At 42.3% G+C, this 144,179-nt stretch overlaps 1 protein-coding gene and 2 long non-coding RNA genes across 5 annotated transcripts; 2 read left to right on the top strand and 1 right to left on the bottom strand.

Annotated features, from left to right (window-relative positions):
• Nucleotides 1-22,656: 22,656 nt before the first annotated feature.
• On the bottom strand, nucleotides 22,657-95,669 carry CACUL1 (CDK2 associated cullin domain 1). 2 transcript variants are annotated; one of them, XM_045025904.1, is made up of 10 exons: nucleotides 95,112-95,669; nucleotides 84,783-84,909; nucleotides 76,134-76,236; nucleotides 66,697-66,792; nucleotides 51,393-51,495; nucleotides 37,865-37,954; nucleotides 31,561-31,699; nucleotides 25,848-25,891; nucleotides 25,641-25,743; nucleotides 22,657-24,754 (listed from the first exon to the last, which is right to left on the bottom strand). In XM_045025904.1, exons 1-9 carry the CDS (start codon nucleotides 95,452-95,454, stop codon nucleotides 25,679-25,681), a joined length of 1,110 nt encoding a protein of 369 aa, XP_044881839.1. In that variant the 5' UTR covers nucleotides 95,455-95,669; the 3' UTR covers nucleotides 22,657-24,754; nucleotides 25,641-25,678. The 2 variants fall into 2 exon arrangements, with proteins under 2 accessions (XP_044881839.1, XP_044881840.1); XM_045025905.1 differs by lacking the exon at nucleotides 25,641-25,743.
• Nucleotides 49,103-83,033, top strand: LOC123375181. Its single transcript, XR_006581331.1, has 4 exons — nucleotides 49,103-49,235; nucleotides 61,125-61,425; nucleotides 76,039-76,163; nucleotides 82,373-83,033. It is a non-coding gene; the product is annotated as an uncharacterized LOC123375181 (long non-coding RNA).
• Nucleotides 95,670-95,755: 86 nt separating the features above from the next.
• LOC123373630 lies at nucleotides 95,756-113,595 on the top strand. 2 transcript variants are annotated; one of them, XR_006580792.1, is made up of 5 exons: nucleotides 95,756-95,868; nucleotides 97,539-97,712; nucleotides 99,981-100,085; nucleotides 111,783-111,889; nucleotides 113,214-113,595. It is a non-coding gene; the product is annotated as an uncharacterized LOC123373630 (long non-coding RNA). The 2 variants fall into 2 exon arrangements; XR_006580791.1 differs by having other exon boundaries at nucleotides 99,981-100,110.
• The last annotated feature ends 30,584 nt before the right edge of the window (nucleotides 113,596-144,179 follow it).

Here is a 144,179-nt window from a genome sequence, read left to right as displayed (position 1 = left end):
GTTCACCATAGTGGTATGATTATGACATAATTATGATGCACTTTGTCACGTAAGGTGCCAATGGTGAACATGATTATCCTATTTGCATGCATGTATCATTTTTGTGTCTGGAGTTATGAATGTTGACTATGCATCTGTATTTCAAATGTGCTTGCTCTGGGTAACACCCACAAAGCTTTACTTCTAGTCTGGCCAGCACATGGAGAAGGAACTATTCAAGTTTAATGGCCTATCAAAGAACACTTAACTCACAATGGACCATGGAAGACTCCTATCCACACTTAATAGACTTTCCTGAGGATGTTCTAGCTAGAATATGGGTAATGGCCCCTGCTATGACTCAGCAAAGTATGCAAGGGAATGTGACTAGACCACATGATACTGAAATCCATTTTGGTACCTGTATTTTTCCACAAACTGGCCTGGGAACTTGGCTTGGAACAAAAGGCTTCCTGCCCTATGGAATAGCTATAAAGAGGGGAAGTGACATCACCAAAAGTCCTCGCTCCCTCTACAACTCAGCACCTGAGAAACAAAGACTGAACTGAGGAAAGTGCTGGTCCTAGGCAGGAAAGAAGAAAGCCCTGCCTGTGTATGAAACATGTACAAACTGCTTGTACTATCTAACAGGGTGAGACACTGTTTGATTCAAATCCTGTGTAGTGTATAAGATTTAGATTGTGTTTTGTTTATTTCTTAAGTAATCTACTTTGATCTGTTTGCTATCACTTATAATCATTTAAAATCTATCTTTCTGTAGTTAATCAATCTGTTTTATATTTTTACCTAAAACAGTGTGGTGTAAGTGAAGTGTTTGGGGAAAAATCTCAGCTCAGTTATCAAAGTTTATGCATATTCCTCTCCACATCAAGGGAGGGGTGGACTGGGTAATTGTAATAATCTTTACTAGTCAGGCTTTTGATCAGAACAGTACAGGTCCAGTGTCCTAGGACAAGGAGCTGGGAGGTATTTTGGCTGCAGCCTATCATTGGTTCATGCAGTGGCTGACAGAGCTTTCATGTAACTTACAGATGGGTGTGTCCCTGCCTGTGTGAATGCTGGTGGGAGTGCAGGATCAGGAGCAGTCTGCAGCTTGTCATGGCAGCACAGGGTGAGGAGGAGTCCAGGATGGTAAAACAGAGGGCTCAGTGGTACACCAGTTCCAGGTCACATCCCTCAGAGTCTGTGCACTTGAAAATGAAGTGAATATGTCTGCAGAGCCACATAAGCAAAGCCTGACATGGAGGCACAGGAAGAAAGAAAATGGGTCTGACAGGTCTGAAGCCATGTCCTTCATCTTCACACCTCTCTGTGCACCCCAGGCACACGTTTTAGCTGTGTTAAATTACATGGCATAGCTCCTCTGGAAAATCAGTGAGTTACCTGTTGTCCCAGCAGTTTCATCTAAGCCAGTGTCTCCAGAGGTAGGCATCATTCCATTGTGCTTCTTTTATAGGAAATCTACTTTCCAATGGAATTTTTTTTTTAACTTAGAAATTTTCAGTCATTTCTAGCATGGTTACAATGTTTTCTTTGGTAACAGTGAGGAGAATGTGACAATTCAAAAGGAGAGGTGGGGGAAGTACACAGGGGTGAAAGTAACTTAAAGGACTTACCAGTACGCCCGAGTCCTGGGTAGGGCGTGGCCTCAATGGAAAGAAGCGGAGGCTTTCAAGATTTAAAGGCCCTGGGGCTCTGCCTGTGGCTGGGAGACCCAGGGCCTTTAAATCACCCTGATGTTACCAGCTGCAGAGGCGGCTGGGAGCCCCGGCACTCAGGAGTGAATTAAAGGGACCGGGGCTCTGGCCGCCACGGAGCTCCGGGCCCTTTAAATCACCACAGGACCCTGCCGCCGCTACCCCGGGCAGCAGGGCTTGGGCTAGGGCTGGGGTAGCGGCAGCAGGGCTCCGGCGGTGATTTAAAGGGCTTGGGCTCCCCGCAGGGGCCAGAGCTCCGAACCCTTTAAATCCCCACCCAAGCCTGGCTGCCGGAGCTCCGGCGCTGATTTAAAGGGCCCGCAGAGGCTGGAGCCCTGGGCCCTTTAAATCAGCACCAGAGAAGCCGGTCCAGTCTGGCCCGGCGTACCAGCTCTTGCCAGTACGCCGTACCAGCTCTTGCCAGTACACCGTACCAGCTTACTTTCACCTCTGGAAGTACGGTGTTCAGATCCCTCCCCCTCAAAAACATCAGTGACATTTCAATTGATGCACATACTTCAAGTATGACTTGATCGCTTTCTAGTTTGTGGGCAAAATAATGCAATTTTAAATCGCAAGTTACTCCCATACATAAGTGTTTGGGACCTGAATTGTTAAGGTAAGTGTATATTCTCTAAAATAAACTAAATCTTCAGTGGATGTAAATTGGTGTAGCTCTGTTGATTTCAATGGAGCCATGTGGGTCACATCAGATAAAGATCTGATTACACTGTACTTCCTTATTTACTGCAGTGGGAAGATTATACTCTTAGCCTTGTGATTTTTACCAGTTTATTCTGTTTTCCCTTCATGCAAAATGTTTGAGTCTGTCTAAAATAATTGTCATTGAACCAAAACAGAAAATTTAATGTTATATTTATTACTTTCAAAATAGTCCAGAAGGGAAAGAAAGGAACTAAATTCCTGGAATAATTTTTTTACCATTCTCTGACTGCAGTCTCTTAATTCAGTGCAGTCCTATGATATACATTACCTCTCATTTACATAGACTCATTAATGAATCATGCTACAAAAACAAATCCAGTGTAACATGATGAAAATGAGATAAATTACTGGAAAGGAAAATGAGTAGATATTTTAATGTGCCTTCAGCTGAATTTTTATTATTATTATTATTACTGCATACGTGTATATTGTGAGGTAGGAAAGGGAGATGGGAGTGATGAGTGATGAAAAGACTAGTAAAAAGTAAAAAAAGATTTCCTTCTGCAGTGTAGGGCAGACATCTAGAAAAAAGGACCAAGCATCTTCAACACTTCACAATCAATCCATTCCTTTGTTTAGACTTGCTGAGTTCTCTCTTCTGCGTTCAGAGAATAATCAGAGCTGCATAAATATGGAATTGCTAAATTGTGCATCGGCTATCTAAAGCTTGGCAATTTTGTCATGATCCCATTAAATCTTACCTTCAGGCTAGCAGGTGCCTTAGCTATATCATTGATCATTAGGTGATGACTGGCTTGCTGACCTGAAGTTAGTTCTTTTCTCTTGTAGACATATCCCAGTAGGTGGGTTTTGGACCATTATTTTTCTGCCCCAAGGGCTCTCTCACATTCTCTTCCACCCAGAGTGGAACATGTGAGGGGAGGCCCACAACTCTGAAGTGCCCTCTCCATGTCTTGGGCTGAAATAGCCCAGACTGACCACTTCTTCAATGTATATCTGGGGCCAGTGGGAAGGTGTGGGTTAAAGTCCTTTCAGTATGCTGATGACATTCAGTTCTCTCTCCCTCCATCTTCTTTGACCCAAAGAGCGTTGCTAAGTTCCTCTCTGTGTCTGGTAGTAGCTGGGGCATGGAGGGGAAAGGCTGCTAAAGGCTCAATCCAGTCAAGATGGAGGTGATGTGGGTAGGCAAGGGGGAGCATCCTAAGAACTCAGCTAGAGATCGATACGGGTGGTGCTCAGTCTGCAAGGAGGCTATGTCCCTGGGGATTTGCCATGATGATAATGGTTAAGAAATTCCACGCTAAGCCTGCATTACTTGCTTTCCTGCCACACTGTCACCAAAGGGTTTAAACTAGAAGCCCAAACTGACCACCACTAGGTGGAACTCTGAAGGAATGTGTGTCTAAGTGACCGGTGAGGGGGCCGCGAGAGGTGTCAGACACAGGTATGGCATCAGACAAAAGATCTGAGCATGGAGTGTGCCCTAGAATTCCAGCGCTAGAAACAGTGACTAGACTCTACCCAGACCCCATTGGCTTAGCTGCGTGTGGGACCTCACAACGGGCTCCACTTGCAACAGCCCGGGGAAGGCACTGGAGAGTAACAGGCCAGGATTAAATGTAAAGAATGGCTTACACCCACTCCACTTTTTAGTAAAAGAAAGAAAGTACACTATCTCTGTAATACCAGGATGGAAAAATACAGGATCTAACTATAAACCTGGAGAGGATCTCCCCGCCCCCTCCTTTCTCAGAATAATCAAAGTAACAGCAAACAGAAATAAAGATATTTCTTCAGCAAACACACAATTGCAAATGTAGAAATCAAATTATAAGACTAGTCCGCCTTTCTAATACTCACTAGACTGAATAGAAGAAAATACTTCAGGAAACTTGGAGAACTTGAAGAATATGTCTGGCCTCTCTTAGATCCAAAAAGAGAACAAAGACCCAACAAGGAACACAGAGATTTGAAATTATCTTGTCCCCTGATTGGTCCTCTGGTCAGGTGTTCATCAGGTTACTGAGCTTGTTAACCCTTAACTATCTGTTATGACAAGTGGTTCCAAGTAATAACAGACAGAACAAAGTAAAATACCAAGCAAAATTAAGCAAAAACATGCAAGTCTAAGCCTAATACAGTAGGAAATTAAATGCAGGTAAATCTCACCCTCAGAGATGTTCCAATAAGATTCTGTCACAGACTAGACTCCTTTCTAGTCTGGGTCCAGCAATCACTCACACCCCTGTAGTTACTGTCCTTTGTTCCAGTTTCTTTCAGGCAACTCTTTGGGGTGGAGAGGCTATCTTCTGAGCCAGCTCAAGACAAAATGGAGGGGTTTCCAGGGCCTTTTATAGTCTCTCTTGTGGGTAGAAACCTCTTTGTTCTCCTGTGCAAAATCACAGTAACAAGATGGAGTCTGTAGCCACCTGAGCAAGTCACATGTCTATGAACGATTCAGCTTTTTGCAGGCCAACACCATTGTTTACATGTTAGTTTGAACGTTCGCAGGGAAGCTCAGTTGTGGATTGGCATCTCCCAAAATCCATTGTCAGTTATGTGTTTCTTGATTGGACACTTAGAATAGTCCTTCCTCAAGAAGCTGACCAAATGCTTCACTGAGGCTACTTAGAATCAAACAAATACATAGCCAATATTCATAACTTCAAATACAAAAATGATACACACATACAGACAGCATAATCATAGCCAGCAAACTACAACCTTCCCATAGACACCCCACTTGGCCTCCTCTGTACAAGAACTGGTGCAACCATAGGACCCTGGTTGCAACAATGATCTATATGGTCACAGTTTATGTCTATAACATCACACTGATATCCCCACAACTCTGCAAGCGCTACAGGCGGAGAAGAATTTAATATTCAGGTGAGGAGAGCTTTGATATTCGTTAGAGTTCAAACCTGACATCTCAGCACATTTCAGGATGCCAGCAAAATGGGAGTTGAACAAGAACTCCTGCAGGTTCTGGGGCTATGAGCCTGATGACACTAACAAACATTTCTTTTCTGAACTATTAGAGTTTATTCATGAGCTGGCAGGGTTCAGCTGTGACTTAACAACAATTGTTTTAGTTAATTTGTACTCCATCTACTTCCTAGGGCGATTTGCAGGCAGCTGAACAGTTATTGTCACTCATGTATAAAAATGGTGATTACACTTTGCTTCATACACAATTATCAACAGATTGAGTTCCCCTTTAAGAAGTCTACTGGAGTCAGATAATCTCCTTATGAGAAATTAAACTTGGAAAGAAACAACTTTGGATTTTTCAGAAACAGAAACAGATATGTTCATGGGTGGCAATCTAGAGGTTAACAGAGACCCCAAAGCATAGGGGCAGCAAGGAATTAATGGGGACATATGGACCAGAGAACCTACCCAAGAACAGCGGTGAACTATAATGGCTTGCCAGCTCCTGGAGCACAAATGCAGCAGCATATGGTAACGTCACTGGTGCTGAATACGAGGTAAAAAAGTAATTACAATGATTCTGCCTAGACATCTGTTTAATACACAGCAGTACCTACAGCCACTTGGAGCAAGTCTTCACCTGGTATGAGCTGGCATAGCTCCACTGAACTCTAAAGCATGTCAATTTACACCAGCTGAGGAGTTGGCCTTTCCTACCTCACAACAGAGGTGCTACATGCACATTACATTTTTCCAATGACTTCTTCAAATCTGCCTATTTCAAAAGGTTGTTTGATATAATGGCTGCTTCAGTGGAGGCTTGTCTATGAGCAATGTAAATAAAGCTTAAAGAGCCAGGTATTGTAATGATAGGTTACTGACCCCAGGATCACTACCCTCCCCAGGGACTGCAGAAGTCTATTTTAGAGGCATGTCTGGAGCAGAGCTTTTCCATAACCATTTCAATGAAGGATGGCACTACTACATTTTGACTCCCATGTGTGTAGCTCTCCGTATTTTCTCCCTTTTCCAAGCTGATTAAGCCTAATAGCTGATCCTACTGGGAAGAAGATAGCACTTGACCAAGGGGAGCAAAGATGGTCCAGTAGGTAGGGCACAGGCCTTGGACTTAGGAAACTTGGAGGTTCAATTCTCTACTTTACTACAGACTTCCTGGGTGACCCTGGGCAAGTCACAGTCTCTCTGCACCTCCATTCCCCATCTCTAAAATAGCACAACAGTACTCCCCTATTCAGAGCAGTACAGTGAGGCTACAAACGTTAAAGATTGTGAAGCACTGTAATAATGAGGCCATCGAAGTATCAAAGGGAAAACATACACCCAGGGAACAAACAGTTTTGAATTGTTTTTAAATATTTGCTTTGGTGCTTTAGATGAAGGGGTAATTAGTCAAACTGCTGCTTTCATTTTTAAGTGGTAACACAGCTGTTTAGAACACCTTGGCTTCCTTCAATCACCATTCCCTTTATCTGTTCTTTGAAGGTAGTTAACGCCTTTTTCATAGCTTATTTAGAGAGGCACTCAGAAGCAGACATGTTTGTCCAGCTCTGAGGCACGCAGTAGGCTGTTAGATCTATCCATCTACCTGTATGGGCCTCTTCCCTACAGTATCTAAATATTAAATTTATCCTCACCATAGGCCTGAAGTAGTGAAATATCATCCCCATTTTACAAACAAGAAACAGTCTTATCCAAGAGAACACTGAAAGTATGTAGCAGAGTATAGAACTGAATCCAGATCGCCTCAGTCCCAACCCGGCCGGGGCATTAAGCAAACAACTGATCTAAAACTAAACCTTCACTTCAGAAACTCTAGTGAGAGTTGAGGGTTCTCAACAACCACAGAATTGGGGCTTTAGGTTCTGTTTGACCTTGACGATTATTAAGGCCCTGACTCAAAGCCCACTAAAGTCAGCATGCATCTTTCCATAGTCTTGAATGGATTTTGGATCAGGCCAAAGGAGAAGAAACAGCTTTCATAGCCCAGCTTGATTCTGGATTCATAGGTCAGCTAGCTACTGAAGCCAGATGTGGTTGTCTAAGGCAGGTCACCTTGGCCAGTCATTTAAGTCAGCAGAGTAATATTTTATTATTTTTAAAATTTAGTCTACGGGGAAATAGGTATAACAGAGTAAGGAAAACTTGACACGTTGCCTATCTGTTTTTTAAAATAAGCCTTTGCCAGTTCATGTACATAAAATGTGATTTTATAAGAGCACAACAGACCTTGGAGAGAGAAGTCAAATACATGAGTCAAATGCATTATCACATTTGAGAGCTGCACAGTGATGGATATCAGCTTTGTAAACATGACTGGTTTGGGAAAAGCTTCTGCACTCAAAAAGGATAAAAGTGCTGAGCATTAATCAGCTCCCACTACCATCCAATTTAATATCACTCAAAAGCGGACACTGATGGCTGTTGGCACAGAAAATGGGGGTAATACAGCTGAAGAATGAAGAGGATGCAGTTGTTGAAATGTAAAATTACCAAAGGATCAAAACCTTCCCATTTATTTTAAAATGCCTGTTGCGATCACTGGGCCTACAAATTTACCCAAATTGTGGGCTCAACTGTGAAAAGTGGGTGAAAGTTCATAAAGTGTCACGATAACCTATAACAATAAATGTTGATGGGAAAAGTTGCAAGATGGAACGAAGACTGAATTAGTATAAACAAAAAGGCCTACTGCTTTAACACAAGGGCTGTGTTAAGATCATGCCTGGTAAACACGACAACATGAGACCAAAAGTCAACGTACCAAAATTAGTGTGTTAGAAATTAGGCCGATGGCAGACAACCTAAGGAGAGGTTAGACTATTCTGCCCATTACTCCTTTGGGTGTCTCTCTCTCTCTGGGCGATATGGACAAGCAGCTGGAGGCTACTGTGATCTTGGCTGACTGAAAGACAGTGAAGCTCAGTCCTTCCTCTTCACTATCATGGCTGCCACACCACCATCTCCTGGCACCCTAGATTTTCTCTGTTCTAATCCTAAGAGATGTCCTCACCAGTCTGGCACAGGCAGAGGGACCAAGATAACATTGCCACCTTTACCAGTGCCAGTTAAATCTCAGAGACCACCTGGGATCTGAGACTTCGTCTCTTTCCCCTTCTGCCCCCAGGTGTCCTTTTCTTTCCCCACCTAATTTCTTTTCTTTCCTATCCCTCTCCTTTTCCATTCTGTCTAATAAGAGGCTGGCTTAGCTGGCCAAGACTGCATATTTTGCAACATAGCTGGAAAGCTGTGACCAGAAAGAGGCAACTAAAAGAACTAAACTCAAGCCTGGCTATGTGTCTAAACTCCTCAAAAACATTAAAGTAGGGACTTTCCATTCACTAAGAGAACATGCCAGAACTATCACCCAAAATCACCATGCCCATAAGGCCCAGTCAACATCCACACTAGTATAGATCCACAACATCCCCACACTGGTATAACTATTTTGGCAGACCCACCAAAGCAACATAGTTAAACCAGTACAGAAGCTGGGTATACCAAGCCTTCAAACCCTTTAAACACTGGCTGCTAACCCAACTTGTTAATGAGCCATGTGCAGATTCTCATTTACTTGTTCCACTAAAATGATTGTTTTCGTATCTTTTCTTCACTTGTGACGATATTGCAGCTATGGCCAAAGGCTTCTGCACTTAACAGTTAGTTGTTTAAATAAATAAATCCAGGGATTTATCATGCACTAAAACAGGCCTTTTTTGAAAAGCTCTGGCTCAGAATAATAGGTCCTGGGTTTGAATGGCTTTTGAAGAAATTCAACTTACATAAAAAAAATAAATCTAGGCATTTCACTTTGAATCATGGAACTGCTGCAAACCCACCTCTACTCAGTTCCTTTTTATCTGAGTCACTGACATCAGACAAGCAGTACAGTGAATTATGAAAGGAGACCAATGGCATAATGTAAGAATCAGTGAATGGTGAGTATTTGAATGACAGCATAGCAACACCTAGGGAATCATGAACCAGCACTGACAGTGGAAGATTTTAATACATTTAAAATAATTCCCCTTCGTCACTACCTCAGAGAGCCCTATGTCAACACAAGAAGTATCTGGCACTATTTTGGCATTTTGCTGCTGTAGCACCCAGTAACAAAAATTAGATCGAGCACCCAAATGTGTTGGCAGTTGTTTTAATTCAGCCAAAGGCGATCAGAATTAAAGCTGCCACACCATCCTTAACTCACCTGCTGTGGCCAGGGTACTGCCTACGGTCTGGGCCCTATAAATCTTCAGCTGTGGCCAAGGTGTGCAACTCAAAGAGGATTGCAAGGGTAGCTTTAATGCACATTTGCTCTCCCCACAAAGTGAGTTAGGGCAACCAAAATTACACAGGTTATCAAGGGGTTATTAAGGCAGCCAAGGATTGCTGGGGTACAGAGAAAGCCCCAGGTCATGCTCCAGTTCTTTAGGGGGTGGAGGAAGTGTCTGAGACAAAACTCCACCTATTCTATTCTCCTCCCTTCCTTACTTGGCAGGAGGGAGGAAAATGTAGCTCCCACATACTCCTGCACAAAGCATAAGAACAGCCACACTGGGTCAGACCAAAGGTTCATCCAGCCCAGTGTCCTGACTTCCAACAGTGACCAATGTCAGGTGCTTCAGAGGGAATGAACAGAACAGGTAATCATCAAGTGATCCATCCCCTGTAAGTAGGGTGACCAGATGTCCTGTTTATAAAGGGACAGTCTTGGGACTTCTTATATAGGTGCCTATGACCCGCCACCCCCTATCCTGTTTTTTCACAGTTGCTATCTGATAACCCTACCCGTAAGCACCCACTTACTACTTCTGGACCCAGGTCTGGGAAGCCCATCCAGGGACAGTCCAACTCCATGTGCCTAGACCAGCATTTTCATGGGCTAATGGCTAATGCTGAAGTCAGTGGAAGCTGTATGTGTGCTCAGTACTTCTGAGAATAAGGCCACTTATTTAGAAGGGTACCTAGGTGCCTACCATTTGGCATCCAAGCTGGAAAACTTTTGCTTCAGTTTCCTGCCATGCTGGGGGCTCTGCTCCTGTCCTGCCAGCTCCTTGAGAGGGAGAATGTGGAAATCGTGGCTGATCAGAGCGTACATTGACAACAGCATTAGACACTCTCGGGATTCAGGCAGTGACAAGTTCACCCCTAGGAAGGAGTGCCCCTTGCTCCTTAAACAACAAAACTCATCATGAATTGGCATATTCATGTGCCCTTCTTTGCTTTTAAATTATGAATTAGTTCTTCATGATGGTGAAGAACTGAATTGTGAGCCAGTTATTCCTTGGAATTTCTCTCGTTACCTGTCAATCAGAACTACTTTCTCTTAAAAATAATAATTAAAAAATCATTCCTTGGTCCGTGGTGCACTGCGGTGACAAGAGGGGTGGGTTAGTCACAATGGTCCCACCTAACAGCAGATTAGGTCTGTTTTAGTTTGCATCTCTCTATCGGGGGAGGAGGGAGAAAGAGAGGTGGGGAGGAAAGAAAAGGGGGGGAAAGGAATATTTTTTACTGGTGGTCAGGGCATTTCTTTTATTCAATTAATGAGTTCACCATGATCAGGAGCGTTATCTGTGGGGTTTGAAATAAATCACGTATTTGCTGTAGAAATTCATATTCCATAGCTGAGTTAGTTTCAACAAGGAGTTACAGCTCTAAAAAGTAATTTGTGGTGATAAATTAAGCATAAAAATCTACGTCATTTTTAAACCAGTTTAAAAACATCCACACCAGGGACTTGCAGCAGTTTAAATCAATTTAGAAAATGATTAAACTGGTGAAACGTGTGCATTGGTAAGTCGCCGAATAGTAAGCAGATACCACTCATTTTTCTGATAATTACATTTTAAGCTGAATTTTAATACTGATTGCACCCCACTCCTGGTAAATTGGTGTAAACAAATATTCATGGTTTAGGTTTAAACGTCACATTTTATCTGCAATTTGTATTCCTGCCTATACATTGTATGTTCAGGTTAATTAAAACAGACCATTATAGTATGTACAAGGGAGACAGTGCCACTGTGGCGATCTATCCTCTGCATTTCATGCTGTAGCTGTGACTGAAATATCAGTGTTAATGCAGAATTTTGCATATGGCTTTGACCAAGGTCACCACCTCTCTCCAAGTTCTGCAATACATAATTTAAAAGAAACTGCTTTGAAATTTTATCTTTCCCGCAGCTCATGAAAAATAATCTGCAGTAGGTTGGCTAAATTAGCCGGGGCTTGACCATCCCAGTAGGCACTGCCCTGAGTAAGGACTGCGGTGTAAATGCACCAGCCCCAAAGCAGTACTGAAGGCGTGGTGCCTCACAAGGGTGACTCTGATGCATAATTCCTTCCTTAAAGGATGCAGTTTACTTCTTCCCATCCATGCCTGGGCCAGCACTCACTGAAGGGAAGATCTGTACAGCAAGGACTTTACTCCTCTGAACCAGACCTGGACCCAAGTAGATTTGATCAGGTAAGAGATTGGCAGGCAGGGAGACCTTGCTTCCCTACTCAGTTAAACGAGGCCAGTCTAGCCCATCACAGATTAGCAGTACAGTAGTTTCTTCGGTATTGCACAAGCCTCAGGGTTAGAGAGCCAGAATAAAGATTTCTTTTGAAAGAGCAGATGTTAAGAAATTAAATAGGTTAAAATCAACTCAGACAAAAAAAATGGTAGAGGGCTAATTCAATAATTATTTCAACATTTACTTCGGATCAAAGCAGAGAATGCTGAAGCAATGTGTGAGCACACAAAGTAACTCATTCTTTCACTTTGTTTGCTCTTGGGAAATAATCCTTGTATTCCCTGGTTCACTAACAAGTCACTCAGGTTGGCTGCTGGCTTGTTGTGTGATCTTAGGTAAATTGTCTCTGTTTCCTGTGATTCTTTTCCAGTCTTTGGCTTTTCAGGGCAGGGGCCAGCTCTTATGGGTTTATACATAAAGAGAAAATAATGTAGGAAAATAATGTTAATAAAGCTCAAACTTATTTTTTGTGCTGAATGTTCCCTCCAGCACCCCTACTGCATAAAACTACACCTCTACCTCGATAGAACGCGACCCGATAGACCAGGGGTCTCAAACATGCGGCCCGCGGGCCGCATGCGGCCCGCGGAGCTCTTCCCTGCGGCCCGCGGAGCTCCCCCACCAGGGCCAGCTCTAGAGTGGGGAGCCCAGAGCCTTTTAACTCCCAGCCGCGGCTGGGAATCAGAAGGCTCCGAGCTGCCCGCCGCGGCGGGGAGCCCAGAGCCTTTTAACTCCCAGCCACGGCTGGGAATCAGAGGGGGCTCCGGGCGCCCTGGCGCGGCGGGGAGCCCAGAGCCGTTTAACTCCCCGCCGCGGCTGGGAATCAGAAGGCTCCGAGCTGCCCGCCGCGGCAGGGAGCCCAGAGCCTTTTAACTCCCAGCCGCGGCCGGGAATCAGAGGGGGCTCCGGGCTCCCAGCCGCGGCAGGGAGCCCAGAGCCTTTTAACTCCCAGCCGCGGCTGGGAATCAGAAGGCTCCGAGCTGCCCGCCGCGGCAGGGAGCCCAGAGCCTTTTAAATCCCAGCCGCGGCCGGGAATCAGAGGGGGCTCCGAGCTGCCCGCCGGGGCAGGGAGCCCAGAGCCTTTTAACTCCCAGCCGCGGCTAGGATTTGCTGGGGCGGGGGGCGGCGCTCTGGCGGTTGCGGGTCGGCGGCTCCGGTGGACCTCCCGCAGGCATGCCTGAGGGAGGTCCACCGGGGCCATCTGCCGCCCTCCCCAGGATGCCGCCCCAAGCGGGTGCTTGGCCCGCTGGTGCCTAGAGCCCGCCCTGTCCCCCACTTACTGCCTGTCGCCGCCAAACTCCCCTCACCCCGCCCCCCTCCCCGAGTTATTTTCTGTGCCTAAGCTCCCCGCGCGCTGCTCCCCAATGTTTGGGGCCGGGTCTCTCCCCTGGCCCCACCTGCTGCCCCCACGCGCCTCCCCCCAGTGTCTCCCGGCCCCCACTTGCTGCCCCCTCACCGCCCGGGAGCCTGCCCGGGAGCTCAGGCTGACTCCACTCCTCCTCCGCTATGCCGGCTTCCGGCATCACCTGCTGCCGCAGGGTCCTAGCGCCCCCCTGCACTAGGGCCAGGGCAGGCTGCCCTTCCCCTGCCCTTCTGCCCTAGTCCTGAGACTCTCCAATGCCCCGAGCCTCTCCAATGCCTCAAACCCCTCACCCTCAGCCCCACAGCCCTCACCCCTGCACCCCCTCCTATCCCCAAACTCCGTCCCAAAGCCTGCACCCCCACCCCCTGCCGCAGCCTGGAGCCTGCACCGAGCACAGAGCCTGCACTCCAGACCCCCTCCCCCACCCCCACCCAAACTCCCTCCCAGAGCCTTAGGCAGTAAATCTAAGTGCGTGTTTTGTCCTTTGAGTGAGGTGCATTACTGAGTGTATATATTTATTAAAACTGTAGATTCTACATTAAAGTGTCAACCAACACTGTCACAATGACATAACCAAAATTAGTACAAAATTTGACAAAACGTCAAAATTAGCACTGACGTTTCACATTACAGTTAAAGAAGTTAATAAAAAAGTTAATAAATTGACTTTTAATAGCATACTATATTTTAATACTATACTACTATATTACTCTTCTTTTTTTTTCTGCCTACCTCCAGGCGCTTCCTGCCGCCAAGCCGCCAAACAGCTGTTGGTGGCGCTTAGCACTTTCCAGGAGGGAGGGGGGAGGAGCGGGGAGCCGCGCACTTAGGGGAGGAGGTGGAGAAGAGACAGGGCAGGGGCGGGGCCTCATGGAAGGGGTGGATTGGGGGTGGGGCCAGGGGCAGCAAGGGGGCGTGTCAGTGATGCGGCCCTCGGGCCAATGCACTAGTCCTCATGCGGCCCTCGGGGTCATTTGAGTTTGAGACCCCTGCGATAGACCATGAATTCAGATAGAACGTGGTAAAGCAGCGGGGAGCCCCGGGCCCTTTAAAGCACCACCCGAGCCCCGCTGCCAGAGCTCCAGTGGTGATTTAAAGGGATCGAGGCTCCCCACAGCAGCTGGAGCACTGGGCCCTTTAAATCCCCGCTGGGGCTCTGGCAGTTGGGTTCGGGCAGAGATTTAAAGGGCCAGAGGCTCCAGCTGATGTGGGGAGCCCCGGGCCCTTTAAATCTCCACCCGAACCCCACTGCCAGAGCTCTGACAGTGATTTAAAGGGCCCAGGACTCCCAGCAGCGGCTGGAGCACCAGGCCCTTTAAATCACCGCCGGGGAAGCCAGTCCAGTCCGGCACAGCATACCAGATCTTGCCGGTACACCGTATCAGACTGAACCCGCTGTAATGCGGTCTCACCTACAAGGCGGTGAGATTTTTTGGCCCCCGAGGACCGCGTTATATCAGGGTAGAGGTGTAATTAATAGGTACACCGAGCACAGAAATCTGTGGTGAATGAATTTTCATTTTCAAATTAGAGGTCAACATAAATATAACTGTGTGTGTTCAATACCACAGTATTCCCTGTAACACTCAGTGGCCATGAAATAGCAAGCTGTGCGCTTTCCACTTGCTTCTCCGATTCTTAGAAAGCTCTCTGAAGAGCTGTAATTGAGTGAACAAATACTATAAGATTGTGTGCATTATAAATAGTTTAAGCACCAGAAATTGTAGATTCTTACGTTTTAAAGAAAATTAATAAGCAGGATTATAAAATCTTAAGTGAGACAGATTCCAGGAGACTGGAAAGCGGCCAGCATAAGAGCACTGGTCCCCCATAATAGCAACTGCAACAATAAAAGGGCTAAGAGCCATCTCAAAATGTTAATTAAACACACATTCACCTCCTACACTTACCCATGTGCTTCAGACAAAAGAATTAAGCAGTATCTCCAGGAGTGCAGGGGCAGAGATAGTGGAAGAACAATACAGACATTCTAAAAGGAGCTGGATTGCACAAGCAGCAGATGGGAAATACATTTCAGTGGAATCTAAACATAAATCAAGTTAGTCCTGGAAGGACACAAAAGACATACATCCTCCTCCTCCTGCACAGGCAGGGAGGTCCTGCGTTGCAAGTTCTACTGCAAGCTCCCCTTAGCGAGGCAGGGTGGGAAGTACAGGCAGGGCCTACAAATGTTCCCATTGGATGGCTATCCACAGGAACCCAATACCCAAACCTTGGGGATCTCCAGTCGCTGGCTAGATGCTGCACCACTGAAGTCAATGGAATTGGTGCTATTGACTTTACACGGAGTAGGATCGAGCTCCAAAAGAGCAAAACCAACCTATGTACCATCTAGCTCCTCTCCCAGAACACTGAGGGCATGGCTGGTTCAGGGCAGCCAGTCACTTTTTAGGTCAGAGAGGATTATGCCATTCAGGGCAACTGCTCCCCCCCGGCTGCCCATATACTCCCCCATTCACACAGAACAGGCATAGAAGAAATCTAAGGAGGGAGCCATGTTGTGTGACTGCATTTCCTTTTTCTTCTGAATTTCCGTGTTTTTGCTCCCTCCTGTGCAGCAGAGAGGAAAGTGCCCAAATGTGCTAAATGGAACAATCTTCCAGAACTCTGAGGGGGAGTGGGGGGGTGGGGCGACTTTTTAGCAGAGGGAGAGAAGAAAATAAAAGTGTTATAGTTATAGAGACACTATAAGGGGCAGAGATTCTATTGTGATGAGCCCCAGAGTAATGCCAAGAAATAAATTAACTTCTTAATTCTGTGTAGAGTACTGTGCTCAGTGCTGGCCATCATGTCACCAAGACAGGATGCACTGGACATGATGCGGCTCGGTGTTACCGGATACAATGATTGTAAGTTATGAGGAAAGACTTCAGCTTATTCTTGCGGGGAAGAGAAGAGGCTTTGAAATTGTTCTTAAACACAAAAAAGAAGCTTACAAGAAGTGGAAAATTGGACAAATGACCAGGCAGGAGTATAAAAATATTGCTCAGTCATGCAGGAGTGTCAGGAAGGCCAAATCACACTTGGAGTTGCAGCTAGCAAGAGATGTTAAGAATAAAAAGAAGGGTTTCTTCAGGTATATTAGCAACAAGAAGAAAGTCAATGAAAGTGTGGGCCCCTTACTGAATGAGGGAGGCAACCTAGTGACAGAGGATGTGGAAAAAGCTATTGTACTCAATGCTTTTTTTGCTTCTGTCTTCATGAACAAGGTCAGCTTCCAGACTGCTGCACTGGGCAGCACAGCATGGGGAGGAGGTGGCCAGCACTCTGTGGAGAAAGAAGTGGTTCGGGACAATTTAGAAAAACTGGATGAACACAAATCCATGGGGCCGGATGCGCTGCATCCAAGGGTGCTAAAGGAGTTGGCGGATGTGATTGCAGAGCTATTGGCCATTATCTTTGAAAACTCATGGTGATCGGGGGAGGTCCCGGATGACCGGAAAAAGGCCAATGTAGTGCCCATCTTTAAAAAAAGGTAAGGAGGAGGATCCGGGGAACTACAGGCCAATCAGCCTCACCTTAGTCCCTGGAAAAATCATGGAATAGGTCCTCAAGGAATCAATTCTGAAACACTTAGAGGAGAGGAAAGTGATCAGGAACAGTCAGCATGGATTCACCAAGGGCAAGTCATGCCTGACTAACCTAATTGCCTTATATGATGAGGTAACTGGGTCTGTGGATGAGGGAAAAGCAGTGGATGTGCTATTCCTTGACTTTAGCAAAGTTTTTGATATGGTCTCCCACAGTATTCTTGCCAGCAAGTTAAAGAAGTATGGGCTGGATGAATGGACTATAAGGTGGATAGAAAGTTGGCTAGATCGTCGGGCTCAACAGGTAGCGATCAATGGCTCCATGTCTAGTTCACAGCCGGTATCAAGTGGAGTGCCCCATGGGTTGGTCCTGGGATCGATTTTGTTCAATATCTTCATGAATGATCTGGTGGATGGAGTGGATTGCACCCACAGCAAGTTTGCAGATAACACTAAACTAGGAGGAGTGGTAGATACGCTGGAGGGTAGGGATAGGATACAGAGGGACCTAGACAAATTAGAGGATTGGGCCAAAAGAAACCTGATGAGGTTCAACAAGGACAAGTGCAGAGTCCTGCATTTAGGACGGAAGAATCCCATGGACTGCTACAGACTAGGGACCGAATGGCTAGTCAGCAGTTCTGCAGAAAAGGACGTTGGGGTTACAGTGGACGAGAAGCTGGATATGAGTCAACAATGTGCCCTTGTTGCCAAGAAGGCTAACGGCATTTTGGGCTATATAAGTAGGGGCACTGCCAGCAGATTGAGGTACATGATCATTCCCCTCTATTCGACATTGGTGAGGCCTCAGCTGGAGTACTGTGTCCAGTTTTGGGCCCCTCACTACAAGGAGGATGTGGACAAATTGGAAAGAGTCCAGCAGAGGGCAACAAAAATGATTAGGGGGCTGGAGCACATGACTTATGAGGAGATGCTGAGGGAACTGGGATTGTTTAGCCTGCAGAAGAGAAGAATGCAGAGGGATTTGATAGCTGCTTTCAACTACCTGAAAGGGGGTTCCAAAGAGGATGGATCTAGACTGTTTTCAGTGGTAGCAGATGACAGAACAAGGAGTAATGGCCTCAAGTTGCAGTGGGGGAGGTTTAGGTTGGATATTAGGAAAAACATTTTCACTAGGAGGATGGTGAAGCACTGGAATGGGTTACCTAAGGAGGTGGTGAAATCTCCTTCCTTAGAGGTTTTTAAGGTCAGGCTTGACAAAGCCCTGGCTGGGATGATTTGGTTGGGAATTGTTCCTGTTTTGAGCAGGAGGTTGGACTAGATGACCTCCTGAGGTCCCTTCCAACCCTGAAATTCTATGAGTCTATGAAATGACTGCAGGTGTTTGAGAGGAGATTTGAGAGAAATGTGTTCACATGGGGGAAGGGTTCAAAAGCTAAACAGAGTTAAAGGATTAGGAAAGCGTCACAAGGAACTCTGGCAGAACCATTTCTCACAAGGTGCGTCTGGGTAGCCATTTAGAACGGAGTGGTGTATAGGACCACCATACGCATAGAGAAGGTCCTCCAAACTCCACCAAACCTCAGATGTACAGCATGGAGAAGACCATTAAACAACAGCTACTAAGGGCTAGATTGTGCCCTTAGGTACAAACCTGAGCAAGGGATGGTGCGTACATTGTACCCCTAACCCTGTAGGGAAGCTCTGGAAAGCACTGTGCCTCAGAGATATCCCAGAGTCACAATCCCTCTCCGGCTTCCTCCTCACTTTGGCCAGTGGGGGGGGGGAGAGGTTTGAAACCATCCCTCCTCTCTCACCTGCTCCAGTCAATAGTAAGCAGGCACACAGCATTACTGTTTACTCCTGTGTGGCCAGACCAAGGCCTGGGGGCAGAAGCAGGGGATTAAGGGAGGTTTTTATTCCTCCTTAGTCCCTTGTGCAGCCCACATCACTAACGCCTCAACTCAGATAACACCAACTAAATATTTGGTGCTTTTCAATTTTGAGTTGTTCCCTTTGTGCAAACATCAGCTCTCCTGTTGATAGCAAGCAGAGGGAGATTGCAATGCTATCAATTAAATTACCATTTGTCTGTTAACAGAGATTGGAGGAACTTCTGGGGAAATGCCCCCACAGGTCACCTCACATAAATTACATATTCTGGGTCTAAAAGCAACACGTTTAAACAATACTAGAGAGGAAGTAGCTGCCACCATTTTTATCCCATTAGTACAGGATTCAGCACTTCCAATGTTATGCTAATTAAAATCCTTTAGCAGAAGCTCAGAACCAGGGGTCTAGCCAACAGGATTCCAAAGATGGATGGAAGAAGAGCCAGGAGGGATGGCTCAATGGTTTACACATCAGCTATGACATTCCTGGATTCCCTCAAATTAAAATCTGGAGAAGATTGATTTAATCCTTCCTCATTGCTTGGTATAGTAGCAAAAACCTACAAAACACCACAAGTTTCCTTTGTGTGGAGTTTTCAGATGAGACACAACACGTATCTTCTCTCTTGCAGCATTGAGAAAGCAGAGGTTGGAAGTGGGAGAGAGAGCTCAGGAGAGGCCATTCCCTCTCAGCAGCCAAGATGACAAGAGACTAAGATAGATAAGATAAATGCCTATCTCAGAGCTGGAAGGGACCCTGAAGGGTCACTGAGTCCAACTCCCTGCCTTCACTAGCAGGACCAAGTACTGATTTTGCCCCAGATCCCTAAGTGGCCCCCTCAAGGACTGAACTCCCAACCCTGGGTTTAACAGGACAATGCTCAAACCACTGAGCTATCCCTCCCGACTAGAATCAGACACTGACAAGGAGCCCAGTGACAGCATCAGAGCCACACCTACAAAAAACACTGACAGTATGGGCCAAACCCTCAGCCCCAATAAGACTGTTTTCACACTGTTCCAGTAGTTACAAGCAGTCTTAAACCTGGCCTATGTGACCAACAAGGCACCTCCTCTAGCCTAAGGCAATGCCCCGGTGGCACAGTGTCAGTGCTGACAAATATGCCACCACCCTCACAAGCCCCTGGTGTAGGGAACATGCCAGGAGGATGTTAAAGAGAGAACACAGTGTTGTAAGATAACCCATGGGCCCTTGGGAGCCACTGCTGGTAAATCTGAACAACCCTGAGACTGCTATAACTTGCACTGGGGGCTGAACCAGCCCCAAGTATTGGGGGAGTACAAAGGTGGTGTAAAGCCATCTATCTTTCTCCTGACTGGAGTCTACACTGAGCACAAGTCAGCCAGACCCAAGGAGAGGGGTGCACTTGCAAGTACTTAAGTTACGCTAGTCCTATAAAACCTATTCTTTCCACAGAAAAATGTCACAATACATGGGAATCATTTTTCAATCATTCAGAACTCAGTAATTTTTGTTTTGGGGTCAGGGAGTTCTCAACATGAAAGATGATGAAGAATCATGCCTGGTCAAGTTAAAAGGAGAAAGAGGCACTGAGCACCTTGTAAAACTGGACCTTGTATTTGAGGTGTGAAAAGGAAATATTGGGCTAAATTCACCTTGGTTGACTCCACTGAAGGATAAATCTCATAGACTGTATTTCTGCCCAGTAATTATTCCAGAGAGACAGACCCAAATATTTACATAAGAATGACCATGCTGAGTCAGACTAATGATCCAGGAAGCCCAGTATCCTGTCAGTGACTAATGCCAGATACTTTAGAAGGAATGAACATATCAGGGCTATCATGAGTGATCCATCCCATTGTCCACTCCCAACTTCTGGCAGTTGGAGGTTTTGGGACACCTAGAGAATGGATTTGCATCCCTGGTCATCTTGGCTAATAGCCATTGATGGACCTGTCCCCCAAGAACTTAAATTGTTTTTTGAACCCAGTTTATACTTTTGGCCTTCACAACATCCCTGGAAATGAGGTCCACAGGTTGACTGTGCATTGTGTGAAGTACTTCCTTTTGTTTGTTGCAAACCTGCTGCTTCTTATAGTCACTTTCTCCACACCATTCATGATTTTATAAACTTCTATCATACCCCCCAAAGTCATCTCTTTTCTAAACTGAACAGTCCCAGTCTTTTCTCTCTTTCTCCTGGTATGGAAGCTCTTCCATCCTCCTAATCGTTTTAATTGCCCTTCTCTGCACCTTTTCCATTTAGCTGCATTACATTTCCACAATGACTACATAAGATGTTGAGTCAGGTCCAAAGTCTATACCAGAGTTGAGCGCTCAGCACCTGCACAATCTGGGCCATATACATACAGTACCACAGACTATTTCTGTGTCCAAAACTGCCTTAAACATTGTTTAGTCAAGAACTTCCTACAAACACAACTCTTAACAGGAATAAGATAAATATTTCAACTTTCAGAAGCAAGAAATGAAATTCATCTAAAAATATTTTAATATAGCAAGTTTGCCTAGAGAACCAGTGCGACATAGAAGAGGACACCCGATGTATAACCAAATTTACTGTTTAGTCTCATGGTAAGCAACAGATGCAAATTTACCACAAAGTTGTTATTTGGTTAGAGTTACTAGTGTAACTAAGACCATGCTGCCTCGTAGTCATGGTTTTACAGCATCAATGTTCAAATTGGCTGAGTTAGTTTTACTGTAAGTAAAATTCAAGTTTACAAAGAAACAAAATAATTTAGCATATTATGCTATACTCCATTTCATGCTCAGCTCACAATGGTAAAACCCTAGAAGACAAGATAAACAATACTTCCGTATTAGGTTAATAATGCCAAAACATACAGAAATTTTAATGCCAATTTACAACATAATACAATGCTTTACAAGGAGAGTTCTCATGTCCGCTGGCCAAACGAGAACGCCACATGGTGAAAAGCATTCAAGTACTGTTATAGTGCATATAATATTGTCCACGCTAAGAGGAATGTTTTATTTTACCTTCTTATAGAATTGTTTCAAAAGTCTGTGTCCTAAGTGTAATGCAACAATAAAGGAGTAAATTAAAATCATTGCCTCAAATATGAGGCCTAAGTCCTACAAGTTATTTACAAACCCTAGATCAGTAAACCCTTTGTAAAAAAAAAAACAGAGCAAACTCGTAATGGCATGAGAAAGCTGGGAGCTTGCACACTATTATATGAACTAGAATGGTACTGATGTAATAAATCAACTAGTTGATGTATATTTTCTTAATTCAAGAATATTTGCTGTCACAGTATACAGAGTAATTATACAACTAAGGACACTGTCAAAAGGTTTTTATTTTGAAATCTGATTTTTTAAACTGTTCTTGATAAAATTTTGGAACTTGGAAAAATTAAAATCAGTAGCCATTCTCTATCAGCATTTGTTACTTTCTCCACTGTGTTCACTCGCGGTAGGGTTTACAAAAAACAATTGACATTGGCCTAACTCTGCTCCCAACGATAAAACTCCTATTGACTTCAGTCAAAACAGAGATGCACCAAATGCTGCGTGCTTTTGAAAACCCTATCCTTGATGGTTTGTCTTTGATTACTGATTCAGAGCAATCTGGATCTCTTGGTAAACTGGGAGCAAGCAAACAATGTGTGTTTTAATACAGCTAAATGTAAACACGTAGGCCATACTTACATGATGGGAGACTCTATCCTGAGAAACAGTGATTCTGAAAAAGATTTGGGGGTCATGGTGGATAACTAGCTGAACATGAGCTCCCAGTGTGACACTGTGGCCAAAAGAGCTAATGAAACCTTGGAATGCATACATCTCGAGTAGGACTTAGAGAGGTTATTTTACCTCTGTATTTGGCACTGCTGCGACTGCTGCTGGAATACTGTGTCCAGCTTTGGTGCCCACAATTCAAGGACATAGATAAATTGGTGGGGATTCAGAGAAGAGCCATGGGAATGATTAAAGGATTAGAAAACATGCCTTAGGATGATATAACTATTTAGCTTAACAAAAGGAAGATCAGGGGGTGACTTGATCATAGTCTGAGTATCTACATGGGGAACAAATACTTAATAATGGGCTCTTTCATCTAGCAGAGAAAGGTACAACATCTTTCAAGGGCTGAAAGTTGAAGCTAGACAAATTCAGACGGGAAACAAGGAGTAAATTTTAAACAATGAAACTAATTAAGCACTGGGACAATTTATCAAGGGTCATGGTGGATTCTCCATCTCTGAATTTTTAAATCAAGATTGGATGTTCTTCTACAAGCTCTGCTCTGGGAATTATTTCGGAGAAGTTCTGTGGCCTGTCTTCTACAGGAGGTCAGACTACATGATCACAATAGTCCCCTCTGGCTTTGGAATCTCTGACTCTCAATTTAAACATGAAGGGAATACAGTCTGTTTACAAAGCAAAGCTGGGAGAAAAGAACTCTTTGTCACTGCCACATGTATATGTTGCTTTTTCCTGAAATCTATAGACAACTCATGCAAGCTTAGAGAATTTCTCTAAAGGTACGACTGCCGTGTGTGACAGAACTGTGGATACACTTCTGCCTCAGCTCAGAAAGGTTTCTGATATCACTAAGGGGTTTTTTTTCTTCTTAACTAAAGATGATAAAAGGAATCTGGAATCAAAACTACTTTTGCAAGTACATTTCTCTCCCTATTTAAATTAATTGGATTCAATTACCCATACTGCTGACTGAAACTCATCTCCTAACCATTACGATTAAGAATACAGGTCCAGATTTACCGGACCAGCCCAACTGAGCTTGGCACAAGTCTAGAAGAGGGTGTATGCATGCACATATGCATTACATCACCTTGGTATCTCCCTGATCCTGAACGGTGCTGTGTATCTTACACTCCGGCTGTTTGGATACAGGGCCATATCCCTTTTCCCCAGTCACACTCCCTATGCTGGTAGCCTGTCAGAGCCACTCCGGCAGCCCTGCATGGGTGCTGTCATCCACTGACCAACTACGGCAGGTTTAAGTCTGCTCAGTGCTGCCAGAGGGGCACATCGCATAATTTAACAGACTGGAGAATCTTGCTCATAATCCAACTCTCAGCTGTGGCAGCTACTGTTCCAAAATAACAACACAAAACATGGCATTGCATTCATTTTGGAGTTCACATTGATCTATTGTAATTACTATGGAGGCCAACAAACTCACCAGAAAAGGGAGGGGGGAGGGGGCAGAGGGATGTTTCTACAAGAGTTGGTCCCACCATTAATACTAAATAAACACTTGAAAAACACAAAGTGGGAAGGAGGCTATCAGTGACATTGTCAGGTCAACCTTTTTCTTCCTTTCTAAATTCATATCCTAGTAATGCAGGAGAAACTTGTGACTTTGCAGCATATTTGTTCACAATATCACAAGCTTTTCCTTAAGAACACATTTTGCATTCACCAAATATGGTCTGTAAAGTTGCCAAGTGCACAAGCTGAAGGCACAGAGTCAAAAAACATACAAAAAAAGGAAAAGAAGTTAGGAAAAAACAGATGGAAGAAACAAATCCGGAATCAAAAACTCATTGTCAGAATTATATTTAGAAGGGACCAACTCTTAAAGCTGCTGTCACTTTGTACTGAATAATAAATACTGCAAAGTAACAAATCTTTATTCTTATTATTTAAGTAAAAGCTTCAGAAAATACCTTGAAGTTTTAAAACTAATACACTGATGTGTTAATTAGTTTAAAGAATGTCCATAATAAAAAAACATGAGTGCAAAAAAGATTCTTCCATTCTAACATTTTTGGAGGAAGCTGCTGATTTTGGCTGCCAATTTTCACTTAGAAATTATCTGTTTTTCAAGGCGCATTCCTCACGGAATCAGAGAATAAGAACTTGCTGAGAGACCAAACCAAAGAGTCATGTCTTTCAAAGTTATCCCAAGTGTAGCAGCAACTGACATTTTATTACATAACGAAGAAAATCCAAACTCCTCTTCCAGGTATAACTTGTGACTGAGCTCCTGAATATCAGCAGACCCCAGCTGAGGCTCTGGATATCATCTGTGCTCCTCCAGTGTCTGTTCTGGCTAGGAATAAAAGCACATCTGGTATATTCATTATCTGTACCCTCTGGAGCTTGCACATGCTGATGAGCCATCTGAAATGTACATAAAAGAGAAACGATTAATCAGAAATTCTCATTATAACTTGCACACTTCTGTAGCGCCTTCCATCCTGACAGATTCTAAAGAACTGTGTATACACGGAACCTGATATGCCAGCTCTATAGTCATTTCATCCACCACCCTTCTGCACAGAAGAATGGCAGCACCGAGCAATGCTGCATATCAGTCTAGAGAAGGAAATTAAGAAGGGCATATTCCACTGATATTACTGGAAGAAACTGGGTAGACAGAATGCAGTCAAAGTTCAACAAGAGCTGATGCTACTAACCGTTACCACAGGATCCAAGGGATGTTTAGTCTCGAGTGATCAGAACCTTGCTTTTAAGTCTCACTGTAAAAGATATGGGACTAGCCTCTCTCCTGTGCCAAAGCTCTACTGAGGTGAGGACACCAAAGACCTAGTTATCAATGCCTGATTCAGCAGGCCAGCTCCAGCCCTGACACAAGTTAGAGCAACCTGTTGGGCAGCTGTAATTTGTGCCTTTGGGATAGGGTAGCCAGCAAAGAATTGTAGCAGAGCTCCACTTTCCTCCCTCCTTCCCTTCATATATCCCTTATGCAGGGCAGGGAATAAGGTGGGAAACTCAGGTATAGGGCCCAGATCTGATACACTTGTACAAATAGACAGAGTTGTCTGTTGGTCATTTTTTGGCCAAATTATGGCCCCTTTACATGGGCTTAATAGTGCAAAGGGCTATAACTGTGGGAGAATCTGGCCCCCCATCTTCATGGACACCTTGTTGTCTCAGAGGCAACACGGGAGGCCTTGTTAGAGTTGGTCCCATTAGCAGTGGTTACTGGAAGACAGCAACACACTGGAGTGCAGGTTCTGATCACTCCCAGACCTCAGAGACCTACCCTTTTCTCTGTATTCAAGCAGTCCACATGGAAAGGAATCATTCCTCCCCCTGCTGGAGAGTTACACCTTCATATACTTGGGAAATGATATCGTCTCCACCTGCTGGTTGAGAGACCCATAACTCAACTAGCACAGAAGATGAAAGACAGTTTTATTTTTTTATTTTTTTTAAACTAAACAATGAACAATAGCAGATTCTTACTTACTGTAAGTTAACTCTTCTCCAGCTCTCTTGCGTGACTGGTCACCTCTGGGAAAGAATGGGGAGAAAAGAATGGTCACTGAATCAGACAGAAAACCAGTGTGGAGACCAATGACAGCAAAGTCACCACATTTAATTTATAAAAGAAAAACTCAGAAATTGAGTAGAAATTAAACAGTATGCAAATATGCTAATAACAACAACAGTCGAAGTATATGATTAGGGGAAAAACCCACACCAGAATCAATACAAATAAATGCAATAAAAAGTGTGATCGGACAATCATATAGTTTAGTTACTCTATCCTTTTCTTTAAAATTGATTTTAAAAATAATTCTGATGATAAATAAAAAGCTCATCCTCTGGATTTAAATAAAACTATTTAATGTCTGATTTGAGACCAGATTATAGTTGAGTAATTTGTCTTAAAACAAATTCCTTATACCGGTTTTATAAAGCTATTTTAGAAGGTCTGAAAGATTTTTAGATTTAGCAGTTGCCAAAATCATCTTATTCTTCTGATCTACTGAGTCCAAATACAATTCCTCTAAATAGAGGATTTAAAAAACAACAACACTGTGTGAAATCCTGGCTCCACTGAAGTCAACAGCAACATTCTCATTCACTTCAAAAGGGTTAGGATTTCTTCACCCCTTTGACTTTATTAACCAGTATGTGCAGAAAACTCTACTGCTTTGTAGTTTTATTTGAAGTTAGATGGCAATAGCTGACCATTATGAGGCAGGAGAGATGTCTCAATGTTATTTATTTTCTTCATGCTAGCCAGAATCTGACACTTCTCTGCTAGCAGACAATCCAGATCAGGCATTCATGTGACACAACAGGAAGCAGTCAACCACTTTAATAAAATCCATCCTCTTTGAGGCTAAGCCTGCAGTGTGCACTTTGTTTAAGGTCATTAATGCAAGACTCACCATTGAGTGATTAGGTAACTCCCCCACCATCTTCAGTTGCACTAGTCATTTGATTATCACTGCTGAAAACTTTCTAGAGGGGTGCCTGTCATGTACTTAGTGATGCTGAAGACTCTTCAATGTAGTCTCCTTGTGGTTAATTTTGGTGTGAGATGTGGAGCAGTGAAGATATCAACAATCTGCTGCATTTACAGAAAGTCTCATTTGGGAAACAGGAATGTTGTTTTGACTTCATAATTTATATATCAGGCTGCTAAAATTGATGGCTTTTAAATCTATATTTAATAAATGAGGTAATCTGTAATTTTAAGTACTAAACAGCACCCTAGAAGCTTAGTCTAATTGCAGGAAATTATCTCCATCCCAGTGCACATTCTTTTGAAACTCAGCTGAATTTTAGCAACTCTAGAATTAATTTAGCAGCATAACTGTTTCATCGGCATGAATGTAAATTACATAAGCAAATCATATATACAATTAAATTAGAGAGGAACTAATATGGAACTTTGCAGCTCCAATTGCTAATTGAATATAAGCCTATAGTTTTCAATATAAAAGCCTAATACAAATTAATTTTTTTAATTTACTATATAATTCTGAGCATGTGGTTTCTCATAGTGCATTTGACCAAAGGCTGCTCAAAAGAGGTCTTGAGGATCATCCACCTTTTTTTTGTTCTAGGTTCTACCATCCCCCTTTCTGTATGACCTCTTGCCTCTATGCTCCTATGAGGTCACAGACAGAACTGTAAGAGAAAGGACAAGATAGCCTGTTTCCAGGCAGACACCAATACTGCTCTTCAAAGGAACCAGCCATCAATGCTTGGCTCTATTTAAGCACTGTAGAACACCAAAACTTGGCAGCAGAAGACCCTGGGTATTCCCATCCCAAATAACCACCATTACCAAAAGTAATATATTGAGACAACGTGAATTGGAAGTGGGCTACAGTGGTCAGTAACATTAGGAACAGGCAACTATTTATTTTTGTACAAAACAGAAATTGACAAACTATGTTTCAAAGAGCCCTGGTGGTTCAAAGCACTTGCTGTGGGGTCCATAGGAGACAGCTGGTAGGTTGTTCCCCACAAGGGCCCCATGACTCTTGAACATACTTCCCCTCACTAGTCTGTTAGCATATAGATTGGGCAACTTCCCAGCCATATATTGTAAAGCCTCTCTCAAGCATTTAGGAAGGAGATGATTATATGTAGATGGTAAAACTAGAGGCCTTTATTTTTATATCTTTGGACTGGTAATATACTGTTGAGTAATATTAGTATTTTGTCAATCACTTTTAACTAGAGTGAATTTAAATTACTGCTAGGGCACTCAGAGCCAGTGATGGGGCTCTTTTAAATGCTAAAAATGGAAAGAAGAAAATTACATTTTTTTTTGTAAATTAACACCAGTGCTTGCCAGCAAAGCACTATCTAAGCATATATAGTATACTCTAATACTGCTCTTTCAAGCATAACAGCTGTTTATTCCAAATGCCCAAATCAAACCGTACCTTCTTTTTTCCATATAGCATATTGATATTTACAGAATAAAATCAGTTACATTATATTAGAGTTCAAAGGCTAAACCCAAATTGTGGGTATTTCTTGTTCAAAGAATTGGCTTTTTCCCCCCACAGGTAGCAATTAATAGATAGCAAAGTACATTTTTTTTTATTTCACAGAAAACATTGGGATAGTTTTACCCAAGAACTATCCAACATCACATATGCAGATAGAAAATGAAGACAAAGATATTAAAGCCCAAGGGCCCCACAAGTCAGTAGGAAAAAACTAGGATTATTTACTAAATGCACCAACATCATCAGTCCTTTACAAACAGGTAAAGGTATTTTCTTGCACCCATGTAAATCCCAGTGTAGGATCAGGGCCATGGAGGTTACAGTCCATACCCCAGGCAAAGATTCCAGGAAAAGGAGCAGCATAGGAAAAAAAGCAGAACAATGAGAGAATGTGCTGGTAAGAGCAAAGAGGAGAAGAAAATAAGAGAGGAGGTAGGGTAGAACGGAAAAGAGACTTGAAAACATGGACAAGAAGTTAGAATTTTATATGGAAGCCGAGATGAAGCCAGTGAAGGGATAGGAAGAGGAGAGTGGCATGGTGAGAAAAGGTGAAATTTGCAGCAATTTTGGGGGTGGATTGGAAAGGAGCAAAGTGACAATCTGGGGGATCAAAGAGAAAGAGTGCTGCAGTCAAGACTGAATATACACTCTAGAATTTATCAAACTGTTCTGACCAAATAAATATAGAGTTTTCTGGGAACATAGATTTACATGAATAACCAATAGGATAAGAACAAAGGTTGGGTTATCTACATAATTTTTATGCAGGTTTTTAAATAAAGCTCTGTGTTGCAGTGGTGATGTCAGAAATTATGCTTAAATAGCTATATACCAGGACACTCGCTTTCACAGTTTTTCCTTCCACTCAAAGTGTTAGCAATATAGTTTGATGAGGAAGAGTTAAACCCTTTACGATAAAACTATGAATCATTAATTATTGACCTATGGCATCATGGAAAAAGATCTTTCAAATCAAATTTATTAGCACTTGGAATATTGCTAGTGTTTAAAAAGCTCAGCCCAAAGCTTGCTTACGAATGGTCTCTGAGGAAATATAGTTTAACTTCTCAATTAAAAATAGACATATTTCATAATCAGATTTCAAGGTTTAAGTGATTAGATGTAATTGTATCATTTCAAATACTTTTACTGGCAAAAATGAAGCTTTAGAAATCTCAAGTCATCTTGCAGATAAATGCCCTTAAAGTCTTTTCTAATCTTGATTTTTTTTTTAAACCACACATTCTTAATTAAGGATTTTAATGCAGCGTGAACTTTTTCTACTTTTCTTAGCTGAATCAATAAGCACAACAATTCACTCTGGATGCTCATTTTGTGTGGACAATACTGTGGTCAATATCAATCTCCCCTCTACTTCGCCACTCCCCAAGAACAACCCCATAACTGAGAACAAACCATAATTCAAGAGACCAATAGGGGGATTTTTTTCATGATGTCAATTTTTCTCAAACACAACTTAAATAAATTCTGCTCTATCTATGGTCTTTGAAATGGAGTGTGTCAAAACTTAAAAGGCTTGACTAAATTTCCAAGTATAAACACCCTCTCATTTTCTTAGGCTATTCAATATACACAAGCAGTATTTAATGAACCATGGTAGAAAACATAGACTATCAGGGCTGGAAGGGACCTCAGGAGGTCATCTAGTCCAACCCCCTGCTCAAGGCAGGACCAGTCCCCATCTAAATCCCCAAATGGCCCCCTCAAGGGTTGAACTCACAACCCTGGGTTTAGCAGGCCAATGCTCAAACCACTGAGCTATCATGTGAGTCTTCAAATTACCACTTAAATACCAAGGCAGTGGGCACATAAGAAATACTTAAAATATTACCCGATCCCACTCCCATGAATCTTAACACCAGGATGCTGCCCATCAATAGAAGCCAATATTAAATACAGAGTGCTGGCTTTGTGTCAAAAGACAGGCAGATGATTATTCTTTAGCATTGATGCTTTGAACAGTAGAATATTTACTAGTAACATTTCTACTTTAGTAACTGGAACGCACACTTCAGGGATATTTAAAAGTAGCTCGGATGTGTTCAGCTAGAGATCACAAAGTGATCTGAAGGTCAACAGCAACGTGTGAAGATTGACCTGACCTTTTGTTTTATGTGTATTCTTTATGATTGGAGAGAACAAAGTTCTCTGTCTCCTTGCATACTGTCCTGACAGCCAACATACAAGACATGATGTTATTCTAGCTAGGAGATAAAAGAATGAGCTTCTCAGAAATAGTGATCATCAACTGAAATATTATATTGACCTAGGTGATAACTGAAGGCCTTAAGAAAGACTATCGTCTATAAATTCCCATTTCTGTGAGTATATTGTATACCTACTATTGTTATAAGCAGTCGCTAGGATTAGAATAATTGACATTTAGAGAAAAATAAAATTCTCTTTTACTCAGTTTGTTTACTTTGTGCATTTGATAGTACTTTGTGTATAATCAGTTTCAATCCTTTGTTGAGGGTCACACTTTCACTTCCTGCTTTGTGCATTAGCTGCTTTACTCTGCAGTGATGCTCCTGTGAACGGATCTGGGCTTGCTAACTTCCTCAGCCTAACCTTAGTGTGTCTGGCTCCTGCAGAGGGAGCCAGGAGTACTGGGTCAGGAGAGGCAGTCATGTGCTGCAGCCTGCCAAGTTCACTGAAAGACAATAGGCTGGTAAGATGTGTGAGCATGGACTGGAGGGGGAGGAGAAGGTGTGCACAGTAGGCCCCAGCACATTTTTTAAAACTAACAAAAATTCAAACTGATGGTGTTCTTTTACTAGTTTAAGGAAAAACGATGTTCAAAGGACAATGAAGATTATCACCCACTAATAAATAAATCAAAATACCATGAGGGTATAAACAAATCAGAACCATCTCAGTTTTATCTGAAAGTATTTGAAAGATGCTGATCACATATTACTTCCAATTGCCTTCAATGGAATTTGTGGGTGCTCAGAACTTCTGAAAAACTAGGCCACATTGGTAGGTGCTTAACTATGGATTTAGGTGCCTAAATACCCAGATTTGAACATTCTGGTTCAAGTCTTTAGAATAATATTTAATATTCTATTGAATATAATACAATATTTAAATTTTTTACAGGTTTTTTTTAAAGTATATGCATTTTAGTAGTTTCAGGACTGTATAGTGCAACTGCCATTGAAGGCTAATAATTATTACCTGGTAAATCCATTCTGCATAAGCTCTCTTTGAAGTTTCTGGTCTTGAGCAGCATATTCCTGAAGCTCAGATTCCACAGCAGGGGGGAGAATGTTTGGGATGAATTTAGAAAATAAAGCTGGTGCCATCTGAACCCACTCTGTGTGAAAAGGGAAAAATAATAATGATGAAACACGCAGAATAGGAAGAAAAATCTTAGGAGCAGTAATTTCTCCTTTAAAAATCAGCAATGATTATTTTGAAGGAGGACTGAAGGTTTTTTAAAAGAGTATATAAATTGTTTAATAGTTTGAATTAAAAGACTAGATAGTCTGAAAATCACACACATTTTTGGCCCAAGAGTCTGTGGTTCTCCATCAAGAGCCAATGGTGCCATAGACACCTAGAGCTGTAAATAGTACGAGACATACTTTATTGCCCTGTACCTTCTGTAACCAGAGCAAGAGGGTATAAAATGCTACTAAGTCAGAATGACAAGGTGGATGAGGTAATGTCTTTTATTGGACCAACTTCTGGTGGTGAAACAGACAAGCTTTTAAACAACTACACTGCATACTAAGTCTGAATGGTACATCCTTCAGCAGGCAACTCCACAGAAAGGGTCTCTTAACTAAAGCAACCATGCCTCCAGGCTGATCCATAGACTCTCAGAAGAGACAAAGCAAAAATAATGTAGCATACAGCACCTGCCTTAGAGACATGGAGAAACAGAGAAGTACCACAAAGAAACAGTGCAAGTATCTATAGCTGAGTTTGCTTGGAGAAGAAGGGAATGTTTGCTAACAACTGTTGCAATCCTAGTGTAGAAAAGGCAAGTTGTACTTTTAGCATGTGTTCATTGGTTAAGGTAAACCCTAGGCTCCCTCATAGGGTTTACTTGACCACTGAACATGCCTTACCTAAAGTGTTAAAAATACACCATGTTCTTAGTGTAGACATGGCCTTACACATGAACTTCAGTGCACAAACCAATACCTTCATCACTGTAGTAGGGCTCACTAATAAAACTTATACACAAAACAATACCACTTTTCACATTGCACAGTAAGTTAAAGGTTCTGTACCATTTAATGAATACACACACAATGAGACTATTAGCATCGGACAAGTTAGCCCAAGCTAATTTCTCAACATGAAATACTGCTGACAAGCTCTTTTGTGCCATTGCCATTGACACTGAACATGTGCCATAAAAAGTGTTTAAACCTATCACAATAAATCCTCTAATGGTGAGGAGCATCAGAGATCAGTATCTTACAAATTCCTAACCACTGAAGGAAAGTTATGGACAGCAGCCAAATGCACTCTGTAAATGGCTACATATTTTCTTAGAACAACGGATTAAACCCACATTTACCTCCACATCTTCAAGAGCTTCGAGCGTGAGTTACCTCAACCTCATGCCTTGGCTGGTCACTGCATCTGACCTGTTTTTCTCCATCCTCTCTTCCCTGCCCCCACCCCTACCATTTTCATGTTGTTCTTTTTTCACCCCTTCATCTCTTTTGTCTGTGCATGTTGCTCATTCATAGTCTTACCTCTTTCCTTCAGTTCTCCTTTCTCCTCTCTTTCCCAGCCCCTATTCTCTTTCCTTCTTCTGTCTCCTTCCTTCCACTATGTGGCTTCCGTTCTCTACCCTTTGCCCTCCCCACCCCCAACATTAATCAAAGCAAATTTTGCTGCTGGAGATCTGGAGAGGAATCTACTAGTGTCTCTGTGTTCCCCCAGAAAAGGCATGCTAGAGTAGGTAGAAAAGAGAGCACGAAAAGAAGCAGATTGAGCTGCTTAAGGGGAGCTGCTGGAGAGTGTTCCCTCTAATTTTTCCCACATATGTGCGGAATGAATTTTGTTATCATCTCATACTAGTGCACATATGTGACACATCACCTTCATATTGGTGCACATAACAAAATTCACGTGGTGGGGATGGGGCTGAGGATTTTGGAGTGTGGGAGGAGGTTTAGTGCTGGGCCAGAGGGTTGGGGTGCAGAGGTGAGAGGGCTCCGGCTGGGAGTATGGGTTTGGGGTAGGGCTGGGATGAGGGGCTCAGGCCTGGGGTGGAGCCAGAGATGAGGGGTTTGGGGTGCAGGAGGGTTCTCCGGAGCTACAGTGGAGAGAGAAAGGACTCCCTGGGCTGGCAGGGGGTGGGGGGGGGGGGTAGAGGCACCTCTCCCCACCGCCGCAACTCTAGGGCTGGGGCCATGGGATAGGCACCTCTCTCCCAGCAGGTCCAGGCTGCCCTTCCCCCGGCCACGGCAGGTCTGGGGCGGGGCTGAATTGGGGCTGGGAGAGGAGCGCCCCAGCCTCAGCAGATCCAGGGCTGAGTTGGGGCTGGGGGAGGGGCGCCCCGGCAGGTCCGGGCTGCCCTTCCCCTAGCTGCGGCAGGTCTGGACCAGGGCTGGGTCCGGGCTGGGCGGTTCCCTGAGCACCTTCACAGAGCTAAATAGGCTACTGCGCAGCTTACAGGGAACTCAGCTGCAGGACATATTTTGCTCCCTGACTTCAGCCCAGATCAGAGTACTTAAGTGCCTGGCAAGTTTCTCCAATCGCACTACGTTTCTTCTCCTCCCTTTGCCAGCCTGTCTTATTACTCTGTCAATCGCCTAGTCTCATAGAACATTTGGAGACAGTGCGTAGAGAAGAGATCGTTCTCGAAGCTCATATTCCCTTGGTTTGTTTTTCCAGACTGAGTGGCATCAGCAATCATATACAACTGGAACAGCTTCCCACCTTTGAGGCGGTCTCACAGCCTCCCAGGGGCCTGCTCCTCTGAACACGTTAGAATCTAAGTCATCAAGGACCGACTCTGCTAAGGAACATCTTTCAATACAAAGGAATTGTTCTTGGTACAGACTTAAAGCACTTCCAGTTTGGCTAGAACGGCATTCACATAGTATCCTTATCTTCATCTTTTCAACCAAAACAATTAGTTTTACTATATTAGTATTGACTAAAGCCATGACAAGGTGAATGTTTGACAGATGGAATTTAAGAATTTGATGTGTTATATGCCACAAACTCAATATTCTTTCCTTAATTGCTAACCAAAGACGTTCTGTTCTCTTCCACAGCATAAGCATTGTTCACAGATTTCACAGTGCCCACTCTAAATGTTACAAATGTATCTGAATGCTTACTTCTGAAGTGTCCAGCAGGATTACTCAGACAACTATGTACTTCTAGTCAAAGTCAACAAGTATGCAGCTTACCGGGTGTATTTAGAATAAAAGATATTCAAAGTTATAGTTAAAGCCTACACTTCTGGAGTCATGCAATTACAGGAGAATCTCAGCTTTCATTTTTCTATCCCTCGGGATTGTGAAGACGGGATTGAAAAGTTAAGATGGTTAAGCCCAAAAGCTCAGACACCAAAGGCAAATAAAAAGAACTCCACATTTATCAGTTTTTAAAATCTCATTTTTGTGGACGTGACTGATGAAGTGGGGATTTTCCCTTGTTATGTTGTATGTGAGTCTTACTGTTGAGCCTATGTGAGTTTTACTATCTGGATGAATACTTTGTCTGCCTCAGTTTCCCTGTGTGCTGCACCAATACCTTGGTGGTGGTGGGAATAAGGGTGTGACCTCTGAGGCAGGTGAGGCTGCTCCAGCTGCCTGCACATATGCTATGACCAGTGCTCTTTGTAACCTGAAACCCAGGAGGGGGATGCAACCAGGTGACAACCAGGTGACTCTTTGCTCGGGAAGCGAGACAAAGATAAGGAGGAGGTGCAATGGGGGTGTCTGAGGTCGGGTCGCTGGAAGCTGGCAGTCTGCTTGGGGGGACTGGAAGAGGCGGAGTCCAGGGCTTCTGGCCCAGGACTCCCCAAGATGGAACTGGCCAAAAGTCACTGATTTCCGTGCTAACAAGTTCTGTTCTATGCTGTGTTCCTGTCGACTAATAAACCTTCCATTTTACGCTGGCTGAGAGTCACGTCTGACTACAGAGTTGGGGTGCAGGGCCCTCTGGCTTCCCCAGGAGCCCTGCCCAGGCAGACTCGCTGTGGGAAGTACATGGTGTGGAAGGGGATGCTGAATGCTCTGAGGGCAGATCCAGGAAGGTCGAAGATGTGTAAAGCTTCTTGCCCTGGCAACAGTATGGTCAGAGAGAGGAGGCATACTCCCCAAGAGTCCTGACTGGCTTCATATGGAGTAGCTCCAGAGCACCACTCGGTGACACCGTGACAACAACTTATGATTTTTAAATGTCTGGTAATACAAAATCCAGTCGCTTCATGTTAGGACGGTGCAGAGCGAAGGTGGTTTGTACAATCCCGTCTAGTTGTCATTTTTTGGGTCAAATGGAAGGCTTGAGCAATCTGTCACGTGAGGACTGAGGGAGGGGTTTGCAAGAGTACTGCCACAGGAGTTGGAGCAGCTGGTAAGTGACAGCAGGTATCACGAGCAGACTAGTTTTTAAGGGAAAGCTAAAATTCAGAAGAAATCAATGGCTTAGGTCTTCCTATTCAACACTAGCCAGTGGATTTGTCATGACCTGGTAACAATCTTATTTAAATATCCTTTAGAACACAATAAGGATACTGAAAATCTGAGAGGGGAATGACAGTACTGAACCAACCTAAACTTTGTCTGTGAAGGAAAAGGCAAGGCAAGTTCCATTCAATGTTGACAGGCTTTGTAAGGTTTTCAATACTCTTGTCTTTTGGGATATAAAATAGGATAGTAATATCAAAATCTTCCAGATCAGCTCAACTTAGAATGAAATCATGCCTTTGTGCTCTTTTCAAATACATTTTCCTTCTCCAGCACTGAAAAGTAAAAAAGAGGGTAAAGATGAAAGTCATCACTAGTTTCCTTCCCCTACCTCCTATCACTTATACTTTTTAATGTTTGATAAAAATAAGACATGCCTGCAAAGAGTGATTAATCTGTGAATTCTGTAGACAGTCTGACCACCACATTACTGGCCCTCATACACGCCAGACTCTGAAATTTTCATAAAGCTTCCTCTGTCATTTCTGGTTCTTTGAGTGGCAATGCCATAGAAAAGAAGATGTGATGGCACCTGGATACGATCCTCTTTGCAGTTACACAAGTACAAAACAAGAATAACTCCACTGAGCTAAAACTGGCATTGCAGGTAAGAGGAAAACCAGGCCCATTTTGGTATTTGTGTTTCTGAAGCAGAAAAACTAAAGAAGCATGACAAATATACATTCCAGGAACTTCATAGGGTGCCCAAAACATTCCCTCTCCTCCCCACCAGTTAGATGCTGCTGACGGTAGAGATTTACAGCAGAGACTATACCTGGTCACTAACTAAAGCATAATGAATACACGTTCATTACAATATTGTTAAAATTACAGATTTTATTATATGCCTAGTAAGTCTTATAACAACTGCAGAGCTCACCACATGGCAAACTACACATGCCAGTGAGTAATTTTAATTACCTGCTGCTGCACTGTTAAACTCCTTGGGAATACTGTCCCTTGACTAGGGCTCCTTTCAGTTTCCAAATGATACTTTACAATACGTCTCAGAGTACGTCTACACTGCCATAAAAAACCAATGGCACCGAGTCTCAGAGCCTGGGTAGCTGACTTAGACAGGTAGAGCCCGGGCTGCAGGGCTGAAAACTGCAGTGTAAACACTCAGGCTGGAGCCCAGGCTCTGAGACCCTCCCCACTCATGGGAACATCTACACTGCAATTTGATAGCCCCACAGCCAGAGCACTGAGACAGCTGACGCAGGCCATCTGCAACAGTGCCAAAGGTTTGTCATTGCAGTGTAGACATATCCTCACACACAACAATTTTCTGGGCTTGTTGAGATAACTGATGTTGGACTTGAAGCCCACAATATATAAATTTTACCCAAGGGCAAAATAAAACTTTACCATGAAATCAATGAATTATTTATTTCTTTGTTATAGCAAAATTACTTCTCTAATCACCACAGCATCACAGATGGAAAGGCCATTTAGATGGGAAGGCCATATCATTCCCACTGTTTTATCTATCTTGTTTTTGAATATCTGCCATGATTGTCTTATCGAGCAGCAGCATCCCCTTATAGTACTAAAAAGAAGCACAGTGCTCATGCTTGTTTCCCCCACCTTATTTAAGTGAAGGTGGGAGCCCAATGCAAGAATCAATCCTCCTGCAGGTCACAACACAGATCTACTGCATTCATAACCAAGGCTTTGCTGTGACGTTACACAACACAGCTAAACACTGACTGACAGATTAGAATATTATGCGAGGTTCTTGATCTTGTTTGTGGAATGATTTGGCACTATAGTATAATGGGAGATTCCAAAAGGAAGCAATGAATATTTACCTGGTCTAAGTGTATACAGGCCTTTCACAATATTTGCCATGGTCGAAGGGGTTATTTGAAACGGTGTTGACTGAGCTTCTAAAAGTAAAGCTGAAACAAAAAGAGAAGCCTGATTAGCCATTTCCTTGGTTAAATACTTTAAGTTCTCTGCATATATTTTTGGCAGTTAAAGAAAGTAAGTTATTTTTTCCTGCTCTGCCTGTCACCCGATGTTCGTAATGGGGGAACCAAGTGACAGACACTGCATTCTTACAGGTATAAATATAACCTTTTAGTTAAAGTGCAATATACAATATAAAGTTTTATGTGGCAAAAATGTGAAATAATATTTCTCCTGTTACAGCTAAGCATATAGGGCTTGTATGGAAAAACAGGCAAGTAACTGTGTTTCAATGATTCTGAGACAGAACTGAAGTAAATGCAACTTATTTTTAGCAGTAACATTCACAGTGCTATGGTAAGCATAAGAATTTCCACTAATAACTGTTTTAAGGCATTTACCATCCTGGCAACAATATCTGCTTTGGATTTGAAGTCCGAACATGAACATTCATCCTGAAACAAAAAGTTTCTTTTAAAAATCAGCTATAAGCAAGAGTGCCTTCTTTTTTTTAAATAGGAGCGAATATTTATCTTTCATTCTTCATGCACTTATTGGCTTAATACGTAACCAGGAGACACTATCAATAACTTTTTCTTCAGCTGTGCGTAATGATAGTTGATTTGGTACTGTTATTATTAAGCATATTATGCGGCATTAGTTTTTAACATGAGGTAGATTTGATTAATGTTGTACCTGTATAAACTACAATATGAATTACTTGTAATCCATTTTGTTAAAGAGCTACACCTGCCCCAAGCCCTTCTTGCCAATGTTTGTATGTTTCTAGAAGCCACCGGTCCTCATGTGTTACACACTCCTCTCTCTGCCTCATCCACAGAGCAATGTCCTGCCTCTTTAGTTCACACTTTAGAAACATATGTTTTTAGCTGTAGAGCGTCCCTGGTTCAATCCCCAATATTGGTCAAGATGGCAGTCACCGCACTTAAATAAATAAAAGTTATGATTGTATTTTTTTTAAGTTCTTCCCTCTTCTATTGTATAAAAGACCTGCACAAAACAGTGGAAACTGACAAGAGAAATCTTTCTTTAATCTTTCAATTACAGTAATCCAAAGTGCCATTTGTAGCTATTGTAGGTACACTTGTCTCAGACAGAAGTGTGATTTTAAAAAGAACAGTGTCCCTTTAAATCTGGAATTTTTGAAAGGACAGTGATTTGCATTCAATGAGATATTTGCAACCTTCCCCCAACAGATTTTCCCTGCAGCAGTCCCTAGGCTAGTCAGGAAAGCTGCATTACGATGTGTAGAGAGATCTAAATATGGTCTAGAAGAGATTAAGCTATAGCTATACCATACATCTAAAACACTAGTCTAGTCAACAGCTGTTTACGTGCAATTGTAAAATGGATCTATCTAAAATAAAACCAACATATGTACTGGATTTAGTTTTAAATGGCTTTTTCAAGTTCCTCCTTAAAATGTTTGAGAAGACTATTTGAAAATAATCATCACATCAAAGGTGAACAAACAAACAAACATTAAAATGAACGTAAACTCAACAAAAGCCAGAAAGTTCACAGCTAAGAGCAGCTGAATACATGGCATTTGACAGTATCTTCAAACCATTTGGACATAATTCACTGACTTCATTAAAAGGTAACCCAATAGCCAATCTTGCTTTGTAGTAGTGTTTGATCTTATATCCCATGTAGGCTGCAACAACCAGAGATATTTAAACATACTTGAGCAGGACTAACACTCATCACAGCCAATTTTACAAAATGGGGGAGGACAGACAGAATGTTACAGAGAAGAACAGTATTGCCAAATGTTAGGTTCCTATCAGCCACACAGAGAGAAGTTAGGAAAGTAAGCTCCCTAAACAGGTGCATAAAACATGCTTCAAGCTGCAAATTACTTAGATGCCTCTGACCACATAAAATAAAATCAGAGTCAGATACAGTCTTCTTGGGATGAAATCTGAAACAAATTTATAAACCAATCATACCTTTTTATATATTTGCTTTCACATTATGGAAAACAAAATCTTGCCTCCAAGTGCCCAGAGACACAAAACACATCTTTTTTCTTTTAAGGCACATCTGATCCAAGCAAAACGCTGTATGGGGGGGGGGGGGGGTCTGTAACAGATGTAGAGCCAACAATGTTGGCTATTACAGCTTTGTCTCTGCAGCCCATGGTACAGGAGGCATGTCAGGGGAAGGAGGGAGGAAGCATAGCTGGATCATGCTGCACTCCACCAGGTGCAAGTTAGAACCACCCCTCAAGCTGTTTTCTTCTGTGAAAGGGCTGGGGCAGAGAATAAGGGAGATATAATTGGTTGCAGGTTCTCAGCTTTTTTGCCCTTCGTCTTCTGGGCTACCCTGCATGGCTGTGTGAGGAGGAGAAAGGGGAGCCATCCATCAACAGGCATTCCTTCCCTTAGACACTGGCAGAGTCAAACCACTGTGTTCTCCCTGGGGCTCTCACAATTTGGTAAGTAAGCATGCAACTCATTCCTCAACCCCTACAATGCAGCAAGAAGCCCTCAGAGAAGCTAACAGAGGGACAGTAACTGCTCGAAGTGCTCCCAGCTCACATCTGAGCTAATCCTGGGGCGGCTGAGGAAACAATGGGAGGCAGCTAGAGAAGTGCTGCCCCCTACTGGCCCCCTGCAATGACAGAGCTGATTCAAACACTTTAAAAATCATGGGATACAGCTTATAGAACACACAAAATACACTTTTTTCCTCAGTGACACAGTTGCCCAAGGGCACAGTTTAGACACTTGAGGTGCACAAGCGGACACTGGACCACAGGTGGGACCCCACTGTCAGAGGAGATGACAGCTCATGAACCAACCTGCAAACTTACATGAGTAGTCCTTAACTTGCGCTGAAGTCAATGGAACTAGTCCTGAAAGTTAGGACTGTTTGCATGACTAACCCATAGCTTGGAGATGTTTAGACTTAAACACAATTGTAGTTTCTGACTACAGTATTTCAATACTAGTTTAGATTTTTTTCCCATAGCAACATTTTTTTTTCTTCAAATTGAGGTATAATCCTATTCCACAATACGTAGTATTTGAAGACCACAATACGTGGCAAGAAACGTGAACAGTAATCTCTGTGTGGGTTTACTGATTACTGCACCTGCCTTTTATAAACAAATTTCATTAGCAAGTTCACCTGGAGATCAATCCTCTCATTAACAGAAGTGAATTTGTGCTTTCCTCCCCAAACCTTATGACATCTTGACTCACCAATATTTTTTACCACTTGTTTTTGGTAAGCAGATTGCACCAGCCTTAAAGCTATAATAGCTCACCAAGAAAGCTTTTCTGGATGATTAGCTCAAACTGTACTGATTTTGAGACAGCACAGCTGCTGGGCCCAAGCCATCTAAATGAGAAATGAAAATAGTTCCTTTCCTACAACACAGATTAATTTCCTCATTGAGGTGGGAGTGAAAAGGAAAGTAGGAGCAGTACCAACCCTATCTTAAAGATAAAGCAAGCATGAGGGTAGAGCTCTGTGCAGATACAAAAATGTGGATCCGCATCCAATCCACATCAGCAAGAATCAGCAGCACACTGACAGTGCCACTCAGAGGAGCATCTGTGTGCACGCCTGTGTACATGCCTGTGTGCTGTAGGATCTCAAAAGCAGGGAAGCAGCTGTCTGCAGCTCAAAGCCTATGAGGCTGCCTGCCCGCCTTCGAGATCCTATATTCCCTTCCCCACCCCACGCCCCCATACAGAGAAGGGGAAGATAATAGATCAAGAAGCCACTGTCTGCAGCTCACAGCCTATGAGGATCTGGAAGGCAAGAAAGCAGCCTCATAGGTTATGAGCTGTAGACAACTGCTTCTTGATCTATCACCTCTCCTTTCCCTGTACAGCGGTGTGTGGGGGGGGGGGAGGAGGGGAATCTGGAAGACAGGGAAGCAGCCTATATTCTCTCCCCCACCCCCGTATACAGAGAAAGGGGAGGTGATAGATCAAGAGAGGCAGCAAAATCCCCCATGCTCCTATTGCCATGGTTTAAGCAGCCAAGCTATTTAGGAATCCTCTCCCGACTTCATTTATCAAGGCAGTTGTAGAGGGAGGCAGCTGCTTCTACAAAGTGAGTATGTACGGGGGGCGGAGGAAGATAGGCTCTGGACAATGGAGAAGCAGCACAGACTATGAGCTGCAGACAGCCGCTTTCCCGCCTTTGAAATCCTGTATTTATAGCCCTGAGCAGATACAAAATTTGTATCCGCGTCCAATCCACAAAAATGGTCCGTGGATATCCCCATCTGCATCTATGGATGCGGATATCCACAAATATAAAGCGGATATCCATGGATTTGCAGGGCTTTACAAGGGGGCACCCATGAGACTGTTGTGCATTCCCCATCCCTCTTGGCAGCCAGGAAACCAAAAACGTAGATATTCTTTTCAGGCCCTTTTTCTAGTTTGCTTTGCCAGTGCAGCTGCAGGTAGCTTTCCTGTAGCTGACCCCTTGAGAGGGAAGAGTCAAACCGGAGAAATAAAGAGAGGTCCTCATTGGAAGGTAGCAAAATCCTTCAATCTTATTAATCTTGAGTTCTGCCTGCCTGTTCCAAAAGGTGAGGTGTGGGAAGACACCAGCTTCTCTGCCATAGCAGCCCATTCAGGCATTGATCTTGGCATTAAGTACTGTCCAGTTTTCTCGGAGTATTTTGCATAGTCCCTCTTCCCATATATAAAAGCTGGGCATGGGACACATCAGTGTAAAACAGTGAGTCACACTACTGCCTTCTTTCTTAGTAAACAAAGAACAAATCAGTACATTTTGTTCCACTGACATTAATGAGCTGCCTGCCAGTATAGAGTTACACATCTGTTAGTAATACACTTGAGTGCAAATCAAGTGACACACCCTCTCCTGCCTGTATGACTGAGGTATGAAAAGGTGGGGAAAAAAAAACCTCTTGCAGATAAAATCCCTTTCCCTGCAACATGTACCAGCCACCAACTGCCTTAGTTTTTTCTGTGTTTTCATATGGCATTTATGCTTTTTAATTCCATATCAGAAGCAAGAAAGGATAATCTGAGTGGATTTCTTTTGCAAAGAGCCATCGCTGAACTTATTCAGCTTCCGGGTCAATTTTTCTGCTTCCTCCTTGAAATTTTTACAGTTGAAGCACTTTCCCCCTATCTTTGTCAAAGGAGACCTTTTAAAATAAACCCTTTTCTCATATGCGATTATGAAAGAAACGCTGCCCTTTTAAAATGTGAAACAGTGAACAGCTTTAGACCATTGCTGAGTCTGGGGGGAAAGAGACTGTCCTATGTAAAAAACAACTCTGACTAAAATATATCATAGGACCAATTAAATGTTTCACAAGAAAGAATTCTGAGGATGGGGAGGTGGTTCCAGTGTCAGGGCAAAAAACAAAACAAAACCACAGACCCCTGACAGAGCAAAATGTCAGACTCTCAGACTTCAGAATGTAAATCACACAAATCAATGCCATAGTTATTTTTGTGACAAACACTGACAGAAATATTGGCTTCGGCTTTTGATCAATATCAAGATTTATCTTTTCAGGTAAATATTTACTTTCAATGCACTTAAGTAAATTAAATCTAGAACCTGAGTACTACATAAACCAAATGCCTGCTTGCTATTATAGTGAGCCAACCAGTAGATAACAAATCTGTCAAATAAATGAGTAGCTTTCAATTAGCTAATTGTATGACTGTCTAGGTATATGACATGACTTGGGAAAGCAGAGACTAAAAAAGTGTGTGGCTAGGAAAAAAAATCAGTGTTGAACTATATCGTAAACCATTAGTATAATTTTGTGCCTGTATTTTCATGCATAGACTCTGGTTCTTTATGGGACTCTGTTTCTGGGGTCCATCTTTATTCAGATCTTGCACTTCTGGTTTGAAATCTGACTAAAGGGTTTTATATCAGTAAAAGAGTTATTGCAGCCAGCGTTCCTCTTTCCTTATAGTACTTCCTCAGCATGAGTGATACACTATCACACACCTTTACAGACGCTCCCTGGCTTAAGCAAACCTGACTTACACAAACCCACACTTACGGAAAAAGTTCCGTAAGTCGGAGAGTGTCTGTACTAACAGGCAGCTGGAGGTTTCCCTTTCTCATGCATTCATATAAGAGGACAGGTGAGTGAAGGGAAAGCATGAAGATTCAGCCTCCGTCCCATCCCCCCAAACCACCGCAGCCATGGAAAAGGGAAGTGGCAACTGGGAAGCTACGTGGAAGAAATTAATTTATTTCCTCTGGTGGAGCTGATCTCCTCCTCTAGTTACAGCTAAATGATTCCTGCCCAAGACAGGAGTGCTATATCTTTGGATCAAAATGATGCTTTTGAAAGGCAATCTTTTCATCTTTGGAAATCACCAGACTGCACCAAACAGCAGGCATCATCATATGTTTTACAAGGGTAGGTTCCCCCCAACTCCAATTAACTTTCTGAAATTTCCTCAGCTCAAATACTGACATGGAGGGAAGGGGAGAATGTGTACATGAAAACAGGAATGGTGAAAGTCAGCTTTGCAGTGTATGATGCCCACACTTACGGAGTTCTCTTGGTGGTGCCCCAAGGATAGAATCTAACACACCCCAGCCAAACAAGTTGGTGAGCACCACTGCTCTAGACTGAGAATAATCAGAATTATTTTTCCTTAGATACTTTTCCAAATCCAGTTTGTTTCCTATTAGCTTGTTCTTTAGTAGACCAATTGAAATTAGTACAGCTATTTCTCTCAGTATCTAGATGCTGCATGGACCACATTATCTTCTTGGCAAGACTCACCTGACTTTCTTTAGTTTCTAGAGTGAGAACAGGGGTCATCCCAAGTCTTTATAATAGTAAATCACTGGTCTATCCATAGATAAACAGAAAACACACTATGCTCTTTGGGTATCAGACCTTCAACTGAGCTTTCCACTTTAGAGTTGTAGTGAGCCCTTCCTGGAGGTGCCAAGGAGTTGTTCATCTCAAAGATGAGAACCCTCAATTGTTACTTAAAAACCTTCTTTTGCCACTAAAAAAGGCAGCTGGATAGGTTTGCAGATATAAGAAGTTGCAAATAAACCATAGAATTTCAGGTAGCTATTATTCCATCAGTGAACTGTGATGTCACCCAACAAAGTAATTGTTTTTTAAAGGTTCTTCTGGACACAAGGCACAGCTGTGAGCCACGACTCTCTGGAGAGGTCTCCAACTAGACCGTAGAAAAGCCTGGCTTCCTGAACTACAATCCACTTTAAATGTTAATGAGCAAATTGGGAGAGATAATAGGTGTTCTATTATCAGAAAACATTCCATTCCTACCATTTCAAATGGGACATATCGCTCGCACAGAGCGTGAAGGAACAAAACTATCTTCTACCTCAGTTAATTGTAAAGTGGATGACTGTAGAGTTGTATATTAGTATGTTTGAAAAGAATGACAACATTAAGCCTTTCAAATGACCTGTATTTAGGTTTACAGTATAAAGAAAGTGATTGTAGTTTAGATTAGTGACTATTACTTATTTCTGGATTTTGTTACTTATAATAATCTCATGCATAAAATCCTATCAACAAACAAGATTTTTTCATGAAATAAAAAGAGAAGGAATTATCTGCATCACTCAATATTACCAAAAATTCTTGTAAATCAGATGTTGCATCTCTCCTTGTTATACACAGTTAAGTAGTTTTGCATTTAGTAAATGCTCCACTAATCATTTAATATAGCTGCCTTATCAAATGAAGCCAGCTTTAGCCCACATAAGAAAAATAATATGGTTATATTCACTTAGTTTATGTGGCTCTACTTTAAAGAGCTCTGACATGACAATTATTTCTGTTTGTGTGATTTTATATATATTTCCATACATATGTACACAGTTGTGTGTGCACATCTATATAATATTTTTTAAATTATGATACTATGTCCAGAAATAGCACACTAAGGGCCAAGTTCTGCAACCAGTTACACCCATGTATTTTTGCAAAGACAATCAGGTTGAACAGGTATGAGCACAGGCAAAACATGGCTAGAAATCTGCATAAAGCTCATTTATTTTATGCTTTTTCTGCAAAGCAAGGATGAGCGTAGGCCCCATCCTGCACTGGTCACAAAAGACGGTGTGCCATATGCCGGTGTTTCTTTTTTCCTTCAGTGACTCTAAATTCAGACCCACCACAAACAACAACTCAGGGTATGCCTATACTACATAAAAGGTGTGTTCATAACTCTTATTAAAATAGCAGCGAAGAGACAGAAATTCAGCTTTTAACACTAGTTAGCAGCTCAAGTTCAACCCCTGGCTCAACCATAGGCTTTAACTCAGAACCCATTGCACCCCCAACTGCCTAGGTGCGTTAGAGGATTCCAAGTAAGATTAGAGTTCTAATTATTTCCTTCTCACCCCCAACTATAAGGGAGCAGAAGCAGGCCCTATTCTAGGCTGTGTCTACACTGTGGAACTCACAGTGGCACGGCTGTACCGCTATAGCTATGCCACTGTAAGGTGTCCTGTCGAGCCGCTCTTTGCCAGCAAGAGAGAGCTTTCCTGTGGGCACAATTAAACCAATCCCAACGAGTGGTGTTAGCTATGTTGGCATTGTGCTGTCCACACCCGCACTTTTGTTGGTGAAACTTATGTTGGTCAGGGGCATGGGCGGTGGGTGGCATGGGCTGGGGGAGGCTGTGCCTCCCCAAACAGCCTGGTGTGACCCACTCACACTCTACCCCTAGGCCCCTTCCCGGTCCCCACTCTTTAATAGCCAAGGCTGGTTAGGGCTGGGCCGGCTGGTGTGCCATCCAGAGCACAGGAATGAGGGCACTGCGGCCACGCCGCCCAGCGCTCCAGGCTGGGGGCGCTCCGAGGCTGAGTTTGGGGGCCCACCCAGAACTAGGGGTGCTCGGGCTCCCAGGGCTGTTGCGGCAGGGCCACGGGAGTGCTCTGCTTCCTGTGGGGCAGGGGAGGCAGAAGGGAAGGATGATGGGTGGGAGACCTTGGGCAGAAGGGGAGGGGCTGGGGGCTACCAGGTTCACCGGCTGCCCACGGTCAGGGTTATGTTTTTTTCAGAACAGAAGTTTTACCCACAAAAGTGCTAGTGTAGACTGCTTTAGTCAGTGGGACTTTTGCCTTTACAGCATATTAAAGGCGGAAAGCTCCATGCCATTTCTCCTTTTTCTGACAGTGCCTTTGTGCAGGAGCACTTTACAAATCAATTAAACTTAAACTATACTCATTTTCCCCTTGAATGGGATTTGAAATAGAAATTTCAACTTTTAGCCTTCAATAGGATGACAAGATACCATCAACAAAAATACATTAAAAAGATGAACAAATTTCAAAAGTAAAAATAAAAGTTATTCCTTTGTGTTGAGCCTAGAATATATAATCTCCAAGCATTTTTCATACGGATAGATTGGCGGTGTGTGTGTGTGTGTGTGTTCAGGGGCGGGGGTTAGGGAGGTGTTAAAAAAATGACAGCTTCAACATCTTATCAAACCTTTTTCAAATATATTGGAAAATTCAATCTTCCAAGAGGCCCACAAATTAAAGTTACCTTATTTGCCTAAGTAGATGCCTATTTTGAACATTTATTCTCATGATATTGTCTCACTGAACTGACATCCAAATTATTTTTTTAAATTAAAAAATGCAATTTATATAAAGATATTGAGTCAAACCATAGGTAGTCACTGGGGTACGATATAATATTGTTTTTGTTACACAGTCTTTAAAATATAAAAGAGAAATTCATTTATTCTGGCATTAAATTTTAGAATAACTATTTGAGAAGGCTACTGCAAGATGTTTCTCAATTTCCCTACTGTAGTATAGTATGTGCTGCATGCACTCAGTTACTTCCAGGGATACTTTAGCAAGTTTAAAATTTTGTTAAGATACCACTTTTTAACCTTTGATTTTTAGAAAACACTATTACAATCAGGATATAAGAAAGTCAGATCACAGTAACAAGTTTGTGAAAGGTTTAAAAATACAACACAAGATGTTAAATGGCTTAGTTCTAATAAGCTGAATGGTGAAACTAAATAAATGAAGTCATACCAGGGTGTCCATTAACAGTGCACATCACACTAGGGTTGCCAATTTTGGTTGGATGTATTCCTGGAGGTTTCATCACATGACAATCTTTAATTAAAGATTAACCTTTAATTCCTGGAGATTCCAGGACAATTCTGCAGGGTTGGCAACCCTATTTCACACAAAGCCATACAGTAGGTTTCTCTACTTCCTGCAGTTTTTTTATTTTTTATCTTTTTCCAATATTTTCTTTTAATTTAATTTCTGCAGGTCATCACAAAGCAGTAGAGAAGAAAGAGAGAGAGCCTGTGGTAATCAAAGGAAAAAAAGTCACATGTGTTACCTGGTAAATTCTTTTTTTCTGTTATTTGTATATTGCAATTATAATTCACAGAAAAATTATATGGCAAAAGAGATCAGGAATTTCTTATCTTCTAATATTTTTAACTAGTGTGCTACAGAACTTATTTCCTTACAGAAGGTCATACTAAATTAAAATCACACTAGTAGCTGCGAGCCCATGCTGTCGTATGGGTGTAATTTGTAAAGTCATGTGTGGTAAGAGCCAAAAGTGGCGGAGAACTTAAAAACCGGATGGTAACAGACCATGAATCCCAGTGATGATTGAACCCAGTGATATTCTGAACAAAAAGAGCTGTCACCCACGCTTGTGGATCTTTCCATGCTACATGCGAACTCATACATTTTATGCTTCAGGGTGATGTTTGGTTATACTGGTTGTGTTATGCCCGGAGAGTTGTGTGGATTTGTTCATGTGGCAAATGAGTGGTCTGTATTAACATAAGGGACTGTGTGTGTCTGAGGTTATTCGGTATGCTGCTTGTGTTGTATGGGTGGATGTCTTGATTTGTATCTTGTGGGGAGAGTGGTTGTGCTTGGAGATTTATGTGGGTAGCAGTTCACCCACTTAATCCTCCATCTCTCAGATAACTAATGAAATTATAGCATACAAATTAGCTGTAGAGTAAGGGTGGTGATTGGTTCAGTTACCTATGATATCACAATGGTCTAGGACTCTTTACATATCATAGATACAATCTTACTGTAGCTGTACAGTGCCTGGGTGTACTTCGTAAAGTCAAAATGGATGAGAACTTAAACTGAATGGTAACAGACCACAAAACCCAGTGATGATTAGACAGCGATATTCTGAACAAGAGCTCTCAGCCATACTTGTAGTTGCTTCCATCACTTCAATGACTCAGCAGACATAATAGGCTTCAGTGGGTCAGTCCTGGGATCTTATTTTTTATATATTATATGCCTTAAACCAAGATAATGCCTTAAACATACATAGATAGTGCAAACCTATCTTCCATTGCAGACAGAGACAAGTAGGAACAATGGCTGAAGCAGTGTTCTTGTGATTACTCAAAGAGCTAACTGTGACTTTCATAAGGCCTCAATCCTGCAGTTGACTCTGCCATATGGGATGGCTTCTGACTTCAGTAGGGTTTCATGGAGTGCAGGTACCCACCCACATGGAGTTAATTGCAGGATCGGGGTTTAAATCAGACCAAAGTTTTTGGAAGTCATCGGATAGTTTCAGTATATTGCACCTGCAATTAACATAATAGCATTAGAGAGAAAGGTCTGTCAGTATTACATAGTTCATTTGGCTAGTATAGCCAATGATTTTAATGTATTATTCATTTATTGTGTGATGTTATGATTAATTACCATGTCATGTTATATATAATCATTGTATGTTAAATAGAGTTAATCTGTAAGATTATAGAAGTATAAGATTGATCAGTATTTAGAAGGTATAACCATATATTAGATGTCTAAGCAAGGAAGGCTGAAACACAAGACCTGTAGGCTGAAGCCTTTAAGATTTTTAAGATTTTTAGGCCTTGGAGATGTGTTAGCATTTCTTAAATAAGTGACCAAAGAATAACCTGATGCCCTAAGATTATGTGGAAAAAGAGGTACCAAGCGATAACACTGTGAAAAATTAGCCGGAGGTTTAATTTAAATCACAAAAAAGCTGCAGTGGCACATCTGCCTCCAACATGTGTCTTAATCACAGGATACACGTTGTGCATCAATGCTAATGAGAATAAAGAGAAACCTACACAACCTATAGAAATCGGGGTCCCTTAAGTTCATAGGGTACATTAGACCAATAAGAAAAAAGGAGAGTTGACACTTTCATGTACATGTGCAGAATGTTGGTATAAGCAGAATCACATTGTAAAAATGTGGTGTCCAGAGTGAGAAAATTGAGCTTCTCTATGGGAAAATTCTAGCAGGAACCATCCCTCTACTGATGATCAATTTATGAGAGACCCACCAGACCCTAACAATATCTAGGAGGATGTGAGTATTTCTGTAGTTATAACCAATGATGTTCTTTGTATGTATAAATATCTTCTCTCTGTGTGTTCCATTCTATGCATCCAAAGAAGTGAGCTGTAGCCCACAAAAGCTTATGCTGAAATAAATTTGTTAGTCTCTACGGTGCCACAAGTACTCCTGTTCTTTTTGCGAATACAGACTAACACGGCTGCTAGTCTGAAACTTGGAAATATCTAGGAACTGTATATGCTGACATAACTGTCGGTAACTTTAATAAAAATGGATAAAAGATAGTGGGCCTTGTTCTTGTGATTATGTGTTATTTGCCTATGGTTTCATGTGTTCCTATGAGTTCTAGATCTAAAACAAACCTAAATAACTCTGTTAAACTTGTAGCCACCATTACACCTCAATGGTGTAATATAACATCACTAAAATTAACTTTAAATAAAAATGAAGGTTACACTAGCCACTACTTTGTCCATCCCCCAACTTTTTCTTAATTGGTGGGGTGGGAAGGGAGATAGGGTGTACAGCAAGATGAGAACCATGTTTCACATCTGCGCACCTGATTCCTCCAACCACACCAGTCACATTTTACTTAGCATTTTGATATTGAAACTAGAAAAGACCATAGGCAGTTGGACAATAAAATATTATGTCCTCGTAATCGTAAGGTGGACATCTTTGATATGAAGTACTTGGACAACAGCGACATCTACACAAAATAATGTTTGTGAAAGCGTAATTGTTGTTTTGCCATTAATATGCCTCATTCTTCCTCCTAAAACATTACTAAATTTATAGCTTTATAAATAACCAACCTTATTACATTGCATTTTTACTGGGAAACCAACTCCCCCCTCCCCCCCAACAGTATGGCACCCTTTCCCCTATCTTTAAATCTTGTTTTAAGTACTGTTCTTGGAATCTATATTTAAATCCTCTAGTTCTTTGCCATTTTGTTCCTACCTATTCTGCTTTTTCTCCTAAAACCTACACTTGAAAATATTATAATTTTCCAGAATTGTGACAGAATCTGACTGCCCCCCATTTTAAGTAAAGTCCAATAAATTTACTTACGCATTAGGCTGTAAATGTGCTTTTCTGCAACATGTTCCGTAAACAGCTTTATAAGGTCATCTTTTAAGTCTCTGTTAAGCTTGGTTTCTATGTAAAATTTATTCTGGAAAACAATACAGACAGAGGTTTTTATATTTGACTTTACAATAGCAGACTAAGCAAATATATTTTACCACCGAAGGGAGTTCAAATTTAAAAATTGTAATAATGCTATTGTTTCATATTACACAAAACAGCCCTGATTCTACAAACATGCAACATGCTTAAAGTTAAGCACATGAGTAGTACCACTGAAGCCAATGAGACATCTTAAAGTTAAGCATATTCGTGTTTGCATTTTATTTTAATGATAGTTTTGAACAGACTACAATACCAAAATAGGTGTGGATATCATGTTTATAGCAATGATGTGTTTATCAAAGGCATCAAAATGTTTAAGATGTGATTTATTATCTGAAAAATTCTACTCACCTACTTGTTTCTGAAGGATGGGAGTGAGGTGTGTGTGTTGGGGGGGGGGAAGGGTGTGCGCATATGTAAAAAACATCTGAAGTGTTTTTCATCAGCTTCATGGCAAGGGAATGTTAACAGATTTTGTCCCAGCACTGGTAGTTTCATGAGGATTATACAAGTCTTCATTAAAGATTGTCAAATAGTTTATGAGCAAAATTGACTGACTTTGAAATTATAATCTGATTGGAAAAGTCCTGCAGATTTGTTTTTAGTTTAGTCTTTTTTGTAAACTATTCCAAGAGAAAACAACCACTGCACAACCACTATTTACACTTAACTTTACAATATTTTTGCTTTGCTGTCAAAGAGGCAGTCAATGAGCACCAATCAACACACCCTATTCCCAGGAATAAATCTCACTGCAGATAACTAGGAGTTTAAACCAACCATAGAAGACAGTGTAAGAACATTCAGTACAGTACATGCCAAAACAGAAGCCATAATGTTCTTCCCAGTAGAACCAGGGATGAAAGGAAATGTGAAATACTACAGCAGAATACACTTGCCATTCTCTAATCATAATCTGCAATACATTAAATAGACCAGACACAGATTTCTTTTGCACTATCATATTTCAGAAACACCAATTTTGTTTAGTAATTTATGTTAACAGCAGTGCTAAATTTGAAATGAATTTAGGAAAAAAACTGAAACATTAAAGTGTTTGTTTTGATTTAATTTACCATATAATTACGTGTTTTAAAGCACCTTGGTTCCTTGCTCAAACAATGCTGGCAAAGTTTGCAAAAATGACTAAATCCAATTGATTTTGATAAAGGCAACAAACATTTATAACCTGAAACAAATGCAAGGGAACATCCACACCAGCCTTTAGAAATGTAGTACGTACCTGGAGTTACATGGCAATGAATTAACACAAGGTGAAACAAGTCTAGTCACTGATGCAAGGGGGAGGAGAGAGGTTTGAATTCTACTGGGAGCAATATTTTTGAATTTAGTAGCTTTCCCCTTCAACTCTGACCACGTCCCCTGTGTCATGGCTACCGCCCACAGAAATTGGGGGGAAAGGGTGTTAATATGTAACTAGCAAAAGGTAAAATCCTAGTGATGACAAGGCAGTTTACAGGTCAAGATCAACACCTGGGATCTAGTGTTTTGAGCTGTTAACACACATTAAAACCACAACCTGTTTTTACTTCATTAGGATTTTACCATGAGTTAGGCAACGTGATAAGAACACACCTCTCCTCCTAATGAAGGCCTAGCCACCGAGCAAGAGGCAGAAAGGGATGGGATAAGAGTTGTATTTACACCGAACCCAGAGTCAGGGAATTAGGAGAGGTGGGGCGGGAAGTGGGGCAAGGGGTGAGGTGTCTTGCCCTCCTGCTCCAGCAGCAGTAGCCGGGGATATCGTGAGGAAAGAGGCCTGGACAAGAGCAGCACTGCTGCCCTTGACTCACTGCAAGATGAAGAGAAAAAGCCTCTCTCTTCCCTTTTGCCATTAGATATAGAGGCATAATTTTTACCTTGAAAGATTTCAAAAAAATTGGAGGAAAGATGCAAGTAAAGATGCACTCAAGTTGTGCATCAATGGATGAGTCATATGGTTTTGTTTATATAGAGCAGGTAAAAAGTGGGGGGCAGTGAGGAGGAATGTGCAGGGGGGGGTAACAGTTCCATCTACCTAATCATTTCTAATATAGTATATGGAGATATACCTATTGCATAGAACTGGAAGGGACCTTGAAAAGTCATCAAGTCCAGCCCCCTGCCTCACTAGCAGGACCAAGTGCTGATTTTGCCCCAGATCTTAAGTGGCCCCCTCAAGGATTGAACTCACAACCCTGGGTTTAGCAGGCCAATGCTCAAACCACTGAGCTCTCCCTCCCCCATTTCTGTTGCCCTTCTCCAAATTGTAATACCTTTTTTGAGACAGAGCAATCAGAACTGCTCACAGTTTACGGTGTGGCCATGCCATGGATTTATATATTGGCATTATGATATTTTCTGTCTTATTATCTGTCCCCTTCCAAATGGTTTCTAACATTGGTAGCTTTGACTGCTGCTGCACACTGAGCAGATGTTTTCAGAGAACTATTCATGATGACTCCAACATCTCTTTATTGAATAGTAACATCTAATTTAGATCCCTTCCTTTTGTATGTATAGTTAGGATTATGTTTTCCAATGTGCGTTACTTTGCAATTATCAACACTGAATTTCATCTGGCATTTTGTCATCCATTCACTACACTTAGTGAGATCCCTTTGTAATTCTTCAGTCAGCTTTGGACTTAACTATCTGATTAATTCTGTGTCATTGGCAAACTTTACCACCTCACTGTTCACCTCCATTTCGAGATCATTTATGACTATGTTGAATACCACAGATCCCAGTGTTTCCCCTATCTTTTAGGAAGTTACTCATCTATCCGAAGACCTTCCTTCTTTTCCCATGACTGCTTGGTTTACTGAAGAGCCTTTGGTTAGGGAATTTGTCACAGGCTTTCTGAAAGGCCAAGTACACTGTATTTACTGGATCAGCCTTGTCCACATGCTTATTGACTCCCTCAGAGAATACCAACAGATTGGTAAGGCAAGATTTCCCTTTACAAAAGCCATGTTGACTCTTCCCCAACATACTGTGTTCATCTATGTCAGTGGTTTTCAAGTTGGAGTCCACAGACTATGTCTAAGGGATCTGCAAAATGTGACTATGAAAATCAAGTTTCAGATCCCAGAAAAGGCATTCTGTTCTTCTGATCAAAAGTATGTGAATACCCATAACAACACTTGTGGGTTTTGACCTGTAGATGTTATCATAAAAGCCCACAGTTTAGTGCCCTTTGGCATGTCATGTCAAATGCTGTGCTGAGCACATGAAATGTTTATAGCTGAATTCTGTTCAGTCAGTTTTCAGTCCAAGATACCTATGGTAGAAGTCTGTGGACCACAGGTTGAATTTCCAAAGGGGTCCACACCTCCATTTGAAAATGTTTAGGGGTTCACAACTGAAAAGTTTGAAAACCACTGATCTACATGTCTGATAATTCTGTTCTTAACTATAGTTTCAACCAACTTGCCTGAAACTGAAGTTAGGCTTATTGGCCTGTAATTGCCAGGATCTCCTCTTGAGCCTTTTTTTAAAAATTGACAATACATTACCTACCATCCAGTCATCTGGTACAGAAGCTGATTTAAGCAATAGGTTACACACACCACAGTTAGTTGCTCTGCAATTCATATTTGAGTTCCTTCAGAACACCGGGTGAACACTACCTGGTCCTAGTGATTTACTACTGTTTAATTTATCAATTTGTTCCAAAACCTCCTCTACTGATGCCTCAATCTGTGACTGTTCCTCAAATTTGTTACCTAAAAATGGTTGGGTGTGTGAATCTTCCTCACATCCTCTGCAGTGAAGACGTATGCAAAGAATTAATTTAGCTTCTCCGCAATGGCCTTCTCTTCCTTGAATGCTCCTTTAGCTCTTCCATCATCCAATCACCCTACTGACTCTTCCTGCTTCTGATGTATTTAAAAAACCAAGGGCTGTTAGTTTTGGTGTCCTTAGCTAATTGTTCTTCAAAATTCTTTCTTGGCTTCCCTTCTTATACTTTACACTTGACTTGCCAGAGATTATGCTCCTTTCTATTTGCCTCAGTAGGATCCGACTTCCAATTTTTAAAGGATGCTTTTTGCCTCTAAATGCCTCTTTTACTCTGCTGTTCAGCCATGGTGGCATTTTTCTGGTCCTCTTACTACACGAAGACACTGCATTTGATTTGGACCATAAATTATGTTCTACAGTTTTCCTAAGGAAAACACTCAGAATTTCTCTATAATTATTGGCATTTTCATTCTTTTTAATTAGATTAGCAATGATAAGAGGTCACTACTTTTTTTATACTTCATAAAAAGGTGTTATAATTTTAATCTGATCCCATTATTTTTATAATTTTAGTAGGTGTCACAATTAGTTTTGAAAAATGATGCAGTGTTATTAAATAGTTCCAGTAATGTCTGTTACAGTCAAGGTGGTTTAGTACCATCAAGGTATTTATCAAATCTATAACTTCAGAGAGATGATTTGGCACATCCCATACAACATTCCTAAATACATTAATTAATCATAGAATCATAGAATCTCAGGGTTGGAAGGGACCTCAGGAGGTCATCTAGTCCAACCCCCTGCTCAAAGCAGGACCAAACCCAACTAAATCATCCCAGCCAGGGCTTTGTCAAGCCTGACCTTAAAAACCTCTAAGGAAGGAGATTCCACCACCTCCCTAGGTAACCCATTCCAGTTCTTCACCACCCTACTAGTGAAAAAGTTTTTCCTAATATCCAACCTAAACCTCCCCCTCTGCAACTTGAGACCATTACTCCTTGTTCTGTCATCTTCTACCACTGAGAATAGTCTAGATCCATCCTCTTTGGAACCCCCTTTCAGGTAGTTGAAAGCAGCTATCAAATCCCCCCTCATTCTTCTCTTCTGCAGGCTAAACAATCCCAGTTCCCTCAGCCTCTCCTCATAAGTCATGTGTTCCAGCCCCCTAATCATTTTTGTTGCCCTCCGCTGGACTCTCTCCAATTTATCCACATCCTTCTTGTAGTGTGGGGCCCAAAACTGGACACAGTACTCCAGATGAGGCCTCACCAGTGCTGAATAGAGGGGAATGATCACATCCCTCGATCTGCTGGAAATGCCCCTACTTATACAACCCAAAATGCCATTAGCCTTCTTGGCAACAAGGGCACACTGTTGACTCATATTCAGCTTTTCGTCCACTGTAACCCCTAGGTCCTTTTCTGCAGAACTGCTGCCCAGCCATTCGGTCCCTGGTCTGTAGCAGTGCATGGGATTCTTCCGTCCTAAGTGCAGGACTCTGCACTTGTCCTTGTTGAACCTCATCATATTTCTTTTGGCCCAATGCTCTAATTTGTCTAGGTCCCTCTGTATCCTATCCCTACCCTCCAGTGTATCAACCACTCCTCCCAGTTTAGTGTCATCTGCAAACTTGCTAAGGGTGCAGTCCACACCATCCTCCAGATCGTTAATGAAGATATTGAATAAAACCGTAATAGTGCAAACTGGTGGAATTAATATTAGTCATGGTATTAGAGTGCAGAAATTATGCATAAATTAGATTCAAATGTACCCTTTGCTGAACTGTAAAAGAGTCTGGTGCATTCACGTTCTAACAAGTGTGCTCTTTGTCAGACCTTATTTCCTTGTTCCCTGAAATTCCCCGATAAATAGTCTTATGTAGCCAATGATGCAACACATAGTGCTACATTAATGGTATTTGCAATGTCAGATTTACCGTCTTTTTCGCCAGCTGACTAGAGCCAGTCAAAGTGATTTGTCACTACAGAGCCTCCCCTCCCATGCCAACTCAGGCAGCTGATGTCTGACAGCCAGAAACCAGCACAGCAGTAACTAATTTTTGAGACTATTTTGGGGTGAGACACCTACCTGAGAAAACAACAGATTTGACTGGGCCAGTGGGGGAGAGATAGTCAAAGGATTCTAATAAGTCTGTCTCTGCCAAGATTAAACAAATTAGACAGACAACATGCTCTCTCACTCTTTGGGAAGTGGTGGAAATCCCACTAAAGTTTTATAACTGGAAAAGCAACACAGAATATAGTGGGGCGTAGGGAATACTGCTGAAACAACAAGGGGAAAAGATTAGATGGTTTACAGGGCTTTGGTATCTCTAATTTCCATGATGCTGTGACAGAAAACATTACTTTATGTACACTGTCATACAGGCAATATTACAGAGTATAAATGACCTATTTGTTTACATGGAAATGCTGTTTACATGCTATAGCCACTTTCTGTTTCTCACAAATGTAGCTATCCTGTAAGTGATAAATATTTCAGTGCAGAAAGGGCAAGGAGGAGGGTTTTCTCCCCCCAACCCTCTTTAGTGGAGAGAGTGGCAGATTTTTTGTAAAAGATAACAGCAACTAAAATGTCAAACGTGAACCTGAGTTAGTGCTACTAGGGTGAACCAGGGAATGTGAAAGAAAAGCGCTTTTACTACCATCCATGCAATATATTCTCCATCCAGTGAGCATCAAGGTATGTGGAGAATTGCAGTGCTAATGAAATTCAGCAGTCAAAACCAGAAGAGCCCACACATTTGTTTAGACTGACTTCATGACATGAGATGTAACGGGGTTTCAACTGCTGGGACTCAGCCATGACATAATTTGGACAAACCCACGTAAGAAAGGAATAATCAAATTCTAGATAAAAATAGGTGCATATTCCAAAGTGATCAATTTAAGGGAGTAATAGGAAATGTTTTGTTTGTTTAACTGGAATTCCACAGTTTATGTCCCACAGCATATTGTGGAGTAAACACTTAGTAAGCATCCAGAAAGCGAATCATATTTTTATTTGGATTTATTAAAAAAAGATGCACCTAAGTTCTAGGTGCCCTGGATAATTATTTAAGGCTGGGATTTTCAAAGGAGCCAAAAGAGTTCAGATGTAGGTTGCTGCTGGCTAGATCTTTGCTTAGTTGTGCAAAAAGGCTGGGATTTCAGAGGATTCTAAATCCACTGAATGTCAGTGGAAGATAAGGGCTTAGCTCCTTTAAGATCCTTAGAAAAGCCCAGCCTAAAAGCACACCTAAACAAAGAGTAAACCAGGAGCAACCTTAAAACCATAAATGACAGCTTTTAGCAAAAAGAAGAAATGAGAATTCCTTGTCTTGCAACAATCCCTTCTCCAGAAATCCACCACTACCACCTCATAAAAATGAGCCTTACAGCATATGCTGGTCAACACACTGTGCTGATCAAGCATACATACTTCCTACATTTTCAATCCTCCCATACATGTCATGGGACCTGATTCTGCACCACTGGAGTCAATCGGAGTTTTGCTGTTGACTTCAGTGAGTACACACATTCAAACCACAGCAAAATACATTGTTTGGCAGTACTGGGGAAACAAGGGAGAGGGGAGGCTGAGACAAGCCAAGGATCTCAGGAACAAAAACACGTTCAAGATGTACCACAGATTTCTCAGGAAAAAAGGTTGTTTGACTTCTTGCAGGTTTTTTTTTTTTTTTTAAATATGAATATCGTTAATCCTTTCAAAATACGCTACTTGACTGCAACCTGACAATACAGAAAAGGCAATTCATGGTCGTAATTAAATTTTTCAATGCACTAACCACTTAGCTGAACAGTTAGTTCTGGAACAACATATTTTCCAACTGTTTTGCTACATGTATTTAAAGACTATAAGAGTGTACAGTTAAGTACAAGTGCTTGTTACCTGCATCTGAATCAGACTACTTTATTTTAAAAGGGGGTGCTGATACATAAGCGTTTTCTTTTCTTAGGGTGGGGGGGGAAGGGAATACATATCAAGATCTAAGAAAAAAAATCTACAAAATAAAATTTGAATATGGACCAGCTCAGGAATGGCAAGATATATGACCGTCATCGAACAAGGAAGCTTTGTACCCAAAATGATGCAGGACAGGGAAAATCCAAAGCAGGAAAGTAAAAGCTAAACAGTAACTTAGGTTCACACTATACATATGGAGCTTTCTAAGCATTAGTTTGTTCCCGTTTTAAGTTACAAGTACCTTCTTTTAAACACTGGCCACTGGGAGTGGCCCCAGTCCTACAATCTGATCCATGCAAGTGGACCCTTCCGTCCATGCAGAGTCCCACTGACGTCACTGGAGTTCTGCCTGGTGCTAGAACATTCCCACACAGATCAGATTGCAGAATCAGGGACCATGATGCAAATATTTGAAGAAATCATAACTAGGAAGCAAAGCTATGTCATTTTATGCATGGGGCCCTAACAAATTCACGGCCATGAAAAAGTATCACGGACCGTGAAATCTGGTCTTTTGTGTGCTTTTACCCATACTTTATAGATTTCACGAGGGAGACCAGCATTTCTCAAACTGAGGCTCCTGAGCCAAAAGAGAGTTGCAGGAATGGGTCGCAAGGTTATTTTAGGGGGGTTGCAGTATTACCACCCTTACTTCTGTGCCGCTGCTGGCGGCAGCGCTGCCTTCAGAACTGGGATCCCAGCCAGCAGCCACCACTCTCCAGCTGCCCAGCTCTGAAGGCAGCACTGCTGCCACCAGCAGCAGCACAGAAGTAGGGATAGCAGTACTCCACAACTCTGTGACACCCCCCACCCAGCTCCTTTTTTGGGCCAGGATCCCTACAATTACAATACTGTGAAATTTCAGATTTAAATAGCCGAAATCATAAAAATTATTATTTTTAAAATCCTATGACCATGAAATTGACCAAAATGGATAGTGAATTTGATATTGCTGAGCCCTTGAATCCTTCCTCCATGGAGAGGAAAGGCCAGGGGGACTTCCTGAAGGCATTTGTCCTGTCCAGGTAGAAGGCCTGACATCCAGGGCATGCAGCATAGCCTCCCTTTTGTCTTGGTGAAGCTTGGGGTAGAAAATTGGAAGGTGAATCAACTGATTCACGTGAAACTGAGAGGTTACCTTGGCTTTGAATCTTGGGTGCAGTCTGTGCGTAACCTTGTCCGGAAAAAAGACTGTGTAGGGAGGATGTGCCATCAGAACTGCGCTCTCTCCTATTTTCCTGGCCAAGGTAATCGCTACCAGGAAGGCCGTTGTCACTGACAGGTACATTAGTGAACAGGTGGCCATGGGTTTGAAGGGGGGCCTAGTCAGTCCTTTCAGTGCAAGGTTCAGGTTCCACGTGGGGATAGGAAGTCGAGGCTGGGGGAAGAGGTTTACTGTACACTTGAGGAAGCTTTTTATAGTTGGGTGTGACAGCACTGAGTATCCCTCTAAAAGTAGGTGAAAGGCTGTAATAGCCACTAGACTAGGTGGACCCTCAGAGAGCTGACATAGTCCGGACTGTTTTAGGGCTAAAAAATAATAATGGAATCATAGAGTATCAGGGTTAGAAGGGACCTCAGGAGGTCATCTAGTCCAACCCCCTGCTCAAAGCAGGACCAATCCCCAGACAGATTTTTGCCTCAGATCCCTAAATGGCCCCCTCAAGGATTGAACTCACAACCCTGGATTTTGCAGGCCAATGCTCAAACCACTGAGCTATTCCTCCCCCATCATCTAGAATATGTGGAAGAGCCACGGATGCTGGGGAGATCTGTTGGGACCTAGACCAAATCTGAAACCTGGACCATTTCTGCAGGTAAGTACATCATGTCGAGGACATTCTACTGTGTAACATAATCTCTTGTATCTCCCTTAAACAGGAGCTTTTAGGTTTTGGAACCAAGCAGGAGTCATGCCTTGAGGTGGAGAATTCCTAAGTTGGAATGCAAGGTTTGTTCTTTGTTCTATGAGAAGAGGTGCGGAATGGCCGGGAGAGAGACTGGTGAGCACGTCGTGAGCTGACACACGTAAGGGTACCAGCTCTGACTCGGTCAACTAGGCACAATCAGAATGACATGAGCTCCATCCCTTTTTATTTTCAGCAGGACCATCGACAGCAGGGGAAATGGAATGCTGTCCCATCCCCGCTCTGGAGCAGTAGTGTGGACATTTCTTGTTCAGGTGAGTGGTGAGCAGGTGTGTAGGCTATGTCCCCCCCCCATCACCTGAACTGGTTGTGAAGTACTGTCGGGTGTATCTCCCACTCATGGTCGTGTGGGAATTTGCAACTGAGACTGTCCACTATCAAGTTCTGTGTATCCGAGAGGTACGCTGCAGACACTATAATGTTGTGGGAGATGTACCAATTCCATAAGCTCATCACTGTTGTGTATAGGGAGGGCTATCTAGGTCCCCCTACCAATTGATGTAGTACATACAGATCCTTAAAGACAACATGGCTTGTGTGTGATCCTGTGACCAGCGGGAGAAAATGGGTGCAGGTTTTCCTGACCGCTTTCTGCTCATTGATGTGGAGGGATATCTCTGAAGGCGACCATTTGCCTTGCATTGTGAGGCCGTTTAGGTGTGCGGCCCACCCTATGAGTGAAGCGCTGGTGGTGAGGAATAATGGTGGTGATGTTTGTGAGAAGGGGATCCCTTTGCAAACATTGTCTGGGTCCTTCCACCGAGTTTTTGATCCTGGTGGGTAATAACAGGGATTTGTCCAGTCTGTCCTTGTTTGGTCTGTAAACTGAGCTGAACCACATTTGGAGACATCAAATGTGAAGCCTGGAATGTGGTATGACTGCCCTCCCCGCTCTCCATACACCCTATGAGTTGGAAGCAGAGTCTGGTTGGTATTTGTGGGCTGCTTTGAGCAGTGCCTATGAGTGTGACTACAGATAGGAACCTGTGTTGGAATAAGAGAGCTTTGGCCTGTGACGAGTCAAGATCGGCCCCTACATATTCCAGGCTTTGCACTGGAGTGAGCATTGTCTTCTGGGTGTTGATCTGTAGGCCCAGTTCTGTAAAGTGTATTGTAGCTTTGGTGACAGGGAGAGCCTCTCAAAGAGATTGGGCTCTGAGGAGACAATCGTCCAAGGAGAGGTAGATCGGTATCCCTTGAGAATGTAAATGAGCGGCCACCACTGATAACCTTGGAGAACACTCTGTGGGCTGATGACAGCACAAAGGGGAGGTATTGGTAGCGGTTGTGATCCAGAGTGAACCCGAGGAATAGTCTGTGAGCTGGTAGGATTGAGATATGAAAATAGGTGTCCTGGAGGTCTAGGGCCGAAAACCAGTCTCCCTGTTCCTGTCATTGCTAAAGCAACCATCTTGAATTTTTGAGCCTTGACAAACTTGTTGAGAGCTCTGAAGTCTAGTATGGGTCTCAAACCTACCTCCCTTTTGGGTATTAGAAAATAACGAGCATAGAACCCCTTGCCTCTTAGATGTTAGGTAATGGTTCTATGGCTCCTAACCGGAGGAGGTGATCTATCTCCTGCCATAGTAAACTCTTGTGAGAAGGGTCCCTGAAGGAGGACGGGGAAGGGTGTTGTGGAGAGGAATGGGGAGGTAAAAATGGATGGAGTACCCAGTTAGAATGATCTCTAGGACCCATTGGTCCAATGTTATGCATTCCTAGGCTGGAATGCTGCTAATTAGTGGTCAAATGGGTATAGAACAATGGTCAGCTGTGTCAGTTGGGGGGAGTGGTCTAACGGTGCCTCCACCTGCCCATCAAAAGTGGTGCTTAGACATAGAGGGCTAGGATGAAGATTGTGAGCCAGGTGGTTTGCGATTAGGGAATTTCTAACTGTAGGTCTAAAATGGCCTGAATCAGAAAGGTGATCTTTGGGGAGGCAGAAGAATGGAGTATCAAGGAGTTGACGGTGGGTATCCTTGACTTCCTTCAATGGAATCTAGAGAGCGTCAGCCACCCTCTTTGTCAGCTCCTGAAGGGACAAAAGTAGTCTGCCAAAGATTGTGGAGAAGGCATAACAGCTTTCTCTGAAGAAAAGGAGGATATGGTCTCTGGTATCACTTCCTCTTCAGTACTGGATTCCTGTTCCTTTAAGTCTTCAGGCAATTCCAAAGCCCTGGATAGTGTGGCCAAGGGACTGTGCCTCAAGGGTTCTCAGCCGAGGCTTGGAGCTCAAGAGGCATGCTAGCAGTGCCCCACCCAAGCGTCCCAATATGGCCATTGGGGTGGTGGTGGCACAGAACCCATGGGTAGCCATACCAGGATGGTGGTGTTGGGACCATCCGTGGGTATATCCTTGGGCTCTCTTAGGAGTGAGCACCATATGGAGCTTGGGAGGAGTACTGCAACACCACCTCCTCAGGCTCACTGTTTGAACCCTCGCTAGGGAGCAGAGGGGCATGGCATGGGAGTGGGGATACTTCCGAGCCTCTACCAAGCATGGGTGCAGAGATCTCGGTACTGAGAAGAGGGGACTCCGGTGCATCTGTGATGTGGATGTATCTTGAATGGCGGAGTTCCGCTGGTACCGATCGTGCCAATGGTGGTAGTGGTGCCGGGGGGACAGAGATCTTTTCTGCACCAGTCGCTTGGCTGCCTGGCGAGCCATCACTGGCGGTATCGATGAAGGCTGAGAGCGTCTTTTTAGAACAGTGCTTACTCCTGTTTTTTGGTGCCGATGACTCAGTGCCCATGCCCATTGGGTCCGTGGGTCTGTCAGCAGTACCAGTTGCTGTCGGTTTCCATGAGCGCCAGACTTTGATGGCCTCGGTGCCAAAGATACTGAGTGAGATGGTGATCACTTGCAGCTATCTCGGCGCTCACTATGGGGGCTTCCTGCTCTCTTCTTAGATGATTTGTGAGAGGGGTCCACAGCCCTTAGATGTAGAAAGCTGTGGGGAAGACACAGGTCTACTAGGAAACTGGGGTCGGAGAGCTGCCTCCACGAAGATAATCTTCTGGCAGAGTTCTCTGTCTTTGCAGGATCTTGGCCAGAGTTGTTGGCGAAGGCAACGGTTTTGTTGTACGTGGCCTTCTCCGAGGCAGTGAATGCACTGAGAATGCTTATCTGCGCTTGGAATCACCTCTTTACAAGTGAGGCAATTCTTAAAGCCCAGCGAACTGGGCATATCCCATTGGGGGAAAGGGTCCCCAATGGGGGAGAAAAGGCCAGAAGAAAAAAAAGTCTTCTTTCTTTTTTTAAGGATAAAATAAAAATAGAAAAACAACTAGTAACTATAGGTATGTGAACTAAGATGATAGTCTTAATGGACTAGTGGCTCCATCTCTAGCCAGGGGCGATTGAGAAGGAACTGAGGAGGGTTAGCCCATGCATGCTGGCTAGCCTCCTGGCACAGCATGAGGAGAGACAGTGTATGTGCGGGCACAATGGACACTGCTATTGAAGAAGTTCTCAGATTAGCAGTGCAGGGATGCAAGCACGCCTTCAGTGGAGCACCTATAAGGACACTACTCGAAGAAGAATCTATATTTTTCTTATTAAACAGAGTTAAAAGCAGATTCTGTTAGCATCTGCCTGTTTACTACTTACATAGCCATCATGTATAATGTCTAATCAGTAAGTTCTGACCGTTTGATTTACAATTACAGTTTCTTATCTGTTGTCACCATTTTCAGACACTGTTAACTGTACTCTCAAAAACTCTCTATCAAGAAACTAACAGAATTTAAAAAGTTTCCCCTCACATCAAGAAATGAACACCAAGCTGAAATAACATTGTTATGACTGCTATATAAAAAGACAAAAGACGGGATGGGGAAACCTATGCAGCAATCAGAACCTGTGATTAAATAAAAAAAAGTTATCATAATACCGAATAAGAGAATACAATTACTGCAATGCCCAAATGTAATCGGCTAAAGAGAGCTTTTACCAGGATTTTACACGATAAACCTACCTCCTGGTGATAAAAGCATGTACTTGAACATTAAGAACATATTATTTTAGATATGGGCTCTAAATCATTAATAAAGGACAACTCAAAGCATATACAGATAATGCAACTGATTCTTACGTAGCACGCAGAAAGAAAGCACTGCATGCTCCTGAGGAGAGCCAATTCATCGCAACAAAGACGGGTAAATCAAGAGGTATAGCTATCTCTGCCTAGTTCTTCATATCCAATCTCAAGGGACTAAACTGACTCATCCCTTCACCAGCAAGTAGATCTCTGGGGAATCTAGGGTAGGGGTTGTTGGGGGGGGGGAGGGTGTTTTGTTGGGGGGGGAGAGGGAGCGCACAATGGGGTTGGTACAAGAGATTAAGCTGGGCAAAATAGACAGTGCTAGCTGCCAAGGAGAGGACTGGAGAATCCTCACTTCCTCATCGTGCTCCCTGGCTCTACTATTCACTGGTCCACATGGAGGAGACTGAAGAATCCCCATATCCTTTTATAATTGGCAGGATTTTAATAAAGATACAGGAGTAACCCCTTAGCTAAAATTGTGGCAAATGAATTAAACACATGCGTACATGCACTCCCCCTTCTTCTAACAAAAAAATGTTTGCATCTAGGAAAGGGCATTTTTTTAAACAGAGCTTGAGATTAAAAGTATAAGACATTTTTGAAAATCTTAACTAACAGTTTTCTTGATCTAGATATGAAATATTCCTTCTATTCATATTCTTGAGTGAAGTCCAATGCATAAACTATCTTTAATGAGATCACATGCTATTTTTCTTTTTAGTTATTCATTACAAAAATATAAATCTTGGAGCTCCAACAGGTTCCCACAGAATTATTATAAGCTTCTGCATAGGTATCAAAGAGTTTATAAATTCCACAGGCAGGAATTTAGAAAATCTAGAAGACCAATAGTTACAGTTCAACGAGTTTAGAACTTCTGCAAAAATACTTGCAAACTGTAAGCTTTGTAAACAAATTTGTTTGGTGCAACTGATGCGCTGAATTCCATTATCAATATGGCTATTTATATTTCCAAGAGACCATATGGTAGGGTTGGTTGTTTTAGTTTTTTTGTTTGTGTGGTTCCCCCTGCTTACATGACTACAAGAAGCCATTGTAGGCCTAGAGAATTCATGCAACCTAAAGAGAGAAATCATCTTCTCCATAATGCACCCAGCCTACCAGGCCAACATACAACAAGCCTATGAGCTGGCCAAACTCACAGTACATTTAAAAAAAATTACACAAAAGTTGATTTTTTGCTGTCAATACAAAAAGAAAAAAAAATCAGTCTTTCTGCTATGAAGACACTGGTGAGGCAGAAAAATAGCAAACTCCTCTCAATTTAATTGCATTGCTTTTCTTATCTTTCTAGATTTGATCATAAGTGTGATACCAGCAGCAAAAGCAAAAGCAACAATGAACACTAAATTCTGTATGAAAATAAGTCATTAAAGTTGCACTTAGCTCTTTCCACTTTCAGTTAACATCTCAATGTGCATGGACATAGTCTATTAAAAAAGAATGTTCTAAACTTACCATATATATGAAAAGAGGCACAATGCTCTGCAATGCTCCCATATATTGTCCAAGGGCTATGTTAAATCTTTCAATATACAGATCTGGAGGGCTGGCCTGCAGGAAATGGTAAAAGGGAAGGAGTAATTTTAACACAAAGGAAGACAGAAATGTAGGACACCATGGACGACACTTTCAACTCAAAACTCCCAAGGCTAAAAAGGATGCAACACTTAGTCCAAGAGGGGCAAGTCACATATTAATCCAGAATTCCTATTTCCAATTAGAATTAGAACAACCTCCACCAAGACACCCAGCAAAAACTACTCACCGGATCGGTGGATAGTGATCGGTTTATTGGGGATCGATATATCGTGTCTCATCTAGACGCGATATATCGATCCCTGAACGCGCTCCCGTCGACTCCGGAACTCCACCATGGCGAGTGGCAGTAGCGGAGTCGACAGGGGGAGCCGCGGCCATCGATTCCGCACCGTAAGGACGGGAGGTAAGTTGAAATAAGATACGGCTACTTCAGCTACACTATTCCCGTAGCTGAAGTTGTGTATCTTACATCGACCCCGCCCCCTAGTGTAGACCAGGCCTTAGCCTACAACACCCAGTTCCCCCCGCAGAAATGGACTGCAACAGTGGTTGAACCCTGTGCAGTGACAGAGAGAGAGATGCACATTTCTCAAGCGGGTCTACCACACTGACTCTTAGTGCTCACTCAGAATGGTTTGCATTAAATTAATTCCTGTGGTTAGGTGAGCAGTCATTTAGCCACACCTCAAATATTGCCTCATCTTCACAAGCCAGAATTCTAACTTCTAAAAAGGTAATTTCATTGTTGCCAGTATTTTCATAAAGAGACACTAACGCTACTTCTAATATGTTCAAAACCAATCATTCCATACATCTCTGGCCTCCAAGTCATCCTCTGCCTCTGGGTCCCCCTTCCTCTCTTCGTCCAAGATTTCCGCCTCCTGACTCGGTCCACTCCTGACTGGCATGCAAGCCAACGAAGTATTCTAGTGGCCTTCACAATGCAGGTGGGGTCGCCACCGAGTATCGCATCCAGTTCTTTGTAGAACCGGCAGCTCATGGGCACAGCACTGGAGCGGTGGTTTGCCTTCCGCACCTTGTGGTAGGTGTTCCACAGCTCCTTCATTTTTACCCTACACTGCAATGTGTCCCAGTCATGGCCCCTTTCTATCATGCATCGTGAAATCTCTCCGTAGATATCGTAATTCCTACGGCTGGAGTGCAGCTGGGACTGCACAGCCTCCTCTCCCCAAATGCTGATGGGGTCCAGCAGCTCGGCATTGCTCCAAGCGGGGGATCGCCTGGTGCGTGGAGCAGGCATGGCCACCTGGAAAGATGTGCTGAGACCACTGCATGCATCACTAAGCAAACAGGAAGGGGACTTTCAAATTTGCAAAGGAATGTACAGGGTGGGGATGACAGTTGGTCACCTGAGGGCAGGTCACTAGAGTTCAAACGATGACCAGGGAGGTGAGAACATGCATTGTGGAACACCTCCCAGAGGCCTATCACAGCACTGTAATCAACTAGGGCATCTACACTGGCACTGGCTGCACTCTAGCCCCAGCACAGAAAGCCGTAAGCCTCTCGTCGGGTTGGTTTTAGAGCTCTGCACCTGCGCTATTTCTGCGCACTAAGTGGCTTGGCAGTCTGTACACCTCGGGAGTTCCAGCGCAGAAAGCTGCTTTACTGCCCAGAAACCTGCCAGTGTAGACAAGGCCTTAGGCAGAGCTCCTCAAAAGGTATTTAGACACCTACCTCCCACTAATTTTAATTGATTTTCAATGACCTTAATGATTAAACCCCTGTTTTCATGGATTGAAAAGACTGTTTAGGGCAGTGTATGGAGACTTGTTCTGAGCTTGGGGTAGGGATGGAGCACAGATGCTTTGAAAGCAGAAGACATACAACAGCTAAAATTTCATTAGCATAATTCTACGCTACGCCAGGTTTGGTTTCCTAGCACTAGAAGTAATTCTGACCATTTTTAGAAATGCATATGGCTGTAACTGAAAAGATAGAAGCAATGATCTTTTCATATGAACATTACCTAGACATACTATTTTGAGATGGTTTTCTTGCACTTTAGAATTTTACGGTCCCATATTTGCAAAAAAAGTTCTTCATAACTAAATTTTATAATTTAATAATCAGTGTCCGACTCCACACAAACACTAACAATAAATTATTTGGTAGTTCTAAGAATTTAGCTTCTTATTTATATGGCTCTTTGTTAAACTGAGATACTAAATGGAAATTCAAATTAAGATGGATGCATAGAGTGTTTCCAAGTTTGACAGTTAGTTGCTTAACAGACGGGTCATGGCTAAAGATGTTTGCACACTTACCACAAGGAAACAGTTAACTGCTAGAACACCACACATCTATTTCCATACAGATTTAAAACCTAGTGCAAGCCATTAGAGCAACGTGATAAAACATTACCAAAAAATTACTAAATAAACCCATTTTGATAAGAAGTAGAGAATCATGATGAAAAGTAAGTGACCAACATAACTGCAAGATAGTGATTTCAAAATGAGACGTTCATATTTAATAAAATTTTGACTACTAGTTTGAAAAAGGAAAGCGTAACACAGGGGTTGGTAACATTTCAGAAGTGGTGTGCCGAGTCTTCATTTATTTACTTTAATGTAAGGTTTTGTGTGCCGGTAATACATTTTAACGTTTTTAGAAGATCTTTCTATATGTCTATAATATGTAACTAAACCATTGTTGTATGTAAAGTAAATAAGGTTTTTTAAACTCTTAAGAAACTTCATTTAAAATTAAATTAAAATGCAGAGCCCCCTGGACCGGTGGCCAGGACCCGGGCAGCGTGAGTGCCAGTGAAAATCAGCTCGCGTGCCGCCTTCAGCACGTGTACCATAGGTTGCCTACCCCGGCGTAACAAATAATTCCCCAACTAGAGCAACTTATGTAAGTGCAATACCAGGAATGATCACGTCTCTCACTGTCACAGTCTAATTAGGCACATCCACAAGTGCAATTAATAATTTTTGCTGTTTCTCACACTGGGAAAATTCATCTGTCAAGCCTCTACAACAGAAATAGATGTGTTGATTTTTTTTTTCATGGCCACATCCATTACATTTTTTCCAACAAAATATCCACTAAAAATCATGAGATTAAATTTAGTTCTTTCAGCTTTTTGGGACTAAGTCCATCAGAAAACTGAACCCAGGGCTGCCAGGCCAGGGGAACCCCACAAGCCCTCTGCCTAGACAGACCGGAAGGAAATCTCTATTAATGCCTAAAGAATGCCAAATTAGCCATTTTTCAGCTGCCTCATTTCTGAAATTCTGCTCAGCCCACTCACCACACACATGCAATCTGGCTCTTAGGAAAAGGGTTCAGTAAGCATACTCCATTTTTACTGGGGCACACAGTCACCTTCTCTGCCTATTAGCTGGAGGGAAGGGGGGATGAGACAAAGAAATCCTTGCCCAAAGTCTCTCCACAGATGCAACAGAGAGGACCCGAAAGAGAAGGGCCATTCAACAGACCCACTCACTCCAATAAATGGTGACCAGAGAGGTGAGAACCCCTATGGCAGTATAAGCAGCTGGGAAGCCATCCCCTGCTCAACTCTCTCCTCCCAATAAATCAATATTAAGAAATGTTATTTGAATTCTAGTAGTACCCAAAATGTAGGCACTTTCCACAAACAGGACGACAGTCCCTGCCTTATAAAGTTTCTGATCTATGATGACAAGTGGCACATACATTACATATTTTAATTAAATATAAAATTGGCTTCTGTTTGTGGTTTGGGCTGCTCTCCAGCCCACCCTAATATTGATATCCAAGAATACACTCTTTCAAACTAAGCAATATTTTCCTATTCTGTTTCTGTTAACTTTTCAGTGCCACCTAATGAAGTGTTATTCAGCCTTGTAGATTCATTTCACGTCCACCCCTTCACACTGTAGTTTCTCCAGCAAAGAACGTATGGAGTGGGAGCCTGGCAATCAATTTGAAACAGAGGAGACGGGAGGCAATGAATACAGAAGCAATACATTGTACTTTGTATGTTTTGTAACTTTAATGGGGATGTAGAAGTGGCTGTGATCCATTAATGTTAAGAAGAAAAGTTAATTGGTCTTTTTTTTAGTTTGCAATTAGTATAGCAGTATTCATTTTAGACAGAACTGCTGCCTGTGTCAAAATTAAAATATAGCCCTCTGCAAAGTCTAAGCTACTTTGCAACTAAACTTTTATTTGCATTCTACTGCCATCTACAGTACAAGTTATAAATCTCAAATTTCAGAGTGGTAGCCGTGTTAGTCTGTACTAGCAAAAACAATGAGGAGTCCTCGTGGCACCTTAGAGACTAACACATTTTGCGGGGGCATAAGCTTTCGTGGGCTAGACACCACTTCATCAATCTCCAATTGATAACCAGGAGTAATATTGGACATTAGGAAAGCTAAAGATTCTAAGTTTATAAACACCATTTCCTCTTGATTTTTTAGGGCTCTATTCAACCCCTCTGAAATCATTAAGTCTTTCTATTGACTTCAGTGGACGATGGACTGGTCCCTTAATGCAGTATTCAACAAAACATGTACACGGGACGAACATTCTCTAGTCTAGAAGGAATTGTGTCAAGTAAAAGCATCTCCGTGATGAACCCACTACAGACAGAGGATAGGTTTTAATAAGACTAGAAACCAGCAAAACTAAAAAGCCTGTCCAGAGATATCAAATGCTCAAGCATTATGTTCAGATATTTCACAGTTTTACAACTTTTTTTGTTCAGTGTTCCCACTAGGAAATTTCAATGTGACAATGACCAGATTGTTCTGGCATACTGGTTATACACAGATGCTCTGTAATGCAGCTGTTACACAACCGCTGCTAACTACTCTGCTTGCTGAGTAGATGACATTTTGCATGCGTGCCATTGCAATCATCACCCACTCTCTTGACACAAAATTATACTATTACCATGTAGTACAAGGCCCCATCTTCTGTATCTATCCCTATGAAATCACACCAGTTAGGCAAGGGTTTGTCTGCTCAGCTACAGCACTGCAGAATAGTAGTCGTGCTGTGGGCCATCTATGCACTGAAGTACCACATGTTTTAAGAATTTTTAAGTGTTAGAGAGTAATAGGTAGTTTCCAGACTACAATCTGTCCTGCTCCAACTTAAATGACACATAGTCCTTTAAAAACTTTAAATATCCCCCTTTTATAGAAAAAGTAAATGTGTTCTCTTCAGTCAGGCATGGAAACAATTTTCCAATCACAGTAGATTGGTGTGATAGGCTCCACTACACCTAAATTCATCATTTCAAAGTTGCATTACTCTCTTGGGTTTTCTTCATTTAAAAGCTGTTCAGAATACCTTCTCCATTTATCTTTATGCAACTACCATCAGTCACCACCACACCAGTTTCATCTTTGACGAACCTCACTTCCTTTATATCTTTAGTCCTTTGTCCCATGCTTGTGTCAAGTCTTTGCTCCTAGTCTTGTGTAAAGTTCCTCGAATATATTTGTTTTTGCAACTACATTCCTGACCAATTCTTAATATTTTTGTATTCCTTCAGGTCTCAATTTCTCCTACTCATTTGCCAGAGTCTGCTATAGCTGGTTCCAAGCCAGACTGGCAGCAGGCAACAAAAAATTGCCAAAAACTGACACTACGCCTTTACCTCGATATAACGCTGTCCTCAGGAGCCAAAAAATCTTACCATGTTATAGGTCAAACCGTGTTATATTGAATTTGCTTTGATCCACCGGAGTGCGCAGCCCCCCTCCACCTCCCCGAGCACTGCTTTACTGCGTTATATCTGAATTCGTGTTATATCGAGGTAGAGGTGTACTTTAAAACTTAACCATCTTGCTTAGTATTTTAGAACAATGTTTACATGCTATGCAGCCGCTACAAATACCCCCAACCATGTCTCCCCTTATAAATGCAACACCAATTCCTGTCCCACTCACACATCTGGTACCTGTTACTAGATACAATTTCAGGCTTTGATCTGCACTCTGAGACAAGCAAGCCCTCATTAAAATCAGTAGATGTTTTTTCATTTATTTCAATAGGTGTTCAAGTGGACCTTTTATGATGAGTCTGCTCTGGACCCAGTACTCCACTGATACCCACCTACAGTTGAGTTGTACACAGTCTAACTTGCTTTGTGAAACTGTCATTTGGAGTAACCCAAGCTCCAGTGCAGATTACAGCAAGCAAAACTGAAGGAGAGGCAGCTGAAATTGGCTGATGGAGGCAAAAATCTTTGTACAATGCTACTAACTTACTATGCTAAGATTGGGAACCCAAGACAGTCTTATAGCACAAAATCCTCTGCTTACTAAACCACATTCAAGGTCCAATCCTGGAAGCCTTTTGTGAGCAAAGCTCTCATGAATTCAGTGTGAGATCACCTGCAGAGAATTTGTACAATCAGACCCACAGTGCAAATTGTTTAACATCACCTCAAGTTGTGAGTGTTAGAATCCTTTCACACACACTCCATCATTTTACAGTGTGAAAGCTTTTATGTATGAGTTGAACTACAGGTAACCATTCCACAACAGGGAGTTCTATCCACTGAAGTTAAAGCTAGAACTATATTTATGAATACTACATTCCATAATCTTGAGATTTAAACAGCGATAATTTTTAATTATTTGTATAGCATTAATGGCGTGCTAGAGGTTTCCCAGACAGGTTCAGAGAGAGATACCTGACAAATAATCTAAACACTTAAGGCCTGTTCTAAACAGAGTTGCAGTGGTTTAAACTGAACGTCTTTTTAAAAAGTTAATTTAGTTAAACCTTGTGCAAATTCCTGTATGGACATTCTTAAAACCAATTTAAAGCTGGATTACATTGTTTTAGTTTAAGTCAGCTCCTTAATGTATGAAACTAAACCAAAATAAGAAGACACTGACAATGATTTATGTTACGTTAAGCCAGAATTTTTTCAGTTAAATAAGAGAGTTTAGGGTAAGCAGCAGAAATGTCACTCCCCAAAAGTCAGTTCTGCAATTAAATACTTTGGAAAGTATAAAAATAGCTGAAAAAACACAAGACTGTTGTCCTAACAAGAAACCAAGATGCTCAGTTTTATTTCATAATACATCTTTAAACTGGTTCTTGATCACTTACTGAATGTATAGTTCTACATTAGAGAGTATAAAGAGGTATTTTGAAAACATGCAAGTATAAACCGGTGGAGTTTAACTGTGAAAATAAGAAGGCATGATTAAAATATCAAAATGTCCCACCTCTCTCATTATGAGTACATAAAAAAAGAATAAATTGTTTTAGCAAGAGAATTTAGCATTCTCCAAAATGCCAGTGTGCAAGTATGGGCCTGGTAGACATGGACAAAACTGCCTACTAGAATTATTGCCAATTAGTTTTTCTGCCAGAAGCTGGGACTGGAAGGCAGGGAACGGATCATTCAATAATTGCCCTGTTCTTTCATTCCCTCTGAAGCACCTGGCACTGGCCACCGTCAGAAGACGGGATACTAGGCTAGATAGACCAGTGGTCTGACCCAGTATGGCCATTCTTTATTCTACTGAGATTTTCTTGTAGGAACCCAGGCTAAGTGAGGAATCTTTGCCCATGCATGTTCCAAATTATATGATTTGTTGTATATGAAACAAAATAATATAGCTAGAGTCAAAGGTCATGTCATTATATCATACCATAATAATTCTATCACCTGTCAGAAGGTGTGTTCAATCTAAGCAAAGAAGCGGTTGCAAAGACAGAGACTGCACGAAATAGTTGTCTCACTTGTTCTTGCAACAGGTGATAGCAGCAATTTTTAGAAGAAGAATTTAGTGCATCCATGCACAGACGTCTTTAAAAACAGTAAATTCTTAAATTCCTGAAGGAACTATCTCAGAAGCCAGTACTACAGCAGGGAGCAAGGGATTTTCGGGAAATTTCCAAACACAAAGCATTGCATCATAGGATGGAATTAGGAGGACTAGTTGAACCAGTGCAATGATTGTCAATTCTCATACAAATGGAGGCAAAAACGTGTATACTGCACCAATTCAGCAGGACTTGAGCTGAAGACTTAATTCTAGATATTGCAACCAGCAACTATAACTAATGTTGTAGAACTGCTGGGGTGGCTCTTATGTGGGGATGTAAAACATTGTAAGAGAATTATTTTTATTTCTTGGTTGCTTTACAGCACAGAAAGGTGCGCTAGGCACTTCACAGTAGACAAAGAATCTGCCCCTGCCCCAAAATGCTTACAGCCTTAATTTAGATGAGGGTAACATCGGCATGATCACATTATTACATATTTTGATGTGTTCATTTATATTTAAAAACCAAAAACAGATCTTAATTAAAAGCAGCAAAAACCCCTGTCATTAATTTGAAGCATTGTGGGGAAAAAAGTGAGGTTTATAGGCAAGGTACTATATTTTCACCAAGTGAAAACAAAGAACTGCTATATTTGAAGACTCCTATATGTTTCGTGTTACTGCTTGACTTTTAAGTCAGCAAGTAACTATAATATCAGTTTTCAAAAGTGATTAAAGTCAATTACATGACTCTGTTGTAATTTTAGTTTAAATGTTAACAACTAATGTCAGTGCAACATTCACTCAAAATAAACATGAACAGAACTACCTACAGCATAGCAATAAAAGTACAGCTATAGTTTTCCATTTTGAGCCTGCTGTTTGAAAACTTTCCGGCTGCTCTAGACTTCCAGTTGACTAAGTGATAACAATTTGGAGAATGCTACATTATCATTTCCATGTTAGAGATTCCAAACATAACACAACACACAAAAGAAATGGATGAAAGACACTGTACAACTATCAGAAATGCAGAGTGCGATAGGAACATACAAGCTGTATTATGATTGCTGTAAACCACTGACATCTAGGGATGGGTAAGAAAAATGCACATTTGTCTCTATCTCAAAAAATTCGTATTTAACGGTACACAATTTACACCTACTTTTTACCATCTTGTACATAACTCACCAAGCTTTTTCTTTTAATATGCACAATGGTCTCCAATTTCTGATCTAGGTGGATTGTAAGTGACCTTGTGTGCTTTAGATTAGCAAAGCTGAGTCAAGCACTTGTTTGATGCATTTGTTGTCTGCATTATGTTCAGATTCCCCACTATCAAAGCTTTCATTTTAATATATATTAACTCTCAGCTCTTATGCTTGCAATGACAACTTGCCAAATATGAACCAAGTGTAAACCAGTGTTGTACAATCTAAACTTTCCTACAAATGTGTTATTGTCTAAATCTCTGTTAATTATGTATCAATTTACTGAATTGCAGGCACTAATCTTGATAGCAACCCCTTCCTAAATGCTGGTTCCAGTACAATGGCAGATCCCAGGAAAACAACAAAATTAGATTGTGCAGCTTCTTACCTGCAGCTCCTTTGAGACTCTCTCTAAGTGGTTAGTTATCTTTTTTATTAGGTCACTATACATCTGTTCCGAATGCTGCTGGCATACACATTTATACACACAACTGCAGAAACAAATATAGGAACAATGATGAATTTACAACAGTTTGCAATGGAGGGCAGTGAACATTTAAAATACTGCTTTAAATCTCAACTTAGAGGGCAACAAGATGACACTTTAACAGTTTGTACACTAAGCCAATGACTAAGGCCCCAATCCTGAAATCTCAGCATGGATCCCCATTGACTTCAGTGAAGACCCACCATAATGGAGCTCAGGGCAGGATCAGAACTTAATGCTGTTTAGGAAGTAATTTTGCACTTCTAAGTACATTAGTAATTCTGTCAACAGTACACTTTGTATATTTCTCCTTCCATACACAGCATTAAAGTTACCATATCAAGTACTCAGTTGATGATTTTTTCAAGTTACATTAATAATAAAATCTTTCCACTAAAATTACCAATACATTTAAAAGATTTCTGCCTCTAGAATTCATATAAGATATACAGCACTGTCAACCAGTCATAAAAATAAAAATAGCACAAAAATCGGTTTTAAACCATCAAAAGCTACAAAATTTATTGCCCAGGATAAAACTTGGCTGACTGCCTTAGAATGAGAGCATATTACAAATCGCCAACCATTGGTCTAAGACTTTTGACATAAAACCATATCTCCACAGCAACATGAATTCAGGAGGCCATAAATGGTACCTTAACTGCTCATTTTAGAATTTGGTTGGTTTAAGTCAAATCATCAACATTAGTTCTTTTAAAAGATTTTATTTTCCCCCAAGGCAACAAAATCACACATTAGAAATATACTTAAGCAGTAATAAAACAAATACAATACTTGCAACAAGAACACGCCCTAAGCTAATCATAAACGTCTTGAAGATTAGACACTGCTTACCTTTGCCAAAATATAGAGTGGATAAAAATTGATTTTTTTAGGGATGTTGATTAATCGCAGTTAACTCATGCAATTAACTCAAAAAAATTAATCGTTATAAAAAATTAATTGCAGTTTTAATCGCACTGTTAAATAATATAATACCAATTGAAATTTATTAAATATTTTGGATTTTTTTTACATTTTCATATATATATATATATATATATATATATATATATATATATATATATATATATATATAGTATTCTGTGTTGTAACTGAAATCAAAGTGTATATTATGTTTTATTACAAATATTTTCACTGTAAAAATGATAAACAAACGAAACAGCATTTTTCAATTCACCTCATACGAGTACTGTAATGCAATCTTTGTCGAGAAAGTGCAATTTACAAATGTAGATTTTTTTTTGTTATATAACTGCACTCAAAAACAGAGCAATGTAAAGTTTCAGAGCCTACCAATCCACTCAGTCCTACTTCTTGTTCAGCCAATCGCTAAGACAAACAAATTTATTTACATTTACAGGAGATAATGCTGCCCTCTTCTTATTTACAGTGTCTTATTTACAATGTCAGAAAGTGAGAACAGGCATTTGCATGGCACTTTTGTAGCTGGCATTGAAAGGTATTTACATGCCAAATATGCTAAACGTTCCCATGCCCCTTGATGCTTTGGCCACCATTCCAGAGGACATGCTTCCATGCTGACGATGCTCATTTAATTAAGGTGTTAATTAAATTTGTGACTGAACTCCTTGGGGGAGAACTGTATGTCCTCTGCTCTGTTTTACCCGCGTTCTGCCATATATTTCATGTTATATCAGTCTCAGATGATGACCCAGCACATGTTGTTCATTTTAAGAACTCTTTCACTGCAGATTTGACAAAACACCAAGAAGGTACCAATGTGGGATTTCTAAAGATAGCTACAGCACTAGACCCAAGGTTTAAGAATCTGAGGTGCCTTCAAAATCTGAGAGGGACGAGGTGTGGAGCATGCTTTCAGATGTCTTAAAACAGCAACACTCGGATGTGGAAACTATAGAACTCGAACCACCAAAAAAGAAAATCAACTTTCTGCTGGTGGCATTTGACTCATGAATATACAATGGTCCACACTGCTTTGGATCGTTATCAAGCAGAACCCGTCATCAGCATGGACGCATGTCCCCTGGAATGGTGGTTGAAGCATGAAGGGACATATGAATCTTTAGCGCATCTGGCATGTAAATATCTTGTGACGCTGGCTACAACAGCGCCACGTGAATGCCTCTTCTCACTTCCAGGGGACATTGTAAACAAGAAGCGGGCAGCATTATCTCCTGTAAATGTAAACACTTGTTAGTCTGAGCAACTAGATGAACAAGAAGTAGGACTGAGTGGACTTTTAGGCTCTGAAGCTTTACATTGTTTTGTTTTTGAATGCAGGGTTTTTTTGTACATAATTCTACCTTTGTAAGTTCAACTTTCATGATAAAGAGACTGCACTACAGTACTTGTATTAGATGAATTGAAAAATACTATTACTTTTGTTTTTTATAGTGCAAATACTCGTAATCAAAAATAAATATAAAATGAGCACTGTACACTTTGTATTATGTTGTAATTGAAATCAATATATTTGAAAATGTAGAAATCAGCTGAAATATTTAAATAAATGGTATTCTATTTTTAACAGTGCGATGAATAGTGATTAATTTTTAATCACGATTAATTTTTAATTGCTTGACAGCCCTCTTTTTTTAAAAATTAAAAATCAGATTTTTAATTTAAATTTGATTTTTTTTATTTTGTTATTTAAACTAAGTTTTTCCAACAATAAACCTGTTTAAAATGAAATTTTAATTTAATACAAAATATGTTAAAGGCTAAAATTATAATCTCCTAAAACATTTAAATAAAAAATAAATATGCTGAATCCATGAGCCTCTAATCAAACTTTGAGTTAAAGGCTGGTTTTCTATATTAAGAAAGAATCAGGGGGGAAATAGATAACTTTTGAGGTCAAGCTTTTAAAAAATCGCACAATAGATCAAGCCTATGTAACTTCGATGTCATGTTCAAGAGACTTAGGTGAGTAGGAACATAAGCTTCAGTCACTTTAATTTAGGCATATTTACTACACTTTAGCCCTTTGTTTAATAAATCATTTAGTTGTAAACATAAAACATGTTTTGATAAGAGAAGTTTATGTATCTAAAACATTTAAGGTTGTTTTGTTTAATCAAATTAAGTTTTATACTCTGTTTTATGTGTTTAATTAAATTTAAGTTACCATCTTAATGTAACTTGACACAATCATGAGCAAAAAGTTAATTATCTAGTAAATCAGTATGTCATTCTCCATCTTCTAAAACTAAAAATGTACAATTATTAATCTGAAAATATTAAAATATATGTTTGCTTAAATACATGTATATAGTTATAAATGTATACAGTTTTGCTTCCTTGGTAGCAAAAAGATGTACCATTTCTAGCATAAAAGCTCAGTTAGTTGTAAACCAACATGTTTTAATGGTTATATTAATTAATAAGAATGCACCTCTCTCTAGAAAATAACTAACATACAAATGGAAAAGTTGGTTTAAATCATTGATTTTAATCAAGGCTTCCCACTTCATTTAAATCAATGATTTAAAAATCAATCCACCCTACCAAAAACTTTTGCGGTTATATTAATACAACTTGTATTTTTTTTAATTATGTGAATTTGGCTCTTTTGAAAGTTAACTTTTAGATAATGTTTTCACCTCTAGTACTGAGAGGCAACATGGACTAATGGATAGGGGAGCAGACTGGAACTCTGGTTCCTACTCCTATCTCTGCCACTACCTGCTGTATGATCTTGGGCAAATCACTTCAGCTCTCTGTGCCTTTGTTTCTCCTCCCCACAATTGGTCCATCTTATCTATTTAGAATGCACACAATTTGCAGTAGGGACTGCCTCTTACTGTGTGTCTGTACAGTGCCTAGCACAATGGGGTTCTGATCCCAACTGAGGCCTCTAGGTACTACTATAAACACAAATTTATAACAAGCTAATGCCAAACTATAAACAACTTTCTCTACACCTCTGCTGAAGTGCCAAAATCTCGACTACAACTACTCCTGGGGGAATTCTGCACCACTGCACATGCACAGAATGTTATGTCCCCTGCAGATTTCTTTGCTTCCCCACAGAAAAATGACTTTCTGACGGGGAAGCAAAGGGAAGCCACAAGAGCGGTCATGCGACCTTCCCCAGCAGTATGTTTCAGTGGCCCAGGGCAGCCGGCAGAGAGGTAAATCACTGTGGGGCAGGAGGTGGGACTGGGAAAGACCCGGCTGGTGGCTCCTACCCTGCATCAGGCTCAGCTGCTAGTCCTGGCTGGAATGGGGAGGATGGGACTTCCTCTTCCCCTGCATGGCATCCAGAGCTGGGTCAGACCCACCCCCATATGTCTCCACCGACTGCAGGAAGCTCTGCCAACCCCCTTTCCACCTCCCCCACTACCTGCACCCATCGCTCCTCATCTGCAGGTGGAGGGATCCCTGTACAGGGAGCTGTTCCCCCGTCTGCCCAACCCCCATGCAGCCAGACACCCTCATGCCCAGACCCTTCCACTGAGCCTCACCCACCCCGCATTCAGAATCCCCCCGATAAACCCCACTCCCTCTGCTCCTGGATCACCCAATGAGCCACTCGCACCCAGATCCCCACCCCATCGAGCCCCAACCAGCTGCACCTGGATCTCTACCCCACTGAGCCCACCTGCCCCAGCATCTGACTGCCCACTGAGCCCCCCCCACCCATAGCCCCCTGCAGAGCTCTATCCCCCCCACACCTAGACCCCCCCGATGAGCCCCAATCACCTTCACCTGGACCCCCCACAACAGAGTCCCATTACTGTTGCACCCAGAATCCCCCCAACAAGCCCCTGTGCATCCAGATCCCCCCCGCACACCCCACTAAGCTGCACACACCCGCAAACTGCCCCACACAGAACCCTCTCAACTCACACCTGAATCCCCTGACACTAAGCCCCTCCACACTTGGATCCTGCCTTGCTGAGCCTGCCTGCCCACACCTGGCAAGGAGGGGCAGTGCCCAGGGGTGTTTCTGGGGCAGGCCTGGTCCTTGCACTTGTCAGGGTTCGGTGCAGCCTCACCGCTGAGTCTATGTCCTGGGGGTGGAGCTGCACATGTGATCTCCCACCTCTGTGTACCCAGTGTCTTGTGCTCCCCAATGCCATGCTGGAGCATCCACATTTATCTGACAAATAAAATTTTAAAATATTGTACGCAAAATTTTTATGGTTTTTGTTGCAGAATTTTAAATTTTTGGCACAGAATGTCCTCAGGCGTATACAACTCTCCAATTCCTTCCTTGTTTTTTTCCCCTTCCTCAGCAGAGGCTAACACTGCCAATAAACATGTAATATGGATCACACAATGAATCATAGGATAAGACCTCCAAGAACTCTAACACTGGTGACATGTTAGGAATTAACCTCACAGTTTCACAGATGAAAAAAGAGAAGCACACTCAGTAACTACATCATGCTCTCAGGCCACTGAAGAGGCATTTTGGTAGAATTATCATGACAGACTAATAGCTCCTTCAGAGACATTACAAAGTCATGACAATTTTTTTACTATAGAACACATATTGTCCATTCTCTTCTAGGCCACCTACACTGCTACTTCCCTATCCAACAGGTCTCTTTTTAGAAACTGCTCCTCATCCTTTTACATATACTTGGTTTTCAACTCAACTCCCTATAGTTTCTCATGTTTACTCCTCCATACTGAGGAGTTCAATCGTCTAGCATAAATTCTAATGACAGCAATAACTGTACTGGGAATGACCAGGTAGAAATATATCATACAATACATTAATGCCAGAAACAACAGTGTAATTTGGATCAAGAGAGACGGAGATAGAATAAGACTAATGAGATTGGTTTTGTGACCTCTTAAACTTACATTTAGATAAAGACAGCACATGGCTGTGGGGTTTATTTGTTCAGACACAGTACAATATATGGCCACTCCCACAATAAGTGAAGTGGACTGATTCATTTGAAATAGTATGTCATTTTACAAAGTTCTACGTGACATTCTGCAGGTCTGTACTTTAAATTGCTGCTATATTTTCTGCTGCCCTGAATTTCTGCAGTTCTTTATATAGTTAAACAGCAAACAGCTGTAATTAGACAGCAATGTTTGTATATGCATATAGGTTTGTGTGTTTAAGTTTTTATCTGAACGTTTCTATTTTAGAACTTATTTCCCATTTTCAGATCCTGTTTCCACTTCCCGATTGCAGGCTGAGTCTGAGTCATCACTGCTCTGATATTACTCTAAGGAAGCTGAAAGAGAATTCTACCAGACTGCTATTCCTTTTGGCACAGTCCCACACTTTAATGAGAGATTATCAACTCCTCAAATAGAACAATTAGAAGATAATTGAATGGAAAATAATCTGAGATTTGTAAATTTTCTAATAACGGTGATCGAAATTCTAATTTTTCATTAGATTTAAAGAGATCTTACAAAAAGTGCTAGAATTACAACTGATCCGTCTACCTCAGATTTTCTTCCTCTGAGAGGTGCTCTTTATAGATTGTGTCTGTTCTTTTTAACTCCTCAGGGATACAGGAAAAATAATCAGTGTATAGGCACACTTTAATAAACTACTTTGTGTGTGAGAGGAGGATTGGCTCCTTTATTTAGTACACCTTAGGTTTTAAGGTCCAGAAGGTCTTTATCTTTCTCGCTGTCTGAGAAACAGATAAGAAAAACAAAGATGTGTAGCTGTTTGTAGATTTGGAGAGGAAAAACAGTCTTCTGGTTAAGACACTGGACTGGAACAAGAGATGTGGGTTCAAGTCCTGGCTCTCTTACTGAATTCCTGCAACACTTTCGGCAAGTCTCTTCAACTCTCTGTGTCTCAGTATACAAAAATACATATTTCCTTTCCCCTATGCTTGGTCTACCTTGTCTATTTAGCTTGTAAACTCTGTGAGACAAGGGCTGTCTCTTACTATGGGTTTGTATGGTGGCTAGAACACTAAGGCTTTTATCTCTGTTGGGATCTGTAGGCGCTATCACAATCTGAATACTAACTGTTGCTTCTGAGATTAAAATCTTTTAGGAGAAATTTAAAATTATTTATCCTTATGATTAGTTTCTTATGAAAATAGATCATTCATTTTATGATTGTGACCAATTATTTTTATTTCTAAAGGAGTAAAGAGTCTAATTATCGGGGGGGGGGGGGGGGAACGGTCTGGATTTGCTGTGTCTATTGTTTCATAGCTCAATGCTAGTAGGTGCTAAGCTTGTCTTTGTTGCTGGTTTTGTGCTCATTTGAGATTTCTAGATGGGGAGAACATCTGTTACTTCTGAAGAATGCAGATTCAGTAACCATCTAATGAATTAAAGTGAACTTATCCCTCTTAATTTTTTATACAGATGTTGCAGTCCAGAGACTGATGAGGGCATTTTCTAAGTGCAGGGCAGGGGGAGAGAAGAGCAAGGTAGAAGTAATTAATTTTGTAGTTATTGAAAAATTATCAATACTTTTTATTAAACAAGTAGGGCAGCAACAGGCAGTGCCCAAGATGCAACGTGGCAGGTGATTTAATTTTCCCCATCTGGCTCCTTTTTCTAGGGATCCAGCTTGGGGAAATGGGGAGGGAGAAGTGGAAAGCTATGTCCAAGTGGCGGCAGTAAACAAGAGCTGAGAGGCCACAAGCCCCATGAAACAGAGCTGAAATAGGACTGCATTCCTGGCACCCATGCTTAGAACCCAGTCCTCTGCTAAGGAACATGGAAGGTGCCTTTAATCTGCTGGTGTCACTAGCAAGAGTCAGCCCCTTACCCAATAAAAGCAACTGCATCTCCTCCCACCAGCTTTTCTCCAACTCCCTGAATAGCTGCCACCCACAGGACAAAAACTCCCTTTCATCCCAGGTTTAGAAATATAAATCACTAATCCTTTTCTAGAGGAGACTCTTAGCACCTTGCAGGATCAGGCTTCTCAGGGTATGTCTACACCGCAAAAAGAGACCCGCGGCAGTGAGGCTCAGGACCGGGTCAATCGACTTAGGCTCGTGTTCCAGAGCTAAAATTAGCAGTGTAGGTGTTTCGGCTCACACTGGAGCCTGGGCTCTGAAGCCTGGCGAGAGGAGAGGGTCTCAGAGCCTGGGTTCCAGCCCAAGCTTGAATGTCTACACTGCTACTTTCCGCCTTGAAGTGCAAGCTCAAGTCAGTTGACACATGCCCCAAGACTTAAGATGGGGATTTTTCTGCAGTGTAAACCATACCACAAAAGGTTACTTGAGGTATTCACTCAACTTCTTCCAATAACGCCTCCCTCAACTGCCATAATTAATGGTGTGTTACACACTTCTGGGTGTATTATACCAAAATTCTGTGGGGACACCGTATTTTATTTTTATAGTTTTCACTTATTCGAAGTGATCATGGTTTTGATCTACATAGATCAAGCATAAATGCATATATTCCCCAACAGGAGATGCAAGGGTATCTGGACAGCTTATTTTTTCCCATTCTAACCACATCAGTACTAAATGGATTGCACTTTATATAATAGACAAAATCAACGACATATGAAGCATGTAAGGGAGGATCTTCCACATACGTTCAATTGAAAGGAAGCTATGTAGTGCTTAAAGGTTTCCTTACCTGTATATTTGTTCATAGGAGATGGGGATGTAGTCACCAGGACTCTGAGTTAAAAGCTGATCTATGGCACTGTCCAACTTTGGCCAATATGTGTTCTTATAGTCTTCAATGGTTATAACATTCATTACTATAAAGAAAAAAAGACAAAGCTGTGTTTTACTGCACTTTTAGCCGAGGTACTCAGAGGCTGGGGAACTGTCAGCAATTTAAGATCACACCTGATAAGCAGGCAAAGAACTTCATATGAATAACTGCATTTAATCTTTGTTAGGACACACCCATCTTTCACAACAGAGGTTATACCCTAATTTGTATCTGATGTTTACAGAAATGGAAAGGTTGCTAAGTCAGTGTTTTGTGGCCCCAAAAAATAGTTACCGATTCTGCTGTGAAAGGGAAAAATCACCACCCTGGAAGCTCCAATAATGACAAAATGAAACAAAACAGAAAGTGGCTCAGTGACTTGGCATATAACATATTATGCAACTGTTTTGGAAACCAGAATTAAAGATGAACACTAAGCTCTCCCACACCAGAAGAACAAGGGCAGACTGGGAGCAACAGTTTCCCAGATCAATCCCTCTCAATTGGTATGCAAACCACCACCATGTTAAAGGAGACCATCAACTCTCTTGACTACAGGGTTCATGGGTCAATGCAGCTACAATTTGGGACTTGTTTACTTGGTGCCTTAGTCCATACTAAGTGGGGTGTGAATTCTAATGTGCACCAGCATATTGTGTGTTAACTGGCCTATGTGGACCCGGCTGGTGCAAACTCAGGGTATGTCTACACTGTGTTTCAAAATCTGTGGCAAGTCTCAGACCCCAGGTCTAGACTGACTCATGCTACCGCACTAAATGTAAGCTGTGTAGACATCTGGGCTCAGGCTGGAGCTCTGGATCTGAAACCCACCCCCTCCCCAGGCTTCAGAGCCCGAGTTCCAGCCCAAGCTTGAACATCTACGCAGCTGATTTTAGTGCCATAGCACGAGCTCAAGTCTCTAGACCAGGGATGGGCAAACTATGGCCCGCGGGCCGGATCCAGCCCTTCAGGGCTTTGGATCCGGCCCGCGGGATTACCCCTGGTGGTGCTGCGGGCCTGGTGCTGCTCTCAGAAGCAGCCCCCGGGCCGGGAGGCAAAGGGCTCCATGTGCGCACGCAGAGCCCTCTGCCCCCCCCCCCCCACCCAGGGGCCGCAGCACTTCCTGGAGTGGCGTGGGGACAGGGCAGGCATGCAGGGAGCCTGCCCTGGCCCTGGTGTGCGCCACTGCCACCCCGGAGCCACTTTAGGTAAGCGGCACCGGGCTGGAGCTCAAACCCCTCCTGCCCCCCGCCCCCCAACTTCCTGCCCTAAGCCCTCTGCCTGTACCTCGCACCCCTCCTGCACCCAACTCCCTGCCCTGAGCCCCTTTCTGCACTCCTGTGCATTCCAACCACCTGCCCTGAGCTCCCTGCTGCACCCTGCACCCCAACTCCCTGCCCCGAGCCCCATCCTGCACTCCGTACCCCTCCTGTACCCCAACCCCTTTCCTGAGCCCCCTCTTACACTCTGCACCCCTTCTCTGCCCCAATCCCTTGTCCTGAGCCCCTTCCTCCACATCCCGCACTCCACCCGCCCTGCCCCGGCCCTGCATACAATTTCCTCACCCAGATGTAGCCCTCGCCCCAAAAAGTTTGCCCACCCCTGTTCTAGACTCACTGCCACCAGTTTTAAAACAGTGTAGACATACCCTAAAAGTTCCCTAGTGTGTGTTGATGTAGACCATTAACATGCACTAGGGAACTTTTTGTGCATGCCAGCAAGGGGCCATATGAGCCCGTTAGTGCACAGCACACTGGTGAACATTAGTCCCCACTGGCTGGGGTGTAAAGTAAGGCACCATGTAGACAAGCCCTATATCTATCAGTGCCTTCGTTCTCCTTCTACAAGAGAGGCATAGTACACCCATAGCTGGCAGGGATGTTGCAGGGAGCAATACATTAAAGATTGCAATGCACTCAGATATTATGGTAATGGGGGACGTAAGTACCTAAGACTAAATATACTACTGAGCTCCACCACCATCCCACTTTTGTTCCTTGTGTCCTTTTCCCAACACACTTTGTACATCCACACAGGCACAGTCAAGCCCCTAACATCTGAAATTAAAGCTCTCTCGCTCTTCTCAGACAAGAAAACTTGATTAACTACCCATGGAACAATTCTAGAATGGACAACACCTTTTTCCTCAAAAAGACACAGTGTATTGCATTAGCAGGACCATCTTGCTAGCTCTTGCTCTCAGAGAGGTTGAACACAAGTTCCAGCTAACCCAAAGACACCAGATAGTTAATACAAAGGGGACTAGAGCCACAAAGGGGACAAGCTCAGCATTACAACATGTAACATTTAGGTGCCCTGTCACCTAGTGGAATCCATGGCCCCAAGCTGGGCACACGGGCTCCCTATGCAATGCCTGGGGAGAGTGAGGCATCTAAGAATGGAATCCACAAAAGCCAGCAAGATGAGTGGGGAGCCGCCTAAGCTAGCCAACAGGAAATGCTGAGGAGAGCAATATAAAAAATTAAATAGTCATTGGCGCATAAGACCCAAGTTCAAGTCCCCACCTCCCAGGGGAATGCCTGCACTGCTGTGCTGGAGAATCAGTCTCGCTCTCTCTGGCACAACGAATATAAGTAATTTATACAAAGTGGAACAGCTTCAACTTGACAGAATAATACCCACACCCGTGCTTCGGATGCTCACTTGGGAGGTTGGAGACATAGCTTCAAGAGCCTTCTCAAAATCAGGCAGAGAGGGGATTTGAACCCAGGTCTCTCACATCCAAGACGAATGCCCTAATCACTGGGTTATTGTGCGTAAGGGGGAGGCCACCTCCTTCTCTTTGGATTTTTATGCATAGCCTGATCCAGTAGGATGCCTCGGAGCATGCCTACAGGACTTGGCCCTGCAGGAGAGACAGGCAGGGAAATATTTAGTCTGAGCATCCACCAGGGCTTAGTCACCAAGCTGCTCAGTGGTGTCGGGACTAAGGCAACTGTGCACATGGCCAGCAACAGAAATTTAGGAGCCAGGGGAACTTTACAGGTGAGAATTTAGGCACCTACATGGTTAGGTGGCAGCTGACTAGGGGTTTTGAGGAGTTAATTTCTGGATTTCGGTGCTCGAAGTGGCATTTAAGTACCTAAACTGCTTTATGGATCTAGCCCTAAAATTCATAGTAGTCCAGTGTCTGGGTAGCTATTCTCAACAATACCTTACATGTAGCTTTGGACAGCCTGATCTGCTTTTATTAAAAAGAATGTTTGGATATTTAAAGTCCATTTGGTCACCAGAGGAAGAAGAGACTTTAAAGTCTCATCCAAAAGATAATGCCTCCATGCAGCCAACACTAAATATTAGTCCAAATCCTTGTGTATATTTGAGTGTAATTAACTAAGCTATAGTGACAAAGAAAATGAGTGACCTAAGAACTAATTTGGAACTAAATGGAATCAATTTTTAAACAGAGTGATAAGCTCTATCAATTTTTTTGTGGCATCACAAAGAATTAAGCACTAGAATCCCGAAAACCTATTCAGTTTCAGTCTTGAAGAGGGAAAGGGTAAAGTGACACTTTTATAAATAAACCTCTGATAAAAGTAGCGGTTGCAGTGTACTAACTGGCTGGAATCTATGGATTTTGGAAGTACTGTGTAGTAGATTTTAATTAGAAAGCTATTACAAACACTATTTATTCCATTCAGGAGTAAAGTGCACTTGATTGCCACCACACAGCTTTGAACCGAAGCCAACCAAAATGTTTATATATCAAACAGTCCAAAGACTATAAACTGTTCAATTCCTGCTCATTTTATTCTTTAAAAAAAATAAATTACTCCAGAGTTCTAAGAACTCTCGCTCTCATATTCCTCACATCCCTTTCTTTCCCACCCATATCTATTAGCACAGAATAAATGCTGAATTAGCACAATACTGCCCGATGATCAGGTTTGTGGGGGTAACATCAAGATTGTGCAAAAACAGTTTTATTGAGAGCAAGGGCAGAGTGGAGGGTGGGGAGACCAACATAGTGAGTTTTTAGGGGAATTATTTGTATTTTTTCCATTTGTTTATGAATATCACAAATATTTGAAAGTAGGGGATTTGAGGGTTTTATTTTGTTTTTAAAAAACCAACATCATTAGGCTCCAGTTTCAATCTGTAAGTGAAAACATTCTAAAATATTACAAGAAAATTCTATACAATTCTCCAAAGGGCAGCTGATAACATGGTTCTACATAAATCTGGCAACCTTTCTTTATTTATTTTTTCAGTGTTGAAATCATCCAGTGGCTATTTCACATTCAAACCATAATAAATGTGAAAGCCGCTGATCAATCCTGCAAACTACCAATTACCAGCTATCACCGTATAATTTTATCTGACGCACTATGACTACTGTTGAAACAAGTGGTAGAAAACTGGTGATTGAAGGGACAGAAGTAAACCAAACAATTCTTCCCAGGTAAATTGTAAATATTGCCAAGATTTGAAAAGTAGCAAGATAGAAGGAATTTGTGCTCATCTCAGAAAATGTAGAAATTCAGTTTCTTCAGAGCCTAAAGTCAAATGTGCCACTGAATTAAATGTTGTCTAATTAAAGTGTCATGGTCAAAATTGAAATATAGTCAAAAAATATTCATGTTTCAGGCCTTCCATGAACTCTTCCACATCAACTTCATTCAGAAGCTGTCCAAATGCCAAAAAACAAAAAGCAATCAATAATTGTCATTAAAATAAACTTGAAATTGATAAGAAAGCTGCAGTGTTCTTTTTATGCTAACATCACTTCCTGTATAGCACAAAGTGACAAATTAAAAAAAAAGACTGAAGCACTTTGTCCCCGAACACTCTTTTCCAGATAGATTTAAATTCACAGATCCACTAAGCGAAGAAATTTTAGAGGAAAAACTAAGAGTTAACCTGGACATTAATGAAAGGTGATTAGTCTAACATGAAAAGTGAACCAACAATAGCTACATGTATCCATGTAGAAAAAAAACTGTGCCTACTTATTGCTATTAATTATACATCTGAAAGTACAACAGAAGAATATTGTGTCCTAATTGCCAAGGATGCCTATGCATGTCAAGGTCTGACAAGGGGTTATTTGTCATTTATTCAGATAACAAAAATAAAATGACAGCAGAGAGCGAATTTAGCAGGAATAATCCCAAACTTCTGATGTGAGGATGTACAGCACACTTTTTAAATCATATTGAGAAAATAGTAATACCTAACACAACCCTAAACCACACTGTGAAAACTCAAGAATTCTTCCAGAAACACCATTATTCTCAAACAGAACCCTGCAGATTCCCTGATACAAAATCCAATCACATCAGCTTGTGGCTACCATTATGGGTCTGGTCTCTGCAGCTCTATAGAAATTTAAAGAAGCTTTTTCATCAGTTCCAAAGGCGTATCCAAACTTACCTATGCTCAGATGACTTTGCAATCAACAGCAGAGCTTTTACAGTTTCTAAAGCACCTATAGAGACCCACTCCTTCTCAGAGAGAACATCTAAACAGTGGTTGCAAACTGTCATGATGGCTAAATGCTAAATCATATGTTCTGTGTCTTTTGATTAGTTCACAACGGTCTCACAGTCCATGTGGATTTGTGAAGTGCATTATTCCAAAACAAAGAAAACTCAACATAAGAGACGGGAAAAGCTGAAAATGCAGAAAGATTCATCAGCAGTGTTAAATGAGAGAGGTGAAAGCTTGACTGAAACTGGTTTGCACAGGGCCTCCATATTGCCAATGGCAGAACTGACTCATTTTTCAGCAAGAAAGCAACCAGCACATTTTCCTGCAAGATCATCCAGAAGTGCCAAGAGTAATGTAAATGTTTATTCACAACTACAGTGCAAGCCCTATTTAATAGGTCTTAGGTAATTCAGATCAGGAAGAGCCAGTTGGAAGAAACTACATTCTAGGCAATTGCAAAGCACACTTGAAAGAATTCCAACTAAATTAGCAAAGCCTGCTAGATAGTGTCATTCAAATATACCAATATATCCAAGCACACCTTGCATCTCATATTTTTATTCATTCAACAATAACAGAAAAGTAACTCTAGTTTTCCTCCTGCAATCACCATTCACAACTATAACAAATTAATTCTAAGAATGAATGCTTTTGGAAAACATTCTGTCATATGCTGTATGAAGAGTTTACCTGTAGGAATTGTTGCTTTTCATATGATGACCATTCCGTATTGTCCTTTGGTTTTAAACAAAGTAGTTACAGGAAGTTAAAAGAATGTCCAATGGCATTTTCCCCCCAGCTACGGCCTGGCATAATGTAGCAAGATTATGAATCCATTATGTGGTCGCATTTCACACCACTACTTCCCACTCCGAATGCTTACCAAGAGTAAATTTCAAACTTTTTGTCTACATCAATGTTTTGTTCACACAGAAAAATGAACATACCGAATGTTTTATAACTAAGTTCTTACATAAATTGGGTAAACACATGTCAGCATATCTGACAATCATGCTTGCTGCTATCTGCACTGCCAAACAAGGATTTATTAAGCTGAGCAACAAACCCATATTGGCCATGTTTGCAGGTAGGGCTAAAGCCTAACTTAAAACAGTTTACAGCCACACTGAACGTTGATGCAAACTGCGCTTTACCCATTTTCTCAACAATTATCCTACGATATGATTACAAACACAATAGATAAATTCTCAATATTTTAAGTAAAACAACATGAATTGACTCTCTAATGACCTTAGAAAAAAACCTATTAAATGAACAGCTTCTATAAATGTTAGGTTTATAATCATGTATCTGGTGATGAACAACACAGCTTGCACCAGAGAAGTAATTTATTTTAAATCTTTTATGGGAACAAAAGGAGGACAGCGTGAAATTAAATATGCAATATCAAGTCTATCTAGTTTTAGGTCTACCGACTCTACCAGAATATCATTTATATATTAAACTAGATTTGACCTCCTATATGTATGTAAAAGGGGCAGCCTTCAACATCTCCCCCTACAAGCCTGCAGGAGTAGTTAGGCAAAAAAGTACACTGGTCTGGCAACTAAACCAGGAACAAAACCAACGCACTGCAAGTAAATTAATATTACACTACCAGTCATTTTTTATTTTGCAGGAAGGAAACAAGAGGGAGGGATCTACTCAAATGTTACCGACTTCAAATTTATCAAGAGATGGAAAAACCATTCACAGGGATGGTATAGGGCAAGAGCAAGAAAGGTGAAATTAACATGCTCCTAGTCAGTTCTACTCTGCTGCCTGGGAGTAGTCTGTTTAAAATCTTGTCTACCTTTGGAAAACTGCCTCTTGAGGATCAGCAATGGATCCAACTGCACTCATGCTGAAAACTGCAAGATTGAACAGTAGTTTAGACCAGCATTTCTCAAATGCTGCCACCAGCGGATTTTTTTTTGCAGCCGTGACAGCCTCCAAAGTATGGGCAGAGAGGGAAAAGGGGGTGGGGGGGACAAAGAACCAGCCCCTCCCTGTAGCACCCAGCTGTTGCTTCTGAGTAGCTGTTACCAAGGGCAGCGAGATGCACCACTTTGGTGTTTATGCTGGTGCTGCCAGCAGGGATCGGTGCCCTGCACTGCGCAACCTCCTTGGGGGCTCCGGGCAGTACATCTGGAGACAAGTGGGGCCAGCGCCGGAGGCAGCTCATCAGTGGAAGCAGCTGCGGCACACAGTGGCTGGGGCACTCCCCTGGGCAGCTCCCATCCAGCTGGGGCATGGGAAGCCTGGGACTCCACCAGTGGCCAGTGAGTTCCCAAACCACCTTCCCCGGGGAAGCCTCTCGCTGAAGTGCCAGAGGAAGCAGGAACAGAGAGACGGGTTGGCACTTCCGGTGCCTGGGGCCGCACTCACTGTTTACATTGCTGTAGGTACCACAGCTGTTCAACAGGCTTGGCAGCTCCCCGCACGGTGAGGGGCTCCCGCTCCTGGACACACTCCGGGTGTGCTGAATGGGGAGCTCTATTTACTACCGCCTTCCTACTGCATAAATAAATTACAATGATTTGGACGTGTATATGTGCATATTTATTTGTTTTTCCTAAAGTTAATTAAGTATTTTAGGACAAATTGTCAGAGCAGCCACCAGCAAGAGTTAGTGGCCGCACTCTGAGGCCACCAAAAAACTTGTTGTGAGAACCCCTGGTTTAGACAGTAAGCTGCTGCTGAGGTGGGGAAGGCAGGAGAAAAACTGTTGGTTTGTCTCTCCTCTTCCATCTCCTCACTCCCACACACTTATCTCTTCAAAACATCCTCAGGACACACCTGTGGAGTAATTATTATCCCCATTTTTCAGATGTGGAAACTAACTAGCAGCTATGAGGATTAAATGCTTTATCCAAGGCCAAGAATGGAGTCAGTGTCAGAGCCAGGATTAAAACACAGGAGTCCCTGGCTCTGCATTCAGATCACAGTGCCTCTATAGATTATGCCATTTCAGCAGCAGCAGCTGCAGAGGCTAAGATCTAGGTTGCCCACATACACATACCACCAAGGTTTATCTGTGACAGGCCAAGGTGCTCTATTCATGGGGTTCTCAACCTTTTTTTTTTTTTTCTCTGAGCCCCTCCTCCCCTCAACATGCTATAAAAACTCCCAGCCCACCTGTGCCACAACTACTGTTTTTCTGCATATAAAAGCCAGGGCCAGCGTTAGGGGATAGAAAGCAGGGCAATTGCCTGGGGCCCCATGCCACAGGGGCCCCCACAAAGCTGCATTGCCCAGGCTTCGGCTTCAGTTTCAGCCCCAGATGGCAGGGCTCAAGGCCCCAGACTTCAGCCCCCTGCAACTGGGCTTTGGGTTTCTGCCCTGGGCCCCAGCGAGTCTAATTTTGGCCCTGCTTGGCGGACCAACTGAAACCTGCTTGCAGCCCCCCAGGGAACCCCAGGCCCCCGGTTGAGAACCACTGATCTATGACACTGAGGAGTTCTAATGAACCAAACACTTATGATTTCATAAATATTCCGATTAAACCATTTCACTAGTTTACAAAGCCGTACTGTACTGGATAAGGGAATTCTGAAGATAAGTGAAGGTCTGCATACCTTCTAGCACATAGCTATTTCATGGGAGCTCTGGGAACAAACGCTCAAATATGCTTAAAAAAAAGAAATCTACCATTTTAATGACAGATCTATATTTTAGAAGACCCACACAACACAAAAGCAAACAGTAGTTCCTTCACCCTCAAACCTAAAAAATAGTTATCTGAAAACTGGAATTCACATTACACAGAAAATTCTGAAATTTTGTTTTTAACAAAATTGCTCCAAAATAGAATGAAAAATTAAATTCCAAGATTTCTTGCAGAACCAGAATTCCTAAATTTCATTCAGAAGAAGCTGAAATGACATTATATTTTGGCCTTTCTGAAACATTTCTGAAACTACCTTAAAGACTAACAGATTTATTTGGGCATAAGCTTTCAGGGGTAAAAAGCCACTTCTTCAACTGCATCTGAAGAAGTGGTTTTTTTACCCACGAAAGCTTATGCCCAAATAAATCTGTTAGTCATTAAAGTGACACCGGACTCCCCGTTGTTTCTGTGGCTACAGACGAACATGGCTACCCCTCTGATACTTGATACCAAACTACCTGGAGCCCCAACTGCGCACCAGGTGAGGAGCCAGGCAGCATGGGAACTCCCAGCTCTGAGGCAAGTGGGAAGCATGAGTGTGAAGGGATGCTTTCTACTTCCAACACAGTCAACCGTTCAAATATTTTTGTTCTTAGTTCACATACAGGCAAGGGCTGAGACAGTCAGGGAAGTGGACCAGTTTGAGAACAGACTCAAGGCCTATCCAGGTATGTGGGGGAAAGAGCATGTTCAAAGGGAAGGAGGAGCGAAAGACAGTGACAGTTTTAGCTAAGCAGTAGGATGAGAGAGGCGAGCACATGGTGGGAGAGAGGACAGTTTCAGCCTTGACTCAAGAAAGTGGAGGGAAGGGTAGCTCAGACACACAGGTGAAGTCCCAGCTATAGCCCAGTTGTTCAGAAGGGGGTGGGGGAGTGGCAGTTAGGCTAGACTCGCAGGTGTAATACGAGGACACGGTGGGAGACCCCAGGCCCAGAGTGTGAGTATGCGAGGGGCAGGGCGTGTGTGTGGTGACACAGGTACAGACTCCAGGCCAGGGCCCCCTGGTCACAGGGTGTATAGGTGGGAAGCTGGTGGGACCCAGGGGCAGCCTCGGGGTGGGGTGCAGAGCTCTCTGGGGCGGGGCAGGAGAGGGGCAGGCCAGGCCAGGCTCTGTCACTCACAGAACTTGGAGGTGGAGGTGTTGATGATGGCAGCAGCGACGGCTCCTCCCTTGCCAGCAGCCCCTGCAGAGTCACAGCCCTTCATCAGGCCATTGGCTTCTGGCACCATCTGGGCCTCTTCCTCCTCCTCCTCCTGCTGCTGCCCCCTGTGGCCCTTCCTATCCGCGGGCAGCCGCAGGGCCCTGTCCCCGAGGGGGGCCTGGGCATGGCCCGCAGGGTGCTGCTGCTGCTGCTGCCTGTAGCCATCCACACCGGCCTCCCAGTTGTTATGGTTCTGATCGTCCATCATGGCCTCATAGCTGCTGCTGCTGCCCCCCTCCTCCTCCATGCTCTCCTCCTCCATCCTGCCCGGGGGAGGGGGGCCCCGCCCGGTCCGGCTGGGGGCGGTGGGGGCTCACAACCGACCTCCCATCCTGCACGTTACATCCCACGGCTCAGGAGGGCAGGGCAAAGCGGCGGAAAAGCAAGCTCAAGCTTCAGCCGTAAAGCGCCGCTCCAAAGCCGCGACACTTTGCGGCGGCTGAAGCGGAGCCTCCGCGGGGCACTATGGGGATCGTAGTCTACCAGGCCGGGGAGGCGGTAGGAGGGATCACGTGACGTGGCCTCCGGGCATTGTTCCCGACGCCATGTCACTATAGGCAAAGGGCCAAGGCGTGGCTAGGGGGAGTCGCTCAGCCTCACATCCGGGGCGGTGGGCGGTACCCTCGCTGTGCACTGGGGGACAGACAGACCCTGTGCAGGAGAGACCCCCCCACAAGTCAGGGAAATAAATTATTTCTGTTGTGATGGGTGGGGAAGGGGAGCCCCCTTTTCCCAAGTGGGGAGATTGTTACTCTGGGAGAGATGCTCCCCATTGGCCATCTGCTGGAGGGCTCTCTGCTGGGAAGGGCTTTGCTTTGTGCTTTTCCCAGGGACATAGCTTGAAAAATCCGCTGGAGGAGGAAATGCTGGGCCAGGGGTGCTAACCGCTGCAGAATTTCAGCTGTCGTTTAAAAAGGATTTCTAGCCCTCCTAGCTGCAGAGAAAACCTCCCAAATGTGAATGGAGTGTAATCCAATGATTAGTCGTTTGCACTGCAGTAGTGCCTAGTGGGCCCAGTCAAGGATCAGGTCCCCATTGTGCCAGGCGCTATCTGCTTCAGAGCGCATACAAACCTAGCTTCCCGATAAGACACAATGGTGGACAAAAGAGATGCAGTGTTGCCCACTCTCAATTTCATCACACCTCTCACAATATTGGAAGGTTTTCTTAAAGTCCCAGCTCCTGTAATCATGTGACTGTGAGACACGCGGCTTTCATTTTAAAAAGCCCTTGTGGTTGTGGAGAAAAGTTTGAAAAAGTGATCTGAGTGTAACCCCCCCCCCCCCAGTCAAAACCCCAAAAGCAAATAAAAAGAACCCAAAATGGTAGGATTTTTTTTTAATAAAATCTCGTGATTTTTAAGCCACTCGTGATTTTTGAACAGTTGAGTTTGGCAGTATTGAGGCAAATGGAGGGAAAGAAAAGGTAACAGTCAAAAAGCACTTTTCTGCATAATGAGCAGTAGTCTCAGCTCATTATCTGCCTACCCCTTGCCAGGTGTTAGGCATGTCCAGCTCCTAGGCATGGGGGCTCCATGCATTGCCCCCACCCTGAGCACCGGCTCTACAGCTCCCATTGGCCGGGAACCGTGGCTAATGGGAGCTGCAGAGGCAGTGCCTGCAGGCAGCATGCACAGCCTCCTGGCCCTTCCACCTAGGAGCCAGACAGGGAGCCTGCCTTAGTCCTGCTGTGCCACTGACTGGGAGCCACCTGAGATAAGTGCTGCCCAGCCAGAGCCCACAACCTGAACTCCTGCCTGCACCACAACCCCCTGCCCCAGGTCGGAACCCCCTCCCACATCCTAACTCCCTCCCAGAGCCTGCACCCCAACCCCTTGCCCCGGTCCTGAGCCCCCTCCTGCACCCCACCCACCTCATCCACAGCCCGGAGCCCCCTGCTGCACCCCAAACCCATCATCCACAGGCCCACACCCCCAGCCGGAGCCTTCACCCCCTCCTACATCGCAGTCCCCTGCCCCAGCATGGTGAAAGTGAGTGAGGGTGGGGTACAGCAAGCGACGAAGGAAGGCGGTGGAGTGAGTGGGGGTGGGGCCTTGCAGAAGGGGCTGGGCAGGGTGGGGCCTCGGAGAAGGGGCAGGGCAAGGGTATTCGGTTTTGTGCAATTAGAAAGTTGGCAACCCTACTTGCAGACTGTCTTAAAGAGACAAACAGTCTCATCGCCCTTGCTGCTGCTCAGAGCCTTTCCAAGCTGCAGCAGAGTTAAAACTGATCTATTTTATCACTGCAGAGGAGGGAGGGAATTTTAGTCTTCATAAGTTTTCTCTAGTTATTGGGAGGTGGTTAATATTTCTCCTATAACTAAGAAATTATGTTTTTAACTTGAAAGGTGAGGAAAGAGAAAATTTCAGGAGTTCTCTTTCAATTCCACCCACTGGGATCCAGCAGTATTTATCAGTTCAAGACCTGCAGAAACCCATTTATTTAGAAGCAAAAAGACTCATTTTGGATTCATTTTCAGGCCATTTGGAAAGGTCGCCATCTGGTGGCATATGATTTCTATGTAAGTGTTGAAATGAGAAATTGAAATCTAGTCCGTTTTAAAAACTGAGTTTAAAGTAGTTTCAGGCATTATACCAGCCTTAGACAGCCCCTACCATTTTTTTGTATGCAGTGTTATTCTAGCCATGTCGGTCCTAGGATATTAGAGACAAGATGGGTGAAGTAATAACTTTTATTGGACCCACTTAGTCCAATAAAAGATATAGAATCTCAGGGTTGGAAGGGACCTCAGGAGGTCATCTAGTCCAACCCCCTGCTCAAAGCAGGACCAAACCCAACTAAATCATCCCAGCCAGGGCTTTGTCAAGCCTGACCTTAAAAACCTCTAAGGAAAGAGATTCCACCACCTCCCTAGGTAACCCATTCCAGTTCTTCACCACCCTACTAGTGAAAAAGTTTTTCCTAATGTCCAACCTAAACCTCCCCCTCTGCAACTTGAGACCATTACTCCTTGTTCTGTCATCTTCTACCACTGAGAACAGTCTAGATCCATCCTCTTTGGAACCCCCTTTCAGGTAGTTGAAAGCAGCTATCAAATCCCCCCTCATTCTTCTCTTCTGCAGACTAAACAATCCCAGTTCCCTCAGCCTCTCCTCATAAGTCATGTGCTCCAGCCCCCTAATCATTTTTGTTGCCCTCTGCTGGACTCTCTCCAATTTATCAACATCCTTCTTGTAGTGTGGGGCCCAAAACTGGACACAGTACTCCAAATGAGGCCTCACCAGTGCTGAATAGAGGGGAATGATCACATCCCTCGATTTGCTGGAAGTGCCCCTACTTATACTTATTACCTCACCCAGCTTGTCTCCCTCCTAATTTTTGTGATTTTAACATTTCTTCAAAATATTCTTATTTTTGAATGTTTTCTTCCCCACTCCCATATTACTATATAAAAAAACCCACACAAATAACTGGGAACTGATTATAGTGATACAGTGACACTGACTATATACAGAGTGTTGGCCAATGCAAAACAGAAAATATTCTCCAATCTCTTTCAGTTATAGTAATCTTAGGAGTTACTTGCAATTATTATTATTTATTTATATTATTTTAGCGCTTAGGAGCATCAGTCATGGTCCAGAACCCCAGTGTGCTAGGTGCTGTACGAACACAGAAGAGAAAGACAGTCCCTGCCCCCAAAGAGTTTATAATCTAAGGCTATGTCTACACTACCACCTATGTCGGCAAAATTTACGTTGCTTAGGGTGTGAATGTTCCACCCCCTGATTGACATAAATTACACCAATATAAGCGCTAGTGTGCACGGTGCTACATCAGCAGGAGAGCTTCTGCCAGTGGCATAGCTTCTGCCACTCTCAGGGGTATGTTTTTTATGCCAATAGAGAAGCTTCTCCCACTGACATAGCTTCTGCTGCTCATGAGGGGGTGTTTTTAATGATGACAGGAGAACTCTCTCCATCGACATAGCTTCTGCTGCTCGCAGGGGTGGTTCTCTTATGCGGGCAAGAGAGCTCTCTCCCGTCGCCATAGAGCATCTTCACCAGATGCGCTGCAGCGCTGTAGGTGAAGACTTGGCCATAGTAATGATAGTAGGTAAAACATTTCAGACAGAATTGTCATTTTATGTTGATCATGTCCTTTGAAAATTTCAATCTCTGTCATTCAAATTGTGCCACCAGCTTGAGACAGGGTGAGGGCCTTTGTGAATGAGTGAGGGCGTGTTTCTGTTAGTTGTTGTGTCTGACTCCAAACTCACTTTGCTGACATGGCTGAACTTGCCACTGACTTATCTCTGTTAGAATCTCTCAAGATGTACTTGACAAGCTGGTTTCCAGCGGTGAAGTGTGAGGTAGTGTCTTTTGCTTGAACTGTGTCTCTGTATCACAGCTTTCTTTGTGCAGCAGGTGGTGTGTGATATTTAATATGAAGAGAGCCTTTTATAATGAATGTTATGGTGAAATCTAAATCAGCAAACAATTTTTAGACTAGATTAGTGTGTCTTTTTTCTAGTAATCACAAAAATATGTAAATAATGTTTGCACATCTTAATTGCTACTAGGAAGTGTTTGTGTTGTTACCCTGCAGATCAAGTCATTTCTCCTGCTGATCTAGCTAAACACTCTCAGATCTAATGCCAAGTGTTTAAAAATTATGAGCCAAGGTGAGCACTAGGAATATATCTGTCCTCAGCATAACTTTTTCTTTATTCTGTTTATTTATAAATTGTCTTGTCAATGTTGAGGAAAGTGAAAAATGAAAACAAGCCCAAAATGTATTTATTCCTGGGATTTTTTCTTTTCTCTAGATCATTTTCCCTTTTCGCACATGCCTGGTATTGTTGTCTTTGCAGAAGACACTGGAGAGTCTTTGGGAGCTTGAGTGATGAAGATTACCACCATGTTTGTGGAGGGTAAATGCCAGCTGCTGTTAACCAGGTCATAGTTAGGCTCTTGCTTGGGAAATTATCTTTTGATTTTAATAAATTTGCTAATTACCATTCTATCTTAAACCTCCTTTTTGGGGGAAGGTAACAAAGAAGGTGTGAAGGGGTGCCTCCATCTGCGTCTGAATTCTGCATATTTCCTTGATTTCCATTGGTTTGCTTTTTTCATATGAGTGTAGAACAGACTCTGTTTTTATACCAGTGATTGATCTCCTCCTACTGATAGATCCCCGTTAAGGTGCCTATTTAGATTTTTATTACATGTAGCAGCAGCTTTTGATGCCATGATCATGAAATATTGACCACTCTCCTGTGTGGTGGATGGAGCGGCCCTTCAATGAATTTAGTCCTTCGTCTCTGAGTGACCCCAGAGTTAACGCTAAGCAATCCTCCCCCAAGGGCTCTCAAGCTTGAGGTTTCACAGGGTCCCATTTTATTACCACTCCTATTCAACATGTATGCAAAGCTACTGTGAGAGATTGTTAGACGTTGTGAGCTTCACTGTTATCAACATGCACATACTTGGGTGTAAGTCTCCTTTCCCTCAAACTCAGATTTTACAGTCTACTTCCCCCAGGACCGAATAAGGAAGATATCTAAATGTAAGTAAAAAGGGACAAGATTTAATACTGCTAAGTGGGAAGAAGAGGGAGGCATTTAATAAAGAAGTTGAAAGATGGCATGTACCAACTATTGAGGGTGTATACCAGGAGTCGGCAACCTCTGGCACACGGCTCGCCAGGGTAAGCACCCTGGTGGGCCGGGCCAGTTTGTTTACCTGCCGCATCGGCAGGTTCAGCCAATCGCAGCTCCCACTGGCCATGGTTCGCCGTTCCAGGCCAATGGGACATCCCTCGCCCGCGCCACTTCCCGCCACCCCCATTGGCCTGGGATGGCGAACCATGGCCAGCACATCCCTCGCCTGCGCCACTTCCCGCCACCCCCATTGGCCTGGGATGGCAAACCATGGCCAGTGGGAGCCGCGATCGGCCGAACCTGCCAATGCGGCAGGTAAACAGTTGGCCCAGCCCGCCAGGATGCTTACCCTGGCAAGCCACGTGCCAGCGGTTGACGACCTCTGGTGTATACCTTCCTTTTGCCAAAATGGTGTGCAAGTCTAGTGATCCACCACTATTCTTAGATTCTCAGGTAGTGATAATGGTCCATAATGCCTTTGAGTGTTTACTGCTGTCAAGGTGGTATTACCATTCCTCTCTACTGAAGGCTTCACAAAGGTTATTTATTCCTGTTACCTATATGCTATACTACTCCAATGCATTCTACTTAAAACTGAGTTTGAAAACCCTTCAAAATTTGTGCCTGCCTCCTTCATGGGATATGCTGGCATAAACTGAGCACTGGTGCTCAAATATATATATTTCCTTTCTGTTAATTTCCAGGGACAATTCAGTGTATTGTTGATTATATATGAAGCCCTGAATAGTTTAGGACTCAATTATCTAAGAAACAATCTTTTACTATGTCTCCTTATGGCAGCGTAAGTCAGCCGGGATGCTCTGGCTGTTGGTTCTTTTCTTCAGAACTGTTGAGAGGATAATCCTGCAAGGTGGTTAGGTATCCTCAACTCCCAGTGAAATTATTGGGAAGCTGAGACTCATTCAGCTGTGGGCAAGATGTGAGCTAACTGGCTTATATATGGAATACAGCATTTCACTTTAGCCCAAAACACAGCAGTCAGATCTGAGACCAGTACCAATGATTTTTTTCCAAACTTAAAAAACAGTCTGTGGTTAGCCGTTTCTGAGTTATGTGAGTGTTTTAAGAACTCTTTATTCAAGAGGCTTTTTTCACAGCTGAAGAACACATTGTTTGATAAGCAAGCACATTATATAGTCTTTTTGGAATGGAAAGCAAACAGTCTGAAAACTAGCTGCTATATATGTGAGATGTAATTATGTCACATAAGGAGATTTTTTTGTATAATCCTAGTACACCTACTGCCTGTCTTATGTACTTATGTTTGCATAACTCAACAGTTAATCCATATGTACTTACAAAATCATATATTTAACCATCCAGAATCATTCTAAGATTAATGTAGTTAAAAGTGTTAAAATACATATTTAATCAAAGACTCTAGTCTCTGATAAATAATAATCAGTAAAAACTGCCAAAAGGGCATATTCCCATCTTGGATGTGTGAGGAATTATACATGCAAATCCCCAAACACGAAGAGGAATCTTTCCCCCTCGAAACATATTTAGCCGGTGAACAAGAACAGTTCTGGGGCTATTTCAGACTGTCAGATACTAAGCAATACAAATTTATAACCATCCCTGAAATGCTTCTTTTCTTAAGGTAGACTGTCAAATCCAACTTTGAATTCCTGAGCTATTTTCTGAACCTGTTACAACCTGAAAGCTATTTCATATCAGGTGTGAGTAAACAGAAGCAATGCATTCAGTTTCCTATTTACTGTTGACAGTTTTATTCATGCATAAAGAAATTTGGGCAGAGAACTTGAAAACATGACTTTGAGAAGAGTAAGTAGGGATGAAGATGAGAGTTGTTAGGCTGTAGGATAAACAGACAAATGATTCCATGTTGAAAATATGAGCGGATTACAAGTTTGCTCAATGCAGTGAATGACAAGGAAATTATTTGTGAACACACAATTGAAAGCTTGACTTTAAAGCAATATGAATTATCTTGATTTGAAGTTAAGAGGATTAAAAGAGTGTAAATAATTCAAGTCCCAGGGGCTGCATTTGGAGATTATTTTCTTACAATTTATACATGTATCCACTCGGGGGAGTACTTTCCATTAGGTATTCCTTTTCATGTATGTTTTTGTTAATTTACTCTTCCTTGAAGATAATATCAGCTTTATTATCCCATAGAAAAATAAATATTCACAAACTAAACTTAGCAAAACAAAGACAATAGAAAGAGCCCGGGACCTCTCTTGCCCCAAGAGCTACTTCCAGGAATAAAGTCCCTTCACAAATTTATAAAAAGAAAACACTAACACGTTAGTTCAACAACTGGCTAGAAACCACATCACTTATGGTGAACAATGCATTTAAAAATAAATATTTGTCATTGTTGACAAATTGATATGACAGACTCTGTGTGTGTGTGTGTGTGGCTGGATAGATAGACAGATATAGATATATCATTGCTTGTTTAGCTCTATACAACGAAAATGTTGTCTTGTCCTTTAGAGCTGATATTAATATAGTCTATTTTATATATGCTCTTATATTGCACTCATCACTGTACTATCTGAATGCCTTCCAGCAGTACTATAAGCAACATGACCACCCACCTGTCATGTGGTGTTTGTTCTCTCATAGTCTCCCCAGGTGGAGAAGCATGTGTAGTGGGTCATCTTATTTTGGTAGGATCTGGGGGGAGGGGTGATTTTGTTTCATTATACGTGTTGCTACGTATTTATGTAGAGAAGGCAAGGTCAGAGAAATGTGCCTTGAACTTTGAGCAGAAAGTGGTAAGGTTTAAGTTGGTCCTTTGCTCCTAGGGAAGTTCATTCCAGTCTCAGAGCAGTTCCCTGAAAAGTTCTCTCTCCTATACTGACGAACTTCACCTTTATTGTAGAGAAAGTTCCATTGTGCCAGAGGAGTGCAGTTGTTGACCGCAGTCTTCATCCTGGAGCTTTAGGCAGGTACCCTGGGCTCAGGCAATAGAACACCTTCAAAATAAGGATTGAGACCTTGGGCTTGATTCAGATTCTATGGGAAGACAGTACAGAGAGCGGAGAACAGGTCTGATGTCCTTGTGTAGCCTGTATTGCTGAGGAGATACATTGCAGTATGCTGTACTAGATGGAGTTGGCTGCATACCTCGCTATATCCCATTGCTATAGTCCACCCAAGAAGTGACAGAGCTGTGAATAATTGAGGCTGGATTATCACGTGCCAGGATGCGAGTCCTTGTACCTCAGCAATCCCTGACTGCCATAACTGGAATGGATGGGGCAGCGGGACATCCCTGAGACAGAAGAGCACAAAGAGCAATCGTATCCCTCTTGAGATGTGCCAGTGCTTACTATATGTAATACAGGCAAGTCGCATCTTAGGCGCATTTAACATGCGCGAATTCAGCTTTGCGCGGTCGGCAAAAACAGGGGGGAAAAAGAAAAATAACAATATAAAAACTGCATCTGTACTGGGCGATTCCACCCACCATTTAACTCAATGAGTGTTTCACTATATGCGGTTTTCGCTTTACGCGCTAACCGTGGAATGGAAGCCCCACGTAAAATGAGACTTGCCTGTACTTCCAGTGACATCTTATCTGAGTGACTGAATCTCTTAATCCAGAAGTGAGACTGGTTCATTCAGCAGAAATCTATTCTCTTCTCAGCGGCCCTGATCCAGAAAGCACTTAAGCACACTTGGGCAGCCCCATGGGCACAGGATTTCTGTTTCCATCTGGGCATATAGCAATTATCTGCACTATCTACGGATGATTCACAAACAGAAAATGAGGCTACAGTAAGGGTTGAGTTCCAGCTTCCACTGTAACCCCCCTATTTCAGTCATAATCAAACCTAGGGATTATTTCCTCTCTCTCAACTTAAGTTCACCAGTATGAAGGAATAGTTGTATTTTGGAACTGGTTTATGACTTAGTAAGGGCTTGTCTACACAAACAAACAGTTTGCCGCAAGCTGGGGTGTAACTCTACCCAACACTAGCCTGCCGTGCACTAAGTGGCTGTATGGACCCAGCTGCCTCACGCTAAAAGTTCCCTCGTGCACTTTGAGCTACCCCTGCTTTGAAATGGGAGTAAATTAAATCACACTAGGGAAGTGTTACTGCGGGCCCACACAGACATTTTGTGTGCAGCAGGCTCCTGCGGGATATCTTTAAACCTCAGCTTGCCACAAACTAAGTGTTCGTGAAGACAAGCCCTGTGACAGAAGAATTAGTAATAAGATTTAGCCGTAATTTAGCAGTTCATTAAAGAATTGAGCTACATGTTCCTTTTGTGAAGCAGATAATTATTATTCCTATTTGACAAGTATCAAAACTGAGGCACACATCAGCTGGCATGCATTCACCCAAGGATGTCATAATGAGATTACTCTATCAGCTCTGTTGCGTATTATAGGACCCACAGTGCTTAAGATTTACTTCCAATTTCCATTTTGAACACCTTATTTGATTTTCTCTTTTCTTAAATTTCTTTTGGGATGAGGTTTTTCATACTGTCACCCAGCCCACATTTGTATTTGTTTGGAAATTTAGAGCATAACTGTCCCAACAAATTGCACAGGCAACCTTAATCCTGGAATTTCCTGACTTTTGAGTGTCTGGCTTTGCAACATTAATAATAGTCTTTTCAAGTAGTCTTTGAAGTGTGTGTGTGCACACACTATTACCTAGGTATTTAAAAAAGCAAACTGAAGGGAAAAAACAGTCATTGAGAACACAGGAGAGACAGGCTCCCTGCTCTTAGTTCCAGTGCCCAGCCCAGAGCAGCAGGAGCAACCATTACAGGGAAAGTCTGGCTTCACACCAGTAGCCTTGGTCTGGAGCTTGCTAACTCAGCACTGTGGGCATGGTGCACATGCACTCTCATATAAAGGAGCTGTGAGGGGATGGAGCATGCTCAGTGAGGATGGAATCTTTGGCGATTTTAGCTGCTAAACTCTAAGAGGTCTCTCCTGAGCATGTGCAAACTGAGATTTTTTTTCAAAGGTTTATAACTTGGCCAATTTTTCACAGTAACAGCAAAAGGCATATCCCTAATACAAAGTCATCCTCTTCCCCTGAGAAGTTTCAAGTCCCTGGTCCAAAGCATGGGGGCACTAGAGCATCTCAAAATAAAAGGTCATCTGAATTTTTTTTATCATTGCAAAAAAATATATTTTTCTCTAACATTGTTCTCATAAATGGCTGGACTGTTTTGGCTGAAATTTTCCAAAAGCATTCAGCCTGGGGCAGACATCCAGCATGGAAAATTTCGGCCCAAACAGTTAAAGAATGGGAAAGTAATAATCAACTGAAAACAGGGTCTTATAAATAAAGTGTTGGGCAATCTTGGTAATAAGAGGTGCTACCAGCTCCACCTATAATATGTGTGAGAGACAGATTTGTTGGAGGGTGGTGAATTTAGTACTGGTGAATTTAGTACCAGTCTTTTCAACCTCCAAGATGAGGATGGAACCCCTGGTGAAAGATACCCAACTGATAGCCCCAGAGACTGCAACCTTCAATTCATCCACAGAATAAGTACAGCAAAGGCAGTAAAAGTGCAGGTTTCCCCACACCAAGCCTGCCAGCATGCCTCAGCTCTTCGCTTGTCTTCACTACCGGGAAGATCAATGCTGCCTCAATCGATGCAGCAGGTGTCGATTTAACGGGTCTAGTGAAGACCCACTAAATCAACCACAGAGTGCCCTCCGGTCGACTCCAGTACTCCAGCGCCCCCAGAAGAGAAGGTAAGTCGACCAGAGAGCATCTCTCATCGACACAGCGCAGTGAAGACACCGGGGTAAATTGACCTAAGCTATGTCGACTCCAGCTATGTTATTCACGTACTTGCAGTAGTGTAACTTAGGTCGAATTACCCCGGTAGTGAAGAGAAGTGAAAGTTTAGTTAGTGTCTTCACTGCGCTGTGTCAACGGTAGATGCTCTCCGCTCTCTGGTTGACTTCCCTTACTCTTCTCGGAGAGCTGGCTTACCGGGGCTGACCAGAGAGCGCTCTAGTGTCGATTTCGTGGGTCTTCATGAAACCCGCTAAATCGACCCCTGCTGCATCAATTGCCTCAATCTCCTGTAGTGGAGACAAGCCCTTAGTCTATAGCTCTGAGTTCTCTGCTGAGACTGCTAGCATGGGGTGCAAAGTGTGTTGGTGAGTCTTCATGATGTGGATCTGAACTGCACAAACTCATTTCACATATGCCAGCAGATGATAACTTTTGTTCACAACCAAGCTAAGCTGAATATAATGGGCCTGATTCTCACATATTCTAAGGCTCCTTTAAAATCCTTTTTCACTGATATAAAGTTGGGTGCCCATCACACCACCACAGCAACACAAAGGGGCCTTAGCATAACTGAGAATTCAGGCCAATATCAATCCCTTTTGCCAGATTCCTGAGCAGAAGTGTGAATACGAAGTTAAAAATATTTGTGAATTTTTTTGCCATTGCATTGTAGGCTAATTTTGTAGCCTTGTATACACTAGGTTCTCACAGTTTACTTCTGAACTGTGCTACTCTGTAAAAATTCACCAAAATGGTTATTTTTTCATATCAAACTCCTTTGAAGATGTTAGGATCTTTTCACTGCAAAATCTGCCTTTGTTCAAAAAGAAGCTCAATTTTCACTTGAAAATTAGCTCTCCCCGCCCTCCAATAGTTTAATTTCAACTCAATATTTTTCTTTTTTTGGAGGAAAAAGCTATGAATTTTCTTATTTATAATGGAAGGTGAAAAGCTCTAGTATTTAGAGTACATGCTGTTTTGCTGTAAATATTTTGCACACCTCTGTTCCTGTGTCATTCAGTCCCATAGGCTGATTTCATAGGCGCTTTGGATTAAGCCCATAGTTAGTACATTTTGTTGTTTAATTCACTGTTAATCTCACTTTAATTTCTTACAAACTGGATCTTTTTAAATCTTGCCACTTAATCAACCACACACAGATCCATTGCCACAAGCCTTAATAATAATTAAAAATTACAAATATCGTCTTTCCACTGTACTGGACCAATACAAGCAGTAAAGTGGACTCATTGAAAAGTCATGGCATGTTCAATAAATTACAAAAGCAGCTGAGTGAAAACCTAATATTCAAAGGCTATCTTGTGCACATCAGAGCTTATGTATTATAAAAAAGAAATACAAAAACAATTAAAGCTATTCTCACAGGGGTCCTTTTTGCTGAGCGCAAGATTGGAATATGTAATAGGTCAGGGATCTTCTGGGGCTTTGAAGTGAAGAAGGATGAGGAGAAGCTTTTGAAACTGCCAATGTATTGCTCATAGCTGAAAGCAGAGTGTCCATCTTGGTTTCTGCATAATCAGACAAAGTGAAAGTCCTTTATAGTAAGTTCTTTTAAAACATAAGATCAAATATATCTGTTAACATGCTGGACGTTAAAAACGGGTTTAAATATTTCATGAAAACACTCAACTCAAACGTATTGACAGTGGAGCAATACTAGACTACTGTAAAGCATGCTCCATATTTTTTGTTATCAATCATTGCCACCAGGGGGCCATTATGTTTCACAACTGAAATGAAACATCTTTATACAAAATGAAAATAGGTACATTATGCAACTTGCATACACACTTTATTTAAATCAGTAGCTTTAAACCAAGTCTGCTGTAGGTTTCTCATTCAGATTTCCATTCTGAAAGGCTAGCTGCCTGTCAGAAGCTTGGCTTAGACCCACTCCTGCCTGATCAAAATGAGTTGGCTTGATTTCACTGCATAATATGCACCACCTGTGTTCCAGAGGAACTGAATTGGCACCAATGTGTTTTCATTTAGGCCAGCCTATATATATATATACACATATCATTTTTGCTCCCATCACAAATTTAGATTCTTTATGAAAGCCTGGCAGGTTTTATGTGGTAATGTACCACAGATGATATTTCAAAATTCCAAGTGACCTTGTTTTTTATGGCCTAACATTAAGCATAAACATATTTCACTAGAGTGATTGCGGGGTTGGCTACTGCTCTGTAGGTCATTAGCAGCCAGAAACTAGTAACACAGCTTTTTCCTGTATAATAACGCTACAAACATAATAATGTCCATGGTCTTATTTTTGCCCAGGGGGACAGCCAAAACAGTATGTAAATTTTCTGCTGTTTCATCATGTTTTCTAATGTGACTTGCTTCATTATCTCCTGGTAATCTCCCTCGCCATTACTAAACCTTCATTTGTGTGTCCAGTCTATTGTAAGCTTTCTAAAAGCACACCATTTATCATTCAAGTCCTTCTTGACTAAAAGCAAAAAGGAAACCCTAGCCTTCCCAGGAACACAGGGGTTTTTTTCTTGTATCTTTATGTTTTTCATTTTTTTCTCACTTATTTGAAGGATTTGCATGAGCATTTAACTAACAACTTTGGTTCTGGTAAAATAAAGTTTAATCATGGAATAAATTAGGTTAGATTTTCTTTCCGAGAATCTGCCAGCACTTTACCACTATGATTTTGGTTCTTTATTTTGTAGATTCAGGTTTTTTTTCTTTGAATCTAACAATTAAAATTTAAAAAGGACTTTGGATGCAAAAACAATTAACGTTATATAAAGAAAAAAATTCTGAAAGGATTTACAATACAACTAACTCAAATAGTATTTTGGAGTCTAGTAAATAGGATTTATTTAAAGGAACAATGTCAAGAAGTTTAAGCCTAAAATTTTTCAGATGCTTTTGGGTTGGTGCGGGTGGGGCAGAAGAGATTACAATATGAAAAAAACCCTCATTTTTATGCCATTGAAAACAGTTACCCTCCTCCTCCACTTAGAACACTTCTGCCACAGCGCTGAAACTACAGTATTGTGCTAATTTCTGAGAGCAAGAGAGTGAAATTGACTAATCTAGTTCATTTTCCAAGATTAACAAATGCAAAATGTAAACAAAGAGCATAAATGACAAAAAGTAAGTTACACTTTAGGGTCATGTGTCATTCAACTTGACATCAAGTAATGTGACTTGTAGTGCTAAAACTAGTAACCCATAGTTTGATCAATCAATTCAACGTTAGCAAAATATGCTGTAGGACAACTGGAGTTTCTCCCCATCCCTGCCACATGCTGGGCTCCAAGAATCATTCACCATCATAGATTTGGTTTCTTATTTAGGATCCTATCACCTTGGCTTTATAGAAGTCCCATCTGATGTCAGAGCACAATTCAATTGGCAAAAATAACCCATTTTGCATATATGTGGTGGAAGTTTGTGGTTTTCGGTTTGAGAACAAATTTATTTTAATGGAACTATGCAAACCAGCACTCTTTTCTAAAGCAACCTTTGCTAGCTGAATTACAGAATTCAATAGTGCTAACCTTCTGGAAGGCAAAGCACTGAAGTCTCAAGAAGCTTCTTAGCTGGTGTAAGTTAGTGGAGAGCCACTGATTTCACTGGTGCTTCACTGAAAATCATTTACACCACCTGAGGATGTGGCTCAAGAAAAGGTTAGTATCACAGAAGATACAAGACTGGGATTAAGAAGTGCAGAATAATAGAGTAAATGGAAAACAATGTAAGAGCAACAAAAGAAAACCTATTCTGACACCAAGGCCCTATTTACTATGAACAACTGGACACCTGGAAAAATGCAGTAAAAATAACATATTATTACCTGCTTGGCATAAGATGTATGACAATTTTTCAGGAAAACTGCTGCAATTGATGGAGTGTATACAAAAAAAACAACAACCCAACACTTACAGGCTAGTTACTGTAGTAGCAGGAAATCTAAATTAAATCTAATTATCTTTAATGTGGCTTTCTTAAAGTGTTCTTCACAGAGGTGAAATGTGAAGTATCATACTGTGTAAATGAACTTCTACACGCTGCTTTATAAAATAAGTTAACTGCTCTTCAAAAATCACTATTATGGGTTTAATTTGTTTCACAGAATTCAACCAAACACTATTAATAAAGTATTTACTTAATAAAAGCAGCCTTTACGCAGCCAGCTGGAATGGCTTCAAATACAAAAGTGACTCTAGGTTTCTTTTGGATTATTTGTATAAGCAAAATATGTAAAGAATAGACCTGAAGAATAAAGGAAATGAGTCAGATTCTGATCTCTTTTAAATGTGGAATATACAATCCAGAGAGACTGTACAGTATTTGCATTTGAAGCCAATCTTCCACAGTTCACCTTTCTGATATGGGCCAGAGATCACACCTCACATAGTATCAACAGTTACAATACTCTCCTAACCACTGTATCTCAGAGAACCCAGTGTACCTCACCTATTCTTTGCACAGACTAGAACACCCATTGTGTCTACTGCATTCACCTGTCCAAATATGGCTCAGATCTGAGACTCCTCCAGATACCTTGGCCACCCATATAATGAGCCAAATTTATCCATGGGGCGACTTCAATGAAACTACTCCCATGCTTACAGTTAATCGTGTTCTTAAATGCTTTGCTGAACTGGGGCCTTACCACACTACTGTGAACTAAGTTTTACTATTCTCCTTTCAGAGGCAGTTGAAACAAAGGCAGACGGGTAGCTCACTCAAAGCCACAAATGGAGTTGGATGTCAGAACCAGGGTTGAAACTCTGGCTCCCACTAAAACTGGCCAAAAATGGGGGGGAGGGAAGGGGAAGAGAAAACAACATTTTTGTGAATTTCCCCCAGTTTCCAACCAGCCCTGGTTCCCAGAGTATATACCGCCTCAGTCTACTAGAGTACACTGCTCTCTACAAAAGCTCATTAGATTAAATGATACCAATGCATCCAAAGCAAGAAATCTTTTTCTATACAATGCAGTAAAGCTGAGCCAACCAAAACTGCTCACAAGCTGACCTGAACAAGCCCCTTCTTGTTCACAGGTTCTCAGCCATTTGCCTGGTAATCTCATTGTCATGATGAAACTGACTATATTTTTCCAAACTCGCATTTAGTTTAGTATTGTCGGCATGAGAATAGTTGGAAAGTGAATAACAGTCTTCTTGATTATTTGCATTAGAGTAGCACGTAGGAACCTGAACCAAGGTTCACGACCCCCACTGCGCTAGTCGCTACTGGACAAGTAACCAAGTAGAGAGTCTCTGCCCTCTGGAGCTTACTGTACAGGTAGGTACCAGACAGGAAATAAGAGGTAGACAAAACAGACAAATAGAGTGGCAGTGGATAGTATTGATATGGAATGTGGTATATTTCTGTTAACACAGACTTAACACACCTGAACACCAGATTAACTATTCCACTGGGAAATGGAGCAGTGGGCACTAAGCCTAAGTAAATGGCAATAAGTTACATTTTTATTGACTTATTTTAGCATCCTTCAAATTGAGGAAATAACTAATATCTGCAGCAGCTGCTGCTACTCCTGTTACTCCTGGTTGCAATCCAACCAAATTCATTTTGAAAAGAAAAGAATTCCCTTTAAGAGGCTGGTATCCAACTAGGGAGGGTATAGGATTTATTCAGAAGCACCTCCTGAAAATAGAGAATTACATTTAAAAGGTCCTCTTTTGAGGCAGCTGCTGGATAGGAACAACCATGGGAGACCATTTTCACAAAGAAATGAACCCACTCCTCTTCTCCTGATACTGATTTAGACTTGACAAAGTATTGAGTAGATCTCCTGTTGGTTCCACTTTTTAACATAAGAAAAAATGGATATTCCAGTAATTAAGGGAAAGGCTAAAAGTACATATTTCTGGGTCACTGAAAACAAGAGATGCACAAGGGAAATGTTCCCCCACCCACCCCCCAATAAAAATATTTATGCCACACAAATAGTTCTGTTTTGACATTGCAAAACCAGGACTAAAAGATTTCTACACTCAATTTTTGGAAAGCTTTTCTTGTGTTGTATCTTGAAAAAATAGTTATAATTGCTTCTTCCAGCCACAATTACACATTTGAGAGAGAGAGTGTGTGAAACTGGGATACATTTTCACATAAATAGACATATAGTCATTAAAATGATTGCTGCATGTGTTGTCTTTTTAGGATTAATATTATATCTTTTCAGAAAATATACTGAAAAGGAACTTTATCCTCCCTTCTTACTCTTCAAACACAGTTCAGAATCCAGTTCTGAACTAACCAATTAACCACAACTCCCACAAGAAAAGGCCATGATGGCTGGTACTTTATACCTATGTAGATGATCATCAAGTGAATAGGTCTAGTTAAACTATATTTTCAAAGCTCATATTTTAAAATCCTATATTATTTCCATTATTACCAATATATGTAATTTCTACATATTTCCAAAACTTCATTCTACTACTATCCTCTCATTCCTGCATTCTATTATTTGTTTATTTTAACAATATTGGGCTAAATCAGCCCCTGGTGTAATTCCACTGCAGTCAATGAATTGTCAATGAATGGAAAAAAGGCACAAGTTAGAAATAAGGCACAATTTTATTTATTTATTTTACAGGAAGGGTGCTTAACCACGGAAACAAACTTCCAAGGGAAGTACAATATGAATTCTCCACCTGATGGATTTTCCCCATCTGAAAATCTATACTGACCTTGCTGGAGGGCCAAACCACCAAGAAGGAGCACCTGGGTCACAAAAAGAGATCATCCTTGGTCCAGAGAGACACCATGGCGCGAACAACCAAAGGAAGGGACACTAGATCATGAGAAATCTAATCCCCAGATGTGGCCACAAGCAGTGAATCCTGTGACAGTAAATAAAAAAACTCTGAGCTAAATTCAGCATTGGCAACAGCAAGTTGAACTCTATGGATGGCATTGAAGTTACACCTCTTGTGGCAAAGATGACTTTGTTCCCATTGCTTTTTCAAAACTGAGTTTTTGACACCCAGTTTCCATTAGCTTTATGGGATTCAGGCATCCAAATCGCCTAGGAGGCTTAGAAAATCTCAGTCTGTATGTATTAATCATTTCATCATATTACTTCCATTGTGTTGTGTACACACAACTCAGGATTATGATGACACTTTGTTGCTGCTTAGAGCAACACATAACTACTGATGCTCCCGCTTTCCTACCACTGCTTGGCACTGAGCACCAGCAACATACCTGCTAGATTTTAAAGACATTCATTAAAAGATGCCGTGTATCAAGTGAAATGTCAAAGCTTTGATGCAATGAAAATAGTGTTTATATCTCAGTCATTCTCTATCTGCCAGTCCATTCTTCCCAGGAATAGCATCATTGCACAATGGAGCTCAGAATATAACATACACTATTGCTACCGTAGGAAGATGAAAGTGAAAAGTCACATTTAGGAAAAAAAAAAGCCCTGAACAGCAGACGAATCAAAGTGACATGTCAGTCATTGCCAGGGTTTTGCCTAGCTGTTCAACAAACGTAACGCATCAATTGCTGATATTATCAAAGGAAACGACTTTTCCAACCACATGGGAAATATGTCAGAAAAACAAATGGCGTTAAATAAACAGTAGCAGAAGGAACAGAGAAATATTGATTTATAGCTTTCTCCCCTCTGTCCTTTACAAAAGGTCCCCTTCACCAATCCACCACTCAAGTCACGGAGATAAATTCTTCATCCCCTTCCTGCTTTTCCCATTGTCAGGTACATAGTCTTTTTGTCTTCTGTTCAAAGCAGCAACAGAGTGACACTTTGACCTCCTATATCAGCAGTAAGTCTGTGATTACTTTGAACAGATGCAGGAATGGCTGGTTTGTAGCAGGAATCTTTTGAGTGAAAGCAAGGTAGGTAAGACTAGTACCAAATAATGCTATAAGAAAACTACCAATACGAGAACATCGTGAAATAAAAATAAATATTGTGGAACTGAATGGACAAAAAATTTGGTGAAGTCTTTCCCCCTAGGTCCCCTGTTCAAGTCTAGCCCAACGCAGTAATGACTCTCTCTAGCTGGAGGCAGAGGTAACAAGATGACTCACAGTCCTGGGTACCCCAAGAAATGTCACAGAAAGCCCCATTGCATTCCCTGGATAAGCATGGACTAAAATCCCACCCCTAAGCAATCATCAATGGCCCCACCCCCAAAGCACAGTTTCAGGGGAGCAGAGTAGCAGACTTTGCAAGTGAACTGCTGCTGATGCTCGCATCTCCTATGTAGGGTGACCAGATGTCCCGTTTTTAAAGGGACAGTCCCATTTTTGGGACTTTTTCTTATATAGGCTCCTATTGCCCCCGACCCCGTCCCATTTTTTCCACAGTTGCTAACTGGTCACCCTACTCCTATGTGATCTTTAAAAGCTCATTCCTCTCCCTCCCGTCCCTTTTACTGCCATAGGAAACATCAGTGTGACTGCCTGAATCATTGTCTCTGATGGATTTAAGAAATATCAAACTGTACTTTAAAAGCAGAAGTCATTAGCAAGTATCTGTTTGGCTAGTGACAGCTGAAACACTGAATGAATGACAATTTAACAGTTAAGGTTAAATATATTTCTCCAGTTTATCACCATTCATTTCCCCTAAATGTAGTAAATGTTCAGGAGAAAGACACCATGAATTACACAGTATGGCAGATATAACTATCAACAATAGACTATGCCATCAAAGCAATTCTAAAACAAATGTGCTAAACAATGCCAGGGATCATCATGTTATATTAATGACTTCATAATGCAAAGCTCTCATGTGTATGTGATATATTGAAGGCAGAGCTCTGTTAGTCAATAATAGGACACCTGTCATGGTAATGATGTATGTACTGTATATTAAGCAAATGGAACAGGAGCTGTGCATGACACATGATGTATTTTACTAGCGGTTTTGCAGCACCCTGTTTCTTACGGGAACAAGCAAGTAAAGTCTTTATAGTACTTGGTGGTTTTTATCTGTAGATTTCCAAGCATTGTGTATAAGCATTAACTCAGTTTTTATAGGTGGGAAACCGAGGCACAGAAAATGTATATGCAATCATATGAGTCAGTAAAAGAGCCAGGAGTAGAACCCAGCTGTCCTGACTCCTAGTTCAGACTTGTAGCCGCATAGCTCTGATTCAATACATATAATCACATTTCAGCTTATGTCCATGGATTCTTCTGCAACTAAAACTGACCCTACAAATTAGAATTATGAATGTTAAAAACTCCTTATCTGAAAGGATTCTATTGAATAATGTTTAAAAGCACATCTTATATTTGCATATGAGCAAAGAGCAACGTTTTCCAGAAGTGCTTAAGCTTAATTTCTTTCCAGGACATTTTTTTTCCTATTTACAGTCTTCATGTCAATGAGATTTAATGTAGCAAAACACATTAGTAGGTGCTAGGAAGGGCATACCATTTCTTTGGCATGTTGGCGCGAAGACTCAGGCTCCATCAAGCAAAGCAAACAAACAAACAAGAACATTTGAGTTAAGCCATTGGCTTGCTCAATCCAGCAGACATCTACTACAACAGCTGATTACCCAGAAAAATGTAGAATGATTACCCAGAGGGCCAGATTCTGGTAGCCTTACTGACACTGAATAGCATCCTACTCTACAACTGGTCCCATGGACTTCACTAGAAGCAAAGTGGTACTCAGCTTCACTCACACTATCAGAATCCAGCCCAGGGATTTTAAGTGTTTTTTTAATAAAAATAATTATTTATTTTTTAAATAAAAATGGGCCAATCCCTAACACCCTTACTAAGGCAAAACTCCCATTGACTTCAATAAGAGTTTTGCCTGAGCGAGAATGAAGGACTCAATCCTACAAGCTGCTCAAGGTAATCAAGCATGTGATTTCAATGGATCTCCAAGAGAGCAGAAGAGTCCACCCACATGGAGTGGCTTGCAGGATTGGGGCATGAGATTGTACATTGTTCAGAGCAGGGACTGTCTCTTCCCTCTATTTATAAAAGGACTATCCCATTTTGGGCACTACTGCACTCTAAATAATTAATAGTGAGTGAGGACTTCAGGATTTGGGGCTAGTTGATGGAAAGTACTGTCCAATCAAGCCATGACTGTTCCCCTGATGGAAGCTCAAAGTTCTAGCTGTGCTCAGCATTAAACCTAGAGCTCAAAATCTAGAGATGGATCTGAGCCACAATGTTCAGATCTGGATCTAAAACTTTTTGAAAATTCATGCAGAAGTGTCGGATCCGGGTGTCATGCTGTCTGCAGTGCCGCACAACCGTGAGTGCCAATATCAGGGCAGACAGTCAAGAAGCAGGGCAGAGACCCCAAACTGCTAGTATGTTCCATAGTTAGATTTCACCAACCCAGCAACAAGTATGAACTCCTAAGCACTATAACAGTCGTACCTTGGAGTCACAGACAGTTCCCTTGGGCATTCCAGTCTATCTTGCCGCCCAAGCCGGACTTAGTGATAGATGGTTGCTCTACACCAAAGATAAATATTCAGGTTGCTCCCTGTCCCAAGACACCAGTCACTTACCCCAGTTCAATTTGTACCTTAGATCTCACACCAAAGACAACTCTTGTAGCCAATCCTATAGTAAACTAAGGATTTACCAGCTAAGAAAAGAAATTAGAGTGTTATTACATGGTTAAACCGGGCATGCACATATACACAAATGAGTTACAGTCTATGGTTTCAAAAGGTGACAGAGCTGCAGTAATATGCCAGCTCTGAATGTCTTTTTGGCTAGCCCCAGGTTGACTCTGGAGACTGGCTCTGCTTCCATTTGTAGCTCCGGCCCTGTGAGACTCCAAACAGCAAAGGATGAAAACATTTCTTAGAGAGACAAGATGGGTGAGGACCGACATGGTTACAACATCACTGCACAGAAAAAATTTCTTGTCAACTATTTTTATTCTTCCACAATTCGAGCTGATAGGACAAGCCTTTTTGCATGTAACCTCTTCGTGGGTGTAAAGGGGGTAATTAAAGTCTTTGTATTGTGATGTCCCACAATCGCCCATTTGATAGGCCTTCTTGATAGGCAGGAGGCGATCCCTCCAAACTGGCTTCACAGTTTCAGAGTGTCAGTCATAGGACCAGGTCATAGCCAGTCAGGCCTAGTGATCAGAGTCCAAATGCCAGAGCGAAAGGTCAGAGTCAGGTATCGGACCTGAGGGTCGGAGCCAAACTCAGAATCCAATGCCAGAACCAAGGGATGGGGCAGATGCAGAGTGAGGAGTCAGAGCCAAGGGTCAGAACCAGATTACCAGGAGTCAGGGAAGGCAGGAGCAGGGCTGGTTCTGAGGCAGGAACAAGGCTGGGTGCAGGGCAGGATCTGGGCTGGAGCAGGGCTTGGAGAGACAAGCGTAGGGAGTCCATGGGCATGTGCCCTAAGTAGCAAGCAAGCAATTGCTGCTGCTAAGTTTCAGAACCAGCCTGCTGGCTTCCTCAGTCAGTCAGGCAGGGCAGGGCTCCTTACACAGAGCAAACATTTTTTACACTCACAAAGCAAAAATTTAAATATTACCTTATAGCATATGATAAAGATATTACAAGTGAGATTATGAAATGCTTGTAAGTTGCTGCATGCATTAAAGTCTAAACACATTGGTAAAAGTCCAATACCCGTCTCAACCATACTAAGACACAGATGAAACAGCAATGAATTTGTCAGCACTCACGGCACTTGACCTGCCACATCACACCGGGGTTCTCATTCAACTTCATCTCTAATGAAAACCTAATGATATAAAACAGCTTTAACCCTGCCTATTTTCCGATATTCACCCAGAAACTCAGTTCCTGGTTGCTTGGAAGTCTCGCCACTTTTTTTTTTTTTAAAGTGAATCTGAATCAAGTTCCAAGAGCACACCCTAATTAATCTAGCTCAGTGGTCTACAACATATGCAGAATGAAGAGGCGCATTGGCAACTTGGCAGGAACTGTGTGGCCGCATCTAATTTCCATATAAATGTACACAGCATTTTAATCACAGATAAAGGCACACATTTTTTTCCTTTGCTTGTTTATAGAAAACTGCATGTGTTCACACATTTAAAAACCACCCTCAAAGACCTGATTCTCCCCTGCCTTGCACTGTGTGTAGTCAGCTTGCTACACCATGGCAAAATGGGTATAAAATGCTATCAAATCAAGTCAGAAATCGCCACTCACACTGCTAGTGGCACCTTATGCCCCTTTGACCTGGTGTAAATTACTACACTCCTGGTGCAGGGCAGAGGAGAATCAGGCCCAGAAAGACAAAAATCTGTTGGGAAGGCTGCAAAAGAATGGGTGTCAATGGGAAGGTTGGCTCTACTTCCCAGGAGCCTGCTTCATGAAGACAACCTTTACCTTTGAGTTAGTGTGTGAAATTCTGCTCAATATAGGGGAAGGGTGGGGTCATTAGGAAACTTGTTACAGCTGTGTTTCAGAGCTGGCCCAGACCCACTCCTAGTTAGAGCAGCTGAGTGGTTGCTCTAGCTTATTCCTCTGGCATAAGCTCCATAAGGGACTTTATGCCAATGGAGAATCAGCACAGTGGCACTTTGCTCTGCCATATGCCCATCATGCACCCAACATGGCCCCTATGTCAGGGTGGGATTCAGGACTGTACAGCTGGCATAGCAGTCTACTCCACTGTCTTGTCATCAGTGGGAAGTTCCTCATTCCAAGTAGCCATTTACACTAGTTCAAAGTGGCTGTACATCATTGTCATTCTGCTCTGGTAGTATTTTTGCACTGGTGTAAATTATTATACAAGGTGCAGAGAATCAGGCCCCAACTGTATATATAGATAAGAACATAAGAATGGCCATACTGGGTCAGACCAAAGGTCCATCCAGCCCAGTATCCTGTTTGCCAACGGTGGCCAATGCCAGGTGCCCCAGAGGGAGTGAACCTAACAGATAATGATCAAGTGATCTCTCTCCTGCCATCCATCTCCATCTTCTGACAAACAGAGGCTAGGGACACCATTCCTTACCCATCCTGGCTAATAGCCATTAATGGACTTAACCTCCATACATTTATCTAGTTCTCTTTTAAACCCTGTTATAGTCCTAGCCTTCACAACCTCCTCAGGCAAGGAGTTCCACAGGTTGACTGTGGTTATTTACCAGGTTGACAGGTTATTTGTTTTAAACCTGCTGCCCATTAATTTCATTTGGTGGCCCCTAGTTCTTATATTATGGGAACAAGTAAATAACTTTTCCTTATTCACTTTCTCCACACCACTCATGATTTTATATACCTCTATCATATCCCCCCTTAGTCTCCTCTTTTCCAAGCTGAAAAGTCCTAGCCTCTTTAATCTCTCCTCATATGGGACCCATTCCAAACCCCTAATCATTTTAGTTGCCCTTCTCTGAACCTTTTCTAGTGCCAGTGTATCTTTTTTGAGACGAGGAGACCACATCTGTAGCCAGTATTCAAGATGTGGGCATACCACAGATTTATATAAGGGCAATAAGATATTCTCCATCTTATTCTCTACCCCTTTTTTAATGATTCCTAACATCCTGTTTGCTTTTTGACTGCCACTGCACACTGCGTGGACGTCTTTAGAGACCTATCTACAATGACCCCAAGATCTCTTTCCTGATTAGTTGTAGCTAAATTAGCCCCTATCATATTGTATGTATAGTTGGGGTTATTTTTTCCAGTGTGTATTACTTTACATGTATCCACATTAAATTTCATTTGCCATTTTGTTGCCCAATCACTTAGTTTTGTGAGATCTTTTTGAAGTTCTTCACAGTCTGCTTTGGTCTTAACTATCTTGAGCAGTTTAGTATCATCTGCAAACTTTGCCACTTCACTGTTTACCCCTTTCTCTAGCAGCAAAGAGTCCTGTGGCACCTTATAGACTAACTTATAGACTAACAGACGTATAGGAGCATGAGCTTTCTCCAGATCATTTATGAATAAGTTGAATAGAATTGGTCCTAGGACTGACCCTTGGGGAACACCACTAGATGAGACTGTCTCTTGAAAACAAAAATATTGGAGCAGCTATTCCAAGTGCTGATCATTACATAACTTATTATCACATGGAGTTTACCTGCCTGGACAAATCTAATCTTTGAATGTTGGCTGAAAGAATAAGGAAATTATCACAGATTATCACAGTCTCTCCACTGGAATTTAGCAGAGACCGGGTGTGGGTGAGAATCTCAAATCATGAATGGGCTTTGAGTCTCAGATCAACTTACCTTTTGTAGAACTTCTTTCCCTGGGGAGAAGCATTAGCAGACTTATACGTTGGCGAGCACTTTCCACAAATTTGCATCTGTCTTTCAGAATCCGTGCCTTCCTATTATATAACTGACAAAGTGATGGTATTAATTAATCTTATTGTGTACAGAGCTGATTGATATCAAGCAGAATTAGACTACAGTAATCAAGTTAACCAGTTGCAGATGTGCGAAGTGCTGCAGTTTATCAAATTTTGCAGGCACCCAGTGATTCTGTATAATGATGAGGAACAATGCTGACAAGAGAGCAGAGGGTCATTAATATGACACCTGATTTTTATTTATTTATAACTCTTAAAAATTACCACACTTGTCAGCTGTACAAAAGGTGCCGGGATGTGTTAATGCATATTCTGTCAAAATTGTCAAGAGTATGAGCCACAAGCTGGCTCCACTGGGATATGCTCTGTGTTTAAAAACACACACGCACACTTGCTTATTGTGAGACGCTGGAACTTCAAAAGCTGAAAGCTGCTGAAGATGAATAATGGGCGTAATGTGCAGATCTGTAAAGGTGTGAAAAGATGTCGCTATACGGGATGTTGAAATAGAAACAGGATTCAACAAGGACAATTATCATCTCTGTCAAAGGCTTTCAGTGATCGGTGTCAGCTGCCACCACAGTAGGAGGAGGAGGAAAAACTGCTACATGAATATTTGATGTTTTATGAAATTAGGCCAAGCTGAAATCTCTGTCAGAGTGTTTTGATGGTGTACGTTTGCTGGGGGAGTGGAGAGGAGATCCATTCAGAGGTTATTTTTCATTACTGCTTCAATTAGTTCTCTTTTGATGTAAGTGAACTTAGTGCTCATGACAAAAATGCTAGTCAGACATCCCTGGAGACATCTTGCCTACAGCGCAAGATTCCTCAGCACACAAGGCACCACTGTAGTGAGTCGGTATGGCTCCCCTCCTGCCCAGCAGAGGGAGCACCTAGCCAGAAGCCTGAGGGGGCGGGGCCAAGGAGCGTTGAGCCCGCCCCTCCAAGGGTCAGGCGGGCTCAACGGGCCAAAACAGGTCTGAGCCCTTTGACTCTGTATTGTTGCTCAGCCCTGAGGCAGAGGGCCTGAGCCCCATTGACTCTGCATTGTTGCGCAGCCCCGAGCCAGAGGGCCCGCGCCTTGGGATTTTGTGTTTGTCGCCCAGGAACACCGGGGACCTGCCCGGACCAGACGGCGTGTAGTGAGTCGGTGTGGCTCCCCTCCGCCCCTCGGAGAGGGTCGAGCCCCGGTCACACATGATTACACCCACCCGTATATCTTCAAGCTGACTTGGAGGAACCATCCCCACCATCTAAGAACCAGGCGATCCAGCTCCTTATTTGTCCATCCTAGGCCTTTCATCTGAGACTGCCAACACCAGTACTACCAATTAGTGCCCGTTGTACAGATCTCTTCCCTCCCTCTTGGCAGAGATGACCTCTCCCTGCTTCATGTCATGTCATAACCGACCCTAGATGCAGGATCCTCTGGGCAAGAGCCTCTTATTATTCTCTCTTCATACTGCCAAGTTACTCTGCACTCCAGGAGACAATTAGTACTTTGTTAAGTAATTCTCAACATGATAGTTGTTCTTGAAATGTGGCCTGCTTGCTAAGAACTGGCCAGTGACAAGACCAGACTCTTTCTCATGACCCATCAAATGGTCTCCAAATAATGATTTTTCATCACTGCCAACCTGAGCTAGATTTCCACAAGGGATAGAGAGCTGAAAAGCTTTGAATCCCATTTAAAGCTGGGTGAATAATTACATTTTCAGTTCAGCAGGCAAACAGACAAAATCTGGGGAAATATTTGGTTCAATTCCCTCAAATGTTTGGAATCTGTCAGGATATTGGAAAATTTTATTTCAGGCACATTTTCTTCTTTTGTAAGCTTTAGCCCAGGGGTGATGGCACTTGTCTGGATGGTGGGAGTCTGATGTTTGCATCCTAATTCTGGAGCAGGACTTGAATTCAGATCCTCCTCCTCTTAGGTAAATGGGCTAACCAGCAGGCTATAGGCTAGGCTATTCTGAGGTCTGCTGTTTTCAATCTCTTCTGTTAAAGCTGTTCCACTTTGTATAAATACTTAACTATTCATTGTACTAAAGACAGAGTGACTGAGAATTAATCACTAGGGCCAGGCTATAGAGTCAGGCACTCACCTGGGAGATAGGAGATGTGGATTAAATCTTCTCTCTGCCTGAATTAGAGGAGGGATTTTAATCCACATCTCCTACCTCCCAGATGAGTGCCTTAATCACCAGGCTAAACTGTTTGGTCCCCAAAATTCACCCAGGTCTAATCCAGTCTCATAAATAAAGGATTTTCTAAATAGCTGGAGTGTTTAATTTTTAAAGCTCGGACAGATGCAATTGGAAGAGCAGTGAGATGGTGATGAGGACCATTTAAGTACCTAAATAGATTGATCTAATTTACCAAATCGAAAAACAATTCAACCAGCGCGCTGGTTGGGATTTTTTTTCTTGTGAAAAATTGTCAAAAACAATGCCCATTTCCCCCTTTTGTTGAAATTTTTCTATGGCAATTTTTGGGACTTTTAATTGGAAAAACCCCTCAAAGATTGAATGGTTTTGGTTAAAAAATAGAATTATTGGTTGCTGAAAACCAAAATCATATCATTTTTCCATGAAAAAGCCAAACAGTATCAACAAAAATGTCAAAGCCAATTTTAACTGAAAATGTTTTCAAGCATTTTTTTTAAATCAGCTGTACTTCTTATTATGAAAATAAAATCAATTAATAAAGCCACTAGAACCAGCAGCTAGACTTAGTGGGCAGGCCTCACTAATACTAATGTATCTCCACTGACTTCAGTGGGGCTACTTCTGATTTACGCCGCGTAAAAGCCGATGTAGGCTCCAGTGTGTCAGGTGAACATGGGAATGAAGATCCACGTATGGATTTCTCAGTGCTGTACAGGAGTTACTTTGAAAAGCAGGGTGAGGTAACTGAGACCCTTTTGAGGAGTTCTGCATGCTCATTTGCTCCCTTCTGCTGGATGCAACCGGTGGGGGGAGGGAGACAGGCAGAGAGAAAGAAATTAGTTATGGCTCCCTGATTCTGACACCCGTTATATGATGGTCCTGCCCCGATATAGATTAAAGTATCCCTGCTCTGACCTATATCAGCTGGCTATGACCCCCCAAGGGACCATCCATCAGCCACGGACAGCCAGAGCTCAGTGTGCTCAAAGCCTTGACGTGCCCCCCTACACCAAGGACTGAAGGGGTGGGTAGCGTCAGAGCCAGCTATGCTGGTTTTATACCTACTGGAGATTCCAAAGCGACCTCAGCATGGCCTCCAATAGCTCTGCCACACAGACCTGTCTTTGGCCCTCTTCAACAGGCACGGTCACAGAATTCAATTTGACTGACGAGTAGTTCGTGTGTTATGGACGAAAGAGTCACAATTTTCAAACCCGGGTGCCCGAAGTTAGGCTCCAAACTCCATGGTTTGGTATCTAAATAAAAATGGCCTGATTTTCCAAAGGTATTGAGGTCTCAAACTCCGCTGACATCAGTGGAACCGTGTGGGACTTCAGTGCTTTGGGAAATCAGGCCATTGTTATTTAGGTGCCTAACTATGGAGTTTGGAACCTAACTCTGGGCACCCGGGTTTGAAAATCCTGACCACATCCAACAAATTCTTCAAACTTGGATCTCATTCCTTTCATACCTTAAGCAGATTTGATCACAGTGGTGAAACACTAGTTCTTAGCCTTCAATTGAAGATGTTGCAACTTTTTTGTAAGGTATAAATTACCTACCCCCCGTTTTGGCAAAGTTGGTACTACAGATGGACAAAAAAAACCCACAAACATTTTCAACAACATTTTCAACTGGGTCTTTATCAATCAAAAACTGAATCTGATGAAAATTTTCATGGAAAACTCAAAATTTGGAAAATTTCAACCAACTTGACTTAATACTTTCCCCCCTCATTTTGAGCACAGGCTGTTGACTTATTTAAATCTGTTCCAGATTTTTCCATGATGAAGGCATTGTCATACAATGCAGCAAACTGGTGAGCTCGCTCTTCATGTCTGAAATCCTACCTAATTCCAACCCAGCTTCCAAACCTCACACAACTACACAACCTGGGTGCAGTATGCGTTAACAATACTCCCATGCCAAATGCTGACAAGATAAATGAACTGTCTTCTCACTGAGTAAGAGTTGAAATTTTTTTTTGTCTGTAGGCCAAGCCTGGGTTTGAAGCCAAGACCACAGATTACCAAAACTAGTATTTGTGTGGTGCTCCACTGAAAGAGGAGTGAATTCCACATTACATTTTATATCTTGCCACAACTAATTGAGAAGATTAACAAGAGAAATATTGGCCACATGGCTGGCTGGGGATCCAGGAGAAACCTTGGCCCTAAATTTGTGGATTCCAGTTCTCAGCTAGTATTTGCAACCGCATACAGCTGCTCCATATCCCCAGACCTCCCTAATGACCATTCTTCCAAAGACCAGCATGATTATTAGTCCCCTCTACACTCCTGAACACCAGAGAGGAACAGAGAAATAGTGAGCAGGCAGCCAGGGACCTCCTAGTGGTCAGAGGAGTCTCTGAGACTAGTAACAACAACCTGCTCATGAACAAGAGAGTAAGGAAAGAGCTGTCATGCTGCACTAGCCAGCAGGGTGGTTGGAGCATAGCCAGTGCCCCTGTTGTTCTGGAAGGCTGCACACAAAGCCCCTCTTTTTTGTTTTGTGCCCTTTCTGTTACACCAAGCCTGCTCTCAATAGACATTTCCTTTGCTATTAATGGAATCTGCTTTAATTTCAAAAGTTCTGTTTGCAGGCTGTAATCTCAGCCCCAGTCCAATTTAAATATCTGTTGTTTCGGTGGTGGACTTCTGGACTACCTCCCTCTCACTCGATGCCAAAAACATAACGGAGAGATTTTCACCCACCGTTAGAAGCCATCTGGTTATGCTGCACTGAAAAGTGAGACAGATAAGGAGCTGTATGATACCCATGTAAGGCAATTTGCTAGCCTGTTTATCATACCTGACTCTGGGGTGCACCGCTTTATTTTGATTTGATAAAAAGAAAAGGAGTACAGCTGCAGTGCACTGCTGCTTCACCAAGCCGACAGATGGGCATCACTGTGAGAAAGCCACATGGCATTTTTTGTTAAACTCAGCTCATTAGGTTTTATCTGCAATATGCTGCTGCATTGGCAGAAAACATTTAGTGAGCAGAAACATTAGCCAAAGTTTGTCAACAGCAATAGGAAAAAGATTCTATTGTGTAAGAATATGCACGTGGGTGTGGTGTGATTCCTTTTAATGCCCAGACATTTGTTCCTCAAACTTTTGAGGCTCTCTCTGTAACTTGTATCGTAATGTTAGCCCTGACTAGCATATTAATAGAGCTGCTTTTCAAAGTTTACAACTGTTGGTACATTTTAAAACAATGCACAAATTGCTTCATCTGCATAGGCCCGGGTTTGTCAACAAAACCTAGAAAGAGCTTTCCCCCTTCCCTGCCCCCCCCCCAAATCCAAAAAATCCCAGATCCCCAAAATTCCTTAAAAGTGATGAATGAATTTCAAGGGGTCTTAAGTTTATGCATCTTGTTATTACTGGGCCTTTAGAACTATAAACAGTTCTCTCTTTCCCTTGTTTGGTTTGCTGATCCCATTCCAACATGCCAATTTAATTTCTTTATAAATTAAATTAATTATATAAATTAAATTAATATAAATTAACTATAATTTCTTCAAATTAAGCTTTGTGGCACTATCGGAAACGGAACATACAATTTTGGGAAATTTCACATTAGAAAATAAAACAAAGTATTTTCAAGCCACAAAACAGATAAAGAACATTTGGTAGCCTCCATTTCATCAAAAAATTGGTATTTAATGGCCCAATCTGAGAAGCACAGCGCCTCAATGTCTGCTGATGTGGGAAATGAGATATTCGTCACTTCAAAGGAGCAGGCCCTAAGTGGAGTACACTCTATAAAGGAATCTATGCTCTGATAAACAGACCTCATTTACAAACAAACTTGCATTGGTTTATTTAAACCAGTTTAGTTAATTTCATGCAACACCCTGTGTGGACAGGTTTTTTTTGTGGGAGGGGCACCTAATCAATTTAAGATCAATCAAAATACACCTGGTTTAAATGAAATAAAAGTGTCCTCATAGCCTTTTACGCTGGTTTAAAATCACACCTTGACTTAAACCAGTCCAACTCTGCATGTAAATATGCCCTTACTATCTGAAAGATAAGACATACTTCAGCAGTGCATAGGCTCACACGGTATTGTTCCATTAGCAGAAACTATGATCACATTTCGAAATACTTTGTTTATTTAAACTGGCATTTTAAGCCTTTATTTTTAGTTATTTCTCTATTATAGCAATGCCCATGCTATAATTGAAGGTCAGCGTTCCTATGGCGATCTCTGGCTGTAAAACTTCACCAGCCTACAAGACCTTAACCTAGGAGTGCTAGATACACATTTGGGCTTTGTTCACACATTTTCACTCTCCCCCAATCACTTAGCCATTTTTAAGGCCCGACTTCCTGAGCAGGTCTAATGACAGATTCCCTTTACGCACAGCTTTCGTGCTCCCTACTCTCCATTTTAAAACAATGTTAGGAGTGTAACCGGAAGGAGTTGTGACTAGGATATCACTATTTGTATGCGTTACTTGGACTGTGAGCTCTTTGGGGTAGGGTCTCCTTTTTTGTTCCGTGTTTGTACAGTGCTTGGCACAATGGGGTCGTTGTCCATGACTGGTGCATTCAGGCAGTATCGCAATACAAATAAATAGTAAATAATAAATAATAATAATAACTTGGACCAGTTACCATCTGTCTTTGGGCCTTTTCCTGCTCGCAGTGAAGTGAGTGAGAGTTTTTCTGAGCGTAAAATTGGATTCTTTGAAAGCAAAGGGGGATTTCATGTGCAGAGGAGAATAGAGTTCAAGTTTGCTTTATGTTGTTGGCCTTTTTGTTGCCAGGACGATTTGAAACTAACACCACAGAGACTACAAAATCAGAGCAGCATTTATGTACGACTGGGAGACAGGGCTGTCACTCTGCCAGTTAACACTACCCAACCCCAATTTTTCTTTCCTTTTAAACTTCAGTTTTACTGGAAAAACACAATGATATCTGGTCACACATGAAAGAGCTAAATTCGAGGGTAATTGAACTACATAGGCTTATACTCCTCCCTGTGTTCCAAAGTCTATCGAAGCACTTATATGAATATTGCCTTTCAAGGACAGAAGGGGGAATTCCTGTTCCTGATGATGATCATATTCATAGAAACAAAAGGAAAAAAGCAAGAAAATTCCACCAATACCCTCATGCTTGGAGGGAAAGATGGCAGACTCGAGTCAAGAGAAACCCCCCAGAGAAAGGATTTGAGTAAAGACTATGGAATTAGGCCTCAGATCTACCGAAAGTAAGAAGAATCTTCTGGGATTCAAGTTTTAATTGATGTGCATGAAAGTGTGTGAGATTAATGTATTTATTCCACATTGCCCTTCAGTCTTAGCTGGAAAGCAGTCATATCTGAGGGGAGATGGAGGAGAATGAAGAGGAGCAGGAAAGGTAAAAGAGAGAAAAACGGAGGAAGAGGAAGAGAATAGAATGGAGGCCTGAAATCTTCCCTGTTTATAGCTCAGGAGCCAAATTCTACTTTCATTTGCAACAATGTAAATAAGAGATTACACAGAATTTATACTGGTGTGAAAATAGAATATGGCCCAGAGTCACTAACTTACCCCTAGACTGTCCTTGTGGGGGCACAGCAGAGGTAACAGGGTCAGCGACAATTGCATAATTAAGCCCTTACTCACAGTAAGTACTACCTTGAGTAGCCCCTTTGATGTCAGTGGAACTGTTCACAGAGTAAGATCCCTCTGGATGTGGGTAAGGGTGGCAGAACCATGCCTTCACTTTTTTAAACAATTTTTTTATTTAAATGTCATATTTCCTGTAAATTTTTATCATGTTAAATTTACATAAAACATATTCCTATATCTGTACTTCACACTGGATAGCAGACAGATAAAGGTTAGAACTGGTAGGAAATTCCCCCTCCCCCAGTGGAAAATTTCAACTTTTCAATGAAAAAAACTAAAAACCAATATATTGTAATTTACAAACGCTGTCATAGTGTACTTTGGATGCCTCCAGCTCCCTTTCTCTTCTGTAGGCTGGGTGCCAGGGTTACACTACACCTCCCACCTGATTGCCTTTCACGGTGAGGGGAGGCAGTTGCATCATGGCAGTTCTTGGTTGTGGTCCATCATGGGAGATGTAGTCTAGCTGGGGAGCCCAGCCGACAAAGGAGAATGGGGACAAAACTTAACTACAACTCCCATGAGGCACTACTGCAGCATTTTTGAATACACTTCCTTCAGTTTTCTGGAGTTTGGGTTTCGTGACAAAAAAAGTTGACATTTTCCATGTAAAACGGGCATTTTTCATGCAAAAAAATTTTCTTGTCAAAAACTCAGTTTTGATGGAAAGTTTTTGACCAGCCCTAAGCCCTATCAATGCTTGTGGGCAGAGCAACGGGAGGGTACTTTATAAGAGAATGAAGCAAGCTCAAAAAGTTCAAAGTCATTCCAGAAAGAATTCCCTTTCTTCACTTAAAGGTTAATGAACACTCAGTTAAAAAAAAGAAAGAGAATTGCTGAGGGCCTCACAGTTACCATGTAAAAATTAAGTTACTGCACATAGGCGCTGTAAACCCATTGACTATGCTCGGCTATTCAATTAAAAGAATACACAGGTAGATTGCATACCTGAGACTGTATGTGAATTTCGAGATCTATCCAGCAAGGTGCTGAATATCCCTAACACCCATTGACCTAGTGGCACACAACACTCGGCAAGAAGCTCTCAGTATCTCATCCGACTCAGCCCTTTGCTTCACCATTGTATCTTGTTTACAGGGCTGGTTTTAAAATTATGAAAGAAGAAGTAGGTCAGAGATAACCTTTGCCAGTTCCCTTCCACAGAGCCATTTTATTGCTGATGTGGATTAGCAAGTAGTAGCAATGTCTCTGCTTTTTTCTCACATAAGGATGATGTAAATTATCCTTCTCATGATTAATTCTTCTGCGAGCAGAAAGGGCAGCTGGGCTGCCCATATCCATGTCTGATTTTAATCTGGAAATTTTCACTTGGTTATTAGCATCCCCCTGCCCATATCAGGAAGTCATTAGATTTTCCCTTGGTATTTAGAAACTAAATCTACCATTGACACTAAAAACCCCAGAGTAAAACAATGCACTTTCTGACCTCCGAAGTATTTTCTGAATGATACAGATTCTTTATATTTCATCAGAGGCTGATGAATAAAGCCTGTAATGCTAGCTCTTTGGGAATGTAAATGGTGTTAGGACACATTTAATACCTGGTGCCATTTCACTGAGTTACACCATGGATGAATTCAGCCCATTTTATTTTCCTGATTTGGTTTCTCTCTCTTCTGTGGCTGCATTATCCCTGAAAGCCCACTTAGTTTTTCAGCTCTGCAAGCAGTGAAACTGTTGAGGTCCAAGCTGATCAACAGTAAATATTTTCCACTGCCGCACTGAGCCATCAAACTGCTCCTTTTGTACCTTTAATTGACTTGTTAGGTCAATGAGAATTTTATAGGCCAGTTTTTCCTTATCTCAAGAGCAACACTGCATATATGGAATGGAGGCCTTTATATCCAGCTCCAGGAACTGAGTGCTAATTTGATCTATCTTCCTGGGCAACTGTGCCAGACTCATCACCATGGTATCTGTGGTGGAAGGACTTAAGCCATGATCTCTGGATAAGGAAACAATTCAGTAGCACTCGCCCATCTACTGGAAGTCCAGAAATGCAAGAGAGCCCTAATGTCACTGCTGGTGTATAATGTTTTGGTAATAAACGTGTTTAATGTTGTTAATTTTTTAACTTCCTGCATCAACATGTCTAGCGACGTTGTGCTTTAGAACTCTAAAGTGCATCAATGTTCCCTCTAGATCGGAGTCTAGTGAATTATTAATCACGGCACATTCAAATTTAGATGTCATGGTAATGGGGATGGGCACGGGGAAGAGAAGGAGAAGAAATATGCTTTTAACCCTTCTGTCCCGGAAGGTGATATACTCAACCTGAAGTACCTCCCGACTCCCAACCCAGAACATGCCTCTTGTGTGCCAGTTTCCACCACCTCCTTTTCTTCTCCAAAAGAGATGGCCCCCGACATCTTTACCCTGTCCCAACCCCAAACACTCAGTATAATACATATGATAGAGATCCTGTGAAAGAGAAAAAGGCAGAAAGAGACATGGCAGCAAAATAGGTAAAATATGCTTTTAAAAATTTTAAGTGCCCTAGAAACTGAAATTTAGGTGCTAAAGGTTTCCATACACCCTGAGGACAATGTATTTTCCAGCTAAAAGTCCCTACAGAATTAGAACTAGCTTTTGTCCAGGCTGAACACAATATTTCTGGGCTGGTGTAGGCCTCTGCCTGAAACCAAGCTTCCCTGACTACACAAAGTCATTCTGGGCTAGAGCAAACCACTGCCTACACTCAACTTCCAAGGTGGACTGCTTTCATGTCTGGAGTAAGCCTGTGCCTAAGCCAAACCCACAGGCTAAACAAAGTCTGTCAGGGCTACAGGAATCTTTCAAGCTGTGCAGGCCTCTGTCTACATCAGGCTTCCAGACCAGTTTTAGTCCCAGTCTAATGAAGTCTTTCAAAACTGGGCCAAAGCTCTGTCTAAGCCAAGTTCCCAGAATAGATTGTCATTCAAAGCTAGAGAAAGCTTTATAGTTCCTGAGCCCTGCCATCACTAGACTCCAGCCAATCAGAAATCGCTGTCTATGATGGACCAATCTGTCACACCAACCTAGCATGACTAGAACTGGCTGAAAAACAGAAAACAAGTAGGGGGAGGGGCAACGTTGTTTCCATTGCACAGGATTCGAAATGGACCCATTTAAGCTTTTTCACATTTTTTCATAATATTTTAAATGAAACTTTAACCAAAATTTCTGTAACAATTTTGGTAAATATTGTGGAAAATGTAGCCAAAATATGGGGAATTTTTAATAATGCTCACAATTTATCACAAAAACAATCAGTTTTGAAAAATAAAGGGCATTTATCAGGAGGGAAAAAATCTTTCCTTGCAAAAAAATTTCAACCAGCTCTAACCAGGAGCAGTTACAGTGTGAGGAGAGGGCACTTCATAAGAACATAAGAGTGTCCATATAGGGTCAGACCAATGGTCCATCTAGCCCAGTATCCTGTGTTCTGACAGTGGCCAATGCCAGATGTTTCAGAGAGAAAGACCAGAACAGGGCAATTAACAAGTGATCCATCCCTTGTCGTCCAGTCCCAGCATCTAGCAGTCAGAGGTTTAGGGACACCCAGAGCATGAGGTTGCATCCCTGACCATCTTGGCTAATAGCCATTGATGGACCTACCCTCCATGAACTTATCTAATTCTTTTTTTAACCCAGTTATACTTTTGGCCATTTACTTATGTCTCCCTGTTTTGCAAACTCTGGTTCCCTGAATTAAGCTACTGTAGGCTTTACACGAACTTCTGCTACCGGTATGTACTGCTATCACCTAATACTTCTTGGCTTGAGGCTTGTCGCAGCAGCAGCAGGAGTTAGAGCACAGTGAGGGAGCAATGTGGGGAGGGCATGGTCCCTAACACTGGCAAGTCAGCAATCCTCAGGACACCCAGTGGGAGGCATAAGTCTTGATTGGGCCCTGTTTCCCAATGGTATTGGCCATCCTTTCTCCGTGCTACCGTGCATCCTTGGGGCAGAGAAATGGGTGGGGGAAGAGAAGAGGAGGCAATGGTCTTCTTCCACATTCTGCCCACAAAGCAAGCTTCAACCACGTGAGTCATCAAAATGAGATACTGCTCAGAGTCGATTGTGCAGATGTTCAAAATATAATTGTGCAGCCTTATGAGCTTCACTGGGCTCCTTAAGATTAGCTCCCCTCCAGGGTGGGGCAGAGAGGTCTTGAATATGCCCATTAGCTATGCTGGATTCCTTGGTCTTGGTTCCTTCTTGACTAAGGAAAAAAATAAGTGGGGGTATTTTCTAAATGCCACCTAATGAGACATCACTCACAGTACATTGTGCAGATCTGTGACACTCCCTTCTCCTTTCTCACATGAGAAAAGGGATAGTTAATGTTGACATTAGATTATCAGCAACTGAGTTAACACCTCACTGAGAATAACAGGGCAGTTCACAATTCTCAGAACTATGGTTCCAGCTCTCCACAGACAGCTAAACCCCATTCACTTTTCAGATGTTTATTATGGCCTGGTTTACATTTAAAATTTAGGACTTGTCTACACTTAAAATATTCGGACTTGCATCCGAAGAAGTGGGTATTCACCCACGAAAGCTCATGCTGCAAAACGTCTGTTAGTCTATAAGGTGCCACAGGATTCTTTGCTGCTTCTACTTAAAATATTACACCACTGTACTGCTTCAGTGTAGACACTCCCTGCACCAAAAGGAGAGTTGCTCCTGTCAGTGTAGGCAGTCCACCTCCCCAAGAGGTGGTAGCTAGGTCAACAGAAGAATACTTCCATTAACTTAGCATTGGTCTACACTGGGGTTAGGTCAGTATAGCTGCATCTCTCAGGGCTGTGAAAAATCCACACCCCTGAGTGATGTGCCTATGCCAACCTAACCCCCAGCTAGGTCAATAGAAGAATGTTTCCACTGACCTAGTTGCCACAGCGCAGGCAGGTGGCGTTCCTACACTGATGAATAAACTCCTTCCATCAGCATAGGGTGTGTCTACACTAGCACACCATGTTGGCATAGCTTGGGTGACTAGATAGCAAGCAAAAATCTGGACTGTCCCTATAAAATCGGGACATCTGGTTATGGCTCCATGCCAGGATAGCTACTGTGCCATAGCTGTGCTGGCATAGTCCCTTGTCCCCATAGTGTGTATACCCTCAATAACCATAATGGCCAGAGATTTGAAAAGAAGAGAGAAAAAGAGAGAAAAGAGGGAAAAGAGAGGAGAGAGAGGAGAGGGAAGAAGAGAGAAGAGAGAATCCAAATACTACCTAGAAGGCACTCATTCCTCTAGGAAGCCAGGCTTCAGATGACAAGCTAGAGAAATGGCTAGCTTCTTAGGCCAGATCAACACTAGAAACTTTCACCGGTGTATTAATATTGGTTGGGGATGTGATTTTTATGACATTGTATACTAGCAAAAGCCCAAGTGTAGATTCAGTTATACTGGTAAAAAGAGGGCTTTTGGTACTATAGCTTATTTCATTTGGGGTCTGGTATAAGCTCTACCAGCAAAAATACCCTTTTGCAGGTATAAACTGCATCTACACTAGGAGGGTTTGCCAATATAGTTCTCCCAGTAAACATTTTCTAGAATAGATTAGGTCTTAAGGGATAAGTTTTATGATTTTATACCAAGCAATAGTGTCATACAAAATTATATATCTGACCCTGGAACCATTGTACAAGTGTCTACAGTGCGAGGTCAAAAAGTGCAGTAATTTTCTAATTGAATATGGCATAAAGTAATAAAATATGCTCCTTGTGATTATTTGTTCGTGTGTTTTATGCAGTGGCACAAATTATCATTTTGTTTTTCTGTTGTGCCGTGAAGTTCGTAGCTAATAATAATAAATTTGCTTTTATGGTGCCTATTGGCCATAACATTCTAGGTGCCTCATATGAAAACAAAGCAGCTGAAATTCAAATTAAAGTGACCACTGAAAATTGTGGTAGCGGGTCATATAAATATTGGTGTGATTCCACTTTTAATTGTGTCCTAACTAGGAAGATTTCTCCAAGAGAAAAATTTGTTGGCGAGTGGCAGATTTGTGAACATATTGAGCCATATCTTCAGCTGGTGTAAATCAGCACAGCTCCACATAAATCCACTTGGTTTCAATCCAGAGGAAATGTGGACATCAATGGAGCTATATCACTTGACACCAGTTGAGGATCTGGCTCATTGAAATTAAGAGAATGTAACATCACAATGATTCTTAAATTAGCGAAGGCCTGATCCTGCAAGGTGCTAAAAGTACAATTAATTGCCACTGGATTTGTGGGCATTCAGCACATCACAAGAGACACACAGCACTTTGCATGTTCAAGCACTGTAGGATCAAAAGTTTTATCACATGGGCAAGATTATACTTATGCTGTCAATGTGGGATGAAATTCACCCCTATACAGAGGGTCCTCAGAGGTCACACACACTATTTAAGGCCCACTTCAGCTTTAGAGTATGTTGGGGCTTGTCTTCACTATGGGGATAAATCGAACTAAATTACGCTACTCCAGCTACGTGAATAATGTAGCTGGAGTCAATGTAGCTTAGGTCGACTTACCCAGTGTCTCTACTCTGCTGCGTCAATGGGAGATGCTCTCCGATTGACTTCCCTTACTCTTCTCAGAGAGTTCCCTTACTCTTCTCAGAGAGGGTCAATCAGAAAGTGTTCTGCCATCGATTTAGCAGGTCTTCATTAGACCTGCTAAATCAACCCCTGCTCCATCGATTGTAGCAGCGTTGATCTCCCTGTAGTGAAGACTAGCCCAAATTTCCCCCTCTCTGGATTATCCATTAATTCATACCCCCATAGCTAAAAAACAAAAACAAACCTTACAACTGTATCGTACCCATATTCAGAATCTCTTTAGCTATGGCTATGGCCCTACCAAATTCACAGTCCATTTTGGTCAATTTCATGGTCATAGGGTTTTTTAAATAGTAAATTTAATGATTTCAGATATTTAAATCTGAAATTTCATGGTGTTGTAATTGTAGGGGTCCTGACCCAAAAAAGTTGTGCGGGGAAGGTCACAGTACTGCTACCCTTATTTCTGTACTGCTGCTGAAGTGGTGGTGCTGCCTTCAGAGCCGGGCAGCTGGAGAGCGGCGGCTGTTGGCTGGGAGCCCATCTCTGAAGGCAGAGCCATTGCCAGCAGCAGCGCAGAAGTTAAGATGGCCTGGTATGGTATTGCCACCCTTACTTCTTGCCTTACTTCTTGCCACCCTCAGTCAGCAGCCATCACTCTCCAGCCGCCCAGCTCCGAAGGCAGCAGCGCAGATGTAAGGGTGGCATGGTATGGTATTGCCATCCTTACTTCTGCGCTGCTGCTGGCGGGGCGCTGCCTTCAGAGCTGGATGCCCAGCCAACCGCTGCCACTCTCCGGCTGCCCAGTTCTGAAGGCAGCCGCGCAGAAGTAAGGGTGGCAATACCACAATCCCCCTAAAATACTCTTGTGACCTCCACCTCCCTTTTGGGTCAGGACCCCCACTTTGAGAAACGCTGGGTCTCCCCCGGGAAATCTGGTCTTTTGTGTGCTTTTACTCTATACTCTACAGATTTCATGGAGGGAAACCAGATGACCAGATTTCATAGTCTGTGACATGTTTTTCATGGCCATGAATTTGGTAGGGCCCTAGCTATGGCTATGGTCAGTATAATACTTCCTATCGAGTTTGGATAATACATTATGAAAAGCAGCTCTGCTTTTTTTAAACGAAAATGTTGTGGCCCAGAATCTCCATTGCCTTAAGAGCCATTATTTCCAGCATTATAAAGTGGCTGTAAAGCCAGCAGACCTGTACAGACCAAGAATTATTTGCAGAAATTATTTAAATATTTATAAATATCTTATAAACCTGTGAAAATTGTAAGTGTCTGACAGGCAGTTTGTGAACAAAAAAAGAGAGGGGTAGATTGGTGAATAAATGTACTTGCTGCAGATTATTAGTTTAGCTCTAACCAAAGCATCTTATGGTTTGGGTGCTGTTGGGGAAGACTTCAGACTCTGACTTGATGGCAGAGATCAGCTGAAGCCATTTCACTGATCATCCCCAAATTTGTACAATGGTGGGGAAGATGGAAGAATGTTCTCAGTGCAGGGCCCTTTAAGGTTTGGCTTGTCTATACGAAGATGTTTGTCAGTACTACTGTACTGATATAATTATATCAGTATCTCTATACCAGAATAACTGTAGCAGTGTAACTATACCAGTATATTCATGCCACTAAACTTCCCCATGTAGACAAGGCCTTAGTCATGGGTTAGGGCTTGTCTATGTGAGAGAAATTGACCAGCATGGTTATTCAGGAATAGCTACCCCATGTGGACACTCTATTCTAGAATAAAAGTGATTTTATTCCAATTATTTCACATCCAAAGCAGCATAATTATTCCAGAATAAAGTCACAATAGGATGGCCACAAAGGGAATTGTTCTGGAATTCTTATAGTGGCATAATTGTTCTGGAATAGCTATGCTGGTCAATTTCCCTGTGTAGACAAGCCCTTAATCATTCAACCTTATTGAATCGGCGATAGTGTCCTTAAGAATATGCATTTCTTCCTGATCTGAAAGAGGAAAGTTCCACAGAATGCCTTGCCCATGAAGCCTGAAAGGAAGTATCAAGAGTGGAGGCACATAATAGTGGTTTGTCTAGGTATCAGGTTATTGGGGTTGATTGCTCCCTAATTTTTTGTTTATATGGTGAACTGCTTGGACTTTGAGATGGCTTTTCTGAGACACTATTTGAAGCACAGGGGCCAAATGTAGGTTTCACCTATGTCAGTGCAACTCCACTGGCTTCAATGAATTTTCCCTGGTGTAACAGAGCAGATTCTGGCCCATTGCGTTTTTAATCTTTCCTCAGATGCCACCTCTTATTCTTTTAATCCACCTCTGAATAAATATTGCCATAAGCAAGACTCTTCTTAGAACAGCTCCTGAATCATCTATCTCCTGTTCTCTAAGAGCATTTGCATTAGAACTAGAAAATCACCCCGTAGCCATATAAACAATACATTGAGCATGCTCATTCGATTACAATCACTTTGGTTTTCTGGACTAACATGTAAATGGGAAAAGACACTCAAAATGAACCAACATTAGATATAGGCCTTGTGGGCAAAATACTTACTGTGCTGAAAACTTAGAGTGAAGCAATATGAAAGGGGAGAGGATCCTATTTCATGCAAATGATAAGGCAGCAGAAAGAATGAAATCAGAAGCAATATTGAATCCCACACCTGGTATTCCTGGATGCTGCTTTGTAGCAGACATGTTAAAAGAAAGATGTGAAACAGTAACTTATTTTGTTCACATCTAAATGGGGAAAATGCCTTCATAATGTAGTGGATTATGGTTTTGTGAAATATTACAGTTTTCTTTATTTGCCTTTGCAGATAGTTAAATTTAAGTGCTACTTATGATTTCCCCCTAGATTTACAAGGTAATAAATTGCTTTAGTGTTTTCAATCTCTTTTCCTTCAGATCTAAATTGGTTGCCTAAATCTCATAGCAAGGTTTATTTCTATGAATACAGTAGGATCAATTTACCAGGCCATTTGCCCCCATTTTATTTCCCTCCAACCCCGTCTTCCCCTGCTCAGAGGCCGCCACTGCAACACTTCACATCCAATGAGACAGCAGAACAGAAGCAGCCTTCAAAACTAACGTTAATGCTGTTCTGTAGATTGGATGATGGAGCAGGTACGTGAGCAGCATATTGTACCTCTCAGCCCAGTGACATGGAAATAAGAGAGACTGCACTCGGAGGAATAAAGGGATAAAAAAAGACCAGGCTCAGAGACACCCTTGGAAAGAGTCTGTGAAATAACACTTCTTGGGTTAGAAAAAGCACTTCAAACGGAACCCTTTTTATACATATTCATTCAAAAATCTGACATGGATCTGTTTTTCAAATCCTCCTCCTGGGTAAGAGACAAAGCCAACTTCAAAATAGACATAAAGGTAGCTTTCTAAATCAGAGGGGAGGAGGGAGGTGGGGGGATCGAGGGTTGTATGGTATGGGGAAGTGCAGGTTTAGGCTGAGATGGACGCCTAAGAGTCCACTCTAAATGTGTGTGTGTGATGGGCGGGGCGGGGCGGGGGAAGGGAACCATATTGTCACTGGAACCATCCTGATCAGTCACTGGCTGGCAGTGCTTAATTTGTAAAGAAAGAGTTGCCAAGGCTCAAGCAATAACAATGGTGTCCTCCACCCAGTGTGAGCTTGCACGCATCAGACGCGTAAGGTCACGCCTTGTACGCCCCTGACAGAAGAGCTGCCAGGGTTGAGTCCCAGTGAGCCCCAACACAAATTAAGCTCTGCTGGCAGGCCAGTCTCTCGCCACCGTCTTCTGTCCATATATGATGGGGTGTACAAACCCCACACTTGCCAGGGAAGGGTTCATAAACTGCTATGGGTTCAGTCAGCCCCACCTTGATTCACCAACAAGCCCTGTCAGGGTTGGAGGGGGCAGTTAAAAGGAGAAAGCCAGCTCAGCTAAGAGGAGGCTGGGTGGGAGAGCAGATCTCTTATGCTGGCTTCCTGAAAGAAGGCCTCAGTCAGAGACTGATAGATGCCAGCGCCTCCCTGAAGGAAAATAGGCTTCATGGGAGACTTGTGTTTACTTTGTTACCTGGGACTACTGAGTGCCCTTTTTGACCTGGGGCATTGTGTTTACTGTTCTACTCGGGACCTGTTTATTGTCTAAATGGGACAATTGCAGTCAATGGCACCTGTCTAGAGAACACTGTTGGCTTGTCCCCTACTGGAGTCAAGGCAATGATTTGTCATGAGCCCTGTACACCGTACACACCGTACTTCTGTTCATCAGCGCCCAGTCTCTGGCCTGGTCTACACTACGCATGTGACTGAGCAGAAGCCAGAGCACCCTTTGTGGAGAAGGCAATGATGGAGATGGGTGGGAGAATGGAAGCAATTCAAATGTCTAAATCCCATCTTTGTCTAGGTGACTAATGGACCATGGATCAAAGGTAAGTTCTGGGTATGGTAAGCAATGCAGTTATATGCAGTTGTTTTACACTGACTGGCTACATGGATATCTTTCAGCCACACTTTCAGAAAGACAGGTACTTCCCTTTAGTAACTGTGGTTCTTTGAGATCCTGTCCGTGTGGCTCCCACTGTAGGTGCACATGTGCCTCATGCATGCAAACTCAGCATCTTCTGAACAGCAGCATTAGTTGGGTATACACATGCACCTTGTACCTCCTCATGCTTCCGTGTGAGGGTAAAAAGGACAGAGCGGACAGACCCTCCCTCAGTTCACTCGCAGCTCAAAGTTCATGGTTGCCGAGGACTCTGAAAAGCAAGGATAGAGGGTGGTTTGTGGGATCCACACTGACAACATCTTAGAGAAACACATGCACTATAAAGATAAGCAACTGTTCTATCTTCTTTGAATATGTGTCAGTGTGGATCCTAGTGGGGTGACAAGCAAGCAGCACCCCCACAGGATGGTGAGAATGAAGAGGAGTGCCAGATGATTTAGTCCACTTGCAGTACATCTCTCCCAAACTTAGCATCTGACCTAACAACTAAGTTTGAAGTACAATGTTTGATGAAAGTAATTGGATTATTCCCTGTCACCGGCCTGCTGATTTCATGTATTGGCACATTTCTAAAGCAGGCAGAAGATGTTGCTTGTGCTCTGGGGGAGTGAGCCTTCAAATTTGAACAGAGAAGTACACCAGACAATTGGTAACAGCTGGAGCTGTGCCATGTGATCCCCTTAGATATTGTTTGTGATGAAATGGCTTGACCTTTGGGATAGCAGACTACAGCTATAAATAACAGAAGAGACAGAAAGGTTTGGTTCTGTCTATAGAAAAGAGTAAAGCTCTGGAAACACACACCACATGTAACTTCTCATCCCCAGTGCAGATAAATTAATTGACTGATTCATGGTGATGGTGAGATGGAGACCTAAAGAAAGAAGCTCCTGGTCTATCAGTTGGGTCACCTGCAAACCCCAAGGGAGAAGTTCCCTGCTTGAGGGTGGTGAGAAGAAATGGCCGGGCAAAGGACCAGAGTCTGTTCCAGCACTGGAATTTGTCTCTGTGTCAGAGCCTCCTTTAAAGTCAGTGTGGGTTCTTCCAGAAGGACTTTGCCAGTACCATGAGTGACTCTACAGACAACATCAATGTCGGTGGCTGCATGCTCACCAATGCCAATACAGTCATCACCGGGGCATTTTGTCACTACTGAAAGTATAGCCAGCTCTACATCACTAGCTCTTGTTTTTGTTTGGGAGCTAGTGGCCTTATCCCTGGGGGTATGTCTTGGTCTCTCCTTGTGGGATGATACCAAGCTACTTCTGGAGTTTCAGCTTCTGGGCTCGGAATACCCTCTCTTTGCTGGGTTGTCTCTGATGCCAGCTCTTTGTTTGATGTTGAGGGTTTCTTGATACTGAATTTGGGTGCCATGCCTACTGGAGGGGGCAATCATAGATGTTGACTTCTTCAGTATGTGCTTCTTTGGGGTCTGAGGTGACCATCATAGACTACTTCAGCAAGCAGAGCTTGGAGTTGAGTGTCACATGATTAGCATGTCATGCTAGAAAAGGTGCAGCACACTGTGCTTTTGTCCATGCAGAATAAACACTTCCTGTGGCTATCAGTTAGCAGGATCCAGATGAGCAAGGCTTGGAGTCCAACATGAGGCAGGAGGACCAAAGGCTCAGCCCCACTGTACAGGAGGGTCTAAGTTCTTCTTCTTCTTGGTTTGTGATTTCCTACCAGAAAGGTGGAAGGGTTATCCAAGTGAATGACCAATCCTGAGTGAGGTTGGTAGATGCAGCAGAAGCAGCTCACTGTCATGGGTGGTATGAGGGAATTGCACGAGTGCTGAAGTTGCTCTGCCCTTTATGACCTCACCTGGGAGCACTACGAGGGCACACGTGCAGCCCTGGTGGAAACTGCTATTCAGAAGACTTTGATCTTGGGTGCACAAAGCACATGCACACCTACTCTGGGGTCCACTCTGGCTACAACATTTTGAAGAACAAGATATCCCAAATCCATACCTTAAAAAAAAGTAATCGCATCCCAGACAAATGACAGCTGGCTCTGTAGCTGAGATTGTTTCTTAGGTGATTTAGATTGTAAACTCTTTGAGTCAGGAACTGTTTTTTTGTTCTGTGTTTGTATAGTGCCTAACACAGTGGGGTACTGGTCCATGACTGAGAATCCTAGATATTATCACATTACAAATGATGATAGAGAAGAAACTAAGTCCTCCATCTCCTAAGTATCTGTCAGTACATTTCTATGGTGTGCAGCAGCAATTAGGTTAAATAATAAAATAAATAGGCTAACCACATTAGAAGGAAACAAGTTTATTAGAAGTGTTGTTTGAACCGGTTGAATCTTTGTCTTTATAAAATCAAAATACATAAGAATAGGGGGACATAAATCCTTTCAAGTCGGCCACCCTGGGACTGTCCCATCTCTCCAGGAGTAATGGCTATTTCATAATCAACGCCTTACCATCATTCATTACACACATTCTATAAAGCCTCATCAAGCATCCTGCATGGTAGTGCAAAGAGCAAGCACACTTACTGTCAAACGAGAGGAAGAAAAATGTGCCACTAGGATAGATCTGGCTGCAGCAGATTTGCAAGATGGAATGCTGCAAAGACTAAGGTATGATCTTGATGTGTGTCTAATTCTATCAATTTCCATGCCTTGAGATGAGGATGTACTTCTTATGAGAGATACTGACATGACAGAAAATAGCCAGACAGCTAATGCTGATGTGCACAAAGAGGAGAGGTGAATGGCTATAACTGAGAAACAACAGCTATCAGAAATCACATCTGCGTATAAGCCCTCACTACCTTCTTGCCCTGCTGCACAGCACATACAATGTGACTGTCTGGGCTTGCTTATTTAAAAACTCACTACGTGCTGCAGGAAGGGAGTAAGATTTTCTGCAAAATACGATCATTTCAATATACTACAAGAACACAGACCCATGAATCCCATCCCCATCTCAATTAGAAACATGGTACACCCCAAACACTTCATTGAATTGTATCATAAATAAAATTAGCCAACAAATCTGGGGTTTAATTAACATTTGTCTTGACCATAAAGGAGGAAAGATCCTTTTTTCTCCATTTGACTAATCAAAGATGTTGACTATCTTAGATACATGCTAGCAAATTAATTCTAAACTAATGAAGTTAAAGGGGGTCATTTGTTAGAGGAAACTGATTACATATCGGAATCTCATGGGAATCTAAACAGGAAAATCGTTGTAATGAAAAAGTATTTTATCTGATGCGGGTCAGCCAAGTAGATCATTAAGGATACAGAGGGCTGAAAATATTAATGATACTTCTATAGGGAAAAGCCAAAGGAAAATGGGATATCATTGATATAACAGGACATTAGTGGTGTCAGGCTTTATAATAAATGAAACATTTGAACCTGTGCTAACTCCATTTAGTATCTAACCTAGAAAACCCAGGTATTTTGCTGACAGGAAGCATACTGATGATTCATTTTTCTTTAACAGATGGATTTAGTGGTTAATCAAAGGTACCAGTTTTGAGCATAAGCCTCTTAAATTACATGTATTACACTAGAACCTAGAGGCTAAAAGCAAGATTGGAGCCCCATTGTGCCAGGGACTGTATACACACACACACACACACACTTGGGCAGGGCGGGTGCAAGGATGTTACGCACCCTAGGCGAAACTTCCACCTTGCGCACCCCCAACCCCGCCTGAGTCCTGTGGCAGCTCTCTGCCCCCTCCCGGCCCTGAGGCGCCCCCCTCTCCGCCCTGAGGTGCCCCCCCGCGGCAGCTCCCCCTGGCCCAGGGAGCCGTGCAGCAGCTCCCCGCCCCAGCTCACTTCTGCTCCGCCTCCTCCCCGAGCACGCCATCGCCGCTCCACTTCTCCTGCCTCCTAGGCTTGCGGTGCCAAACAGCTGATTGGCGCTGCAAGCCTGGGAGGGAGAGAAGCAGAGCGGGAGAGCGTGGACAGCTTAACATAGAAGCTGCCACCGAATTGCCGCCACTGCAGAAACGCATGTGCCGCCCTAACGGCACATGGACTGCCACTGCCATCTGCAGTGGCAATTCGGCACGCTGCTTGGGTCTGTTCAAAAAAACTTCAAAAACAGACTCCAAAGAGAGACTGCTGAACTTGAATTAATATGCAAATTAGACACAATTAACTCAGGCCTAAACAGAGACTGGGAATGGTTGGGTCATTACACTAATTGAATCTATTTCCCTATGTTAAGTTCTCTTCACACCTTCTATGGGTCATCTTAACTATCACTTCAAAAGTTTTTTTTCTCCTGCTGATGATAGCTCATCTCAATTGATTAGACTCTTCCTGTTGGTATGCATACTTCCACCTTTTCATGTTCTCTGTATGTATAAATATCTCCTGTCTGTGTGTTCCATTCTATGCATCCGAAGAAGTGAGCTGTAGCTCACGAAAGCTCATGCTGAAATA

The sequence above is a fragment of the Mauremys mutica genome, chromosome 7, assembly GCF_020497125.1.
Source record: "Mauremys mutica isolate MM-2020 ecotype Southern chromosome 7, ASM2049712v1, whole genome shotgun sequence".
Classification (NCBI taxonomy): Eukaryota; Metazoa; Chordata; order Testudines; family Geoemydidae; genus Mauremys; species Mauremys mutica.
Note: the sequence above shows the minus strand (reverse complement) of the source record. Positions and strands in the feature narration are given on the sequence as shown.

Excerpts from the sequence above, each read along its gene's own strand:
- CACUL1 (XM_045025904.1), bottom strand. The coding sequence starts at position 95,454 with ATGGAGGAGGAGAGCATGGAGGAGGAGGGGGGCAGCAGCAGCAGCTAT. Across the intron at positions 66,793-76,133 it reads GAGTCTCAAAGGAGCTGCAG|GCCAGCCCTCCAGATCTGTA; the intron begins GTAAGAAGCTGC and ends CATTTCCTGCAG. Across the intron at positions 25,892-31,560 it reads ATGCAGAATGGATTTACCAG|AGGTGACCAGTCACGCAAGA; the intron begins GTAATAATTATT and ends ATTCTTTCCCAG.